General features: G+C 38.8%; 2 protein-coding genes and 1 long non-coding RNA gene across 3 annotated transcripts in view; 1 reads left to right on the top strand and 2 right to left on the bottom strand.

Annotated features, from left to right (window-relative positions):
* Positions 1-27,031: 27,031 nt before the first annotated feature.
* On the bottom strand, positions 27,032-81,223 carry Bbox1 (gamma-butyrobetaine hydroxylase 1). The gene is made up of 8 exons (XM_027422289.2): positions 80,932-81,223; positions 71,826-72,082; positions 70,568-70,682; positions 51,699-51,897; positions 37,840-37,945; positions 31,555-31,751; positions 29,319-29,485; positions 27,032-27,511 (listed from the first exon to the last, which is right to left on the bottom strand). The coding sequence occupies exons 2-8, from the start codon at positions 72,042-72,044 to the stop codon at positions 27,351-27,353; spliced, it is 1,164 nt and encodes a 387-aa protein (XP_027278090.1). The 5' UTR covers positions 72,045-72,082; positions 80,932-81,223; the 3' UTR covers positions 27,032-27,350.
* Positions 81,224-125,148: 43,925 nt separating this feature from the next.
* Fibin (fin bud initiation factor homolog) lies at positions 125,149-127,006 on the bottom strand. The gene has a single exon (XM_027422288.2). It carries the CDS (start codon positions 126,588-126,590, stop codon positions 125,937-125,939), a length of 654 nt encoding a protein of 217 aa, XP_027278089.1. The 5' UTR covers positions 126,591-127,006; the 3' UTR covers positions 125,149-125,936.
* Positions 127,007-137,680: 10,674 nt separating this feature from the next.
* The window catches only part of LOC118239086, a 10,715-nt gene continuing 4,216 nt past the window's right edge, over positions 137,681-144,179 (top strand). The window contains exons 1-2 of the long non-coding RNA XR_004770572.1: positions 137,681-137,803; positions 140,094-140,319. This is a non-coding gene — a long non-coding RNA (uncharacterized LOC118239086). The remainder of the gene's footprint in view (positions 137,804-140,093; positions 140,320-144,179) is intronic.

Raw genomic sequence — 144,179 nt, 5'->3', positions numbered from 1 at the left:
AAAGAGAATGCAATCTTGGCAGTGGGAAGACTTCCATGACTTGCTCAATGATGTCAAAACAATCTTGGCTTTACTGGCCAAGCCCGACTTGTAAACTCTAACGGCTCCAGAAAAATCTGTAGAAAGAACTCCAGTGCAGGTCTCACTGTTGTAAGAGAAAGGGTAGGAACCAGCTTAAACCCAGTTTCCTTAAAGCCTCCTCTTAGATGTGAGCATTTAAGGCACAGATCACCGTATAGTAGATGGTCCCTTAGAAAACACACTGAGTCCAATCTCCTTTCTACAGTTCTGTAAAGTTAGATGGATTTAAAGAAAGGTTGGAATTTCAACAATGTGGTAGAGAGAGATGGAATTATGGGGTTCTTTCTTGGTAGCACATTCTGATGAGGAGGTCCATCCAAGGAGTGATCTTACCCTCTAATTACTTAAGAAGTCTCTTCCTTAAGCCTGTAGTTTAAGAATTGACACATGTATCTTCAATCTGTTCTGGAAGGTCACTTATCTCCCTTGGAACTATTATTCCTTAGTATCTGTGGGTATTTGTGGTCTGTCATGTGTATATACATACATGCATGTGAGTTTGGATGCCAGAGGTCAATATATATGACTTCTTGAATTGCTCTCCACATTATTTTTTAAAGATTTACTTTATTTTTTAGTCATGTATGCTCCCACATATCTCTGTGTATATGAATATAGGTGTCCATGGAAGCCAGAAATATTGAGTCTCCCTGGAGCTGAGTTGCAGTTGGCTACTTTCCTGATGTAGGTCCTAGAATCAAACTCCAGTCCTCTGGAAGAGTATTGCAAGCTTGTAATACTCCTGATCTGTTTCTCTAGCACTTCGCCTTACTTTATAAGACAGGGTTTCTCCCTGAACCTAGAGCTCCCTGGTTTGGTTAGACTGGTTGGCCAGCAAGTCACAAATCCTCTGTATCCTTCCTGCTAGTTGTAAGATAACAGGTACCTAGCACTGTGGCCAAATTTCATGAAAATGCTGGAGATCAGATGTCCTCATGTTTGCACAGTAAGTACTTAACCAACTGAAACATTTCCCCAGGCCCTGTTTGAATGAGTTGAGCTTCACATATGAGACAAGATAATGGCTTCTCATTAACGATGCAGGGAACATTGTTGACTTGGGGTGAATCAAGGTGGATGCACAGGGAATGGTAGGGAGATTGTACTCCTGCAGGACCCTATTGGGTTTGTTGACTAGCTGGGGAAGCAGGAAAGGAGGAAGAGAAGAACAAATTGGACCAGAGTCTTGCATTGGCCCTCTTTCCTGTTGGGTTCTGGGTGGTACCTAGGAATCTCTTTATGGCTGTCTTAGGGAAGAGGACACAGTGCTAATCTTGTGATGTGAGTCAAGGTGTCTATGGTAGGACTCTCTAAAGCTTTTAAGAACTTTTCAGTTAAGACACGTCCAAATGAAGGAGTACATTATTTTCCTACTGCTACTGTGACAAGTATAAGTTTAATGACCAACCAACACAAATACAGATCTGGCTATCAAAAGTTTCAAAAGTCTTATGGGGCCCACATCAAGGCATCAACAGAATGTAAGTTCCTTATTTAGGATCACAGCAGCTATATTTCTTGCCTTTTTGAAGTACTTCTTATACCATCTTTCCCCATCTTAGAGGTCAGTAACAATATTTTCACACTTTGATTTTTTTTGTGTTAGTTTTTTTTTTGTCAATTTGATATAAGCCAGAGTTATTTGCAAGAAAGAACCTCAGCTGTGAAATTTCCTCCATCCTATTGTCTGTAGGCAAGTCTGTAGAGCATTTTCTTGACTGATGTTTAATGTGGGTAGTCCTAGCTAACAGAAGGGTGGTGCCACCCCAGTGCAAGTGTCACCCCCAAATCTTATAAGAAAGCAGCCCAAGAAACCATGAAGAATAAACCAGTAATGGTGCTCATCTATGGCTTCTGCTTCAGTTCCTGTCTCCAGGTCCCTGCCTTGAGTTCTTACCCTGGACTTCCCTCAGTGATAGAGTAGCCTGAGAGTTGCAAGCTGAAACAAACCCCATTCCCTCATGTTACTTTTGATCTTGGTGCCTTATCACAGCAAGAAATCCTAACGAAGACACATTCACAGAACAGTTCATTCTTCCCAACAGTGTCTTTGATGGACCACACATGATGATGCTTTCTCCAGCTCTGGTTCTGACCACTTGTTTGGTGGGATCTACAGGCATCTGCTGCCTTGTGGCTTTCCTAAATGATGAGCGTTTGAGAGAGAGGCTTTAGGACTAGCTGGAAAACATATTTTCTTTTTCAAGTCTTACCAGCTCAGGCCTCTGGGTGGTCAGAAAGGAGGTTACAGGATGCATGAATACCAGATAGTACCAAACAGTTTCTTTCAGCAAATGTTTGCTTACTGAGTGCAGAATATGGCACTGGGCAACACACATCACTCACTGGTGAGATCTACTGCTCTGGGTGTCAACACCTTAGCTGATCCACAACACAGATTTCTAGTAAGCTCTTTTGCTCAAACTCTTCTGAGTTGATGGTAAAATTCTCAAACATTTTAACAGTTTTAAGGACAGACATGATAATCGACTTTAGTAAGCTTATCATGTGAGGAGAAGATGGCAAATTATGGGCCTCTGCTTGTCTTCAGAAACAGCATTTTATCGCATCACTGCAACACACATTCATTTACTTTACTGTCTTTGCTTATTATGTATATAAGACAGCAGGGTTGAATTGGCTGTGATGGGCTTCACTGGTCATAATTTGGGCCTAAGTATTTGCCGTCTATCTCTTACAGAAAAAAAATGCATTATCTTTTGGACAGACAGAAACTGTATATTATCATGACAATATCCCAATAGCTCAAGAGATAGACACTATTTCTGGAGCATTCCACATTCCCAAGCTCATGCCTTTAAAGAGGCTGTAGAGGATATGAAGTTTATGTCAGTTGTGTCACTGGGAACCTGTTCCCCTGGACTTTATGTTTCTTTTTGTCCTTCAAGTTGATTTGGGGGTTTACTGGTCACCATGCAAATAATTACTAAGGTAGGCATTCTAGTACTGTCCAGAATTTAGATTGTTGGGGTGGGCCATTTTGCCTTCCTTCTAAAGTCTCTCACTCTTTCTGCTGATGCTTTAGGTGTAGAGTTTGGGTCCCTATCATTCATAAAATTTTGTATTTCATACCAGTATTTTATCAGCATTTCCTAAAACTTCTTCAGTCTTTTCTGCTTCTAGGTCATCTGGGAATTAATCTCTCCAAAGAAATTTAGAGACCTACAAAATATCTCAATTCTGATTTTCTTCCTTTGGGAAAGGAATTCTAAACCATGGTTGCAGTTTGAAATGAACACTGAATGGAAATGAATATAAAAACAAGAACTGATTATCTTAGAACTGCATTGCCTTCTTTGTGTTGATGAGCAATTTGGATTATATCCTGAGAAAATATATTTTGAGTAAGGTGGTGGTTTTAAGAAAGAGAGAGACAGGATTAGTGGTCAGGATATTTGATGCATAGTAGTACTCTACTAACTCCGGAAGCAACTACAACTGGTGGACATACATAAATATAGTAATAGTCAATTAAAGATAATCATCCCTTCATCTCTGGTAACTTTTGGGGAATGAAAGAACCAGGATTGCAGAATGTATACTATGATATTAGCTATTAGGGTAAAGAATAAAGGATAGTGAACAAAGACCAGAGATTAGTATTAGAGCAACAGAAAAATAGAGGGAGGGATAATAGAAAAGGGGTGTTAGGACACTCACAGTAAATGGAGTTTAAAGATCACTTATGCTATAGCTTATATCCTTTTGAAACTCTCTACGATATTCCTGACCAACAACTTGAAAAGAGGTTTCCTATGCAGAATACTGACCTATTGCCATTGCCTTTGGTTACTTCCCAGAAATGGAAGGTAAGGCCCTACTGCTAAAGACATCACACATTTAGGACAGAGGATTTGGAGGACTTGAACTGGAATTGATATGGAGTGAAAGGGCTAAAGACCTGCTCCAGCCCCTACTCAGGGTTCCAAAGGTAAAATGCTTCTCAGGAGTGAAGGAGGGGTGAAAGATTTCTACAGTAACTTTACACACAATCTGAGGGCCACACTCTATTTCATGTGCTCTTTATTGTTTTGTTTCTACTGTAATAATCCTTTCCTATTTCTAAATTATCCACAATTCTTTTTCTAGCTTCTTCTTTTATTCTAAAAACTCTTCTTCAGGAACCTTGAGATGATGAAGTAATTTCTCTCATTGGTCAAAAGCACATTCCTGGAGCAAGCATTAAGGAGCTGAGCCATCTACCATGGCAACACAAGGGTCCAAGGCCACAGGAGCAAAACCATGACCAGACAGGGAGGGCACAGTGCCCAATGACAACATTAAGACACAGACCTGTTGTTAGTAGACTGGCAAGTAAAGAACGGGCATTCTTTAAGGTTAATGTGAGGTTAGCTCGGGGCAGCACTTTCCTATTTGCTGGCAGAGAGAATGCAGGACACTCTTGTTCTCTGTCTCTCTGAGAGCTATGACTCAACAACTTTAGACATGCCATGATTCTTGTCCTTGGGTGTCTGTGAATGTCTCAATTGAGGTCTCTTTGCTTAGATACTAACACTGACCAATTATCTGCCAAGGAAGATAATTGCAGACAGGCAGATTTCAAGTTTATGCAAAGACCTGATTGAGAGAGCAAAGGTATTGACTGTGATTACTTTTTTTTTTTTTTGTCAGAATCACCTATTACTGGGGGAGGGGAGACATCCAATATACCAATGCATAGGAGAAAATGTGCCCACTAAACAATTAACACACTGTATTGCTGTGGGAAGAATCCCCAAGCTGTACTGTGAGGAAAAGAGCTCTTCACACATGAATCTGCAATGGGGACTGCTGACACATTCAGAAGGCAACTACCTTGCAGATAAGGTTGAGATATGCATCTCTGATGACAAAATTCTTCATTGCCTTGCTAAATGAGGTGTGTCCTTCAAGAGATAAGCAACCCCTGATGGATTGAGCCCTCAAGTATGTGCTCAACTCTCACTGCATAATTCTGAGGTCCATAACAATGGAAGCTTGAGGACTGGGGCTCATAATCTCAGAAGGCACTAAGGGAGAAGAACAACTAATAGTCCTACCTGGTTGTGAAGCCTGTGAACTGCAGCACTGACTGGCATGCCAAGACATCCCCAGGGATACAATGGTGGCACTTACATCTTGGGGATAATCAAAACTGTCAGATTGGAGTTAAGGCCAAGTCAATAGGAGGTAATTCATGTCTACTACTGTAAATCTAGCCAACTATCCATGAGTGGCAATAGCATGGACCATAGAGAAGAACCTGCTGTGGCCTCTTTTCTAAGCCAGTGTAATTAACAAGGCCAGTCTAAATACCAACCTTTACATCCACAGATAAGTGTAGCTCTCACCACTCATCAAATAAGCCTCTTTTTACAGTATACAGATATTACAAAAATCCACAACTGTCCAAAATGCAGAGACCATGGGGTGCCCATCTGGAATTTATACATTTTTAACAGAACCCCTACATCTGAGCCTCAAGGAACATCACAGAGAAAGGATCAGAAAGGTGTTAAGAGCCAGGGGCCAGGAAGTCTCCTGAGAGATAGTGTCTTCTTTATGATAGGGAGCCATGGTCATGAAATCTTAACAACATGGTTGTCTAAATAAGACAGACACTATGACAATACCAGTTACCATGCTAAACAGATGGGAGAAATCACAAGGCTCCACTCTTAGATGAAGACCAATAGGCATTTAATGGCTGGGGGTTGGGTGGTCTGAGAAAATGAATGCCAGTTTTCTCTCCAGATAAGACTCTTGGCAGGTTGTCTAATCCCAAGTGACTGGTCCTAAACACAATGCATATCAGCAATATTGAATGTTCTCGATTGGTTATATTTGTGTGTGTGTGTGTGTGTGTGTGTGTGTGTGTGTGTGTGTGTGTGTATGTGTGTGTGTGCATGCATGTGTGTGTGTAAGTATGTGTGTTGTGCTTAGGCACACTTGGGCAACAATAATAATTAAAGAAGAAGAGATTATAATTTTGAGAGGGAGTTGGGGAATGTGAAAGGAATTAGCCAGAGGAGAGTAGGGTAAAAGTGACATGTATATAGTTCTCATATGAAATTTTTAAAAAATAAAAAGATCACTTATGCTATAGAAACCATAATTAAGAAGTAGCTACAAGAAAGAATGGGGCATGAGACAAAAAGAAAATGAGGTAAAGGACTCCAAAGGTCTGCTTATGGGATCCGAACTCGGCCGGCAGGCTCCAGCACACCCAGAGACTGCCATAGCCCCAGTAACAGACCTGCCTCCATCCAGGAGAAGAGGACAGACATCAGTATTGGAACTGTTTGCATCTACCAGAAGGGAACCTTGGTCCCATACCCACCAGGAGAGGAAGAGACTCCTGCTACATCCACCAAAAGAAAGGATGGGAAGAAGACAATATAAAAGCACATTCAGCAACAGAAAAACCGGAGACTAGGGACCATACGTCAGCAAGACCAGAACATCACAATGCAGATGAAGTAGATGAGAATGACCTTAAAAACATCTTCATGAAAATGATAGAGGGCCTCAAAGAGGATATGAGAAAATCCCTTAAAGAAATGGAAGAAAAAGCAAACCAAAAAATACAAGATATCAACAAATATTTCAAGGAAACACTTCAAGACCTAAAAACTGAAATAGAGACAATAAAGAAAGCACAATCTGAAGGAATGCTGGAAATAGAAAAGCTGGATAAGCAATCAGGAACTACAGATGCGAGCATAACCAACAGAAGACAAGAAATGGAAGAGAGAATCTCAGGAGTTGAAGATACACTAGGAGAAATAGACTCATCAACCAAAGAGAATCTTTTTTTTTTTTCCTTTTTTTTTATTAGTTCAAGTTAGGAACAAGTTTGTTTCACATGTCAATCCCTTCTCCCTCTCCCTGCCCTCACCCCCAACCCTCCTCCCCCACCCTGACCTACCCCCCACCCCATCCACTCTCCACTCCCCAGGCAGGGTAGGGCCTTTAACAGGGGCTCTACAAAGTCCACCAAATCTTCCTGGGCTGGGCCTAGGCCATTCCCCATGTGTCCAGGGCAAGAGTGTATCCCTTCATGTGGGATGGGCTCTCAAAGTCCCTTCTTACACCAGGGAAAAAATACTAATCCACTACTAGGGGCTCCCTGGAGTGCAGACACCTCCTCGTTGACATCCATGTTCAAGGGTCTGGGTCAGTCCTGTACTGGCCTCCCAGACAGCATCTGGGGTCAATGTGCTCTCCCTTGTTCAGCCCAACTGTTTCTGTGGGTTTCTCCAACCTGGTACTGACCCCTTTGATCTTCATTCCTCCCTCTCTTCAACTAAGTTCCAGAGTTTAGTTCAGTGTATATCTGTGGATGTTTGCCTCAGCCACTGGATGAGGGCTCTAGGATGGCATAAAAAGTAGTTATTAATCTCATTTTAGGGGAAGGACATTTAGGTTATCCTCTCTACCATTGCCTGGATTGTCAGATAGTGTCATCCTTTTAGGTCTCTGGAAATGTCCCTAGTGCCAGATCTCTCCTTGGACCTATAGTGGCTCCCTCTGATATGATATCTCTCATCCTGCTCTCTCTCTTCTATTCTTCCCCCAACTCAATATTTCTGCTCCTCCATTTCCTTTCCTCCACTGCTCTTCTCCTGCTCTCATTGTGGCAGCCCCCTCTCCCCTACCCTCATGCTCCCAATTAGCTCAGGAGTTCTTGCCCCTTCCCATTCCTGGGGTCCATGCATTTATCCCTTAGAGTCCTTCATGTTTCCTATTTTCTTTTTTTTTTCAACTTTTTTTATTTGAATTAGAAACAGGTTTGTTTTACATGACAATCCAAGTTCCCTTCTCCCACCTGTTCTCCCCTACCACCCCCAACTAAAACCTTAGCTGTCACATATCTTTTCTGCTCATCCTGGATGGTGAGGCCTTCCATAGGGTGTCATCAGTATCTATTGTATCCTTTGGGATAGGGCCTTGGCCCACCCCTGTGTGTCTTGGCTCAGGGAGTATTCCTCTATATGGAATGGGCTCCCAAAGTCCACACCTATGCTAGGGATAAGTACTGATCTACTACAAGATGTCCCATAGATTTCTGAGGTTTCCTCACAGATACCCATGTTTCTGGGTCTGGATCAGTCCCATGCTGGTATTCCAGCTATCAGACTGGGGAGCAAGAGTTCCCGGATGTTCAGGCCAGCTGTTTCTGTGGGTTTCACCAGCCTGGTCTGGACCTCTGTGCTCTTCACTGGTCTTTCTCTGCATCTGGGTTCCGGTTTAATTCAGTGATTAGTTGTGGGTGTCTGCTTCTACTTCCGCCAGCTGCTGGATGAAGGCTATAGGATGGCATATAAGTCAGTCATCAATCTCATAATCAGGGGAGGGCATTTAAGGTAGCCCCTCCTCCGTTGCTGAGATAGTTAGCTGGTGTCATGTTTGTAGATCTCCAGACATTTCCTTAGTGCCTGATTTCTCTCTAAACCAAGGGAGCTCTTGGTCCCCAGACTGATAGCTGGGATACCAACATGGGACTGATCCTGACCCCAGGAGCGTGGGTTTCAGTAAGGAGAACTCAGAAATCTACAGGACCTCCTGTAGATTCAGGACTTTATCCCTAGCATAGGTGTGGACTTTGGCCCAATCCACATACAGGGATACTCCCTGAGCCAAGACACACGGGGGTGGGCCTAGGCCATATCCCAAAGGATATGATAGACTCTAATGACCCCCTATGGAAGGCCTCACCCTCCCTGGGAGCAGAAAGGATGTGTAATAGGTAGGGTAATAGTTGGGGAGAGTGGTAGGGGAGGAGGGGAGGGAGTGGGACCTGGGATTGACATGTAAACAATCTTTTTTCTAATTCAAATAAAAATATAAAGACAAAAATAAATAACTTTAGTGGGTGGGCTGTCAATCTTCCCCTCTTTGGGGACATCTGATTCCATTCTAAGAACTGTATTAAAAACTTGACAAAAAAAAAAAGAAAAGAAAATGAGGTAGGAATAAAACCTAAAGTTTGTGGGTTGTAGCTAAGAAAAGTAGTGGACAGAACAGAATAAAAGGGTACAGAAACCAAAATCTTAAATCCAAAAAAGCAATATAAAATGAAAGCATGGGATATTTGTTCTTGAGTGCATTTTTAAAAATTCAAAGTCAAAGTAGCACAAAGTAAAATAGAAAGTCAGCCTCTATTTCTTCCTTGCTGGGAGTCTTGTTGGGTTCCTCCCCTTCCTGAAATGTCTTATAGAGCAAACTGTGCTGATCTTTTGTTTGTGTTTCCAGATTGTATTAGTCAGGGCTCTCTAGAGTCACAGAATGATAACTCTGTCTCTCTGTCTGTTGTCCATTGTTCTTTTATAGGCTTCCAGCAGAAGGTGTGGCCCAGATTAAAGGTGTGCCTTCTGCTTTAAGAACTGATCAAAGGTTTGTTGTCTTCGTGCTACAAGATCCAGATCACAAGTGTGCCCTCCATTTCTGGATTATAAAGTTCATTCCAGATACAACCAAATTGACAACGAAGAGTAGCCATCACATAGATCAATCCCATTAGACCGATCTTTAGATGGGTAGAGTTTCTGTGGAGTTCCAACAGGCTACTGGTGAGGCTGTTTCCCTTAGACATCAGCACACCTACGGAATTTCTTAGCATTCTAGGGAACTAGATACTTTGGACTATCACTGTTTTGTTCCCCTGTGTTTCTGATGGGATGGTCACCTTTCTTCCACATTAATGTTCAAGGCTGTCATGAGGTTTTCTGGGTATATTCAGTGTACTTATACTCAGGTTGCCTGTTTGCCTGTGCCCACAGCCTTCAGTTGATTTGTTCCATGAAGTCCTAGTTCAGGTCATTCCACAGGAAGTGTTCATGCAGTTCTGTACTTCTCTTGGTATTAATGTTCTTGTGGGTAGAGGATGAGTTTTGGCCTTTGAAATGTGGTTGTAAAGTTTCTCTCCTCCCAAGCCTCTTCCCAGCAGTTTCTCTTGGGTTTTTCCTTCCTTCTAACCACAGTAGTTTAGGCAATAACACAAGATGACTGCCACTGGGTAATTTCCTGGTGCCCATCCACTTTGTGGGTCTTACAAGATTAATTTTGGTTTCATTAACTACCTATTACTTAACTTTTTCACTATCTTTGTTTCTTTAGTTTCCTTTTCTCTTTCGTTTGAGAACTCAGAACATTAGAGGACAGATTTTCCCAGTGTTCTCTGACTGTGATTAGTGATCTAGGATAATCTGTTGTTTTTCTTTCAAATATAGCATTCAGCATTTTGTATTCTTTAATTTCCCACAGTCTGTTGATGACCGCCATTCGTCTTTCCATGCTTTTCCCCTTGTTAGGATTTAGAGATCAATGTTTTCTTTCAGATTGTTGGTGACACAGAGAGATGTTTGTCTCTATTCTTTCATCATTTTTTCCTCACAAACAAGAATTTTTTGTTTTTAATTGAAAAATAATTCAATAAGATAATGTTAAAATACTACTAAAAATAATATCAAGGAAACACATGGGACAAAAAGGAAGGGAAAAAATAAAGCAAAAGAAGAAAATTGTCTGGTAATGAAAGCACTATACACAGAAATTAGAGGAATGCATGAAGGTGAGTAAAAAAGAAAAATATGAATATGAAGTGTAAAGTCATTGTTAAAAGTATGTAACATTCAAGGGGGCTATGAGATAAAATGGGAAAAAAAAGATAACAAAAGAATAAAGGATGAGTTATTGGACCATGCTTTTTCTAAGTCCTTGGAAATCTTGGGGCAGGAGATTACAGGTTGGAGCAGGAGAGAGGTCAGTTGTGTTGTGGACTCTCATCTTCCCTACAGATATTGAGCCTATATTGGACAAATGTTAGATGCTTGCCAGAGTTAGTAGCTTCTCTTCTTTTCAAGCAGAGGTCACTGCCGGCCATTCTTAGCTTTGCAGTCTATGGACTGGACAGGTTTTTCCACCCTTGCAAGGCTTCATCACAATGTGCCACTCCCTGGGCTCTGTTGGGGGCAGGGCAGTAGTCCAGCTGGAAGGTATCTCTCACTCTCTCAAGATTTCCTCACACTACCATACTTCCCAAACCCTCTAAGTATTAATTAGACTTCCTGGCAGATGCAGCTGTGGATGTCAAATAGTCCACTGGAGAATCAACATTCTAAGACTCTGCAACAGAGATGGCAGATAGGTGGTTGCAGAGGTTGATCCAATAGCTAACCTCAGGCTCAGCACTTTCAAAGTCCTGGGGTGATTATCAATTGGTGAGGCTGTTTTTCTCTGAGTACTTCACAGTCCGGGAGACTTTAGTTTCTCAGCTTTCTGTCTTTGAGCTCTCCACTAGTGCCTCTCAGAGTTGTTCTTCAGGGTAGCTCAGTTTTAAACAACAGATTTCCCCTTAAAATGGCTCCCAGACACTGCTCTTCTCATCATACAAATTGACAAGGTAGATTCTTGTCTACACTTGTCCCCTTGCTGGAGGAATCACTGTTTCACCCAGACTCACAAGTGGATTTGAAGCTTGTGGTTTGTTGTGAGGGCTAGACTACGGTGTGTGTTTAGACTGGGGCTACATGGCTTATATTTTCAATGAGGCTTCCGCTTTCCTCCTGCTTGGAGCCCTAGGGCTGGAGCTACATTAGGCTTGATTTACTTGTTTTCTGTGTCTGTCTTTTCTGTTCTTTTCAGGTAGCCTGTCACAACCTTCCTGATTTGTAAATCTCCTTCTCTTTCTTTTTGGTACAATCTGTTTTTTTTTTTTTTCTTTTCTTTTCTGAATGTCCTTTACTGGATGACATAGGACAGCTTCCTGTCACTTATCTTTACCAGTTCAGCATGAGTCATTGCCAATACTGCAGAATTCTGCCTCCTGCTTTAAGATGACCTGTAAATATTTCCATTCATTATTTATTTTTTATTGCCCACTTCAGTTTCCATAGTATGTCTATGTCCCTGAGAGTTTGGATCCACAGTACCTTTATTCTATGTCAGAGTGCATCTATGATTACTTTAACTATAGAAAGGAATGAAATGATTTTGTCCTCTCCTAAAATGTTTCAGGAATAAAAGCAGGTCAATTTGATAGGCACATGGTCTATCTTTAATGAAGCAACATTCATTACCTCAAAATATTTTGTTGTTGGAGTGACACTAGATCATATGATCTAAATTCCAGGTAATTTCTAAGCAAAAATGATATATTTTTTATTTATTTGGCAGACATTTATCTTATATCTAGTATAACTGAGGCATTCTGTTACAGGAAGTTTCATGGGACTTGGAGATTACGCTTCCTAATAGACTTGTAGGGGAGCAGAGAAGAATGCAGATATTGATGTACCAGGCTGACAATTGTTCACAGGAAGGCAACAAAGCTAGACTGAGCTAAGAGGCCAAGAGTAGTTTTCCAAGGAAAGATAGAAAATAACTCTCCAAGTGAAAGAATAGAAGAGGCATGGAGACCAAGGCAGGTGCTGACTTCCCATGAGGAGAGCCTACTGTCGTTGTGGTAGGAGTTGAATACTTGGTTTTAAATCGCTATAGTGACATCATCATTATATTTGGACAAATAAGCAACCTGCCTTTCTATATTGACCTCCATAAGTGATATCCAGAACAGCTCTTGTTTAATTAAACTTCATGAGGATTAAATGAAAGTGTAAACATACAACATTTGTTTCCCCAAATTTCTCAGACGATAAGTTACACACCCAAGGAACACAGAAATGTACAGCAGTCTAGACAATTTCCTAAAGATTATGATTCAAGAAGTCTGGGGTGATGACCAGACTTTGTACTTTTAGCAAGATCCCCAGGTAATATGCATCATTGGTAAAGTTTGGAAAACACTATTATATAACATTAGCATAGCTTCAGGCTCAGGGTAAGGACTGAATATACTTATAATGACAGGGTAGAGGAAGGGAATGCATGAGGGTGACAAAGGAAAATGAGATTAGAGATGAGACAGGACAGGGCACTAAAAGACTAAATGCATTCCACATTATGGGACTGGTATTATATCTTAAAAGAGAGAAGTCATTTAAAGGTCTAAAGCAATAAAGTTCCTTGACCTGTCACTCATTTTTAAAAGCTCCATGTGTCTTCATTGAAGAGAGAGTTGTAAATAAATGGTATTAAAAGCCACAAATCTACTTACAAGGTTTCTTCAGGAAGCCAGATAAAGTAAAGTCAATAATTGAATTGAAATGCTGGGAAATGGAGTGCAGAGATACTGGAGGTCTAAATGGAGGCTTGGCCCACCGTATACAAGTATGAGGGAGTTAGCTAGGCTCTGAGCCCTCAGGTCAGGTTTGGAGACAGTGTTGTGCAGAAGGAAAGAATCCACAATGGCAGCATGACAGGTGTCCAGTGAGAAATATTTACATTTGGAACAAACTGAACTCAAGCCATTCCTGTCTATGTCCATTTGGTAGTTGGAGATTAAACACATGGAGCTTGGGAAAGAGGTTTCGACTGGAGATCTATGTGTAGAAAACATACATATGAGATTGTAGCTGAAATCATCACTTTTCCTCATGACATTTAGTGGTGTGACTAAAGTCACAATCCTAATTATTTGACAATAAACTGATACTAATGGCCTAGTTTATGGAATCAGTTAAAGGAAGAACAAATTCAGTGTAGGCTAATTTAAAAAACAACAGCCAGATTAACATCTTATAAATTGTGTTGTGTCTCCAGAAGACAGTTTTCTAAGCTACCACTCCACAGCCTTATGCTTTCCTCCTGGCTAAACATTCCTTCTCTGGAAGGGAAGAGATAGAAAGATTGGATTCAGTTGCAAGCATTTTCAGAGTGTTACATACTATATGACATATTGTGGGCTATAGCAGTTGGTTCTGAGTGAAGATGATTAGGTTTCCTGGATACAGTCATCTAAAGAATTGACTTCCCTCCAAACTCTTAATAGACTTGATGTAACTTGGATTAGACTTCACCCCTATTGGCAATAGAGATGCTCACTGTATTCTATTTCTCTGCTTTGACTGGGAGAAAGATAACTGCTTGGCTAGTTAGTTGGAATGAATCCACAGGTCACCAAAGTGACATATCACAGGGTCCCCTCATCCATCTCTATTTCTTCTTCCAGCCAACCACTAAAAGGTGAGTAAATGAATAGTGGTAGAGGAAATTTAAGAGAAAGAAATTATATACAAAGCTAATCATCACTGACAGGAATTTTTCTTCTGGAGACTATGAAATAGAAGATATTTTATATTTATTAACTCCTTGTGTTGAACATCATCTGGGAGATAGAGCTGAACAAAATGTTCTTACATTTAAAGTATAGGTGGTTGGACTTTACAGCTTAGTGTATACTTCTGAGCCTCTGTACATTTTTTCCCAGCTATCTGAAATACCCAATCCTATTTACTTTTATGCCTAAAAATTCCCATTCTTCTTTCAAAATTCAGTTCAAGATTGGCCAACAAAATGGGGAATAAGGTCTTCCATTCATTTCCATCAAAGTACAATACTTTTACAGCCATTATAGACCACAGTGCCCTTCTAAGAAGTTTATGAACTATGTAGAAGACAGCAAAGTCTCAGTGGAGCTGCAGACCAAATGGAGCTATGTTGATTTAAACCAGATAACTCAGTTACCAACTATGGCTCTAGCCACAGACCCAGAAACAAATCAATCACCTTGTGGACTCAGATATGAACCTGTGTGACATTGATCCTGCCATGGGTATCATTTGCAATTGGATCCAGAATGTTTCCTTCTCCTGTCTCCTATGCATTAAGCATTAGGCCTGTCAAACTTGATCTCACATGAGGATTCAGAAATGGCTTCAGATGTAGTTTCAGCTTTTCTCAGCTGGAGTCCAAGGGCTTTGCCTATGCTGTAACCCAGAAGGAGACACACTGGTCCTGTTCCTGGTTATAGACTTGCTCATCTCAGGGTTCTACAGTCTACCCTGAAACAGTTTTCTTACTTAGCTCCCTAATGCAGAAATGATCAACAATTTTCAGCAAAGTGGCAGTGAAGGGACCAGCTCCCCTTTCGGCAGTCATAACGGCCGAACACGTGCTTGTCTAACCTTGTCCTAGACACTAGAAAGTCAGATGCCTGCCTCGTGACAAGGAACCAATCAGAAGTTAGCTGGTGGCGATATGCTTTACGACCCTGGGTGTACTTTACGGACAAGCACACAGCAATGAAGCAGAGCATAGCAACCACTCTGGGAGGGCCTATGGGCCATAACAACCAGTTGACCAATCAACACAGGGCAAGCCCTCCAAGGCTGGAGGCACACCAATAGTGAGCCTGTGCGTACCCCTAGACACTCCCCTTATGCTGCCCTACAAGATCTCTTGGGAGGCCCTAGGTCTTGTCTTTTGTGAGCCATCCGCCATAGCGGGTGAGTGAAAGACCCGAGCTAACGTGGGGTTAGCTCGTTAAACTACAATAAAGCCTCATGCAGTTTGCATCAAGCTCTCGAATCCTCCTGGTGATTGGGGTGACCGAGGTCATGGCCTGGGACCCCGGATACCTGAGTTTTCCTGGGGTCTAACAGCAGAATACAAAAATCAACTAAAAATATCAGTAGTCTTTCTATACACCAGCAACAAACACATGGAGAGAGTTAATGGACACACTCCCATCTACAGTAACCTCAAAGATAATAAAATACCTTGGAATAAACCTAACCAATGAGGCCAAAGGCCTCTTTAATGAAAACTCCAAATCTCTAAGGAAAGAGACATAGGAAGAAATTAGAAAATGGAAAGACTCTCCCTCTCCCCTCCCCAACCCCCCTCCACAGATCTTCATGGATCAGTAGAATTAGTATTTCGAAAATGACAATCTTACCAGAAGAAATTTACATATTTGTTGCTGGACCCTAACAGCTCCCTTGGGGGAGGGGGTAAGAAGACACAAAGTCAAGGATACAGACACTGGGAGTCTCGTGAAAGGGAAACAGCAGACGTATTTATTTAGCAACGAGGGGAGAACCTTATGTTCCCACCCAGCATCCAGGTGTTCTGATCCTTGACATCAAATGGCCGCCCCTCCTTGACTAGGCACAATTGGAACTTCTCAGCAGGAGCCAGAGTTCTTTGCTCAGGCCTGTTGACTTTGCCTCATGAGGGCTCAGCAACTGGACTGTACTAGTCTTAGGTTGGTCTGCAAATGAGCTCTTACCCATCATTGACTACCAGCCCTGAAGAACATTCCTTCCTAGAGAGCTGCCAGGGTGGGGGGACAAGTAGGCTTTTGAATTTCAGATAACCAGGCATGCATAACCTCCTGCTAAGAACTTCCAATAGGATGCCTAAGAGCCATTAGCACCTAAAGTTGCCTTAGTTGCTGCTGTCGGATATGCTGCAGGAGACATTTAAAAAGAATAAGGATTATCAATACCACCCTGCCAATGTAAGTATGTAGGAGGGATCAAATAGCTTTTTTATGTTATGCCAAAATGTTTTCAAAAAAATGAAGAGTCAAAGGCTATAACTTCTGCCCTTAATAAATCAATTTGTTTGGGGAGGGGAATGAAAGCAAAAAAGGAGAGTATATATATTACCCATCCTGTCTTATCCCTTCCTCAGTGGAATCAGGCTGATCTATGATCTGGCACACACATATTCAATGCAATACTAATAAAAATACAACAAAATTCTTCACAGAAATAGAAAAAAACATCCTAAAGTTCATATGGAAGAAGAGAAGACCCTGTGTGGCCAAAACAATTAGTAAAATGGATAATACTGGGGCATTACCACTCCAGATTTCAATTATGGAGTTATAGTAAATAAAACCAGTATGCCACTGTTACAAAATCAGAAGTGTTGACCAATGGAAGAAAATAGAAATCCCAAACTGTATTTTACTCCAGTAAAAGATTTAAATGTTACAAAGATTGAATATAATAACTATAGCCATGTGATATTCTACAAAGATGCTAAAAACATACATGGGAGAAAAGACAGCATCTTCAACAAATAGCACTGAAAAACTTGATGTCTACACACAGAAAAATGAAATTGTATCTATCACCCTGCACAAAAATTAACTCCAAGTGGAACAAAGACCTCAATTTGAAACTCCAAACACTAAAGCTGCAAGAAGAAAACATAGGCATTACCCTACAAGATATAGGTGTAGTAACAGACTTTTAAAATAGGACTTTATTACCCAGGAATTCAGGCTAACAATTGACAAGTGGGACCTCATAAAACTAAAAAGCTGTACGCTTGAGGAAAAATTCAGTTGAATAAAGAAGAAATATTGGAATAATTAGAACAGAAAATCTTTGAACCTATAACATTATATGGAAGAGCAAACATATCATGCAAGAACAAATGATATGCTGGCTAGTTTTATGTCAACTTGACACAAGCTAGAATCATTTGGAAGAGGGAACCTAACTTGAGAAAATTTCCACTCTCAATTGGCCTGTGGACAAATGTATGGTTCATTTTTAAAATTAGTGATTGATGGGGGAAGGCCCAGTCAATTGTGGGTGGTACCATCATAGGGAGGTGGCCCTGGGGTATATAGGAAAGCAGACTGAGCAAGCCATGGGGAGCAAGCAATAAGCAGTGTTCCTCCACGGGCTCTGTATCAGTTCCTGCTTCCAGGTTCCTGTCTTGAATTCCTGCTCTGACTTCCCTAAGTGATGGAGTGTGACCTGAGATGTGTAAGATGAAATAAACCTCTTTCTCCTAAGTTTCTTTTGACCATGGTATTTTATCATAGCAAGAGAAACCATAACTAAGACAGAGGACATAGTCAGAAAGATGGAAACTCACAGAGAGAATCAAATGGAAATGCTCCAAATAAAAATCACTATGTAACAGAAATCAAAAAGGCTCATAAGTAACACCAAACATGAATGGGGAAAGAATCTCTCATGTACAGATATGACAGTAGAAATTCTCCAAATGAAAATCAAGAGAGGAGAAAAAATCTAAACAGTGCACAGGAACTGTGGAACAACAAAATCAATGCTTGAAGCAATACTTACCAATGGCTCTAAAATTAATGTCAGCCATTAGCCCATAGAAGCAAGAGGCTCAGAGAACACAAAGTAAGATAGATAGCCAAATCAGAATCAAATAAAAACCTAAAAGCATAGTGAGTGAATCTACCCTATAGAGAACTAATGATAAGATTCCCATCAGATTTTAGAAACCCTATAAGCAAACAGAGTAGTATTTTACTCTAGTTAACATATTTAAAACATTAAAAAATTCTGCCAAATCTACCATTCCACATTCTAAAAGATAATTTTTCAAATGTGAGAGAGAACTAGACTTTTTTTTTTTCAGACAAATGAAAACTGGGGGAATGCCATGTAAAAATATGTATCTTACCCCATCTGTGTACTGTGCAGTCTTCTTAGAAGACCTTGATACACCAGATTCTCAGGTACTAAAATGGCCTATAAAAAGGCTGGTAATTCTATTTTGTTGGATATTAGGATAGCTGTACCAGCTTGCTTCTAGGCTGAACTTGGAGAATCCTGATGAAGAAAGGAAGGAAGGACTGTAGGAGCCAGATGGGTCAAGGACATCACAATAATACACACAGAAGCAACTAGCCTGGCTCATAGGAGCTCACAGAGGCTGAACCAACAACATGAGAGCCTGCATGGGACCTACCTAAGACCTCTACATATATGTGACAGTTGTGTAGCTTGGTGTATGTGTGGGAATCCTAACAACGGGAGCAGGACTGTCCCTAATTCTTTGGCTAACTATTGGGAACCTATTCCTCATACTGGATTTCATTACTCAGCCTAAATACAAGGGGGGCGGGGGTGTGCTTAGTCCTACCACAACTTGATATGCCATACTTTATTGATACCAATGGCAGGCCTGTCCCTGTCTGAACAGAAACAGAGGAGGAGTGGATTGACAGGTGGTAGTGGGGAGGAGGAGGGAATGGAAAGAGAGAAGGAAGGAAAACTGCAGTCAAGATGTAAAATAAACAAATAAATACATTTTTTCAAAAGATTACTCTCCAAGAGAAGAAAAGCAAAAACAAAAGCAATAACAAAAAAACCCCAAACAAAAATGACCATCTTTTATGTTTTTCTCCTTTTACAGCTTAAAAAAATCCAACATACTGGATATTGTTGCACATGCTTTAACCCCAGCATTTGAGAGGCAGGGTCAGGGAGGAGTGATCTCTGTGAGTTCAAGGCCAACCTAGTCTACAAAGCAAGTGCTGGGACAGGCAGGGCTATGCAGTGAAATGCCTGTTTCAAAGTAAAAAATAAGCAGCACCAAAACACCCACAAACTAAAGCTTCTAAAATCCATTACCAAGATCTTGCTTATTTTTATGATGGGTGTCTGATAAAGACAAGGTTTACTCAACCAACTGTATTCTCAGTAGAAGAGACACTATTTTCATTCTGTTTGTGGAGCGCTGTATCTCAATGATAGAGGGCTTTCTATCCATTTGCAATACTCTTGGTAAACAAGGAAATAAATCTTTTACACAGCAGGAGTCATTCTTTATGGCAGTCAGTTTGAATACCCTCACCATGAATGAACCACTTATTTTCTTATTCTGTACACAGAACCACGGCATTATTCCATTACTGATAATCACTGTGGCTAGTCTTGGTGGAAACTGTTCTCAAGTTTTTTTCAAAGGTAAGCAGTGTGCTGAGAACAGTCTGAGACCCAGACTTCGGGCCCAAATTAGAAAGCTCTTCTGGCAGGTACTGCTGTGAAATTACTCACCACAAACTCCCACTTCCCAACATTATTCCAACACCAACAGCCAGTAGCCAATGCACAATGTGTGTAATGTGAACTGACAGGGAATTGCACTTGCACTAAAATTGTAATTTTTGCCTAATTCCAATTTAGTTTAAAGGTTTGAAAAAGGAACAGACAGGGCTGGCAGATGTAATTAAGGGAGAAAGATATCTATTTGCTTTAGAATATGCACATAGTAGAAGCATTTAACTAAACTGTTGAGTACCATTAAAGGCTAATTTTTGGGAGGAAGCACCCTTATTATTATATTTTTATAACTATTATGCTGGGAGTTTTGCCTGGTAATTAGCAAAGCCAGAGTTTTCAGAAACTGCTTTAAAGTCTGGACTCCATTTGCTCCTTCCAAAAATAATGAAACAGTACTCCAATAAACACTCAAATTTATTTTTAAAAAGTTGTCTTAAACAACATTCAATTCACTATTTCCTAAAGTACAAATAACAATGTCATCAACAGTAGATGAGATTATTTTAGACCTTCTGAGATAGACTTTAAGAATGTTATAATGTTTGTAACTTGTTATGGTAAGTGGTGTTGATTTTTCACTTACGGAAACTCAGGGTTGGCTTATAGGTGGTCCATGAGCCACAGTGTTCTGATCTCCTGGCCCAATGCAAGCATTCCTGCCAGCCTGAAGCACTCAGTGATGTTCAATGCACATGCGGTAGACATGGTATACACTTTTGCTTCATTTAACAACAATTTCTCTTATTTTCCTATGGCTCTTCAGTAGCTAAAGGAAGACCCACAAAGGGTCTCTCCACCTTCTTTTGTCTAATGAGGGCTTGGTCATCAGATCCCTCTGTCAGCCCTAGTAAAATATTTCTCAGTGTCTGACCTACCTCATGTTTTCTTTATAAACTAAATCTTTCCTGGAAGCACTGGAAATGATTGTGGTAAAACTTTTCTGCATTATTAATTCCCTGGTTTGTTTTTTTCCCTTCATGGGCAAACATATGGGCATTTGGAAGGTCATAGTCATAGTGTATTGCGTACATGGTACTGAACTGACATATATTGAGGAGTTGCCAAATAAACAAGCAAAGCACACTTTTGGGGTGCAGATCTTTTTCATTTAGAAATTATCCAAAAATTGCAATTGCTAAATAAAAGAGAATGAATTTTCCCATCTTTTTATTCTTGGAGAAAGTGATGTTTCCAGTGTTCATCCTGTTATATGGCCAGATATATACTGGTTATAAATGTTTTTAAATAATTGAAATCAGTATAATGAGAAGACATTAGCAGGTGGTACAAAAATATACTAAGGGTTTATTTTAATTTATTCTTCTCTCATACAATACATCCCAACCACAGTTTATTCTTCCCAGACCTCTCACCCCCAGATCCACTCCTCCTACATTTTCCTGAGAGAGAGAGAGAGAGAGAGAGAGAGAGAGCATGCCTCCCAGAGATATCTTCTGAATAATGCCATAACAAATTATAATAAGACTAAGCAAAACCCCTCATATCAAGGCTGGATGAGGCAACCCAGTCGAAGGAAAAGGGTCTCAAGAGCAGGCAAAATAGTGAGAGACACCCCTTTGACTTCCCCTAATAAGAGTCCTAAAAAGAACACTCAGTTACACAATCATAGCATATACAAAGAGAACCTAGCTCAACCCATGCAGGGTCCATGATTGTTGCTTCAATCTCTGTGGTCCCCTATAAGGCCTGCTTAGTTGATTCTGTGGGCCATGTTGTCAAGGTGTCCTCCACTCCTCTGGCTCCTACAATCCTTTCTCCCTCTCTGGGTTTGTTTATATATAGGGTAAGTGAAAGGTTGAGTTAAACTTCTCATTCTCAGGAAGCCACACTGAAAATAACCATTGTCACTGATGCTTTGTGAGTCCAATTATCACTGTGATTTCCCCAAGAAATGTCAGTGTACTGACCCAGATGCAGAGGTTTTGTACATACCTACAGATGTAAATCACAAAGTTTCTCTTTCAATAGGCTGATGCAGATTTGCTGGTTTTACTTCAAGAGTTGCTCTGGGTTACTCATACAGAGACAAATCTGTTTGACTGATGGTGGAGCCATGGGCACAGAAGATTCAATAAAGGTGGATATGCCATTTTATTTATTTTTTATTTTTTTTAATGTGCATTAGTGTTTTGCTATGGCTGTTAAGTCCCTTGGAACTGAAATTACAAACAGTTGTGAGCTGCCATGTGGGTGCTGGGAATTGAACATGGGTCCTCTGGAAGAGCAGTCAGTGCTCCTAACCATTGAGCCATCTTTCTAGTCCTGGAAATGCCATTTTATTTTAGGACACATATGTCTTTTTCTCTGTTAAATATACCTGTAACAAACTGCAATTCTTACCACCAAAGTTGATTTGAAATAGCCTATACATGGAAAGATCTCATACTCAGTCTACTGGTGGGGCAAAGGTAGATAAAGGAATGAAATGATTCTAAATATGCATATGAAAAGAGACCATATTTCTCTATTTCTATTCCACCCCCTGTACAAATTTGCTTTCAGATGTCAGGCTGCATATTTAAAATGTTGGATGCTCTAGAATGACATTGAAATGCTTGTGACAGCTAGCAGTAACTGATGTCTTGTTTATGATCACAACTGGAAGTATTGATGGTGGAAAGCAATGTTTCTTCTTCCCAAGAATCAAAGCAAAACCCGATAGCTATCTTGAACACATACCCATTCTGACAGGAATTCCTGTAGGAATTATCTACTAAAGAAAGAGAATCATTACCCAATTCTAAATTTTCTTAGGTAAGAGAGTTTTGGATATGATTTTCTTTCGTTTATCAGTTGACATTAATTATGTAGCTTTTAAAAAGCAGTGAAGCAGTCATGTCACAAACAAGATGGATTAGGAGAAATCATATTCTCTTCACTCCTTTTTGGAAACCTGGATAGCTATCTACAAAAATGTTTAGATGGGGGGAGCTGAGGAATACAATTAAGAACCTATAGCAGTACAGTGGAGTGAAAGGAAGAGAATAATTCCAGACAGAGGACCACTACAGCACTCAATTACGAGAGTCTGGAGATGGATAAAAAAACAAGAATGCCAGTGACTATCAGCATATGCTGTGTGAAGAGTGCTATCATGATAGGTCACATGTCACCTACTCTGTGGAAGAAGATGACTTCCCTGGGATCTTAATAGCCCCATAAACTTCATGGACCTCCCATACTTTTCATAGTCTTTATCAGTATTGACCCCATGGCTTGTGTTGTAGAAAGTACCAGGAGCTTTCACCAGTAAATGACTTCTGCAGACCTGCCTGGAGAAGGAGATGCTGTTATTCCCCTTACACACAGAAATGTCTCATGACCAGGACTGTCATACACAAGTCCACTCATTCTTCAAACAGACATGATTGTGCCACTAAACACATATATTTCAGATGATTAAAACCACTTTGTACGCCGGGTGTTGGTGACTCACTCCTTTAATGCCAGCACTCAGGAGTCAGAGGCAGGTGGATCTCTGTGAGTTCGAGGCCAGCCTGGTCTCCAGAGTGAGTGCCAGGATAGGCTCCAAAGCTACACAGAGAAATCCTGCCTCGAAAAACCAAAAAAACAAAACAAAACAAAAAAAAAAAAAAACAAAAAAAAAAACCACTTTGTAAATGTTTTTATCTAGATATCTAGTAGGATTCTAAGGCTGCTTTGCATGCATAACTATCTCAGACAGCAGAGCCACTGCACTGTAGGCTGGCCAGTGCTTCAGAGGCCATCCTGTTGTGTCTTTACTAATATCCATTATCCAGACCTCTAAAACAACATAGTCTAAGGTTACAAGTCTTAATAAGTACAAAATAATTTAAGTAATTTCCTATAATTCATCAGACCATAGGAAAATAAAACTCAAAAATGATATAAGGGAAACTATAAAACCTACATAAATATTCAAGGATTGAACAAGGCACTTTGAATGGCCAATGGATTATTGAAGGAATTGGGGAAGACATTAGGACAATAATCCTAGTGGCAAATGGAAAAAGTATAACTTATCAGAACATTTGAGATATGGCTAAGGCATCCTAAGAGGAAAGTTTATAGATGTAAGTGCTCACATTAAAAATGAAACAGAAAATGTTTCAAATAAATAACCTAATGATGCACCTGAAGGCTCTAAAAGGCAAAGAGAAGCCAAAAAAAAAAAAAAAAAGGCAGTAGAAAAGGTGTTGTGGCCCAGCATGTCTCAGCTTTAACCCATGACAACCATGAGGTTCTACCTGAGTGGGGATATGTAGACCTGGAAGCTCCTAGCAACCCAAAGGCTATAAAGACCAAACACAGGCATCTTGTCATCTTCAGAGAGCTCTCAGTTCCATGTTGAAGAACTAGAGTCTTTATTAGCCATCTTTTCTGGTGTTTCTTAACCATCCTGCCAACACCACGAGGGAACCATCTCTCTTTGTTCTCTCTCCTCTCTGGTCGCTTGCCCCTAACTCCTAACCTTCCCTCTGTCCTCATAAATTACTGGCACACCTCTGCTCTCCTTACCCAGGTGAGGGCCTATTCAGATGCTTAGGCACATAGAGATGCAAATTAGGAGGCATATTACCCTGCGGCCATGGTAAACAATAGTAGCCCTACTGGCATTAACAATACAATGGTAGGCCAGAGCTTTCTGGTGCTCCATGTTTACAGAAGCTAGAGACTGGGCCCCAAAATATTCCATAACAGAATTATTTGGTCCCCCACAAAAAGGGGTTGAAATACAGCTCAACAATTAATAGCACTTCCTACTATTTCAGAGGGCCTGAGTTCAGTTGCTAGTACCCATGTCATATGGCTCACAGTTGCCTCTACCTTCAGAATATATGACCGCCTTTTCTGGACACCAAGGGTACATGCATGGACTTATATGTGCACATATTCACAAACAGATACATACTATAGTAAAGAAAATAATGATTAAGGTAGAAATTAATGAATCAGGACTACTCAATAAAACTAGGGGTGAAAAGAAGATTGTGATAATAGATTCCAATGAAATCAGATATTGAAATACCTTCAGCATTTGTCAGACACTTGTGGTCTTTTGTGCTTCTATATGAATCCTAGTGAAAACTTTGATACTTTATAATCCAAAAAATATCTGGAAAATCTAAGAGAAAGATGAATTTTGAGACATATATGACTGACCAAAATTAAATCAATTGGGTATGAAGGCCTTAAACAGATTCATAGAAAGTAAACAGTTAAAGTGGTAATAACAAGTGTCCCTAAAAAGATGAGCTCAGGGCAGGGAGGCTCTGCTGAATTCTGCTAATCCATTAAAAGGAGCAAACACTAGTATTTCTCAGACTGTAGACAAATTAGAAAAGGAAGGCAAGCTGAAAAACTCCTATTAACCCAGCATCATCTTAATGCCAGAACCAGATAAGGGCACAATAACAGCTGACAAATAAACCAACAAACAAACTACAGTCTAATTTTCATAATGAACATGAATGAAACTTATTGCTAAAATTCTTGTAAACTGAATTCAAGAACTTTAAAGGAGATCATACATGAGGACAGAGTTGGTTTTGTTGTGGGGATAAGAGGATGCTTTCAACATGCACAAACTGATGAAATGTTAATACAGCACACAAATAAGCTTCATGATCAAAAGTTGAAAGAAACTAGGAACAGAAGAAACTTATCCCCACCTATTAAGGGCCAGATGTGACACCTCTAATTAGCATCATACTTAATGGGGAAAGACTGGAAAAAATCTCTTTTAAAATCAGAAATGAGGTGGTGTTCAGTTTTTCCAGTCTTACTCAATATAATGCTCAGAGCCTTAAACAGCAAGATGGGAGATGAGGCAATACATAAGTATGAATTAAGATGATGTTACTACAATGAAATTCCCTACTTTGTATGCTAACTGAAATTAATTTTTAAAAAGATCCCTAGAGAAGGCTCCAGCTAAGACTCATGCAGCAGTAGATGCATAGTGTGAATCCGTCATCCCCTGTGCTTGGTGACTACCCTGGTTGTCGGATTGTTAGCAGAGAGAGCCTTCATCCAGTGACTGTTGGAGGCAGGTTCAGAGACCAATGGCCAAACATTGGGCAGAACTCCTGGAATCCTGCTGAGGAGAGGGAAGAGGAATTGTAGGAGCCAGGGTAGGGCTATGGAGTGTGTGTGTCAGGGGACTTTGGAGGAAAACCCACAGAAATGTCTAGCCTGGCTCATGGGAACTTGAAGAGTCTTAACCAACAACCAGGGAACCTGCATGGGACCAACCTAGGTCCTCTGGATATATGTGACAGTTGTGTAGCTGAGTCTATTGGTGGGACTCCTGGCATTGGAAGCAGGGCTGTCTCTGGTGCTTTGTCTGGCTCTTGAGAACCTATTCCGCATGCAGGATTGCCTTGTCCAGCCTGAAGATGGGGAGGTTCTTGGTTTTACCACAACTTGGTATGCCATGCTTTACTGATACCCAGGGTAGGCCTGCCCCTTTCTGATCAAATATAGAGGAGGGGTGGATGTGGGGGGGGGGTGAGGGGATGGGGAGAAATGGGGAAGAGAGTGGGAGGAGAGGAGGGAGGGGAGGCTGTAGTCAGGATATAAAATAAATGAATAAAAACTTAAAATGTCTAGAAAAAGAAAGTTTACAGATTCAAATGCATACAAAATGAAATATGTTGGTGATAACTGAATCTCAGAAATCAGAATTTCAAAGCTGCTTTATCCCCCTGGAATAGGGGACTTAACAGACTACAACTTCATGCTGCACTATGACATCTGTGTTCCATCACTAGGGTACTTAGTGATCATCATTGGGAAGCTGAGACCAGCTGATGAGGCTGTCCAGAGGTGAGTAAACATCTTGTCCACTCAAGTAGGTTGCCTGCATCTTTTAAAAATTCATGAGTTGAAGGCAAGTAATGAGGAGGGATGATCTATCCTTAGATGACAGCAATGCTGAAAGTCTATGGGAGGCATTTCTTTAGTCAAGCTAAATTTACAGAGACTAGATTTTTTTTTTTTGAATCATACATACTTGGGTTTATTATCATGACTTAAGTATTACAAACAATGTTAGCACTATCAAGTGAGTGAGATCTCTGTAAGCATGGACAACAAAATCCTTCAAGATGAGGGAACAAAAGAGACCTTTTAAAATATAAAGACTTTTCCAAGCATACTAAGGATCATGATATGTAGTCATGAAAAATGAGACCATGTAGGCAACCGAGCAGGAATGTGATTTAAGACCTTTTAATTAAAATACAAGCTTTATTTATATATATAAAAAGCCTTTATTTGTCAGAAAGATTTGTTTGATACAAAACTAACTGTAGGTGTTCTGGTGACACTCATGAAACAAAGGAAGTCAGAGCACATGTGCCACAGAAGGGATGCTTTAAGATGGCCCCTATCATGACACCTAAGATGACATTGAATGTGATTGCAAGGAAGAATACTCTGATGAGAAAAATTGTTTGTTCAGATTTAAAGAAATTAATACATCAATGATGTTGATCATGATATGAGACTAATCAGGCTATAGCTAGTAACATTCAGTCATTAGACTTGCACTAAGATTTAAGGACAGGAAAATCAGTTCCCATTCTTGACACTCTGTCTTAGAATTCGCAGCCTTGACATCACTACATCCCAGTCAGCATAAGCTCCTTCCAGATGGCGGGATATCTCAGTTCCTGCCTCATAACTACGACGTCCATGGAGCAAGCGCCAGTTGTCAAAGGTAATCACATCACCTAATTCGGAGAAATTTTCAACATGAATAATTTGTGTTTAAATGATTTACAAAGATAGAGATTATTACTTCCAAGAGAGAAATTATGCATTCTGGTACAAATAACAAAATCTCCATGTTCAGATCTGTTGTTTACCATAGTGATTATAATTAGTACTGCATTCATTAAGAAAACAAATACCAAGAAAGTGCAATATTCGAGATGCCACCTCTACTCAGTTCACACCAAGAAATAGCACATTTTTCTTGTAAACAAAATTACACATCTATGGCTTTTTTAAAACTAATTTTGTTACTCGACAATTTTTTACATGTAGATAGTATATTCTAATACTCTCCCTCTACTCTCTCATATCTCATTCCCATTTCTTCCACTGCCTACTTTCATCACATCCAGTCCCTTTCCTAGATTCTTGTCTTGATGTTTTTTGTGACCCCTCTAATTTTTTCAAGGCCATCTATATGACTACTGGGCTGGAACTGTGCATTGGAACTTGCTAGGATCATCTGTGTTACACAACCATAGGCAGTGATTCCCCATATGCATCATGACATTTAGACTTCATAGCTTGATGGGCAATCATGGGTGTGGTTATATAAAACATTTTTGTCTGTGTAAAGCTTTTGTATTGTTCTGCTTTTGAAAACATCAATAATATACATTGCTTCCTGGTTTAAGAACTTCGAGTAACTATAAGGATAGTGAGGTTTTTGGCTGATAGCCTATGTTCTTCATATTTCATATACATTTTTTAAAAAGGGAAATACTTAAAAGAAAGCAGTATTTCATCTCATCATATATGAGAAAACTCAAATTAAGGCATTTACCCAAAGCTACTCTGCCACTAAATGGTGAGGCATGGATTCCAACTCCTACTATTATTTTTTCTCACGATGTTTCTTTTATATGGTGTTACTCCTAAAATCAGCCTGCTCTGACTGCACGCTGAAGGTTTTATGGAGTTATCTAGTTCTATTTATTTACTTTGTTATGTCACAGAGGATTTCTAAAAACAACTCAACTAGTGTGGTATGTGTGTGTGCCTGTAGTCCCATCTGCTTAGGAGAATAAAGTAGGAGTATTGTTGAAATCTAGCTCAGGAGCTAAAGATGTGTGTGTGTGTGTGTGTGTGTGTGTGTGTGTGTGTGTGTGTGTGTGTGCTTAAGGGCTGGAGAGATGGCTCATCAGTGAAGAGTACTGCTTTTCCAGAGGATGCTTGTTTAATATCCAGCACCCACATGTTGACTCACAGCTGTCTGGAACTCTACCCCCAGGAACTACATTCAGGCAACCTTCATACATACAAAAAAGAGAAGTAAATAAAATCTAAAAAAAATAAGTGATGCCTTTTTAGGACTGTGGGTGATTTTCATATTGCAACTTTTATACCATTTCTTAGAACCTAACTTGTGCTCATGATACTTAATATAATACAGAATTTGATGTATGGGAAGATAGCATCCTTTCTTGGGTTTGAGCCTTGGTGGCTTTATTAAAATAAGGAAACCCACACAGATGACAAGAGTTTTCAGAAAGCTTATTAAGACTATCAGGACAGAAAATGTAAAACAGTCTTCATATTAGACATAGGCTTCATCTGGCATCTCTTCTAAGTATCCTTAGATTGAAGGCTCTTACATTTCATGTGCTAGGATTTCCAAGAGAGCTTGCAAAAAGGACTCTTTTTTAAGTCTGGTGAGTCAATAGCCTAGAAGTGGAGATGGCAGGAATATTCTATTTAGGCAAATCAGCTGCTCATTAATAGTCTGCAGTAACACCAGTCTGGATATCATTTTCCTCCACTCACCTGGATTCATCTTGAAGGTGTACTTGTATTCTTTGCTGTTCATGAGGTCAACAAACTCTTTCAGAGCAGAGTAGAAAGGCTGAACTCTTTCAATGGGGACATCGAAGATGGTATCTCTGGTTGCATTGTTAAAGTTGATGCGAACCACTTGGCCTTTATCATCCAACCTGTTTTATTTAATAGGCAAAATTAACATCATATAAGGGCCAATTTCTCTTAGAAGACATGTCATAAATACAGCATACATAAAAACACACAAATTAAACATAATGGGGCGATTCGATGTTTAGATATATGTATCTAAATTATGCATATTGTGCCTATTTATATCAAGTTAAAAGCCTGAATAGCATTTTTTTAAAAAGTAGTGTTTGAATTTAGCTGTCAAGTTATAACTAAGATTCTTGAGTTGCTGGGGCAGCTGCACATGCTTGTGGGAAGTTTGAGGCATGAGTATCTCAGGGTGAACACAACATGAACTGTATAAAGATACTGTATCTCCAAAGGGGGAAATTTCTCATCTCACAAGTCACCAAAGAACACCAAAGATTTATTTTTATCTAAAACTTAAACTTATCTTTTCTCCACATTTTCCATCCAACCTCTTCAGAAAATCATCTGTTTCTACCCATAACATGTATGAAAACTCAGGAAAGTTTGACAATGCTAGTTTCTTCCTTACAAAGTCTGTAGAGCTACAAATCCCCTTCATCACAAACTTGAACTCTTGAACTCTGCTTTCCTTTATTTTTGGATCATGTGCATCTCTTCTTTTTTTTTTTTTCCCCACTGGTTGCTCATATCAGTTTATTTGAAATCAACACAACATAACACTCAGTCACTCAGTGGAACTTTTACCTAAGGAGCCTCTTTCTTGCGGCTCATCACTGAATTCATACCCGAGGGTGATCCTTCAGTTGCAGCATGTCTAGGGATTGGGAAATATCATGTGCATCTCTTTAAACATTAATATAATTTGGCAGAAAAATTTACCCCCCCCATCTAAGTTCTATAAGGCCAGGGATCTTTGTTTTTTTCTCCCACTGATGCTTCCCAAGTACTAAGCAGTAACACACAAGGCAATTTTCAAATGAAAAGTTAAACCAGTGTCCTTTTTATGATCAAGGAAATCATGATTAAATAATGTTGAAAGAAAAATATAGGGTGGGGGAGATGTGTCAGACAGCAATTGCTTTCTGTGTGTGAGGCTTAGTGAGAGTCCCTGTCTCAAAATAAAGGGAGAAAGGTAAAGAACATTTGAGAAACACACTCTAGCCTTCACATGAACATTCACAAACATACATCTATATACACAGGTACATACATACACACACACACACACACACACACACACACACACACACACACACACAGAGAGAGAGAGAGAGAGAGAGAGAGAGAGAGAGAGAGAGAGAGAGAGGGAGAGAATTGAATATGTAAAAAAGAAAAAGAAAACATAGAGAAAAGTATTCTAATTAAGAATGAAGGACCAACCTTGTCAAGGAAAATAAGATGTTTCTCATCATGTACTCACATTGAAGTTAACAAAAAAGAAAAAAACTAAATAGTCTATGTAGGACATAAATATGATTTCTGCTGACTTAGCACTCTTAGGGGTGTTTCATTCTTAGTCCATGTGGCAAAAATGAGACAGATTCTGCTCCAGAGATGCACATGGGATCCAGCTATGGCCAAGCAGCACTCTGCAAGCCCTTGGTAGGTCATCTGGTGATTGTCTCATGGACAGACTTAGACAAGACTGGGCAGGGAGTCATCCAGATGTGGCATAGTTTTTGAAATACAAGTGCTATCCTTGTGCTGGGGTTGCTAGCAAAAAGGATGATGAAGAACTTGGAGCTTATGAGATTTATCTTTGGAAATCAAGCCAAAAATAGATGACAAAGCTAAGAAGAAAAAGCTGACAGCTCCTGGTTGACAGGGTTTAACTCCTGTATCTATTCTCTTTTATATTCTTTCACTTCCAGCTGTAAACTTTCTAACACCTATAATCAATCTCACTGACAAGTCAGAGTTTATACTAAAAAATGAAGTATGTATGAATTCTTAGTTATCCAAAAATTTAATATTGATTGAGAACAAATTTCATGTTGCTTGGTGACTTTTTTAAATGACATTTTTCTTCTAGCAACATCTTAAACCACAGCTTTGGAGTTAATCAAAAGCTTTCTGCTTTTTAAACCTGTTTCAATGATAGGGGATTTATAAGACTACTCACTCTATTATCTTGTGTTTAGATTGCACAGAGAAATCACAGTAATCTATTCCAATGTCTGTAAAATCCACGAAGGTGGAGGACAGAATGTGGAATGCCTGAGGATTCTTCTCCTTGAGCTTTTGGCACACATTAAACCCATCTACAATTTCAGAATCACCTCCTGTGACTGTTTGCTTTATGCAGTGCAGAAGCTGAACCTGTAAGGAGAAATGGAGAAATAGGTCAAGATAATGGCACCCATCCACTTCTAAAAACTATGATGTTAAATATTTTAAAAAGATACAAATAGAAAAAAAATCAATAAACTTCAAAACATCTATTTTCTGATGTCAGTATTGAGGGGAATTAGGGAGATGAAATATTGCTTACAATAATGTGGTATAATTCAAGCCTGCTGCAGTTAGAGGCAGGGAGCACAGCATGCTGCTGCAGGCAGGGAAGGCATCAGTGGAAGCAGGTTTAAGCTGGCCAGAGGACTATGGATATGACCTGAGTTACATAAAGGAATTAGAATGCAAAGAGGTGACTGTAGTGATATTTTGTTTGTAATCTAACAAATAAAGCTTGCCTGAAGATCAGAATGCAGAGCTAAGCTACTTATTAGCCACACATCTAGTTAACAGCTAAGCCACTAGTTAGCCACACTCAATAAGTCATTAGTTAGTCACACACCTAAGCTACTAGTTAGAGCACAGGCAGTGGTGGCCACACCTCTATTCCCAACACTCAGGAGACAGAGGCGTGTGGATATCTGTAAGTACAAGGCCACCCAGGGCTGCTACATAAGAGTGAATCAGTCTAAAAGAGAAACAGAGCTCACATCTTTGATCTCAGCACTTGGGATGACATGCCTCAAACCCCAGCACTAGAGAGGAATATAATGCAGGAGCTCAGAGCAGTCTAGGCAGTCTGAGGAGCAGTGCAGTTTGGAGATGCAATCAGAGGATATGATTGCCCCTTTGGTCTGAGCATTGGTAGAGGTGAGAACTCTAGTAGCTGGCTGCTTTGCTTCTCTGCTCTTCAGCTTTAACCCCAATATATGTCTTTGGGTTTTTATTATTCATGCTATAGGTGATGGTAATGATAGGGCTAAAAAAATATATAGTGTACTGAGTAATAAAAAGATTGGATACAGCAGAGCGTTGTAATGGGTGGGGTAGGCCAGATTGAAAGGATAATTGTGTTTTGTCTCTAATAACCTTAAATGTGAATGCATAAGGGACATTGACTCTGGAGATAACATGGACTGCACTGAAGAATTGTAGTGTCACTCAGACAACTAATTTTAAGATGGGAACAGGCTAAGCCAGAGCTACTTGCAACTCTAATGAGACCATTCAGACTGAAAGCTATAAAGGCAATGAAGTTGGCTATGACTGTGGGAGGATAGGTAAATACAAGAAACACTAGAAATGGTGAACCAAATGGGAAAGTATTAATTGGACTATGTTTTAGTAGAACATGATGAACATATTATAATTTGAAAGTCAAAACAGAAAAACTAAAGAATTGTTTTGTGAATAGACTTTTTCATTGATTTTGTGCCTCTTTTTGACAGGTTAGTTAGGTTGGGTGATTCTGAGCACCGAAATTTAGAGCCTGGTTTTCTGCTTGAAGGATTTAATGGTATTGTTAGGAAATCTTCACTTTTACTGATTGTAATACATTTTAAATTATTGTCTCACTGATTTCTCGTACAATGAAAAAACAAAATGTGACCAGATATCCATACTTGGGTGGATATCAGTGTTAGTGAGAAAAATATTCATTTGGCTTGGTTTTCTCCATGTGTGGTTTAGAACAGTGGTCATCCAGACTTTCTGAGGTGATGGACAAACTCTTCTTTGTTGTGTAATATGGTAATCACCAGTTCCACATGGCCACTGTACACTTGAAATACAGTTATTGTGACTAAAGAATTTAATTTAAAATTGTATTTAATATTTATTTTTTGAACATATCTGTACATGGAGTGTGCATGTGTATGCATGTTTACATGCATGGGGGTACACATGCGTGTAGTATATGTGCACATGTGCACATGTGTACAGAGGCCCAAGGTTAGCAATAGGCATTTCCCTCCATTGTTCTCCATTTTATTCATTGAGGCAATGTTTTTCAGTTGAACCCAGAGCTCACCAATAAGCTAGCTAGCGAAGCAGGTTGATCAGCGGATCCTCTGTGGATGTTTTCTAAGTGCTGAAATTACTGGAGTACGGCAATGTGGTGATCCAAACCTTGGCCCTCACACATGCCTGGCAGGTGCTTTATCCACTGAGCCACAGGGTTTTTTCCCAATTTTTATGATTTTATACACAAGTTGTTCTCAAATGATAATTGTGTCGTGTACATTACTTTTTATAATAGTACTTAGAATTTGATAAATTTGTCTTCATTTTGCAGATGGAGTGATTGAAATATAGAGGTGTCAAAGCTCATAATTAAAAATTCAGTTAATACATTGATAAAGATGGTATTCAAACTTTGGTCCATTTTCCACAAATCCAAAACACAGAAAGTCCCTCTCCTTTGAGGGGATTCATTTATAGAGCTCTTAGAAATCCAGTCTTTCTGGGCAGTGGTGGCACACGCCTTTAATCCCAGCACTCGGGAGGCAGAGGTGGATGGATCTCTGAGTTCCTAGACAGCCAAGGCTATAAAGAGAAATCCTGTCTCAAAAAAACCAAAAGGAAGAAAATATAGACTTAGGTGTTTATGTACATATGTGTAAAAAGTCAATTCTTATTTCCCAATGTTGGAAGATATCTCAAACAAATAAATAAGGATTCAGTATTTAAATGGAGGCAAATTTTAACCTTGAAAAACATATTAATTTCTTGATCAAGCCATTTTAGAAAACTCATTTCAACAGGTTAAGGAGCGATCAGGCAACATGATAAAACAAGAGAGAAATCAACATGTCATCTTCGAGTCTACAGAGTTCCAAAACACACAAGAACACAGCTCTGTCCCCACTAGAATCACAGCAGCTCAATTCTTTTGGATTTTGCTGTAATGAGTCCACTGATTCAAATGTTGGCTTTTAAAAAGGCTAGTTGATATCTTTCACATGTGACTAGGCCAAATAATATCTCCTTTTTGTGTAGTTATATTTTAATACAATTTTATAAAAGAAAATAGATTATGAAGCCTGACAACGTTTCCACCACTAATCCAAAAGCTAAATATACTCCTGTCATGTATAAAATCCAATTTTATTTCACATAAATCATTCAGAATAAAAAAATTCCTTTCTAAATATTTCCTTATGGAAGCATGTGACTTTTGGCCCAGAGAAAAAAGTAAGCAAAGCCACATCTGTGTATCATTTAAGTTATGTCTCCTCATCCTGATCAAGCTGAACCCTCACTAGGAAACTCATTTTCCAGATCATTGCAAGTATACTGAAAAGGACATTTACCTTTTTTATTTGTTAAAGGAAAGATTAAACTCTGGAATTAAAAAAATTTCATAATTCAAAATGGAAGCTGCACAATAAGACAGATGGGCTGTGTATGTCCTTCTGTTAGAATGAAAACATGTCAGGGGTCATTATTTAAAGACCACAGAAAGTCATTGGCCTTTGATGCCTTGTTTGCCATGCATCACTCTGTGGCTTGTCTAGAGCAGATCTCTCTTGCCTCTATTCGTACATAAGATGATTTAGGCTACAAGATATAAAGAAGTACAAGGTCCAGTACTGTCCTTGAAGAGTTTTATAAAATATGACAATGTCTACAAATAACCTATCACATCACAGACTATGGAAGTTAGTAACTCAGTTCTGGAGCATGCTGGTGTGTCAAAAAATCTAGGCAGAGATGTATGTTCACGTTCAGGGTCCTCATTTGTTAGTGGTTATCCTAGAAAAACCTTCCACTTTATGCCCCCATCTAACACTGCAGGGCATGATCAAGCTTGCCAACCTCAAAGGACTTCTAAGAGAGATCATGTAAAGAAATGGAAAACTCTGAGAAAGCATAAAATACTGTATTATACTTTAGGTATATCTAGGAAATCATTTAATAATTTTTCTTAGGATTTCAGTTTTAATTTACAAGCAAACTTAAATTCTGAAAGAGTAAAACACAATTTAAAAGGTAGGACTTCAAGTTATTCAACTCCATTTTTTAAAGTTGTTCTACATTTAATGTCTCCAAGCACTTGTTAGCAGTTGGAATGCATTGAGTGGTTTGGTGTCACTGTACCACATTCAGAAAAAGCCTCACTGGTTCTCTTCTTCTCCAGCTCCCAACCAAAAAGCCGATCACAGGAGTAATCTCTCTGTCATCATTTGGTTCACAGAAACCATATGGCATTTTACAATCAATATAATAGTTTAAAACATATGAAGCCAAATATTAGACTAAATAATTCTGGCAAGAATGATATGTAATAAGCAGGGCACAGAGAAAACACGTTCAATTAAGATGATGACCAAAAGGAATTAATTTTGTCTTTTGGCACATTTATTCTTAATTAACTCAAGAATTGCCCAACTTCTGATCTACCTTTGAAGATATAGATTTGTAGGAGGTTGTTTCAGTTCTGTTCAATTTAGCTAAAAGATGAGGGCTACACTCTCTTTAGTATCCTGACAATCTTCTTTTTGGTTTAAGAAAATAATGATTTTGTTAAAATGTATTTGGTTTGAAAGATGATGGTTTGTAAAGATGGAGAGAAAAAGTGTCCAGTCAGGAATCTCCTGGATAAAACTGCTATGCACGATGCGTCTTCTTTGGCAAGGAAGCTTGTGGGTAGGATAGGCAAGGGCTTCCAATACTATCCAATATTATCATGGTTATCCTGTTCCTTCTGCCAATATCCCTTGCAGTTTTTCATGTGAGCATTCTACTTTCTTATCCCCTCTGTCTGGACCAGCCTCATTAATTGCTTTGATCAATGAAACATAGCTGAAGAGACCTTATGCTAATTACTGGCCAAGGTCCCAAGAACTCAGACATGCTTTGGCTTCCCTAAGGAAAATGTTCCCAGCTGCCATGTGAGAAAGCCTAGGCTAGCCTGTTGAAAGATGATAGACTAGGGGAAGCAGAGGCAAACCATCTCAGCATCATCTGAAATGAGCTATTTCCCAGCGAATTTAGCAGCCAGATGACTGAAAACAATAACTGCTGAGCCGAACACAGCCCAAATAGTAAAAACATATGTTCTGTGTATTTAGCCATTTATTAAAATAATAATAATAATCATCATCATCATCATCATTCATTCATTCATTCATTCATTATTATTCTTTGTCACTATCAGGGATCGAATACAGAGCCTCATGTACGTTGGTCAAGTACTCTTACCATTGAGCAACACACCACAGTAGTATTTTGTTAAGCTTTTAATTTCACATGTACTATCCATCAGTTCAACCTTGTGTTTGTGTGATGCATATATGTGATGTGAAGTCAGGTGAACACATGCCCATGTGTGTACATGAGTAGGCTCGAGCAGGATGCCAAATGGTCTTCTTCTATTGGCTGTTCTTTTAAGCTGTTAAACTGGGTAGGCCTCATACTCTCTCTCTCTCTCTCTCTCTCTCTCTCTCTCTCTCTCTCTCTCTCTCTCTCTCTGTGTGTGTGTGTGTGTGTGTGTGTGTGTGTGTGTGTGTGTCTGAGTGCACATCACAGGTCAACATTGGTATCTTCCTCAATTACTCTCCACCTTATTTTAGAGACAGGGTTTCTCACTGAACCTGTAGCTCACCAATCAGTCTCACTAGTTGGCTAGCCCAGAGCTTGGAATACAGACACATACAACCAACCACATCTTTTTACCTGGGTGACAGGCATCTGAATGCAGGTATTTATGTTTGCGCAGCAAATGCTTTTGTCAATTGAGCCAGCTCAAAAAACCCCAACTTGCAAAGTTTTAAATTTATTTGCTGATACCAATGATGGACATGTGACTTCATACTACATTTCCACATTTTATTCTTTTTTTTTTAAACTCTCATGGGAGTGATATGTGTGCAGAAACATATCAAGATATATTGCTGTCTTAAAATCTGTCTTGGCAAAGCAAAATGCTCCAATAATTATTTCCAAGAAGAAATAAAGAACTGAACTGTAAAAAGATGAGTGAAAAATGTCCCTTTCCCTTTAAAAAGTGAGGATGTTCAGGACTTAGGCATGAGATGTTTGTGAGCTCATATTTCATTTCAGAAAAGAAGATGTACATGAGACAAATCCAGCAGTGACCTCCAAAAACTAGACAGTTCAGGAGAACATTTTTCCTTGGCCTGGCTTGTGGAAAATGTGTTGAAGCTCACCTTACCCCAGGTGGATGGTGGAGAGCTGGGTAGTCAGTGTGGAAGCTGAGCTTCCCAGTTGTATAGGCCACATTGTTGGCATCAATCTTGTCCTGCACTTGCCAAGTGTGTCTGCAAAATACAAGAAACATGTGTTTTAAAAGATTGACACCAAGCCAGAGGAAATGTGTTATAATGCATTTGCTCTGTGAGGGGAAATGGAAACTTTCCATTTCATGAAACAATTAACATAATGACTAAGAGGCAGAAAAAGAAGTTTAACCTTTCTTTCTCTTAAGTGACTCTTTCAGAACTGGCATTTCTGTATTTCTTCTGTCAAGACACAAAAGAACAATACACATAGTCTCTCCTATAGAATTGGTAGAGAGGTGTATATGGGATTATGAGACATTTTTTAAAAGCTTAACACATATGCTTTGCTACAGAAAATTCATTCAGTATAAAATGAACAATTTAAAAGTGAACATGTCATGGCACTTAGTATGTCTAAATGGTAGCAGCACTACTCAGCAGAGTGAATCTAAAATCATTTGGTCATTCATAGCTAAAACTGTTTGGTGGTTTGAATGAGAATGTCCTCCATAGGCACAGATATTAGAACAGTTGGTACCCAGTTGGTGGTGGTATTTGGGAGGTTTATGAAGTATGGTCTCATTGAAGGAATTATTTTACTGGGGTAGATTTTGAGAGCTTATCACCTTATTCTACTTGCACTTTTCTCTAAGCTCTGAGCTTCATGTTCCTGCCACCATGCCTGCGGATGCTACCACAATGTATTATTATTCCTCTAGAACTGGAAGCTTAAATAAACCCCTCCTTCTGTAAGTTGCTTTAGTCATGGTGTTTTATCACAGCAATAGAAAAGTGACAGTTTAAAGCTCTCATCTAAGTGTATAGTTTCTTCTCATTCTGTTCTCTTGTATATCCTTGAGAACCACTGATATGCACTGCACTTTGTCTTTACATATTTACCTATTTTGAGTATTTAATACATGAGAGATGGTACAGTGTTTGTCCTTTTGTGCCTGACGTTTTTCAGTCTGCATAATGTTTTCAAGATCCATTCATGGTATTAAAGCACATCTTATCACATCACTTTCCTTTATAGCTGAAACATCCTCCTGTGTTCTGCTGGGTGGCTAAATCCTGTATTGCTCATAGGGAGAGAACACAATGTGCTTATCTATTTTTCATTGGTGTGTTCATTTGAGCTGTGTCTGCTTTTTGGTTGTTACATGCAGTGCCACGCTGGACACATGTGTACATGTGCTTATTTGAGTACCTGTTTCTAGTTTTTAAAACATAACCATAAGAGCACAATGGAAGGTTAGTAATTGTTCTGTGTTATATCTTTGAGGAATGGCCAAACTATTTTCTATAACAGCTGTATCATTTTCTTGCTGAGTAACAAGGTTTGGGGTTTTTAAATCCTTAACACCCACACCTAGAATGTACAGTGCCTGGTTTTAGAAACATTGTTATCATAGTATACCCAGTTAATGTTGCATTATTATGGTCTTGATTTGTATCTTCCTAATAACTAATTATATTGAATATCTCATAATGTGCTTGCTGGGCATTATTGCATCTTTGTAGAATTATCTACCCAAATTATTTTTAGATTGAGTTACATTTTTTGTTGAATCATAATAGTTCATTATATAGCTAGGATACAAGACTATTGTCATGAATCTGGTTTATGAAAACTTTCATGTATTGTATAGATTTTTTGTATTTTCTTGTAATTATAAAGAAGATTTACTTATATTATGTATATGTATGCATTTCTGAGTATGAGCACCATTTGCATGTAGTTCCTTCAGGGCCATAAGTGGGCATCAAGTCACCTGGAACTTGAGTTACAGATGGTTGAACACCTTCCAATGTGAGTTTGGGAACTGAATCTGTGTCCATGGCAAGAGATGCCAGTATTCTTAACTACTGTTCTGCTCTCCAGCCTCACATCAATGAATGTCTTTTGATGCTCATATGTTTTTAATTTTTGTGGAATGCAACTTATCTATCTTTTCTGTGTTGGACATACTTTTGGTATAGTAGCTACAAATCAATTTTTCAAACCACAATCATTAAAATTTACCTGTGTATTATCTTCTAAGAATTTTATTGATTTATAGCTTATTTTTTAGCTCATTGATTCATTTTGGTTAATTTTTTGTAAGAGAGTCTGAGACAGAAGATCCAATTTTATTTCCTTGCCAGTGGATACCAGTTGTCCAAGCACCATTTACTGAAAACACAGTTTGTTCCATACCAAATGTCCTTGATATCTCTGATGAGAATCAGAGTTAGCCATAAGGAATAGGTTTATTTCTAAGCTCAATAATTTACCTGCTTTACCAGTATCACCATGTAGTGATTATCAAAAATTAGCTTTGTCTATTTGTAGCCCCTTGAAATTTAAATAAACTTAGTTTTCAATCTATAAAAGAGAAGGGTAATCTTGGTGGAGATTTCATTGACTCTGTAGGTAGAATTAACATCTTACTACATATTTCTATAACATCTTTAACATCTATTGACATCTTACGTATTTCTATAAGAACTCAAGGCATTCTTTCATTTATTTAAGACAATTTATTTCAATTGTATGATTTTCACTTCCTTGTTTGCATTTATTATTTGCTATTTTATCCACCTTGATCCTATTTGAAATTCCAGTTGTCTTAATTTACTTTTCAGATTGCTCATTGTTGGTATATATAGCTACAGTTAAGTTTTACTTATTCATCTTGTACCCTGCAACTTTGCTGATTTGAATTATTAGTTGTGGCAGCAGATTTAGTATATTTCATTTCCTTCCTTCCTTCCTTCCTTCCTTCCTTCCTTCCTTCCTTTTTTCTTAACAATCTACTTACCCATCATCTATCTATCTATCTATCTATCTATCTATCTATCTATCTATCTAATATATTCTAGTCTACCTATCATTATATATTTATCTATAATCTACCTGTCTTCTATTATTTATCAGTAAATATATCCTATTTTTCTGAAACAACCAGAAATATATTGAATAGTGGTGGCAAAAGCTAGCATCTTTGATCTATTCCTTTTCCAAATGGAAAATGATCAGCTTTTATTACACTATTGGAATGACTAGTTAGGTGACAAAATAAAAAATGAAACTCTTACACAAACCCTGTCCCAGTCATAATAATTTTCTTCTTTCCAGAGTAACCATAACCATAACTTCAATAGTTACCCCTTTTGGCATTTCATTATAGTCTTATGACCTAAATATATATCCATCAACACTATGCTTAACTGTGCTTAGAAAATATTTGTTATATTTACTATATCTTTTAAGTATCTTTCATTTTTTTTGCATGTGTGTTGTGTGTGTGTGCATGTGCGTGTGTGTGTGTGTGTGTGTGTGTGTGTGTGTGTGTGTGTGTGTGTGTACATGTTCAAATGCATGTGGGACACATATTGTGCAAGTGCTTGTATATATATGTGTAGAAGCAAGAGATTGACAATGGTAGTCTTCTTCAATCACAACTGAAGAGAATCTCCGTTGAACCCATTGCTCATGGATTTGGCTAGTCTAGTTGCCAGCTTGCTCCTGTCTCCACCTTCTGAACACTAGAATGGCTGGCAAGCCACTATGCCCACACAACATTCATGTGGATCCTGGGATCTGATCGCTGGCCCTTATGCTTACACAGCAATTGCTTTATCTACTAAGCTGCCATTCTTGACTCTCTGTTAAGTCTCTTATCTATAGGTTTCCTCTTCAAACTGTTCTCTCAATTCAGTGTTTGAAGAACTATAGGATTTTGACCTTTAGAGCATCCCAGTTTGGACTTGAACTGCATACTCGAGGTGAATCCATTCAATACATTCCTCTGTTTTCTGTACCACTAGAAAATTAGCAACTAAATGTGGAGTCTTGGGATTTAAGATAAAAGCATAGCTGGCCTGGGAAATGTATGGCAAGGAACACAGTACATGACTTGCTTTTGGGGTACAGCCTTGCTGCATAGATAGTGAAATGGGGGGGGAATCCTCATTCTAGAATAGTTGAATTTAGGAAGTCTGCAGTATGGTATGGGATCAAGTAATCATGAATTTCAGACACTAACTCAACAAGTCTCCCTTGCATGGCATAGCTTCTTTCTGAAGAAGGGCCTCCACATTAAGCAATACATCATCCACAACAACAAAGGGAAGACAGCTGTACAGGTAACAACAGTTCAGGAGAGGAACAGGTGGCTTTAGAAAGCTATGAGTTATAGTGTTGAAATGGAGCTTTAAAACCGTAAGTTCGGGTTTTGAGAGCATCTCTCCTTTTTCATAGCTTTTTTAAAAATGTTTAATCTCCTATGAAACTAGCAACAGAACATTGTGAAGTTCGTCAGGAAGAAAACAGCACAAGTAGTAAAATAACAGAGTACTGACAACCCCTGCCAGGTGGATACGGCTTTCCCAAGATGGAAAGTATCATATTTTCCTCTTTTTAAAAGAGCTTTATGGTAGTTCACATCTTTAATCACTGGAATTTAAAACTAGAATCTCTGAGTTTAAGGCTAGCTTAGTCTACATAGTGAGATCGTTTCTCATAAAGAAAAAAATAAACAGGATTTATTTTTATTATCTCTAGGGATGTGTGCATTGGTGTATGTGTTTGCAGGAGCTTGCAGAGACCAGGAGAGGTTATCAGATCTTCTGGAGCTGGAGTTACATGGACTTGTGTGCCGTGTGAGGTAGGTGCTGGGATCTGAATACTGGTCTTTTGGAAGAGGAGCATGAGCTCTTAACCTTAATTGCTGTCTCTCTAGACCCACAGTTTTCTATTTTTTCCTACTTCTAACGAGCCAGCAGTCTTTAATGAAATGATTCAATATGTGAAGAATAACCTCCATCAGAAATAAATATTTGGGCCAGGTGGTGGTGGCACACGACTTTAGTCCCAGGACTCAGGAGGCAGAAGCAGGCAAATCTCTGTGAGTTCAAGGCCAGCCTCATCTACAAGAGCTAGTTCCAGGACAGCCTCCAAAGCCACAGAGAAATCCTGTCTCGAAAAACCAGAGGGGGGGGGAGATACTCAATACAGAATGGTACATTTAGGAAAGAAAAAGAATCCATAAGTGAAGAATAAACTAGAATCAATGAGAAATCAGAAATATGCAGCAGGCAATAGGTGTTTAGGTTTATAGGTGATAAAAAAGAGGTTCATTTAAAAGTTAAGTAAAGAGGGTTAGAGAGATAGCTCTTTGGTGGTTAAGAGTACTGGCTGCTCTTGCAGAGGACCTGGGTTTGGCTCCCAACACCCACATCCAGTTCCAGAGGATGGCAGCAAGGAGGGCTGAGTTCATAAATGCATTCATGATGGGGGTCCCATAAGGCAGCACTCAAGACAAAGGAAGAGAACAAGTAGAAAAGAAAAACCAACTTGAGATTTTAAAAGGAAAACTTGTCCATGCTCATTGAAGAACTTACTCCAGAACAACACACAACAAAATGTGGCATGTGAAATGAGCAGACATCAAGGGAAAATAAAAAACGAAAACAAAAACAAAAAACCCTCTCACTATCCAGATAGAGATATCACATTACTCACAAGGAAACAAAGTCTGATTACCAATAGACTTGTTAAACATGAGTGAACCAAGAATTCTTTATTTAGCCAGGCCAATTTTCTAGCTTAAGCTACTGTCAACATTCAAGAATTAAGAGAATATTGTTCTCATGGGTCTTTCCTGAGAAATTTACAAGAGGCTGGGGTTCAGAAAAGCAAAATAAAAACAGGTCCAATGACAAAGATGTTGTACTAAGCAGCAAATTTATATTTACTCAGACTAATGACATCAGATTTAAAAAGATAACAAACAAACCCAGGAAGTTGAGAAAGTGAATAATAGTGCCAAGGAATGCACACAAGGATTTACAACACTAACCCAGGACATCAAGGAAGCAAACATTGTGGTCCCAGAAGTTTGGTTTTGCTCAAGACATATAGATGGGGTTTGAGGTGGCTGCAGTGTTCTATTTTTTTTTTGACCTGGACTGTGTTTAAGAACGTTTGCATGGTGATAATTCTTTCAGCTGTGCATTGATTTTATGTGACTTTTCTATGCCTATGTTACACTATACCAAGTGAACTCAGTAATGAGAAGTACATGATGGTTACTATGAACTAGGGGTAGTAGGAAGGGGGAGACATTGATTAAAAGTACAATATAGCTGATTAAAAGTACAACCATACTGAGTGATGGTTCAGCAGTTAGGAACACTGGGTGCTCTTGTGGAGAACCCAGGTTTGGTTCCTAGAACCCACATGGTGTCTACACATACCCACCCACACCCACACCCACACACCCACACCCACACCCACACCCACACACACACACACACACACACACACACACACGCACATGTGTCAAAACCTTGTACACATAAAAGCAAGCAAATAAATCTAAAAGTTGAGTGTAATTTTTCAGTTGTAATAGATTTGCAGCATTTTTCACTACACTTGTTTATGTATTGTGAATACGCAGTTTGCTGAGGCATAGATTATCAAGTATATCCAGCTTGCATGTACACACAGACACCCCCAACTATCTGAAAGGTGGTGAATATGTAAATTATTTTCTTGTACTAACCATTTTAAAGTGTATAAATTTAGCATATGTTATGCTAAATTTATACATTTAAAAATTATATTATAATAAAGTTGGAAAAATAAAATTTCATGTTTTTTTGTTGTTTATTTTGAGACAGGATTTCTCTGTGTAGCCCTGGCTTTCCTGAAACACACTCTGTAGCCAGGATGACCTTGAACTCACAGAAATCAGCCTGCCTCTGCCTCCTGAATGCTGGAATTAAAGGTGTGAGCCACCACCACCTGGAAGGTTTTGTTTGTTTGTTTAATGAAGATAGGTAGGAATAGAAAGTGGCTTGCCACCTGCAAAATTTTGTAACTCTATAAGCAAGACTTACAAAGACTTATTCCAAAGAAATTCCAAAAGGCCTTCTTTATCAAAGATTAAGAATTCAATGTACTGCAAAACCGAGTAACTTACGATAACTCCACTGCAAATGCGGTGTGTGTGTGTGTGTGTGTGTGTGTGTGTGTGTGTGTGTGTGTGTGTGTGTGTGTGTAGTCCAGAGGTCAAAGTGAGATTATCATCCTAATTACTTCCCTCTATTTTACTGAGAAAGGGTCCTCCATTAAACCTCGACCTCAAAGCTCCATCAGAATAAATAGCAAACAAGCTTTGGGCATCCTTGTGCCTCTGCCTTCCCAGTACGAACATTACAGGTGTTCATGTTCATAATTGGGTTTTTTTATGTGGGATCTGAGCTCAGGCCCTCCATGCTTGTTCAGCAACAACTTTACCACCTCCCTAGCCCCAGAAATTAGATTTGACAGCCAAAAATTCCAGCAGTGCAAACCGTTCAGGAAACCAAACTGTCATGGTAGAATGTTGCAAAGAAGGGTGGGCAATTAAGGCAAACAACCCTGCGTTTGCAACCCAGTTTGTATGCCTCAGATTCTTACTTGTAGAATGGTGATAATAATGACGACTAGATTTGTGAGGACTCAAAATACTGATCACAGAGAACTGAGTTTAATACTTAATGATAAAATACACTTAAAATAATCATTTATCTAGCCTCAGTGACAACAGCTTGTCCTGGCTACATAGGTAGTAATTGAGGTGGCCATGAGCACCAGAGGACCTGTGGACAAGTTACTGCCTAAACAGACTGTCTCACACATTTCCTCAAATGATTTCTAAGGAGCATGAGGCACAGAAATTACTTTTCCTTTCATTCATGAGATGACCTCATAGTCAAGTGGTTTTTCTGGCAGCAACATTAATTACTGTGAAATTTAATACCACGGAGGGAACCCCAGGGACTGGCTCTTGGCAAATAACATGAACTAGGGGTCACAATGGATGTAGGAACAGAACTCATTGTTATCCTGCCTAAGAAACCCTAGTATTCGCTAGAGTACTCACTTCTAAGGCTTTCTCCCTCCTCAAATGCCACAGTCAGTGCTGCAGTTAAAACAACTCATTATGAAGTTCCAGTGGTTCAGTTTTTTTCAGAATAGGATAGGATTGCAACTAAGTTCAGAACTCAGACAAGTATTCTTTGTTTTCCTGTCAAGTCTGAATCACTTCTAGGGTGGTTTTCATACCCCACAAACCATTTTTATTCAAGACAGGCCATGCAGCCACCCCTTGCCCAAGTTGTTTCTTGGAGAGACATTTTCAACAAAATGGGTTAGCTTATTTTTTTCTTTCCCCTAACCCCACACTTCAGAACTTTTTTCTGGTAACATGCATGTCAACCAAGTAGCTGCTTCAATGTCAGATTTGGAGGCCATGCTAATAGTGGGGAAGATGTATAAGGCAATGGATGCCAGGGGCTGTGAATGTCTCACTTATACATCCACAATCTCTACTACAACCCCATGCGTTAAAATGTTGCTGGACTGGTTTACAGATGTCTTTTGAAACACCAGCAGAAGTCCAGTGGATGCTGGGAAGGTTTTTCAGTTTTGTAATCCCCAGATACCATTTTAGTGTTCTCGTTCTTAGCTGCTCTGGCTGGTGCACTTGACAGATAGCCCACTAGAAACATTTTTTTCTCTTTTGCTTGATTTTATTCATCTGATGAGGTCTGCATGCAAAATGCTCGTGCAGATGTGAAACTGGGCAGTACTCTCAGTGTTTTAGTCTCTTTCCAGCAAACTTTCATCCTAGGATCTCAGAAGGCTCGGTGGGGATTAAAACACTCAGCAGAGAAGAGGCAGAGATATGGGAAATTATATGACAGGCTTAGCTTGACTTCTCACTTACAAGTAGCCCAGAGCAAATCCATGATTAAACTCTCTGTTCTTGGGAGAGCTCTTTGGGAGCTATTTTAATATGTATGCCCTCGAGTGTTCAGGCCTTTGTTTGTAAAGTCTTTGGAGAAAGTATTGCAAAGTATTTATGCTTTTTGACTATGAAGGGCCATTGTAAGTGTTATTTAGCAATAAGATAACATTTAGCAAACATCAAGATACTGTTTATTTTACCCTGTTTCTCTCTGTTCCTCATCTTCTTAATCTTATTCCCGAAGCTAACTTCAGAATGTTTTCATTTTCAGGTCATTGTTCACGAAGTCTAGCTCTTGTTATGTGTGCTATCTGCTCACCCCAGCGAGTAAAATAGTTTTATAAAAACACAAAGCAAGAACTATAAATCTGCAATTCTGGCTTCACTCTGGAAAGAAAGTAGTTTAGCTAGCTGTGGTTGCAAGCCTTTGCCTTTTCTGCTCTACTTTCTCATGAAGAGTTACTATGAGGAACTCAATAAAGTGAACTGATGAATAAAGACATACAGATGTCAGTAATTCTAAGAAAGAGGTTTTAAAGTCTTGGCTTGATGAAAGTATTTAGGATCAAAAACTCACTTAGCAGAAGCTTGTGTGTCAGACACTGAATTGTTACTAATGATGTGACCCTGATCAGGTCACCATTTTGACTATCAAAGTGCTCAATATGAACAGGACAGTGATATCTACACCTTTATTTCAAAGGTGACCCTGACTAGCACAGTCACAGCAGGGTGACTGGCTAATTGCTCAAACTGGACCATTTTCCCCTTACTTAATTTTCCTCTCTTGCTTTTTGACATACAAATGCATTCATGTAAATAGTGGTAACGTGACATAGTCAGTTTATGTAGTCACACAATTAGTAAGAAAAGGAATTTAGAAGATTTGATTTGTTTTCCTTATAAGAGATCATTCAGATTTCTCAGTAAATAAAATTATAGTTTTAAACACTGCACAAACTAGCAAACAATCAATAAGGAAAGCTTACAACTGTGTTCATTTTCTTTTATACTGAGCTTGCTATAATTATATTTAGACTATTCAACAGAAAAGAGAAAGAAATTTATGTTACAAATTCATGGAGGAGAGAATTTCCATTTTTTCTTTTCTCATTTGCCACTGCGGATACAAAATTTGTTCATTTGGGTGAGAAGTAAATAGATGCTCTTTTCTATCATAATGCCTGGACTTGGGAAGAAAGTACTGGTAATAATCTCACAGCGCAGGGCTTGGCTGAGGGAGATGCCTTTCCTGCAGCTCAAGAGGCTTCCACATCAAGGAGCATGCACCAGGACTAGTCGTTGGAAGGGAGGATGAAAAAGTTTAGTTGACAAAATAGGAAGACAAGAAGAGCAAAATCAATTAAACAAACAAGCAGTCCCACTAAACCAAACAAACATAATATAACAAAAAACAAAACCAGTCCTAAAAGGCTTGGCACAAGTGTCTGTGAAGACAATAACAGATAGGGGATGAAAAAGCAGGGTCCATGTGTCATGTGAAAAGGCTTTAGAAAGAAGGGAAAGAAGGACCTTGGAGCAAACAACGGGGATGACTATGGCTTCAGTCATCCCCTAGAGGCTATCTTCAGGATAGACACTAGGCTGCTCCTAAAAACTGGACCTTGGTTACCCACCATTTTGGTGATCAGGAGCTCCAAATGACAGTGGCAATAAGACACAGATGTCTTAGTTTAGTCTGTGGCAGGCATAAGCAGGAATGGGATGTGTCTGAATTAGAATAACGTGGGTTGAGGAAGACATGACACATAACATCAAGTGGTCAATTAAATAGGTACTTATGAATGTTATAATATTTATATATGGTAGCAGACATAAATTAAATTAGGAGTATTTGTGTGGGTTTGTGCACATGAGTACAGGTTCCCATGGAGCCCAGAAATGACTGTTGGATTTTCTGAGCTGGAGTTACAGATGATTGTGAACTGCCCAAAAATGTAGGTGCTGGGAACCAAATTCTGGTACTATTTAAGAATAGTAACCATTAAGCCAATCTTATCACTCCCTAAATTTAGTTTCTTTAAAGGCCTTCTTGTTTCTACTTTGATTCTACTTTAGATTACTTTGCACTGTGTTGAAAGAGCATTCATCCCCTTGGAATGCCAACTGAAACTGAAGTCTGATCTTTGGTGTCAGTGGAATTTTTATCTCTTTAGATTATTTAGACAAAGCTAGCTGAAGTGCTTATAGTCATTCATGTATAGTAACCAACAAACATCATTTTCCATAAGATAAAAACTCAAGCCCAGTTTAGAAAGAATGCCTAGCCTAATTTCTTATAAACACTGATATTCAAGAGAGACATTGTTTCATTGGCAGCAATTGTTTCTTTAGGATTTACCATGTAGGATACATTCTTCACATTCTAATTTGTAATCATGGAAGCTGGCACTATTCACAAAAAGTATAGCTTAGAATGACTGGGTTAAATTATACCATAAAGTTAAAATAATTTCTTCATATATCCCCAAAGGGCTTCTGTGAGTTCAATAATTTATTTTTGTTGGTATGGGAGGAATGAGAGTCTTTGTCTCTATTCCTTATAAAATGAATTGCTCTAAATCAAGATTTAAATTTTGAAAAGATTACTCTTTTTACATCCATATTCTTTATTCCAGGGAAGCTTTCATCATTGGGGCATTAGTGCTGTTGAGTGTTGCACATAGCACACGACAATTATATGGGCTGGCAGACTGACTGGCAGAATAATGACAAGCATATGAGAAAATGCAGATGTAGAAACTGACGTGTACATTGTGCTCAAATTGATTAGGATTTTGATTTAGTTGAATGTAAGTTTATGATTATGAAATGCTACAATAATTACTGTATTCCTCTGCTATTCAGTAGCCCTTTAAAACATCTAGGCATGTATTTGCCCATTAAGCATTTATCTCTACCTACTATATATGAAGAATGCATGAAAATCTGTAATCTATTGTTTTTTATCCTACAAAAAAACAATAGCCTAGAGCTAAAACTAGCTATTCTCAACATTCTCTAAAATAGCTATTCTAAGTGGTTTTTAAGCATTTAAAATTCTCCAAGCTACTAACTCAATTTAAGTAGCAAAGAACAGGTGGGTACTTATTTCAGAATATAATAAGGGACTTCTATGACATACGACTGTGAGGTTTCAGAGGTTGCATGACACTCAAAGTTCTACTGTGTATGTCTAGAAGAGTCCTTTCCTCTCAGCCAGAAGTTCCCAATTTTGACTGCACATGGGAATCATCTGCCGAGTTCTTAAAGGCCCAATTCAGAGGTCAAATATCACTCATCTGAAAGAAAATCTCTGAAGATAGAACCCAGATGTCTGTAGTCTTAAAATGGTCTACTCCAACATGTTGCTCAGTCTGAACAATACTATTTTAGGTGCCCTTTAGGATGCTAATGAAAGTCTCATGTCACCAAAACATCAATATCTCTTTCCCACATTCCTGAGAAGGGGAGCAGAAAACAGGATAACGTCAAAGAAAATACTCAATTTATCCTGTTCTCTTAACACCAACCATAATATCCAAGTCCCAAATAGGCAAACTAAACAAAACCAGTATGACAAAAAAAACCCTGTAAGAGTTACTGAGTTTAGAGAATTAAAAATTTCATAAAATGTAGAGGAAAATCTGTGGGGAAAGTTGTAAGGGATATCTTGACATATATGTAGTGTAAAAGATCTTGGGAAGATTTGGTCATCCTGGGAGGGTGTGGTGGGATAGGATAAACCACTCTGACTGGATGGGGAGGTCTCGATAAAATGGAATCAGGTGGTGTACCAGGTCCGATTTGTTTTGACAACAGACCTTTATTATTTATTCCAAAAGATTTCACAATATTAGATCAGTGGCCAAGTTATTAAGCCCCTTTATAGGATCTGTAGAAACAAAACAAAACAAATGTCAAACCATAAATCAGGATTAAGATTCTGACCCCCAGTTAGATGGGTGAGTGGTTTGGGTGGAGCTAAGAACCTCTGAAAAGAGCATCCAAACTGGTCAGTATTATGAAATTGTGACATGCATTGGAATAGACTCAAATATTTGTTGTTCACGAAAGAGAACTAAGCAAAATGACTTGCAAGAGATATATTTTGAGGTATTCTGTTTAGTTCAGTCTCAGAACCTTTTCATGTATTTTCTTCATGTCATTAATAGTGAAGAGGCAAGTCTAGATTTATACTTTGCCTCCTTTATTATTACCCATGTGAAATTTTGATTACAAATCATACTTCTTTCCTACAAGCTGGAGGATAATCTCTATTTCAGAAACTTTAAAGAAATTAAAGAAAAATATACAAGAGGCTCGTAATAATTTCAAATATTTTCTTCTCAATCATTGGTCTATGATTATTGCACTCTCCACAGCAGCGTAAACTTTGAAGATGAAAAGACTATACACATTTATATAAAGCAAATCTACTAATAGTGTAAGTAAATTCATATGCTAAGGGGTGGGAATAGCTTGTGTATGTACAAACATGATATAGCCTCTTGCTATGATAAACTCACTAAAATGATTAAGGGTAGATGATTAAATGTCCCTGATCATCTGTGAATCTCATTCTCCACTAGAGACAAGAAAATCCTATGAGATCACAGCATTGTAGGTCTTCAGAGGGAGAAGAGTTCAGCAAATGATGCAAGGTGCCTCCTGTTTATGCTCAGTAAATTTGTTCTCTGTAGTGTTGTTAGATCAGGCTTTTCAAGAAAAGATAGGTCTACATAAATTGCAGGCCTCTTAGTTTTAAAGTGTTGATAGCTAATTCTATTTTCTTTCAACATCTTATGGGCCAAACCAAACACATCTGAGTAAGACTATGTGCTACTGGTGTGTAAATGTTGGCTTATGAAAGTCTCTTTACTTCTAAGGCTCTTTACAATTTAAGCACAAGAACAGTGGCATTTATCCTATAATCAAAGCCTACCCCATCTTAGAAATAGATCCAACTGTATTTGTGATGGCAGAAGCCAAACCATCTGAAGACTCACCCATAGAATGTGAGGTACAAGAAGCCAATCCTTTTCCCAAGTTTTGTTATCTCTCCGCATTTGTCAGCTGCTCCAGTGAGTCTCACAATGCCTACTTTCTTGAGGGTGGAGAGCCATTTGTATGCATGCTCATCTTCTTTTAACACATCTTCAAAATTCAGAGTAGGCAGCTGGAGCTCTGAGCCCCAGTACTGACATTCTGTGGATTAAGAAAACAAAAAAAATCTAGATGATCTCATTTTCAGACAAGACACTAACCTTAAAGGAAAACACAGTTCATTGGAGTTGATCTTTGATTTACTAAATGTTGGACATATCAGAAATTCTGGTCACTGAGTCCTTCTACCATAGGGCTGTGCCTATTTTATGCCTCTTGCTTACAATATGTCTGGCCTACAAATGGTATTCACAATGCCCCATCTATTCGAAGGAAGAATGTTGATTAGACAGGAGGGCCCTTGATATCTATATCCTTAAGACTTCTCAACCCAGGCACTGCTTAGAAACAACCATGAGATACTGTGTGCATAACGAGCAGGCTACATCATCTGATTCCTACTAGTGATAAAATTAGGTTTCTGCACTAGACCATTATGACAATTCCGGAGGGAGGATAAGTACAGATTCTTCTTCCTCTTATTTCTTCTGCTTGAAAGCTGTCTTGCGACCAATTGTGTCCCTGGAATGCATAGAGCCTTGGGTGGTAGTGCCAAAGGAGTTAAGGCCAGACGCCTTTCTTTGTTCTCTCACGCATGATGATGAAATGCTTGTAAATATGTTTTCTTGAGAAAACAGAAAGGAAAACACATAAAAAATTATGGGCTTGCAAACCACAATTTCCTAAAGGAAGTAGAACCCAGAGGGATTGCTTGGTCTTTCTTTTTTTTAAATTCATTTTTATTTAAATCAAAAACAATCTTACTTAACATACCAATTCCAGTTCCCTCTCTCTTCTGTCCTCCCATCCTTCCCATCAGCGCCCTTCCACCCCCCAAACACTCCTCAGGGAGGGTGAGGCCTCCCATGGGGGATCATCCAAGTCTGTCACATCATTTGGGGCAGGACCTAGGCCCTCCCCCCATGCTCTTTCTTTACTGGGAAGAAAACAGTCTCAGCACAGCAATCCTTCCAAACAAGTAAAAGGATGAGAACTCAGAGTCTCATTATCATTATGAGCAATGCTATTTCTCTAACTAGGGAATGTGTTATATATGGAAGCCATCCCCAAAACCTCCAGTTTAAGAATGAAGAAAGGGTCAGTGGTTGTTTTGTAGTCTAGCCTATCAGTCATTTCCTCTTTGAGGTCAACATGGCTCTTTCTATTGTGATAGAAAACTTTTTAGAAGATAGTAACTCTAGCTGTGGGAAGACATCCAATTACTACAGATGCAGGGAGACATTTGCTGTTTCTCCAGAATTTACATGGAAGTATTTGTAGGAAGGAGCCACGTGTATATTTAGGAAGACTTAATGATGCTCCTAATATGTATATTGTCCAAATTTCTGGGTTATTAAGTTTAACAGCTTACATATTGAACCAGAATTTCTAAGAACTAAATTAAATTTATGAATCAGATGTGCTTAGTGTCTGTATTAATTCTATTGGACTATGTTAGTATTATTTAGTATTAGTATGCTGTGGTGGCATATGACTTTGATCCCAGTTCCCAGGAGGGAAGCAGACACAGGTAAATTGTGTAAATGCAAGGCGAGCCTGTTCTGTATAGTGAGCCCTATTATGGTGGCTACACATATAGAGACCCTGTCTTGAAAAACCAAACAAACTAAAATAGTTGACAAGCGCTCTACCACTGAAATATTTTCCTGGTCCTCCCCTTTCTCTTATCTATTTATTTGTTTATATTTATTTATTTTTGAGGCAGGGTATTATTCTACTGAATCTGTTGCTCTCTAGTCTCACCTTCTGGAGCAGCTGGGTCTAAGCAATCAGATTCTCTTCAGGATCATGATGGTATTTCTTGAGTGTATTAGCTTCCCAGTAGCTATTTGTTAGCTTTTTTTCTTTTCAGAAGCCTAATGTATTTTAGAATATCACAAGATACTTTCAAAGGTCTCAGAGTCTATGGAGAACTTGGATACTGGTGATTTAACACAGTGTGGTTGAAGTTATAGTTGAAATGTGTTCAAGATACTGCAAAGGAGCTGATCTCATCTCTGATACTTTCTATGATTCCTAGTGATTCTTTTATTACACATGATGCTTCCCAGCTTTATTTCTTAAGCACCAAATATTTGAAAACCAAAGCTGGGTCTATGTGAAAGAGACGCTTTGCAAATAAGCAATCTACTTGGTTTTGTCTTGAATATTGAATTATGCAGTTATTTGTTTGGCCATTATCATTGTTTATTGCATTTTAAATTTCCAGACTATAGTAACTGAGAAGTCTCTGGAGAGAGGATGATGGCTGTAATTAGTATTGCATAGAAAGGCAATTTGGTTTTCAGGTAAGAGAAAAATTTCCAAGGCAAAATAATCAGTGTTACGGGCATAGATAATGAAACTCACCTGGATTATATTCAGAAACTGAGAATAAACTTTGAAAACACTTTAAAGCTTATTGAGCCTCAGAGGGAAATCAGGGAACTATAGAAATATCAGCCATTGGTGAAAGAGAACTATTGGACATTTTTCATATTGGCTTTGCTATTCCAATTACTACTCAACTGTTCTTATTATTGCCTCAGTTACAAGGAATGATTCCTTTAGTTTCAAGCTCTGTGGAAATCCCCACAGAGGTTAAGTAATTTATATATGAAGATTTATTTTAATGTTTGGAAAAATGTTTTGTAATGTAATAAAAGCAGCATAGGCAGATGCTACAGCACGATACGGTTCTGAGTGATGGAAGTATCTGTGTGCTCCACTACCAGAGCTACACATTGACCCTTGTTATGTGGGTGATAGAATAGGGAAACAGGTTTTCATTTATTTGCTTTTAATTTTTAGCTAAAAGTTGAACCCTTGTATGAAACTTGCATTAGACAGGGCATGATGGGGAAGAAATGGAGGCAGAATGGTCTGCTTTTAATCATTGTTCTGCCTTTTATCAGTTTGTTCCTAGGAGTCTGAGTTTCAGCTTAATTTGTTAAACAAAGACTGTTAGAAGTCTCTGCTGGTCATTTACAACTGTCATGAAACTGTATGGAGACTCTATTATAACATGGCACACAGTAATTTATAATAATAATGCAACAACTGTTTGCTAAGCATTTCTTGGAGGTATATGGAAGGCTTGTTGCTTTACAATTTTATTTCTTTTAATCTCCACAACAAATATGTGGGGTAGATGATTTTAATAGTAACAAATTCTAAAGAAGGGGAACAGTAGCCCAAAGCATGCAGCTAACAGTTTCAGTTAGTAAGATCCATGTGACTGATCCTAATGTTTACTTGAACATATAACTTGATGATTTGAATTACTATCATTATGAACATTTTTTGAGGTTATAATTACATTTCTCACTTCTTTTTCCGCTCTCCAAGCTTTCCCATTAAGCCCTCCCTACTCTCCTTCAAATTAATGGTCTCTTTTTTTTCAGTAATTATTATTGCATGCATACACACACACACACACACACACACACACACACACACATATATATATATATATATATTCTTAAATATGACTTGTTCATGCCATATAATGTTACTTGTATGTGTGTTTTCAGTGTTGACATTTGGCACTGGACAACCAATTGGTATGCTTTTTCTTGAAGAAGACCACATCTCCTATTCCCAGCTTTCTTCAGTTGCCTATAATTCTTTGTGTAAGGTTGAGCAATTTTTATGTTGTCTATTGGAATGTCCATAGATTATCCTGTTCTTTACAAAGTAAATCTAATAGGTAACAAGGAAAGCAGGGTAAGTTATACTGAGGAACAATTTTGTTTGAACTTGTTTAGGTCTGGGCATTTAAAGATAAACCTTGGCAACTGGTCAGGAGTTTAGATGCAGAGAAAACATTAGGAATAGGGCCCAGTTGCACAATATGTAATGTCACATTCTTCACTTTGAATGAAATCAACAAAAGTTTTTCATGTTTTAAAACTAGTTTCCTTTCTGTAACTCCTATTAGTAGATTCAGGCTTTAGGGGTTATGCTGGTTTAGTAAAGTAGCAGTTGTAGGTTCTCCAACAAGGTCCATGACTTCACTAGCCCTAGTGAACTGGCTAGGATTTAGTACCTGGCATGACTTCCCTCTTATTGAGTAGGCCTTAAATCAAATTAGAGAGCTGTTGGTTACTGCCAAGATATCCATGCCACTATTGAACTCTTAGAATTATTGTGTTATGTTGGTTATTGTTGTGGTTCATCTATATAACATCTCCCACACCTAAGGGTAGGGATCATTGCAGATAAGAGGTGGAAAGACAGTAAGAACCAGAGGATAACCGAGTTTGCTATAAGATTGTGTTTCCTAGTAAAGTCAGAAGCTATGTAACATCTCATCAATAAGAGCTAAACAATAGACATACTAAAGTGGAAGGGGAGAAAGACCACAGGGCCTCAGAATTTCAGACAACTAAGAGATGCTGAGAGCAGGAGAAACAATCTTCCCTGGGAAAAGCAGATCAATTTGTTACCCAATACCAAGTTGTCTGCCCTGAAAACATACAAGTAGCATTATACAGACTGAGCAGGTAATTTTTATATGTGCATATATATACATATGTGCATACATGTGTGTATATAATAGCAATGAATAAAAAAAATGCTATGAATTTGAAAGTGAGCCACGAAGTGTATATGGAAGACTTTAGAGGGAGAAAAGGGATGGGGGAAATGATGCAATTACATTACAATCTCAATAAATAAATACTTAAAATATTTTTTCAAAGATATAAACTGAACCCAAGAAAGATTTATTTAGGATACATGCTATATATATTTAAAGGATGTTTTAGTGAAATTTTATTTTTATATTAGTCATTTTCCCATTACAGATATATATACTACACTGTTGTTAAACAATACAGAAAGCTTTAGATTCTTGTAGTATTAGTCTTGAGAAGTGCAAAATTAACTATATTTACATAGAGACTGTAGTAAAAACCCATTGTGAGGACAACATCCAACACAGTCCAAGCTACAAAGAATTTCTAATTTCAAGTTTTTATTATCATAGTGTGACTATTATTTTTCTTCATTTTCTGTGGTGCTGAGATTGAACCCAGAATTCTTGTGGGATAGGCAAAAGCTCTATCTATCATTTAAGTTCTACAGATTTAAATTTTAAATCAGATCTTTCATTTTGGAGGGCCTACAATGCCTTCCTGAAACCAGAGACCAAAGGCCAAGAGCCATTGCAGAATGAGCAACAGAATGTAAACCACCAGCATACTTCACTGTTTAAAAAGTGACTTGTAGCTGGGAGGTGATGGCACACACCTTTAATTCCAGTACTTGGGATGCAAAGGCAGGCGGATCTCTGTGAGTTTGAGGCCAGCTTGGACTACAGAGTTAGTTCCAGGACAGGTTCCAAAGCTACACAGAGAAACCTTGTCTAAAAACACCAAAAAAGAAATGTGACTTGCAAAGATGGTACTTTGAATAGCTGGTTGCCAAATACCCATGATCTTAAATATAAATTACTCTAATTATCAGTGAGAATTAATACTGTTTCACAAAACCCGCCTTACAAAGAATTCTGTGATATCTGCACAGAATATTAAACATCAACATCCAGAGAGTGATTTCAAAACATGTTCCCATTTTCCTTCAACTGCAAAAGAACTATCAGGGGAAGCAAAAGAAAATACATTTGACTAGAGTAAAACATTTGTCAGGAGAATACATTAAGAACAAATTTAAGCTTCACACTTGGGTCTGGATACATAAACAGAGTGGAAATGATGGAATATGTAAGGTATGGCCACCCTTCCTTATTTAACTTATGGCCTTACTAATGAATACTTCCTCAAACATGCGCTTCACACATCATAAAATTTATGATCAGGCTACAGGCCAGATTTCAAGGAACTGTTTGTATAAGGGTTCCTACTGAGGGCTAAGCATCACATTCCTGGACCCTGAGTTATATTTCAGAAAGGAAAAGACACAAAGAAGGTCTTTAGTTAAAGACTCATGAGCACAGAAAGCTGGCTTTCAAAGTGTTGTTTCAAAAATTTAGGACCTCCTGTCTACCTGTACCATGCTGGGCTTTGGCTCTGAAATGGCTTATCTAATATACATGGCTGGCATCAGCTAAATTTTTACTCTTTTCTTAATATCTTCATAGTATGTTAATCAATTTCCTTTTTATAATAATTAAACATAATTATCATTTTATTATATTTCAGTTTTTATTATGAATGATTTCTAAGGCCTCCACTAACACCCAATTCTGGTCCCTAATAGAGGAGAGAAACCAGAGGAAAGAAACGGGGCTTTGAGTCTCCTTTCTTCATTAGATGGATGTTGTACTCTTTTATCTCTTATCTGGTGAACTCTACAAGTCTTTTAAGATTCTAATCACTTGTCCTCTCTCTTTTTTTAAAAAAATTAATTTAAATTAGAAACAATATTGTTTTACATGTCAATTCCAGTTTCCTGTCCCTCCCCTCCTCCCATATCCAATACCATTTCTGCTCTCCAGGGAGAGTGAGGCCTTCCATGGGGGTGCTTCAGAGTCTGTCATATCCTTTGGGATAGGGCCTAGGCTCTCTCCCATGTGTCTAGGCTGAGAGAGTATCCCTCTTTGTGAAATGGGCCTTGCTCTCCACCATGATAATGGACTAAATCTCTCAACTGTAAGCCACCAGTTCAATTAAACATTTCCCTTTATAAAAGTTGCTGTGGTCATAGTGTTTTTTTACATCAATAGAAAGCCTAAGACAGAAACCATTAATAATAATGAGAAATACCTAGGTTCCTATATCTGCTGGTACTATGCAGCATTTCTTTTTTCATTTTCTCTGTAAGTTAAGTCTTGAAAATTTTACAGCTCACAAAATAAGAAAGAATAAATAATTATGTCAAATTTTATATGGAAGTTAAAATATGACTACATATAAGCTTTATATTTTATTAAATTAAGCTTAAAGTTATTATTATTTGGTGTGTACATGGTATGCATGTCATGTGTATACCACAGTGCCCTGTGGAGGTTAGAAGACAGGCTATATATAATGAAAGTCAAAGAGTAGGAAGGTGTTCATGGACTTGGAGGTACTTATGATAATATATTAATGTAATCAAAAGCAGGCAGACAAACCCAAATGTACACAGTACAGAGGAAAACTTGCAGCAATCATCTGAAACCTATAAGGTCTTGAATTCATTTGTCTGGTTTGTCAACAGAGAATCAGCTGAGAGATGAATAGAATGGTATACTTGAACTCTATGTTGGAAAAAACTCATCCTTGCTTTCAGTCTGTGGATCAAGCAGAGTGTACAAACTAATTCTTACTTTGGCCTTTGACATCTCCTCTGTTGCTTAGCAATTTTAACTTTAATAACATCTAGCACACTGTACTTTCCTGGATTTTTACTTCTATTTCCTACTTTGTGGTTTTCTGCATGTCCTTTTCTCTGTGAGGATTTTCCTCTTTTTGTCTCTGCCTGATAAACTAGGCTGAGAGAGTATCCCTCTTTGTGAAATGGGCCTTGCTCCCCACCACGCTTAAAAACTCAGCGTGAATCTCTGCTTCTGTTTCCACCCATTACTGGGTGAAGGCTCTAGGATGGCATTTAAGGTAGTCATCAATCTCATCATAGGGTAAGGGAATTTAAGATGTCCTCTCCACTATTGCTTAGATTCGTATTAGGGTTATCCTTGTGGATCCTTGGACATTATCCTAGTGCCAGATTTCTCTTTAAACCTATAATGGCTCCCTCTAATAAGGCATCTCTTTTCTTGTTATCCTTCTCTATTCTCCCCTCACCTTTCTGCTTCTCTGGGGGACCAACTATGTCTCTCTTAGGGTCTTCATGTTTCCTAGCTTCTCTGGGGTTGTGGATTATAGGCTGGTAATCCTTTGCTCTATGTCTAATATCCTCTTATGAGTGACTATATATTATGTTTGTCTTTCTCTGTCTAGATTATCTCACTCAGAATAATTTCTTCTAGTTCCATCCATTTGCCTGGGAATTTTAAGATTTCATTGTTTTTATTCCTGCTCAGCAGTACTCCATTGTGTAAATGTACTACATTTTCTTTCTCCATTCTTTGGTTGAGAGGCATCTAGGTTGCTTCCAGGTTCTGCCTATTACAAATAATGCTGCTATGAACATAGCTGAACAGATGTCCTTGTGGTATGAATGTGCATCCTTTGGGTATATGCCTAAGAGTGGAATTGTCAGATCTTGAGGTAAACTGATTCCCATTTTCCTGAGGAACTGCCATACTGATTTCCAGAGTGGCTGTACCCGTTTGTACTACCACCAACAGGAGAGGAGTGGTCCCCTTTCTCTGCATCCTCTCCAGCATAAACTGTTTGTGGTGGTTTTGATTTTAGCCATTCTGACAGGTGCAATATGGTATCTCAGAGTTGTTTAGATTTGCATCTCCCCGATGGCTAAGGATGTTGAGCACTTTCTTAAGTGCCTTTTAGCCATTTTAGATTCCTCTATTGAGATTTCTCTATTTAGTTCTGTACCCCACTTTTTAATTGGATTATTTGGTGTTTTGGTGACTAGCTTCTTGACTTCTTTGTAGATTTTGGAGATCAGCACTCTGTTAGATGTGGAGTTGGTGAATATCTTTTCTCATTCTGTGGGCTGCTGTTTTGTCTTGCTGACTGTGTCCTTTGCCTTACAGAAGCTTCTCAGTTTCAGGAGGTCCCATTTATTAATTGTCAATCTCAGTGTGATGCTACTAGTTATGTTCAGGAAGCAGTCTCCTGTACCAATTTGTTCAATGTTACTTCCCACTTTCTCTTCCTATGGAGGACTATTCTTTCAGCCTAGATACATGGGGAAGGGCCTAGGCTCTGCCCCAAATGATGTGACAGATTTTGATGATCCCCCATGGGAGGCCTCACCCTCTCTGGGGAGTGGATGGGGGGTAGGATGAGGGATTGGTGAGGGGGGCATAGGCGAGCAGGAGAGAGAGAAAATTGGGATTGGTAAGTAAAATAAGATTTTTAAAATTTAAATAAAAATTTATAATAAAAAAGTAAACTCAGTGTGAATATCATCATCTCATTTCTATATATTCTTTGATTCATGTCATCGTTAACCTTTAGCACATGGTCTTAATGAACTCAATGTACTACATGCCCAGGCTTCCTTTTTCACCTTGGTATTTCCTTACACTTTGTATTCCCTACACAAAATAGATGCCAAATATCTATGCAGTTGAATGCAGATCCATGGGGGCAAAGACTATTCCTCACATCTTCCTTTCAGCTTGCAGGGCAGCTGACTGTCATTTATCCTTTCATTTTGTGTTTGGCAACCTGTGCCAAGAGAAGGAAAGTGGTGTGCATCTGGATGCCAGATTTTCTAAGCATCCATAACCCTCACTCCAAGGGAGAAGCAGAGGAGGGACATTGCTATTGGGGCTAAAACATTGGGGCTAAACAGCAAAGAGCTTTCACCAATGGAACTGACTCTGTTTACATGATTTGCAGCAGTAATGTTTCAAAACACACATTGGAGCAGGCAAAAAGACGTCCAACCAGCACTCTAAAAATGGCCCATCAATTTCTTCTTTACCCATCAATTGCACAGCTTGGGAATATATTTTAAAAATGAATTTTAAAGCATTAAAATATTTTCCAGTTTCTACCTAGCAGCCAGTTTTCTTAGGTTATTCATGATCACAATTGTCGTTCTTACCAGCTTTTTCCACTACTTAATGGAGGGTACTATCATTTCCATTTTGCTACTGCCTGATAGTACTGAGGTATGTAAGCTATAAAAACTTCACTTGTCAGGATATATTAATGGCAGAGGTGTGACTATTCCTCTTCCAACATTTAAAAGCTTAAGCTGTGATAATAAAAAAGTTGACTTTTACTTCCTGAAATGACATAGAGAAGAACTTGAAGGCAATGAAAGCCAAATGCAAATGGATTATAAAACTAGGGCCAAGTTAAAGAAAAAAAGACTATCAGAAAACACATTCACAATATTGCCATTTGACCCAGACAATGGCTGTGGAATTATGTTATTGGAGACCACTCAAAGAATCCAGAAATACGTACTTTTTTTTATTTGGTTTTTCAAGACAGGGTTTCTCTGTGTAGCTTTGGAGCCTATCTTGGCACTCACTCTGGAGACCAGGCTGGCCTTGAACTCATAGAGATCTGCCTGCCTCTGCCTCCCAAGTGCTGGGATTAAAAGAGTGGGTCACCAATGCCCACTAAAAATGTGTTCTTTGAAGGAAAGTAGAAAGAATAATTTCTCCTGTATACTCATCTATCTTCACTCGCCTAGCAGAGCTAGACAAAGGGGAATGAACTCTTGGTTCAGACACAGCAGTGGAGCAAATTCTTATCAGCTGTCACAGTGGTGAAACCAAGCACTTAGAGGAATTTAATTCTTGACAAGACTAGTCTGTGCTTAAAGAGAAGGGGAAACTATGGTACTTTGTTATTGCCATAGACAGGAAAATGGAAAGCTGCCTGGCAAGTTGATTAATAAGTAACATCTCCACTTCCAGTAAACTGTTGTAAGACTAGTTTTAAAATCCTAGATAGTTACTACACATGAGGTTTGGAAGGAATAAAGAAGAACCACTTTTAGTGAAAGACTTAGAGTTCCCCAAAGAGGAGGCACAGATTCACCCAAGTGGTCACTTCCTGAAGGGGGTGGTGGTCTGACAAGTGTTGACAGTGAAAAAGAAGACTCGGGGAAAGGTGCCAGGCTAGTGTGCTTGTGGAAGTCAGGGTTCCAACGGACAGGCAAAACTTACGTATATGCTAGAGTTTGCCTTTGACCTGCACAATCGTATATAAGGATCTGTAGAACAATATAAAAGAAATCTCTGACCTTCCCACCCTCAGCAACATTTTTACTTAGCATGTGTTATTATACATTTCTTAGAAGTTTTATTTTAAATTACCTATTTGTTTTCAGCATTTATTTTACCTATTATCTGAGTGATAAGGTCCCCCTTTGCCACCGAATCTATCTCTAAACATTTTTCTTTCTTTTTTTTTTAGATATCTATTTTTGTCAGATAGTTTGGCCAGAGTGTTCTTGGGTGTCATCCTGTTTTCCCTCACAAATTCAGATATACCATCCCATCAGTTGTGGTTTACACAATTTCTTCTGAAAAACAGGTAATAATCTCATGATCTGTTCATGTGGAGCATTTAGCAGCATTTCTTGCTGCTTTGAACTGATTCTCTTTTCCTGTGGCTTTCGATGATTTCCTTAGCATGTGTCTTTCTTTCTTTTTTTTTTTCCATTCATTTATTTAGCTCATAAATAAAGTCATGCACAATTATGATACAGAATACAGTATGTTCACAATGGCATGGTTAAATTAAACCAATTAACATGTTATATCACACATATTCATCACTTTTGTTTTGAGAAGACTTAAAGTATACTATCTCACAACTTTTAAAATATAGCATATTGTTATTAACCATATTTATCATGTTCTCAGTAGACCTCAAGACTTCACAGAGTCCATGCCTCTTGTCCAACTGCAGTTTTATATCCTTAAACCAATCGTTTCCCCATTGTTAAAAGACCCACATTGAAGCCTAATAGCCACAATTCTGCTTTCTGTTCCCATAAGTTCATCATTTCTAGGTTACACATAAAATTGAAATTGTGTGACATTTGTCTTTCAGTGTGTCACTTATTTATTTATTTTTTTTGGCAAGCATATAAATTTACTACTTACTAAAGATGAAATCAAATTTGCATGCACAGGTGAGCACTCACTGAAACACCTTGGATTCATCACATATTTGAGTTTCAATTAGCATATATATATATATATATATATATATATATATATAGATAGATAGAGAGAGAGAGAGAGCAATAATGGCAATATGTTATGAATCAATAGCAGCAACAGCTTTTCCAGGTTCTGCAGTCATTTGAACAAAATTGTAGAGACATCTAGCACACTCCATTAAAAACAAAAAACAAAAAACAAAAAAACAAAAAACAAAAAACAAAAAACAAAAAACCCCAAAACAAACAAACAAACAAACAAACAAACAAACAACAAAGTAAAAAACAAAATCCCAGAAAACAGAACAGTTCTGTTACTCTTGTGGTACTTGGCACCATTTTTTTTTTTTTTAAATTAGCTTCTCAGTCATCATCTGGGAGGAAACCATTCTGAGCAACATCATTAAAAACAGCTCTGATAAAGCATGGTCACTACTATGTATCATAAAGCAGGTCCACATATGAGTGAGTACATATCATGTTTGTCTTTTTGTGATTGGGTTACCTCGCTCAGAATGGTTTCTTCGAGTTCCATCCATTTTCCTGCAAATTTCAAGATTCCATTGTTTTTTTCTGCTGAGTAGTACTCCATTGTGTAAATGTACCACAATTTCTCTATCCATTCTTCGGTTGAGGGGCATCTAGGCTGTTTCCAGTTTCTGGCTATTACAAATAATGCTGCTATGAACATGGTTGAACATGTCCTTGTTACATGAATGTGCTTCTTTTGGATATATGCCTAGGAGTGGAATTGCTGATCTTGTGGTAGACTCATTCCCATTTTCTTGAGGAGTCGCCATACTGATTTCCACAGTGGCTGTACATGTTGGCACTCCCACCAGCAGTGGAGGAGTGTTCCTCTTTCTCCGCATCCTCTCCAGCATAAACTGTCATTGGTATTTTTGATTTTAGCCATTCTGATAGGAGTTAGATGGTATCTCAGAGTTGTTTTGATTTGCATTTCCCTGATGACTAAGGATATTGAACACTTTCTCATGTGTCTTTCAGCCATTTTAGATTCCTCTATTGAGAATTGTCTATTTAGTTCTGTACCCCACTTTTTAATTGGGTTGTTTGGTGTTTGGGGGACTAGCTTCTTGAGTTCTTTGTATATTTTTTCTCATTCTGTGGGCTGCCGTTTTGTGTTGCTGACTGTCTCCTTTGCCTTACAGAAGCTTCTCAGTTTCAGGAGGTCCCATTTATCAATTGTTGACCTCAGTGTCTATGCTACTGGTGTAATGTTCAGGAAGTGGTCTCCTGTGCCGAATAATTCAAGGGTATTTCCCACTTTGTCTTCTAATAGGTTCAGTGTAGCTGGATTTATGTTGAGATCTTTGATCCATTTTGACTTAAGTTTTGTGCAAGGCAATAGGCTTGGGTCTATCTGCAGTCTTCTACATGTCTTCAACCAGTTATGCCAGCACCATTTGTTGAAGATGTTCTCTTTGTTCCATCGTATAAATTTGGTTTGTTTGTCAAAAATCAGGTGTTCATAAGTGTGTGGGCTAATATCAGAGTTTTCACTTCTATTCCATTGGTCTACCAGTCTATTTTTGTGCCAATACCAAGCTGTTTTCAGGACTATAGCTGTGTAATAGAGCTTGAAGTCAGGGATGGTTATGCCTCCAGAAGTTCCTTTATTGTATGTTTTGGCTATCCTGGGTCTTTTGTTTCTCCATATAAAGTTGAGATTTGTTCTTTCAAGGTCTGTGAAGAATTGTGTTGGGATTTTGATGGGGATTGCATTGAATCTGTAGATTGCTTTTGGCAAGATTGCCATTTTTACTATGTTGATCCTACCTATCCAAGAGCATGGGAGATCTTTCCATTTTCTGGTGTCTTCTTTAATTTCTTTCTTTAGAGACTCAAAATTCTTATGGTACAGGTCTTTCACATTTTTGGTTAGTGTAACCTCAAGGTATTTTATGTTGTTTGTGGCAATTGTTAAGGGTGATGTTTCTCTGATTTTTTTCTCCACCAATGTGTCATCGGTGTATAGTAGGGCTACAGATTTTTTTGAGTTAATCTTGTATCTTGCCACTTTGCTAAAGGTGTTTATCAGCTGTAGGAGTTCCCTGGTAGAGTTTTTCAGGTCACTAATGTAGACTATCATATCATCTGCAAATAGTGAGAGTTTGACTTCTTCCTTTCCGATTTGTATTCCCTTGATCTCCTTTTGTTGTCTTATTGCTCTAGCTAGGACTTCAAGGACAATATTGAAGAGGTATGGAGAGAGTGGACAGCCTTGTCTTGTCCCTGATTTTAGAGGAATTGGATCGAGTTTCTCTCCATTTAATTTGATGTTGGCTGTTGGCTTGCTGTATATTGCTTTTATTATGTTGAGGTATGTTCCTGTTATCCCTGATTTCTCCAAGACCTTTATCATGAAGGGGTGTTGGATTTTGTCAAAGGGTTTTTTGGCATCTAGTGAATGATCATGTGATTTTTTTTCTCAGTCTGTTTATATGGTGGATTACATTGATGGATTTTGATCCACATAACACTTACCTCCCAAATGTGGGTCGGTGGTCCCTGGGCGGGTCTCGATCCCAGACCGAGCCCCCAAATGAAAGACCTCAGAAGAGGTACTTTCGTAGAAGGAGACCCGCACCCAGGAATCAGCGAAACCACGAACTTTGGATGCAAAAGCAAGAGGTTTTATTGATGGCGTGCGTACCCGGGGACTTAGCTTTTGTTAGGCCAAGCCCCGAGCCAAGGGAGAGGGGTCCTTATATAGCTAAAAGCACAGTGCAGAAGTGAAAAGCATAGTTACAGGGATTCTATTGGACAATTTAATGAGGTACAGAGTTATTTTAGGTCAGTATATTCTCAAGGTCTGTACCTGGTACAACAGACCCAATTCCTCCCTCCGTGTCCAGATGGCTGACCTTGGGACGGAGGTTCCCCATCGGGCGGGGGCGGGGGCGGGGGGCGCCCTCTCCCCGCTCGGCCCCAGCCCCGGGGCCGCGCCAGGCGGGCGGGCCTGGGTCGCGGCCCCGCCTGGGTGAACCGGCTTGGGAGGGAGCCTGGCGTGTGGGTGCGCGTGTACGGGAGTGTCACCGAGAGAGAACCAGCCAGGGGGCGGGGTCTTTCAAACCATCCTTGCATCCCTGGGATGAAGCCTACTTGATCATGGTGGATGATTTCTCTGATATGATCTTGTATTCGATTTGCTAGGATTTTATTGAGAATTTTTGCATCAATGTTCATGAGGGATATTGGTCTGTAGTTCTCTTTCTTAGTTGTGTCTTTTTGTGGCTTGGGTATCAAGGTTATTGTAGCCTTGTAAAAAGAGTTTGGCAATGTCCCTTCTGCTTCTATTTTGTAGAACAGTTTGAGGAATATTGGTATTAGCTCTTCTTTGAATTTCTGGTAGAATTCTGCAGTGAATCCATTTGGCCCCGGGCTTTTTTTGGTTGGGAGACTTTTGATGACTGCTTCTATTTCCTTAGACATTATAGGTCTGTTTAAGTTGCTTATCTGTTCTTGATTCAATTTTGGTAAGTGATAACTGTCCGGAAAATTGTCCATTTCCTTTAAATTTTCCAATTTTGTGGAGTACAGGTTTTCAAAGTATGACCTGAAGATTCTCTGGATTTCTTCAGTGTCCGTTGTTATGTCCCCATTTTCATCTCTGATTTTGTTAATTTTCATGATCTCTCTCTGCCTTTTGGTTAATTTGGATAACGGTTTGTCTATTTTGTTGATTTTCTCAAAGAACCAATTGTTATATTGATTCTTTGAATTGTTTTCTTTGTTTCGACTTTATTGATTTCTGCCCTCAGTTTGATTATTTCCTGGTGTCTGCTCCTCCGGGGTGAATTTGCTTCCATTTTTCTAGAGCTTTCAGCTGTGATGTCAGATCTCTGGTATGGCTATTCTCTAGTTTCTTCATGTGAGCACTTAGAGCTATGAACTTCCTCTTAGTACTGCTTTCAAAGTGTCCCAAAAGTTTGGGTATGTTGTGTCAACATTTTCATTGAATTCTAGGGAGTCTTTAATTTCTTTCTTCATTTCTTCCTTGACCCAGGAATGTTGCAAATGCGTGTTGTTCAATTTCCATGAGTTGGTAGGTTTTTTGCACTTTGATTTGTTTTTGATTTCTATCTTTAAAGCATGGTGGTCTGATAAAACACAGGGGATTATTCCAATTTTTTTTTGTACCTGTTGAGGTTTGCTATGTTGCCGAGAATGTGGTCAATTTTTGAGAAGGTTCCATGTGATGCTGAAAAGAAGGTATATTCTTTTGTGTTTGGATAGAAAGTTCTATAAATGTCTGTTAATCCCAATTGGGTCATAACTTCTGTTAGTTCCTTTGTCTCTTTGTTAAGTTTCTGTCTGGTGATCCTGTCCAGTGGTGAGAGTAGGGTGTTGAAGTCTCCCACTATAACTGTGTGAGGCCTTATTTGTGATTTGAGTTTTAATAATGTTTCCTTTATGAATGTGGGTGCCTTTGTATTTGGGGCATAGATGTTTAGAATTGAGACTTCTTCCTGATGGATTTTTCCTTTGATGACTATGAAATGGCCTTCTTCATCTCTTTTGATTGATTTTAGTTTGAAGTTTATCTTGTTAGATACAAGGATAGCTACCCTAGCTCATTTCTTGGGTCCATTTGATTGGAGTATCCCAACCATTTACTCCGAGGTAATGTCTGTCTTTGAATTCGAGGTGTATTTCTTGTATGCAGCAGAAGGAGATGGATTCTGTCTTCGTATCCAATCTGTTAGCCTGTGTCTTTTTATAGGCAAGTTAAGACCATTAATATTGAGGGAAATTAAGTTCCATTCAGTGTTTATTCTTGTTTGTTTTTGGTTTGTTGTTGGTACTGGTATTGTATGTGGATTTACCCTGTCTTTTATTTTGTGTTTTGTAGAGTGGGATTATCTATTGCCTATGTTTATGCGAGTGTAGTTAATTTCCTTAGGTTGGAGTTTTCCTTCCAGTACTTTCTGTAGGGCTGGATTAGTGGTTACATATTGTTTAAATCTGGTTTTGTCGTGGAATATCTTGTTTTCTCCATTTATGGTGATTGAAAGCTTTGCTGGGTATAGTAGTCTGGGCTGGCATCCATGATCTCTCAGAGTTGGTAGAATATCTATCCAGGTCCTTCTAGCTTTCAGAGTTTCCATGGAGAAGTCTGGTGTAATTCTGATAGGTTTGCCTTTATATGTTACTTGGCCTTTTCCCCTTGCTGCTCTTAATATTTTTTCTTTATTCTGTATGTTTGGTGTTTTAATTATTATGGGACAAGGGGACTTTCTTTTGTGGTCCACTCTATTTGGTGTTCTGTAGACTTCTTGTACTTTCATTGGCATGTCTATCTTTAGGTTGGGAAAGTTTTCTTCTATGATTTTGTTGAATATGTTTTCTGCACCTTTGAGTTGGGTTTCTTCACCTTCTTCTATACCTATTATCCTTAGGTTTGGTCTTTTCATGGTGTCTCAAATTTCCTGAATATTTTGTGTTATGGATTTGTTAGACTTCAGATTTTCTTTGCTTGACGAGTTTATTTCCTCTAGTTTGTCTTCAGCAAGTTTATTTCCTCTAGTTTGTCTTCAGTGTCTGAGATTCTGTCTTCCATCTCTTGAATTCTATTGGTTATGTTTGCATCTGTGGTTCCTGATTGTTTACTCAGCTTTTCCACTTCCAGCATTCCCTCAGTTTGCGTTTTCTTTATTGTCTCTAATTCAGTTTTCAGGTCCTGAACTGTTTCCTTCAGCCATTTAATTGTATTTTCTTGGCTTTTTTTGGCTTTCCTTGATTTCTTGCATCTTTTGGTTTGTCTTTTCTTCCATTTCTCTGAAGGATTTTCTGATTTCCTCTCTTAGATTCTCTATCATTTCCATGAAGTTGTTTTTAAGGTTGCTCTTTTCTGCTTCTTCTGTGTTGGGATGTTCATGTCTTGCTGGTGTAGAGTTCCTAGGCTCTGGTGGTGTCATATTGGTTTTCCTTTTGTTGGATGTGTTCTTATATTGTCGTCTTACCATCTCTTGTTCCAGTGGGTACAGTTGGTGTCACTTCCTTTCCTGATGTGTATGGGTCTGGTGTTCTCTTCAGGTGTGTGCAATTGACTTTGATACTCTGATGGGTTTCAAGTTGGGTGCAGGCAGGTCTGAGACACTCGCTCTGCAGGTGGGTGAGAGTGGCACTGGTGCAGAGATGTCAGCAGACTCTGGGTTACTTGGTCCTCAGGGGTTGAATTGTCCTGTTGAAGATTCCTGGGCAGGGATTTCCAGGGTGGGCAGACAGAAGTTGGGCCCTAGTTAGGGGCCACATCAGCTTACCTCTGGACTCTCTGCACTCTGTGGAGGCCCAGAATGGCCCAGCGATCTCCTCTCTAAACATTTTTCTACTCACGGATTCTCTGGGGACCCATATAAACGCTCTCTAGGGAAACAGGCTTGTGTTCACACTCACATGCAAATTCAGTCTGTGCTCACTGTTTCACAGCTTCACTCACATAATGTCTTGATGGACACCAGGGTAGGAACTTGAACTTTGTTGATTTTGTGCTGTTCTGACTTCAGATGTTGTTAAGAAGGACGAACTTTCTCTGGTTTTACTCTGCTTCTTTGTAGAGAGCATGGAGGGAACTTCTTGAGCTACAGCTTAACTTCAGAGGAGAAAGACTCAAGCCCACTATCTTTTTTCTTGCTAGTTCTTTAGAGTGTTGACATCTACTCTGATCTTCTTTTCAGTTTTGCCTAAAATGATCTGTGCTACTAACATGTTAAGCATTCCTTATAAATTACAATATTATTTTAACCAAGATATAGGGGTTTAAATTTCTCCTGCCCAAATCATTAGAAAGTGAGGGAGATATGAATACTGATTACATTGGTTTGATCATTTCATAATATATGTGTATATAATAAGATCATTAAATAGTGTCCTGTAGATACACTCAATTCAAATAATAGCATTTCTCATGTAATTTTTTCTATAAGATTTTACTGTATACAGAAGATGATGGCAATGTTACCTGGTAAAAACAATACTCCTTGGAGTCTTGCTCTTGCCTGTTGAGAAAAGCATCTTTTCTTCAGCCAATTAGCTTCGAATTCACTGTAATGCTCATTGGGCCAAGTGATATAAACCTTATAAGACAGAAAGCAATTATCATCTATTTGTACATTGCACAATTATACACTTCTGCCTTCTGCAGTTGCTTTTCTTTTGAATGTTATTTAAAATGATCAGATAATTCAATTAAACATTACTCTCCCTTTCCCCCAAAGGTCTACTTTTGGTGCCTAAGGCAGATGAGATGATGTGTAAGAAATAGAATTTTGCTAACCTGACATTTCTGCTTTACATACTCTAATATGTGATCCTCAAACTTCCTGTGAAAGGGCATGACTACCAAGACTGAGAATTGGGAATAGAGAATTCAAGCTGAGAGAAGGACAGAATAACTGTGAAAAGACAGGATTTCTGATCATATTTGTTATTCTGGTGAGAATCTGGAAATAAGGAAGCAAGAAAGATGATAGATGCCAAATATGGTTGATTTTGAGAGTGAGGCTCTTAGGATATGATTTCATATAGACCAGCATACTAGTTTGGATAAATAGCACTAATCAGCATAGTTTCTGAGAGTACTCTATGCTAAGGACTATGAGAAACATTTTCACCCAGATTTTCTTACTGAATTCTGACATTTGTGTGAACAACTTCTGTACTTTGGAGCTTGATGGAGGAGTAAACTAAGCACTACTTTTACTATATAAACTGTATGATTGTACTTCAAGGCTGCTAGCCACTAAAAGCAAAAAGGCAAATTTGTATATTTTATAGTAGCAAAAGGCAAAAAAATTGTAAATAAAAGAAGCTGAAGAGAAACCAGAATATATCGAAAGGCTGTTTTTCTATATTTCTATGTACATATGCAAATGTAACAATACTAAAGAAAAATAGGCCACCAGGTTGAGAGAGAGAGAGGGGCATATGGGAGGGGTTGGAGGAAGGAAAAGGGACAACACTGGTGATATAATTACATTTCAGTTGGAATAAACACTCTGCATATTAAAAAGAAAGAGGAAAATGAAAACACTGAAGCCGTGATAGCAACTGCAGAATCTTCCACTCAGTATGCCTGCTCTGTACCAAACATGCTACAAACATGTCCACAAAGATGGTTTGTTATATATCTGGTAAGTTAAAGAAGATTGATTTCATTATTATCAAGGAAGTCTTGATTTAACTCAAAACAGAAGGGAAATATTGCTAGAGATAATTACCTTCTTCCGGTCAAATGACAAGTCTTTGATTCGAATGTTCACATCGAGAGCTTCCAGGAGAAGTTTCCGAGCTTTTGCAGAATGCAGGTAGCATTCAGAACATTGGCAGTTGTCTCTCAGCCATACCGCCGGGTAGAGGGACTCTGTTCCATCGTGCCAAAAGATCTGCATTAGATGAGCGCCATCCACCGCTTCGGCCTTTAGCATGGCACAGTGCATGTTTCTGGTCTTTGAAGATAAATCCTACCAGCTACCTGCTATGACAAGTCAATGTTAAAAGTATTAGGAAGGCAGATTGCACCTGAGCCTGACCCCTGCAATAATGCAAGTGGACTCTAGCCTCTGCTATCTGTTCAGCAGTGTAAGCCTTCAGTTTGAACAATGCTGGGACCTTTGTTCTGATTAGAGTTATTTCACGTGTTGTAAACAGAAACAGAGTGACTAGCTTTAAGATAAAAATGCTACATCAGAATCCAATAGAAAGAATTTCTTGTCACTTTAACAGAAATTTTAGATGATAAAGTGAGAACCAATGATACACCCATTTGTATAGCCATGTTTGCAGAAAAGCTGTGAAAAAATTGCTCCACAAACGGGAAATGTAATGTTTGCCTCCCTGTTTTGGTTTTGTGGGGCAGAAGATTGAGTCCAGGGCTTTCCACAGGCAGACAGGTACTCTACTGGTGAGCCTTAGTCCCAGCTCATGTCTCTGCTGTTTTAACTGACGACAGCTGCACCTGGCTTTGGAAACAAAACTTACTTCTATGATTCTCAATGACCACCAAGGGACTAATGTGCTTAAAGGGTAGTGTGACTCAGAATATTGTGATATTTCTCATCTATTATTTGCTTTTTACTTTTATTTTCTCACTGGAACTTCAAAATACTGAAGTCCTTCAAAAAGCTTTTTGGGTTTGTTTACTGACATTTTCTTCCTTTGCCTATTTGGAATGTCTTACTTTATCCTGAGTGTTTACAGGGTAGATTTGGGTATCTACATTTTGACTGGGAATGTATTACTTCTTTTCATTACAAAATCTACCAAGTTTGTAGCAATGCAATAAATTACAGGAAAAGAAATCTAGCCAAAGAAAAGAACCTCAATGCTTGCACTTGGCAACTCCGTGTCAATCCTTATTTCATTAATGAGTCTATACCCGACCATTAGAAATGATACAATGTTATAGGCTTCAATTTCTGAAAATATTTTCCTGAGATTCTCAACATATGTACAAATAGTAGAATTTAGTAAAAAAAATAAAATAAAATTTACATGAAAGATTCAGAATGCTTTAAGTTTTTTCATAGGAGTATTGACACCTCTACCCTAACAGAAGGTGACAGGACAGCCAAAATGACATGTTACCTTGTGATGAAAGGAGGAAGATCAACACACAACATAGTGTCTGCTTGTACAACTTCTTCAGTGTGTCAGGAACTAAGAGCACCAGGGACTTACCATGTAAGACAAAGACACTTACTGAGATTTTTTTGAAATTAAAGGACCATATTAAAATAAATTTACAGTCTTTTCATGGTATTTAAGTAATCAACTTGTAGGTGACTGTGTTGCATTTTATTTCACAAATCAAATAGCTCTGGTGATTTCTTCTGACTATAGAGTTGAGTCAAGACAGGAAAGTTTGCTTTCTCTGTTTAATTGAAATACACTGGATTTACCTAGTCACAAAACAGAAGAGACAATTTTCTGGGCCTCTAGTACATGTGTTTGCTTGGGTACTCATTCCCAAGCTATCCTTAAATGCTAATGACAGGGGAGCATTACTATGCAAACTACTCATTCAAAATCATAATTTAGTTTAAACTTGGAAATTTAGCACTTGAGTTTGAAGAGAGCTGTAGCAAGTCTGGAATCAGCTCCTCTGTGGAGTAGATAGCACACTAGGGGTCCAGACGGGAGATGGTGGAGGCAGGGGTTCCCACAGGTACAGTTTCAAAGAACAGTGGTGATTCCAGTCAGCAACTCTGAGATACCACAATTAGACCTTTAAGTAACATATAAGATAGGAGAGAGAGAGAGAGAGAGAGAGAGAGAGGGGGGGATCTAAAGAGGTGGCTCAGTGGTTAAGAGTGTGTACTATTTTGCAGAGGATCTTGGTTCAGTTCCTGGCATCCACATCAGATGTTTCATAACAACCTGTAACTCCAGTTCCGGGGAAATCCAACAGCATTGGCCTCCTCAGTAATTTGTACTCACCTACACATGCCCACTCATAGGCATACACTCATACACATAATTAAAAATAAAATTAAAGTCTTTTACAAAAGAGAGAAATTTACAAATTTTCATCTATGTCAGGAGTCACCAAATAGTTTCTACAAAATTGGTAGGGTACATATAATTTCTCTTCTGTATTCTTAATTTTTAAACCACATTCAAAATAGAACAGCTATTCTGAGCTCAGGAAATGCATAAAGTAGTCTGTGGGACATATCTGGCCAAGAGCAGTAGTGTAGCTGTCCTTTCTCAGTCCATTCTTTCTTCCAGACAGGAGTATGCTGTGCTGTATTGATGCAGAAACAACACTCTTTTACTTCTTTGGGTATCGAGAAAAATTTGCACTCTTGTGTAATAATATCTTCTTTGTCACATGGTATTGGAAGGTATGAAGGAAGATAATCATGAAGTTCTGTACCACAAGGTAAACTGAGAGGATCACAAAGTAAACAGAGCAAATATGGCGTCAAATGGTCTCAATATTCATTAAAGAACATCATTTAACTTACTCTGTAAGGATCTGTGACTGACACTGCTTTGCATGTCTCGATTCCACCTTATTTTGCTTCTTCACTAATATAATATTGATTTTTCAGTATAAACTTGGGGCATGGTTACATTTCCAGCTTCCTCCATAGCTGAGATTAGTGTGTGTTACAAAAATGTGGCCAGGGATATATTTTGGCTGTTTCCATATAGGGAACATTTTTTAAAAAGGAGATAGTAAGATTTCAGGATACAAAACCAACATGTGAATATTCTTAATATAAGAGCACATTCTTACTTACAATGTCATCAAAGAAAATACTTGAGTTTAATTTAACCACAGAGATGAAATCTATACACTGAAACTATAAGACATCTATGAAATTATTTGAAGGCTATTATAGGACGTGGAAAGAAATAGTATGTATTCATAAATTGGGAGAATCAATATTTTTAAAGTGCCCATGGTACCAAAATGACTTATGGATTCAGTGAAATGTATATAATAATTCAAAAACCATGATTCAGATCAATAGAAAAGTCACTCTTTTTTCATTTTTTTAAATTTGAATTAGAAACAAGATTGTTTTACATGTCAATCCCAATTCCCTCTCCCTCTCCTCCTCCCCTACTGTCCCCACCCCAACTAAAACCCTACCTATCACATACCCTTTCTGCTCCCCAGGGAGGGTGAGGCCTTCCATGGGGGGGGCTCCTCAGAGTCTGTCATATCCTTTGGGATGGGGCCTAGGCCCACCCCCATGGGTCTTGGCTCAGGGAGTATACTTCTGTGTGGAATGGGCTCCCAAAGTCCACACTTATGCTAGGGATAAGTAATAATCTACTATAGGAGGCCCCATGGATTTCCGAGGTCTCCTCACTGACACTCACGTTCCTGGGGTCTGGATCAGTTTTGTGCTGGTTTCCCAGCTATCAGTCTGGGGAGCAAGAGGTCCTAGTTGTTCAGGTCAGCTGTTTCTGTGGGTTTCACCAGCCTGGTCTGGACCCCTTTGCTCATCACTTGTCCTTCTCTGCAACTGGAATCCAATTCAGTTCAGTGATTAGCTGTGGGTGTCTGCTTCTACTTCCACCAGAATGAGAAGGGGAGAAGAGGAGGGGTGAGGAGGACATGAGGGAACAGAAAGGTTGAGTCGGTGGAAGAATAGAAGAAAACAATATAAGAGATGCCATAATAGAGGGAGACCTTTTAGATTTAAAGATAAATCAGGCACTAGGGAAATGTCTGGAGATTTACAAAGATGACACCAACTAACAATCTAAGCAATAGAGGAGAAGCTACCTTAAATGCCCTCCCCTGATAATGAGATTGATGAAAAGTCACTCTTGATATTTGTATGGCAGTTGAACAGTTTCTAAATAGTCAAAGCAACCAACCTGGAAAGAGTTACAAAACTGGAGGTATCATACCGCATGATCTCAAAATACATTGTAAATCTATAGTGACAAAAGTAACAGCACTGATATGAAAATTGGAAAACTGGCGAGACCAGAAGTAAACCTATGTATATATTGTCAATATAGCTTTGACAAAATTTCCAAGACACCTAGTGAAGAAAAGATGGTCTCTTCAATAGTGATGGGAGCACTGGTTGTCCATATTTGGAAGAATGAAATTGGACTCTTTTCTCAAAAGACTGACAAAAGTGATCTCAAAATGAATAAAAGACTGAAGCCATAAGTACAAGGAGCTCATAAATTTCAACGTGTGTGTGTGTGTGTGTGTGTGTGTGTGTGTGTGTGTGTGTGTGTGTGTGTGTAGACTGAAGCAGTGTCAGTCACAAGATCCAAAACTATAAAGCTACAAAAATGGCAGAAATCATTCGCAAACCATACCAAAGATTTTAAGAAGGCACACAAGGCAGCAGGAAGAAATCAAGTTCCCTTAATAATGGGAGGACTTGCACAGACACTTCTCAAAAAGAAGATGAAAAAATGGACAGGATGCCGGTGAACAAATGGGCAATTATGTTCAGAGACTACAAACCCAAACCACCATGAGAAATCTCCTTACCCTTGTTACACTCAGTATTATAGAATGTCTTTAAGTGTTGCCAAAGATAAAGAGAATGAAGAACACTAAGGGGTATAAATTGGTAGGTACATCTATTAAGCAAAATAGTGTAGAATTTGCTTTCCCAAAAAAATAAGAATTGAACTGCCTATGATTCACCTATTCCACTGGTAGGTACACATTTAGATAGTGTCCTCCTCTGTTTTCAATTGCTGTGAAAAAGGCCATGGCCAAAAGCAACTTGAAGAGGAAAGGGTTAATTTCATCTTATAGTCCATCATGAAGGGATGTCAGTTGAAGAACTCAAGACAGGAACTTGGAGGCAGGGACTGAAACATAGGCAATGGAGGAACACTGCTCAGTGGCTTGTTCTCCATGGCTTGTTCAGCTTACTTTTTATTTTTTTTTAAATATATCTCAGAACTATCTGGCTAGGTAGGCTGGGCCCTCCCACATCAGCCAGTAATCAAGAAAATTCTTCACTCACTTGCCCACAGGCATTTTTTCAATTGAAGTTCTGTCTTCCCAGGTGACTCTAGATTGTGTTAAGTTGGCAAACAACTAGCCAGCAGATTGTGTCACAATGTCAAAAGTTTGGACACTCTTGCATGATAGTAGGGTCTACCTTATGAAAAAAAATTTCTCACTTTGTTTTATCATCCAGGTTTCATGTGCATTGGCATGTGTTCTAAGCTTAGGTCATCTCTATTACATATTTATCAATGTACTCATTTAAAATGATTTATCTTTATTTAAGTGTATGTGCTGATGCCCATTGAGTCCAGAAGGCGGTGTTAGATCCCTTGGTGCTGGAGAACAGGTATTTATGAGTTGTCTATTGTCTAGGTCCTGGGATGTAATTTCTGTCCTCAGATAGAGCAGTAATCCCTTCTATGTGCCAAGCCATGTCTGGAGCTCCTGTTTAAGATTTTTCTGATTGAAATGATAGTTGTTCCATTTGGCATATGAAGCACTGTTACTTAATGGATACTCTTGTAGGACAGATTTTTCCATCATGATGAACATGGTTTCTATATTTAGAGATGGCATTACGCCCTGCTGTCAACTTCTACAAAACCTGAGAAAATCCACTGGTGAAATGATCAGAATGGCAGACATCTACCCAGACATATAGTGATCTTATTACAGTCTATTTTGAAATTTTCATCTATCTCTTCTATATTTTTTTTCCTTTTCCTCTATTTAGAGCATTTGGACTACAGAGGTTTCCAGTCATTATAGAGACCTGAGCCTTGTCCGGATCCCATCTGGTTAAAAAAAAACAAAAACAAAAAAAACAAAAAAACATAACCTGGGACAAGAAAAGCCCCAGACACCAGTATTAGGAGGAATGGAGGCTACCTGGGGGAGGTCATGGAAGAAGCACTAGGACTTAGGTTTCACTAAAATAAAACAATTTGGATGTCTATGTATGAACTTGGTGGGACATTTCTGCAATTCATAGTTTTCTTAGCTTCATGATGAATGTAAATGATAATTCAAACAAAAACATGGTGAGGTAGGCAACTCATTCCCTATTTTAACTTTTCTTGGCTAACTTTGAATTTTTATTGGGATAAATATGAAAAATTAAAAAGAAACAGGCTATTAATGATCATAAATATTTAAAAGAAAAGTTCCTGAAAAGCCACAGGCTTGTTACACACAGGATTTGTTGACCTCTGTTTCTAACTCACCCAACTTGCAATTGAATTTAGCAAAGGATCCTGGGAATTTGGTTAGTGACACATCATTATGTTTCTAAGAAGAACAGGAAAACAGCAGACACTCCACTTGTAAAATGAAAATATTTATTTTATGCTTATTACTATTTTGGTTTTCTGAAACAGAATTGTTAGCTTATGAAACATTATATCGGGTGTGGTGGGAAAGCGTAGTCCTGCCTGGCCTGTAAAACAGCCCTTGGGTCCTGGCAGCATCTTATCTGTTGGAGGAGTTTTCTTTTTACTCCACAGTATTACCATGTGCATGCTCCCTTCTTAATTATTTGCCACTCTCTTTCAGGGCTGGGGACTTTACCTGGGAACTCTGTGTGTCACAACTAACTTGTTTTTGACGTGATCCTACTTCAGAAATAGGTGTGAGTGTAGGCATTTTTCTGTGTCTTAATTTTATATGTTGAAATTTATCATCAATTTCCCTTGCTCTCTTTGAGAAAAAAAGAAAGCAGCTGTAAAACTTAGTTCGTGTACTGCTCTTAAAAACAAAACAAATGCTGGAACTAGGACTCTTAGAGCCAGATAGAAACAAGCTGATGTTCCTGCTTTCAGTGCCATTGTTAGATACACAGCCAGGCAGGAAAATGGAGGCAAAGAGATATCTGTGTGGTTTATCTACACCCACTCTCTTAGTGGGAGAGATTACTTCAAACCTATGTTGATTAGTCTGGTATAAACATACTTGGTGAAAATGTCTATTCTAATAAAAGAGAATACAGAAATCAAATAACTAATTGGGGTAATCATCTATAAAGAGGATTGACAACATGATGCAGGAACTTCATAATAACTATACACAAAGTTAGATCTGCAGAGTACTAATGTAGATCACTGACCCCACAGGATATTTTAGTAACATCAGACAAGAACACCATGGACATATCAGATGCCAATGTCTGTGAGTTTCCATCTGATCATCCATGATTGCATCATGGAAAATTATGTTCGTATCATCTTCCAGGGAATACTTTCAGCTTATTAACATGATTCTATTAAAAGGGTGGCTCATTCTCAAGGTCTTTGTTTAGTGAACTTGACTATCAGACATTTTATTTTTGCAGAAAAGAGTAGGAAAAAGGGTTTTGGGTTTTTTCCCCAAACTTTATATCACTGAGGCTTAAAAATATTATTCACTTACAACTCAACCTCTAAGACATATACATTTGTCTTTGGAAAAGTTGCTGTTGACTGGGTTGTACTCATGGTGCCTAACTAATACTTAAGCTCAAAAACATTGGACTACATACTCTAACTCATGATATCAACCACCTATAAACTTTTAATTTGGGGGCTTCAAATCTGTTAAAATTCATTTCTAATCTTAACTTGTTTGGATAAGTGGCTGAGGCATATGATCATCCCTGACTGTACCCTCACACAAATAATGGATTCTGTGGAACCATTAGAAAAACCACTTGGTGTTCCCCAAGAAGTTCACTGTTCTGCTTGTTATCTTGTTTAAAGTACCAGACTTCATTCAAAAATGTGCTTTGTACTTGGTAAAAAGGAAACTTTAACTTCATCACAGTGGAGTTAAAATAATTCAGTAAGAGTTGAGATTGGGAAGTTTCTTGTTTACTGATGGGATGAGAGCACAAAAGAGAGTTTCTAAATTCTTACAGCCTCATCATACATTGATTATGAGAAGTCTTATGTTTTTAATTAAATCTTTTCTTGAGCAGCATCAAGGGAACAAAACAACACTGTAGGCAGGCCTTAAATGACCAGACTTTTAGAGAAGCGTGCTACTTTTGGCTCTTTTGGCTCAACAAAGGGCCAAGGAATAGTATGCATTGCCTTCCTTTTGGCTGGATTGTGGATTATTAAGAGAACATTTCAAAAAATTTCATTAGAACTTTCCTTCCATCACAATCAGCTTTGTAGACAGAGCTGTCTCTGTCCCTTCTACAGACATCCTGGATCAGTTTGGGGACTGCAAAGTAATTTGACAATCAGACTAAGCCACACATAATTGGAAAAGACTTGCTGCCAAGAAGCAATCAGATCCACTACATTCCAGAAATCGAGCCTATTCCAGATGCCTGATGCTTCAACAGGGCTGTGAATGACATGTTCCTGGAGTTTGATGTAGATGTTCTTTCTTTCCCCTGTACACAAAGTTTAATCCAGGGGCCGCTCAGTCATCAGAGTTGAGTTCAATAATCTCAGTTATCATATATTCTCTGACTATCAAACCACACAGAACATATCACATAAAGGAAGCCACAGCTCTGGTCCTAGATATCCTTTGGAGAAAAAACTTTCCTGCTCCAGTCACATCTACCCCCACTTTCCACTCTACTGGTCAGCTTTCCCTGGCAGCCACTGTGGTCCTTGCTGCTATGCTTTGACCCTGACCACAGACACAACTGAGAGTGGAAAAATAAAAGGGTAGCTAGATATGAAGGTGCAGCCATTTCTTTGATTGAGCATTTCTTTGATTGATAGCAAGAACACTAAAACAAAATAAAGAGCTTTCGTTATCTACAGGGGAAGCAGTTAGCAAGATAAAGGACTCCAACAGGTTTCCGGAAACCACAAACTCAAACAGCTCAAGCAAAGCTTTGCACCAGTTCCGAATCGACAGAGAAAAAGAAAAGTATTTCTCACCTGTCTTGTCTCCTGTGCCTGAGCCAGTTGCAGCAACAGGAACAAGCAGACAGTTTCCACCTGTCCACAGAGACAGCTCTTCTATTGCAAAATTCACTTGGAGAAGAAGCCTATGCATTGGGCAGGGAGGAGCTGGCGGCTCTCACCTGAGCACAGGCGCAGTAGCGTCTGCTTGATCACTGAATATTGCAACCGAAATGTTTTTAGAGAGAACTTTGTACTGGTCTGCTCGAAAGGCTGGGATTGGCCTCCCTTCGCTAGATACTCTCCCTTTCTCCAGTTTTGTCTGGAGTAAACAGTAGCTGCTAGAGAGCCTCAGGCTCTTCTGAAGATACTTGGTTGCCCAGTGATTTGACTCATAACACAGAGCCCTTAGGGCAACAAGAGAGAAAGGCCGGGGTGGGCCATATGCCAGGGATCCAGAGCTTGGCTGACAAGCTTTTTAAACTTGCAGGATGGCCTAGTACACGGAGGATTTGTTGGACAGTTCCCAAGACCCAGTTCTTTACACTGGAGCCATTATGTTAAAATAGAGTCTTTGGGTGGTAACTAAAATCTAGAAAGTGATCAGGAGTCCTCTGGCCTCCTCCCACCAACGTCAGGCTTCCCAAGAAGATACAGCACATCCCAGACTGCAACTTGTTACTTCTTGCCTCAAGGACTCAGTGCAGCGGGGAGATGAGACAAGAATAAACAAAAGCCATAATCAAAGAGGGAAGTCATGTGGCCCAGCTCCCAGGTGACCTCCAGTATTGTAATGTCCTCCACATCCCCCAATGATGATTTGTCAGTTGATTTCATAGTAAAATATCAACCGTAACCCTCTATCACTTCCTCAACTTGACTTCCTACTTAGAGTCTGCAAGTTAAGTTACTGACACCCAATGTCCTGGAAAGTAAGAGCAGGTTCAGTTTTCACCCACAGAAGGGGGGTGTAGATGTGGGTGCAATCCTGAATGCTGTCAGCATTGAAAACCCACGGGAACAGAAGTTATAGAGATGCCAGAAAGAATCAACTAGCTATGTCTTAATAATTTATGACACAAATGAAACAGAAAGCAGTGATTTTTACTTCATCTCCTGTGCTGTAGTAACTATTAGTGGAATAAATTAAGTAAATCCTGCTCCAGCTTTTAAAAAAAGTGGTTAATGAAAAAAGAGGTGAAGAATTTGAAAAGGAGCAAGGCAAGGTATATAGGAAGGGCTAGAGGGAGGAAAGGGACAGGGGAGATGATGTAATTATAGTTTCAAAGCATAAACAATTTTAAAGATATGATAAAAGTACATATATACAACAAAGCTGTTGAAAAACAATGTTACACAGCCATGGCTTCTAATATTATGAGTAAATAAAAGAAACAACAAATTTACCAATAGGTAAAGCTTGAAAATTTTTGAATAAAGAACACTGGGTAGTGGTGGCTCACACCTTTAATCCCAGCATTTGGGAAGCAGAGGCAGGAGGATCTCTGTGAGTTAGAAGTCATCCTGGTCTGCAGAGCTTCTTCTAAGATAGCCAAGGCTACACAAAGAAACCCTGTCTCAAACAACAACAACAACAAAAGAAAAAACAAAAACGAAAGCCCCAAAAATGTAAACAAAGAGTTAATTCCCACAAGCAAAATAGGCAGATAAGTAACACAAGCAGGCAAAAGCAGCATCACTCTTCCTGGAAGGGTTCTCTCAGAGTAGCCCTTGGACTTAATGATTTCCTGTTAGTTCACTGTTCACCTAGTAGTGGTGTTGCTGAGTCATGTAGCAGCTCTTCATTTAATTTTTAAATCACTTCTATCTTATTTTTCATAATAGTTGAACTTATTCATATCCTGCCTCCCCAAAGTGTTCAAAAAATCCCCTTTATCCACATCTTTTCAAAAACTTACTTTTAAATCTTCTGGACAAACACCTCTCATAGCATGGAATGACATATAATTTATGGCTTAATGTTTACACCTTTAGTTATTAGGCATTTTTGAAATGATGTTCACTTGCCTATTGTCCATTTGTGTGTCCTGTTTTCTCTCTGTGTTTAATCAAACTATTTGTTTTCTTGCTATTGAGTTGAGGTCAATATATATTTCAGATACTAACCCTTAATTAGATATATGTTGGTCTAGTTCCCTTTCTGTTGTTAAGATAAATTCCATGACCAAAAGCTGCATGGTTTATTTCAACATATAAGTGGAGGAATAATTCATTGTTGAGGGACGTGGGGACAGGAACTCAAGCAGTAAGCATGGAGGAATGCTGCCTGCTGGCTCATTCTGTGGCTAGTGCTAAACTAAATTTCTTATATAGTCCAGGCCCACCTGCCATGAGTAGGAACCACCTCATGGTTGGCTGGGTCTTTGCATATCACTTCTCAGTCTGGATACTCTCTCAAAGCCAAGGTGCTCTAAGTAGTTGTTCTGTACCTAAATGTGTCAAAGCAGATGGTATATAGATCAATGACATTAGAGGAATATACTAGAACATCCATATGTGCTCACCTGAACTTCCTAGCTCATAATGAAAATTGGGATATGAGAAGAAGTGGAAGAATAAAGGGTTTCAGGTTGCAGTCTGGAGATTGGGATCTAAAGAACTGCTTCTTCCCCACTCTTGTTAAATTTTGGCCTGGAACAAAAAAGAATCTGGGAATAAACTTAAACTTTGCATTCTTGGTTATAGTGAAGATAACTTGCAAATTTAGAGGACAGAACTTACTCAATAGTCAGATTTTATACACAATGCCATGCTAGTAAATGCTTAACAGAAAGCAAATGTCCAGTCCACAGTAATGTTTGCTGTGGATTGTAGTCAAAGGTCAGAATGAGGTTAGGCTGACCTATTTCAGTCTACTAATGCAATGTCACTAAATGGGAATTTGGGAAGCTTGACATACAGTCAACTTTCTCAAGCCTATGATAATTGACTCCAGAACGTTAATATTTATAATGTCTGCAAGCTTTTGTCCATTTGGTATAAAGACCTTAATTAGTACTCCCACCCTGGGCTTCTTAGGGCCTACCCTAGTGCACCAGTACACAGCACACTCTTAAATGCCTCTTGTACAAAGGGTCTGTTAATTGTGTGGCTCCAGGCACATCAACAATCTACAAATTAATCTGTACTTCATATCACGCTTGACTAAAGGGGACAGTTCATCTGAAAGCATCTAACACAATTCTTGGCACTTTATTTACAACCAATAAATGTTGCTGAAAGAATGAATCATAGGCATTCAATAAATTTTAATTTTTTACTATCGTCTTTGGAGTAAACACAAGTTTTTCAGTTTAAGCTGTTCTTAGATGCCTGCAATTTTCTGCATTTGCCTTTAAATCGGGGCTTTTGCTTAGAGTACCCTAGTGGTAGACATCTCATTTTCATCAAGTCCCCAGGGGAACAGCGCTCACACCATGTTACTCATTTTAGAAGGCTTGGTTAAATGCCATTTGGCTACACGTCTGTTATCTGAGCTCAGGGAAGGAGAGTTTGTTTTTATGCTCTGACTTTATTCTCAGCTGTATTTTATATCCTGGGATAGTAACAGAAAAATGGCTCTGAATTCAAACTTGAGACTTAGTTATTCCATATGTTGTCCTCCATGAGGAAAGTTTTGAGTTTTGAATGTGAATTTGCACAGAACAAGGAAATCCAAAAGATCCAGTATTTGTCTAATTACTAAAAGTTCTTTGGTGGGGAGAATTTTTTATATGTAATATCTGCATCTCATGAACATATCCCATTGGTCAGTGATGTATATACTTTACAAAAGCATTGCTAATTTCTCAGTAGTTTGAAGTGGCAGGTATATAACTCTCAAGAGGATTTTTTCTCTCCTAAACTATATGTTTCATCGCTCCTTTTACATCCAGTATGAGCAGCTTCTTCATCCTTGATATTTTAGTTGATGCATAAGGGAAGAATGGCTTCTAAACATGGCAAAGATCTTGTTGTCTTTGAATTTTACAATGAGAGCAAGAACCGGTCATTTCTCCAAACGAGTTTCAAAAAAGGAAAGCCTATGATGAGAAAATAAATGTATTGAAAACTCATTTGGGTAGGTGGCTGAATGGAAAGACAGATTTGTAAATATGGACATCATTTTGAAGAAAAGTCAGGGGAAAATCCTTAGTGAGTTCATAAGTATAATTTGTGGCTTGGAAAAACTTAAGACATTTTCTGATTCAATGATCTGATCTTATAAATGATGAACATGAGGCACTTGCAAGCTAGCATAAAACCAGATGTATCAGGGACAATGTAGACATTTCTATTTTAATATTAATTAGCAGAGGTTGGGGTTTGGTGATAGGGTGTTGTAGAAGCTCAGGGGCTTAACACAGTGAAGACATTGTTCACATAAACCTCATTCCCTGCATGATAACTAAGGTTGATGAGCTCCCTGTTAGATGGACATAGCTTAGAAAGCAGGTGTGGGCAATTGTGCATGAAATTTATAGACCCATACTTGCAAGTGACCCATCTCAGATCCATCCTTAGTTAAACATGCTTTTCTTCAAGTGGGCTATTACTCTTCCTTGTGTTTTTAGAAGAAGCAAAAATGGAATATTTTTACATGGTCATTATATCCAAAAACCATATAACTATGGATGGATTTCAAATGTATTAAGTCATAGACACCAATAGTAAACATGGACAATGAAATATAGTAATATTTACCTTAAAAATTAGATGCTTTACTGACCTGAACAAGGGGGAGCTCATGGACTCCAGACTGATAGCTTGAAAACCAGCATAGGTCTGCTCCAGACCCCCTGAATTTGGGTATCAGTTAGGAGTCAGTCTATGGGACCTCTGGTAGTGGATCAGTATTTATCCCTAGTATACAAATGGAATTTGGGAGCTCATTCCACATAGAGGGATACTCTCTCAGCTTAGACACATGGGGAAGGGCCGAGGGCCTGCTCTAAATGATGTGACAGACTTTGAAGATCCCCCATGGATGGCCTCACCCTCCCTGGGGAGCAGAAAGGGGATGGGATGGGGGGGTCGGTGGGGGACAGAGGAAGAGGGGAGAGAGGGGGAACTGGGATTGACATGTAAAACAAGCTTGTTTCTATTTTAAATAAAAAGAAGGGAAAATGAGATGCTTTGATAATTTGAAAGCTATGGCTGGTCAAAGCACAGTCATCAACTTATCATAAGGTACCCACACCAATTAATACATTTGTAACACAACTGCTACATCCAAGGCTCAGAGAGTATCATGGAAGAGGGTTGGAAAGATTGTAAGAGGACATCTACTGTGAGATGGTCTATTTTAAAAAAGAAAAGGGCTTAAAGTACAGGGGTTCTAAGGAGGAGGAGATTTATGAGGAATAGAGTAGTTGAATATAATTAATATACCTTGTATGAATTTTTATCAAAAATTAACAAAAGTATTATATTATTTTAAAAGATATATTGATAAGTTGATTAGAAAAATTGATTCTAGGAAACACATTCTAGAATAGTGACTGAGTAGTCAAAAAAGTTTCTCCCCATCCTGATGACCAAATTGTTACCTGGATGAATTAGTAAGAACCATATTGTCATAGAATATTAATATATTTAAGTGAAGGTCCAGTTAGGATATGAAAAAAATTGACAAAAAAGGAGTTAAGAGAAATATGACAGCATTTGTCCTGAGCTAGTGCTAGAACAGGGCAGTGCAGATGGAAGCATATTCTTTATAACACATGTCCAATGGCAGTTTTCTTTGACTAAACTATTACTGAATTCAAATCTGACTACCATGAACTTTTTTCTTAGTGAAAAGAATGAACTTACCAGCTTACAATAAGTATTTGACATTTGTGTATTAGAATTCTCATCACAATTGAATAAACTGACCTCTATTTCATATACTTCAAATTAGATATTGTAAGGGAGTCCCAGTAAATGTCATCAACTCTAGGAAACTGATGTTTTCTGTTCTTCACATAGACAGTACTTGATTGTGGTAAATTCACCCAGTAAAGTTTACTGAACAAGCCCTTCCATTCATCAGTTGGAGGACTGTCCCTTGGTAATCTTTGACCTCTTTCACCCTGCCAAATATCTTTTATTGATGGCCTTCTCCATTGGTGAAGTTACCTTCAAAAATCAGAATGACAACTGCTAGTTAAGTTCACTTCTTAATGAGCTCTTAAATATATAGAAAGCTCAAAAAGTATAAACTGAAAACCTGAATAATCAAAATCAACAAATGGTTACATGAACTGATGAGTTTTCTAAAGAAGAAATACAAGTACACAATAGACATATGAAATGTCTTCAATAGCTATAGGCATCAGAAAAATGAAAATTAAAACTTAATTGGGATTCCATCTCATCTTGGTTCCTATGATTATCATCAAGAAAACAAATGCTGTTGATTACATAGGAAAGAATTGTTATATACTGCTCTTGGGAATGTAAACTAGTGTGGCCACTATGGAAATAAGTATGGATGTTCAAACAACAATGAAACAATCAAGAGCACCAACCAAACCAAAAGAAGACCTACTACTGTACGATCCAATTATATCACTTTTGGGTAGTACCTGAAGGAAGCTACCAGGAATCTATATCAGTATAGAGACACTTATGTACTACGATACACTGTAATAATATGCACCAAGAGCTAAGCTGTTGGAACTAGTCTAGATGCCCATCAACAAATAAATATATAAAGAAAACAGTTGTGTGCTTGTGTGCATACACACACATGCATGCACACTATAAAGTTTATTCACCCATAGGAAGAATAAAATTATTGTGTTTATGGAAAAATGGATAGGATTGGAAATTGCATATTAAGAGAAATGAGCCATAGACTCAAACAAACACTGTGTTCCTCCCTCATCTGGAACCATCTGGAATTTAGATTATGTCTGTATGATACTATATACATATAAAATTAGAAAGAGGACTGCAAAGAAAGTAAGGGCTACATGGGAAGGAGAACCAAAGAGGATAATCCAAGGAAAAAGGCAAACATTTGCTATAGAGAACCTAGATTTAAATTTGACATGAGCGAAAGAAGATTATTTGGTGGGAGGAGGGTGACTACTGGGAGGAGGTAAATGGGCCATGGGAGTGGATATGAGTGAACATGAGCAAATAATAATGACATATGTGTAGGGAGACACCCTAGCCCCGCCCCAGGTAACCCGGACAGGTGTGCCGGGACACGCCCGTGAGGGCAGGGTGAGGGGAAGTCTGAGATGATGTAGAAGGAGGTTCAAAAAGAGCAGGGCTCACATGGAAAGCCCCTTCTCTCTAGCCACGCTAACTTGCGACCTGTGGGCTCGCTCTGGCTTGCGTTTGGGCTGGTGTTTATCTGAATAAAGAAACCTTAGCCTTACGGACTATGGATCATCTTTGAGCACACTCGGCAGCAACCATAATCAACACATATGTACAAAAATGTTGTCAAAGAAGTCCTTATTTTGTGTGTTTACTAGACAAAAGAAAAAACGCACATAAGAAAATGATTGGCTAGGCGTTGGTGGCACACGCCTTTAATCCCAGCACTCCGGAGGATCTCTGTGAGTTTGAGAACAGCCTGGTCTACAAGAGCTAGTTCCAGGACAGCCTCCAAAGCCACAGAGAAACCCTTCCTCGAACCCCCTTCCCCGCACCAAAAAAGAAAAGAATATGATTGATTGGGCTGGAGAGATGGCTCAGAGGTTAAGAGCACTGACTGCCCTTCCAGAGGTCCTGAGTTCAATTCCCAGCATCCATATGGTGGCTCACAACCATCTGTAATGAGACATGCTGCCCTTTTTTTGGCCTGCAGGCATGCAGAATGCTGTATACATAATAAATAAATAAATCTTTAAAAAAGAAAGAAAAGGATTGGTCTCTTCTTGTTTTCAGATACAAATATCTTCTAAGAAGCAGGGCTTTCTCACTGTTTATTGAACATTTATTTACTTTAATCTGTGGTTTTTTTTGTTGCTTAATTTTCATAAAACCAAGAAGTAAATACTATTGTTTAAATTGAGGAAACTAAAACTTAGAGACATTGGGTAACTTGCTCAAATTCTCAAAGCTAGCAATGAAATGCAGATAGGGTTCAAATGCAGTTTTGGCTTCAAAACCTGAACCGTGTTCACCATTCTGTGACAAGGAAGAAAACAAGAGTGCTTACTATATCCATGAACACACACATGTAATGAACATGTCTAGGAGCACACTGTAAGCCCTCAAGTCCTCAAGGTACTCCTTGTAGAGATTCTGTGTCATTGAGGATCACAGACAACATACAGTAGATCCGTAGTAGAATGCTTGCCTAGAATGAGTAAGAACTAGTGGTCCATCACTAACAATGAGAAAAAATAAGCATAAGAGGAAGCTATAAAACTAATTAGGGTCAGAATGGAACAAGCTAGTTTTTACATTAATTGAAATGAAGAAAATGATGAAGTTAAATGAGCAAGGAGAAGGGCTCCATCTTTGGAAGCTGGGCAACATTGCAGGCAGAGAGTGAAGCAGGATTAGAGAGAGAAGATTACAAAGTAGAGCAATGCAAAAGCATTTGGGCAGAGGTCAACCTGGCATATGTGAGGGACAGACCAGTCATGGTGGCAAATTGGTGAAGAGAGAGGGATTAATATAGACAAAAATCAAATCACTCAAAATCTAGTTGAACATAAAAAGGTAGCCCTTACTTTCTTTGCAGTCCTCTTTCTAATTGTAAATGTATATAGTATTATACAGACATAATCTAGATACTAGATATGAGGGACGAATGCAGTATTTGTTTGAGTCTATGAATTCAAGTAACATACAGGGGTAGTGGTGGTGGTGGATTAAACAGTCTTGAAAGACAAAAAGCTTTTCTACCTAACTCTCCTTTCCAAGACTTTTCTCTGCCCAAGTTATTTTACTCTTACTCTTCCCCAAGACCTGGTGACATACAGACTTACTTTTAGATATGAAAACTACTGCACTTGTTTAACACCTGATGGCCACAAAACTAGCTATTCTCTGTGAAATGGACTGAAGTTGTAGAAGGCATGCCTTCCCATCAGCAGTTGACTTTAACAGTTCTAACATCTCTGGAAGTCAGTGTGCAGAACTTTGAGCATCAGAGAGATGTGTAGCAAACATTTGATAGCTCAGGAGCCTCAGCATGCTAGAAGACAGAAAAATGCTATCTGTGAATTATAGGACATGATGCATCATGTGATCTTCTATGGAGTTTCTTAGTCTGTTCTGGACTCTATAGGCTCCTCTCAAGAGCCATTGGTGTCTTCTGTATCTTCAGGCAAAGGTTCCAAGGTTTAACAAAAAAAGGACTTATATTTAGGATTTGATGACAAGATACAGAAGTTGAATTTAGAATATGACAAGAAGAAATTATGTTCTATAGCTAAATCTAAAAACCTGGCCCATTGCACACAGTGTGTTTGTGGAAGCATACTAATGCCCTTTGCCCATTTGAATCTAGATCCTAAGTCTCACATTCTTTCCTTTATAAGATAGATTTACAGTTCTTTTTTATTTGCTCTTAGTTTTAAAAAGCTTCATAACCTCCCTTTTCTCTCGTGATCATTTTCCTAATAAGTGCCCAGAACTTTTGGCATAAAGAGAGTAACTTAGTCCTTACCTCATGACATAAACAGTGGGAACAAATACTAGCACACTTTATATGAAGAATTTGAAAAAGGCAGATCCATGAGCTCATTATTTGTCTAACCACATCTAAGTTCCTCAAAATATTCTTTTTTCCCCCAAATTTGGACAGTCATTCTATATGGATAATGAAAAGCCACTCAGAGAAGTTTTATCCAGATATGTATGGACTTGCAAATGTAGAGTTAAATTTAATCTTGTGATGCCTTAGAGAGAATCTGGAGATAAGAAAATATCCCAGTGGGAAAATTACTTAAGAGGGTTTAGGCTGACTTATTAATGTCTTTGACAAACTGATAGGCACAGATATCTGAGACTGAGAATCTCATGAAATGCTAATGGCAACCTGGAATGCATTTGTTTGGGGAACACTGGCATTACTTGGCTACTTTTATGAACTCAGTGATAGATAGAATTGGTGGGAATTTTCCCTCATTTATTTTCTCTTCAGTTAGTAAGAGCACTATCAGTGTCTGCCTTCTTAAAATGTTGCTGAAATATTTTCTATTTGTCATTTACAGTATCTGATATTACTGAGCTAGATAGCATTAGTGGTAAGTAACAGACACACAAAAATAAGAAATAATACATCAATTTATTATTCTCAGTGAAACTGTAAGTAAAAGAAATTAAGAGGTAGATGTGGCTCCTTAATGTGAGATGATGAACACATTTGCTTTATACTTAAATGCTTTGTATCTGTTTCATTTTCTTCTATTATAAATGATTACATGGTCATGAAAATTTAAACAGCACAGACACATGTAAACAAAGTTCTCCTCATCCTGTCTGTCTAGTAATTTGTCTGAGAGATACATGGGAACACTTTAGGAGGTGTATTTCCAAAGAAATATATGGCAAAATGTTAATGCTATTGGTTCAGAAATTCTATTTTTTAAAGTTTATAGAAGCAATTTCTCATATATACAATGGCAAATGGAAAAGTATGTACATTGTAGCACTCTTTGAGTTACAAAAATGAAAAGATAAATATCCCAAAAGTTATAAATAGGACAGAATAACTAAATTGATTTATTACATCTGCCTGGGCACTTGTTACATGTGAAGCAGTTGGTAGAATCCAGTTGGTCTAGGTTGGCCACTGCTGAGGTTTGTGAATTAGGTTTGCATTTACTCCACATGACTTCCATCATCCTTATACTAGATACTGTTGGGAAGAAGCATGTTTCTCACATGGTGAAAAGCAGGACTGCAAGAGGGCTTGTCAACCCTGCAAGTATTTTAAAGCCTTGATTATAACAGTACTGACATCTTATGTGTCAAAACAAGTCCCATGGCCCAACACAAAAGGGAAGAATTTTACTCTTCTTTATGGAGGAATTCAAGATTGGGGGGAAGTGATAACTATTTTTCTACAATCTAATGGCATTTAACCCTCAATATTGCATCATCTTAGAAATATTAGACATGTCCATAAATTCAGGCATGAAGTTCAAGCCATGGTAATTTGGTATTTCAAACTCATATCCTGAGTTTATGGGTCATATTCTATTCTTCTACATCTAACTTCAGACTTGACACAAGGCTTTGGAACATAGGGAAAGATATGCCCTTTCTTCTTTCTCTGCCTTTCCTTAGTTTTTCTATTATGAAAGTAGATACATTATGACAATTGGGTCTAACTTAGCAGGTTGTAGCAATTCTCCACCTGTCTCTTGGCGGCCTCAGTGAGAAGTCTAAGACTGACTGCCAGTGTCAACCTATGACTAACATGCATAGGTTATTTCTGTTAGATGGTACTATAGGGCTCTGTAAGGTTTGCTTATTGTAGATTCTACAGTATGAAATTCTTCCTAGCCTAATGTTCTCAAATCCTTTCCAGCTTAGACATCTGATTGTCCCTCCCACAGTCTCTTGATGTTCTTTCTTGTTCTTAGTTATGTCTGTATACTCAGGGTCTCTGGGGTGTGTCCTGAAGAAGGCATTTCCTGTTTAACTACCCTTTGCAGCTTCACTTTACCTGGAAAAACTGAATACCTATGTCTAGCTTCACCATTACTGCCCCTTCCTCCAATCCCTTTCCTCCTGCTTCAGTAGGCATAGCAGAGAGATGAGCACCTGTGCCCCCTAAGTACAGGTCAAACTATGGAGTGAGATGGAGGTGCCATGCTGGCACAGACAGCTCTGAGACCTTCAAGTGCTCACTCAGAATCTTTGTTTCCTGGGTATGAACAAAGGGCATCTTTCTCTATCCATCAGGAAGCAGGGGTTAAGGAAAAGACACAGAAGTCCCCCAGACCACTGAATAACACTACCAGGCCCTTATAAACTTTCTGTTTATATAGATCAGGGACTACGGAATGGAGAAGAAAAAGCTAGAGACATAATTAGAGTTTGAAAAGACAGTTCTATTAAATAAGCTTCGGTCAGGTTCTGGCCCATAGTTGTTCTGTCTTTAAAACAACAACAACAATAACAACAACAACAACAACAACAAAACCACATTAGCACTAGATAACAAGAGTGAACTTGAAGTGGAAAGGAGAAGTTTCACCTTAGTTTCCTATTATGTAGTTAACTAGAGTTTCTAGTCAAGACCAGTCATGCTACTAAAAATTTGTTGTGTCTGCAGGGTGTAATGTGAGTGGCCTGCCTTGGCTAGAAATGGACATCCTTAAAATTTTTAACAGGTGGGAAACTAGGAATACACTTATGTTTACAGTGACTAAACCAAAAAAACCTTAATCTTTCGTATTCATTTAACTGTCTGCCACTTGTGCTGTGGCGAGCCAAAGTTGGGTTAGGTATGGAGGCCATAGGCTTCCTAGTAGAAATGTTCTAGCCAAACTCAGGGCTCCTCCATTCTTATTAACATTGTGAATGATAGATAGTATTGACTTTGAGTTATACCCTTGCTGCTTATCACACTAGAGAGAAAAGTGTTGATAAAAGGGGAATTCGTATTTTGTTACTTCCTGGGTGCATGCCCTTAGGCAGTTTACATGTTCCAAATTCTGTATTTTCATATGAGAATTGATAATCCCATTAACTACCTTATATTATCAATGTGCATAAATAATTGCTTTTCCATAACACTTCAAGCAGATACATAGTAGGTATTCAATAGCTATTTGTCTTAGTCTCTGTTCAGACTGTTTTATTGCTGTGAAGAGATGCTATGACCAAGACTGCTGTTATAAAGAAAGCATTTAGATAGGAGCAGATTCAGAGGGTTAGTTTATTGTCCTCTTGATGGGAGCATGGTGGCACACAGGCATGGTGAAGTAGCAGAGAAGTAGCTAAGAGCTATATCCTGATCTGCAAGCAGAGAGAGACAGAGGCAGAGAGAGAGAGAGAGAGAGAGAGAGAGAGAGAGAGAGAGAGAGAGAGACAGAGAGAGACAGAGAGAGAGACAGAGAGAGAGACAGAGAGACAGAGAGAGACAGAGAGACAGAGAGACACAGAGAGACAGAGAGACACAGAGAGACAGAGTGAGAGAGCGAGAGGGACGGAGGTAGGTAGGTAGGGACAGAGAGAGACTGGCCTGGCATGGGCTTTTGAAACCTTGAAGCCCATCCCAGTGACACATTTCCTACAAAAAAAGCCCCACCTCTGTAAGCCTATAGGCCATTCTAGTATAAGCATGCTTGGCTATGGGATATTTGCCACAGTTCTCTAATTACCTAGCCATACTCTGTGCTGAAACTCCTTTGTTTGAATAGCCTTTGTTTTTTATAAGTTTTAGTTTTGGAGAATATGGTAAAGGGGTTGATTATTCAATGTTTCAGAATATAATAGCTGTCCAATCAAAATAGAAAATAAAGAAAGTGCTCTGTTTTGGGAAGCAAGGCCCAGAAAAGATTCCAGACAACATCCAAAACATACTGATTTTTAATGTAGTGATTGCTCCTACAATTTGTTGATTTCTTTTCCTCATCTTAATGAATACATATACTACATCAGTACAGCCCTCTATTCCATGATTCCAATTGAAGAATAGTTAGTTCTGTGTGAATGGTGCAGGTGTTTGCGGGGATGTTAGCATAATCAGGAGGAACTGCATACGGATTTGCTTGGGATAGTATGATCCAAATGTAAAATATCCAAACAGGGTCCTATTATGGAACTTTTGGTCTCCAGTGGGTGATTTTCTTCTGGAAGATTTTCTAAACCTTTGAGATACTTATTGGTTGTGCAAGGTCCCTGCAGGCTTTATAGTTGGCAGGGAAAATGGTCCAGGTAAGGCAAGAATGAAACTTGGTCTAATCTGATTTAGGTTACCTGTGCTGGGTCAAGACTTCTTGGATTCTGACATCAGTCCATATATCTTTGCCATATTTAAATATAGCACAATTTTGAAAACAAAGTTTTTCAGAAAACAATTAACTCAGACCCATGAGTACAGCAAAACTTAAGACATGCTTACATTGCAGCTCCTTATGACTCTGTTAGTAACATGGGCTTTTGTTGACTTAGAAACAACACTCTAAATAAGGGTCAAGGGAGTCAGAATTTGGCCTGGCCATAAGATAACATAGAAGTCACTTAGGCTGTTGTAAATTACACATGACATCTCTCACAAGGATGAGTTTTATGGCCTAGAAGTAACGCTCAAGGATTTGGGGGAAAATGGTCTGGGATAAGTAAAACAACTTCTGGGAGATATGGGCAGAGGCTGACTCACAAGACAGCAAAGGAACACCAGGTTGTAAACTACATCCATTCGCAGCATTCCAGGAGGAAGACAGGTTGATCATCTCATTCCTTTCAAGGATGCCTATAAATGTTTCTGGCTTCTGCAGTGATTATCTGGGTGCACATCGAGCACAGCTGATAGAAAAGAGGTGTGAATTTGAAGTGGAGCAGGGAAGGGTATATGGGAGGATTTGGAGGGAAGAAAGGGGAGGGAGAAATGTAATTAAAATACAATCTCAAAACACAAGCAAACAAAATACGAAACCTTTTTTTTTTATTAATCAATTCTTTCATGAGCAGATATTGTGGGATGATGAAGTCCTGTGTGAGTTTCACATTGTATAGCTTTTTTGACATTTTTAACGTTCTTATAGTAAAACTGTACCATATAATAAAAATACCATAGCCTTACAATATATTTTGTGAAAATATATCTTTATATATTTTTATATATGTTACGCAGTCAAATTATTTTCTCCTGAAACAAGACAAGTATTATGTTATATTAAGTCACTATGAAGTTAAAAAAAAAAAAAAGAAAGAGTCCATTTTTGCCATAAGGTCAGAATGAAAGTTACCCGTATTTTCCACTAGAATCTTTCCTTTTCACATTAGGCCTCAAGTTTGTGTTAAATTATTTTTAGAACATCTGGAAATCCAATTTTACATTTCCCTGTGTAGATTACTAATTCCCAGTGCTTTTCCAGCACATCACATGCTTTTTGGCATCTAAGTTTGGTATTCTACCTAGACAAAGGTTTTGCATGGTGCAGGACAGACAGCATCACTTCTTGTCTGAGATACTTGCACCATCGTTACCACTGCAGTCTTCTTGTATTTGTGTTCTCCACTCCACAGTATATACTAAGACTTGGTCATCAGTTGGATGGTCTTGGAAAGTGGGGTTGTTCAGGGTAGTTAGTATCCTCATAAAAGGAATATGAGGGGCATCCTTTCTGCATTTTTCCACATGAAGAGGCAGAAAAGTGCCATCTGTAAATTAGGAATGGTCCCTATCAGACACTGCCCTGTGCTATTGTATATACTGATGTTTGTATAATGACAAAATTGTCTTACAACACATTTCTAGGTATGACATTCCCATTTGGAGCAGCACGTGATCCAGGTTGGAGTGATCTCCAAAGGTGGAGTGGGGCAAACTTTTTCACTATCAAAAAACTGCTGAGATGGCCTTATCTTTATGATGCAGTTTTGCTCAGTAGATGTTTGGGCCTTGCTAACTAAATCCAGACTTACTTTCTGTGCTTAGCAGTGACTCCTGGTTTCAAAGACATGTTTCCCCACAGATAGGTTCACTACTTGACAAAGCCTGTAGTCTGGTTTTGTTAACTCCTTAGCTACCAGCTATTGTTTAAAGACAGTGTCCATTCTTATTTATTATTTAAGGGTCACCTTATTCGATAGCTTGCTTAAGAGGAAGAGTTGGCCGGATGCACAAATTGTGTTTCAGTGTTTCTTGACAGACTTCAATAACTGCCAAATGCAACTGATATAATTTAGGATTAAAGGGATACAGTAGAACTCAGAAACAAAGCAAGAAAACTGATTCTTCCCTAGTCCCCAGAAGAAAAGATCCCAACTCCCAGCATTGCAGTTGCTATTTAGTAAGCATTCCTCCATTGTACTAAAATCAGTGCAGCTGCCTGTGATGGTTAACTCAGTGGCTTGAACCCACACTTCAGTCAACTTCAGCCCCTCTTGATGACTTACCATTTACAAACATGGGCAAATGGTTTTGAGTATTTCACTTGCAGTAACCCGCCAATATGTCTAGTAATATAGTGTGATATGTGATTTTTCTAGGATGTGTTTAAATAAGGAATTGCTGAAATCTTATTTGTAAGAACCCAGAATTTTATCTTGAGACGACAATTCTTTGAAAAGTGGTAAAATGTTGTAGCTTTATATGAGTAGAAAAAAGGTCTGTTCAATTCATTTGAATTAAATTAAGTTCAACCCTTAATTAACCCAAATGCTAAATATTTAATGTTCAGTTATACAGAGTTTAAGGGGCATTTTTATGTGTAAAGGATGATGAAATTTCTTTCTTTTTTTTTTTTTGTTGCTTACAATCTACATAGAAAGAAAAATCTTCCTGGTAATGGGCAGTAAAAACTCTTCGGATTGTGTCAAACAATTTGCAAGATTTCAGGGGCTAGCTGAATCACAAAGTAGTAGTGATATATTACATTTTATCTCTGTGGTGGTCTGAACTAAAGTCTCCATAGACTTATAAATTTGAATTCAAGGTCTCTGGTTGGTGTTTCTATTTGGGAAAGTAAAGCCTTGCTGGAGGATGTACTACAGTGTGGGTGGGTGTTGAAAGTTTTTTTAAAATAAACTTTCTTATAAAAAATCTCTTGCAAGTAAATAAAAACACCACACACCATATCTAAACAGATCCAAAGTTTATACAGATTACATACAGTTGGATTAGTCTTTGAGAGTTCATAGCTTCACACCAGGGGTAGCTCATGCTCTGCTTCCCTTGCATTGCAAACATAATCTCTCAGCTCCCTGCCCCAACTGTCTCCAGCTATGCCTACCTTGTCATTATGGACTCCTCTCTGGGACAAGTAAATCAAACAACCTCTCTTCTCTAATGAAGGGCACAGGAGCCAGTTAAAGGTGGTGCTGAGGGGAAGTCAAGAGGTGAGTCCTGAGATGCTTACAAAAAAGAGTGATTGGTTGCCAAGATCATACCAGATGAGGTCACTGCATGAATGGCTCATGTTCACTAGGTAAAGCATAGGGCGCCTAGGTGCATGATAGGCTGGCTTAAAAGCATTGGCTGGCTGTTTTCCTGCTCTGAGGGTTTTTTGCTTTAAAAGATGCTTGCTGTGGAGCAATAAATGAGTTCCTGCTGGACTAGACTCCCTGCTGTGTCTGACTGTCTCTGGGATCCTGGGAGGCTAGGGAATGGGAGAGCAGCGCACTTACCCTTCCTCAGACCCAGCTCAGCCTTCCATGGTTGGACTAAGACCCTACACTCTATGTCACTTCTGGTAATGGCATTGTATCTCAGTAAAAGAAAAGTAATGAATACAGTCTTCATTGTCAACTTGTGAGGACTTGGAATCACCTAGAAGACACATCTCTGGGATGTCTGTGATGGAGTTTCCAGAGAGGTTTAACTGAGGGCAAAAGACCCACCTTGAATGTGGAAAGCATCATTCAATGGACTAGGATCTTGACCTAAATAAAAAAAATGGGAAAGTGTTTTCCCCATACCTTCCTTACAGCAATGACCTGACTCTGTCAAACCATTATCCAAAACAAATCTTTCTTCCCTTATGGAGCAATTGATTATTTTGTCACAGAAATTATGACAGTATCTAACCCAGGATGCCAAGATTGGTATGAGAGGAGACAAGGCTATATATACATCTAACATCTGTTATATATACATATATATTTATAAATTATATATAAAAATTTTAAAAAGGTCAATTTAACTATAAATGATCACTTAGGGTTAGAGACCAGAAAGAGATAAAATTTCAAGAAAACTGGAATGCTTTCCAGGTCAGTAAGATGGGGATGAAACTAAATCAAATGTTATTATCTTACTAAAAGAAAAAAATGTATGATTCAAAAGGGACATTGATTAATACAAGAAGACAGACACAAGCCGGTGGGGGCAGGAGTGTAGTGATAGATAGGTCAACATAGTTATCCTCCCTGGAAGATGCATTGTCTTTTTCACAGAGGTGGGCATGAATATTAATGAATATTCCAGTCCTCAGAGTTAAATAGCATAGACACAAGTCTTTGTCTGCTATGGGTCTGCCAATCAGGATACCCTATGATTTCTACATCTCTTTACTTAGGAAGAAATGAACAAACAAGAGAAATAATATAATAGCTTCATTCTTTTCTGGTAAATGCAGGACACCGTTACTAACATGACTTCACATCTCAAGTATTATCAGTTTTGTAGAACTGTTATTGTCTGTTTTCTGGGGCTGCTATGCTGAGGGTCAAACCCTGGGCTTTTTGGGGCCACCAAAGTAAATTGCAAAGCTAGATGCCTCTTAATAGTTACTTGGATGATTTTTTGTAGCAAAGAAGTCTATTCACAGCCTACTTTGTTTAGAACATCTTTAAGAAGTAATGCTTGAAAGGAGTCTCAGAGAACAGATTGTTGAACAGGGGTTTATAACATGGAGTGCCTTAATATTCTTTATACTTGTCTTACATTTTATCCTTTTCTGAGCAAATCTATTTACTTATATTCTCTCATGTGAGTGTTTTCTGAAGGAAGCAAGGGTTTCAGAATTCATTCAATGACAGAGATGCTGACATTTGGGGATCTTGTAATTTACAGGTGAGAAGCGTGTGGGCAGTGCCCTTTTCATACCACTCCAGGGTTTTATGATTGGTTGCCGCTTGACATTTTATTTAGAATTGTGCTACTCGCCAGGGGATTGTAAAAGATGAGGTGTTGTCCTGGCCATTCAAGAGCAGGCAGTGTTAGAAATATGTGTTCTTATTTGGTAACAAAGTATGAAGAGAGATCAACTCTGGCATTCAGTATCTCTATGTGGGCTCAAGAACTGTGAGAGAGTAAGCAGACACAGTATATGCCCTGCCAGCCTTTGAAATTCAGGACATACTGAATGTTAATTTTCTGTTTGCTAAATGCCAACGGGCTGCGAAACTTCAGCCTGTTACATAGGTATTGTACAAAGTACAGGGCCTGGGATTTTATTTGCATTGTTTTAGAAGCTCACTTCACCCAGACTACAAGGGAGCTTTTAAATCAGAGTGTTTCTAGTGGGTTCTCAGCTCATTTACAATTTACTCTGTAGGTAGCTCCTTCCCCAGATGAACCATAAACTCTGAGGAATAGGGTAAGGCATCACCCCTTTTCCCACAGCACAGCAAGGAGAATGTTCTTAAATGTTTCTCAACTTAGTAGAAAGAACCTGTTCTTTCTTAGAGTTAATTTATTCCTTGAGAACCACACACTCACAGACACACATATCACAAATACATATACATACAACACACACACACACACACACACACACACACACACACACACACACACACACATACCACACACACACACACATTGAAATTTGTCTTTACTACTCACTATCCTCATTTTCACTCTTTGCTCTTTCTGACCTTCATTCTCTCATCTTCATGCTTTGACTTAAAGGGGGAGAGTCTCAGTTATTTGCTCACTGATTCTCATGGCCTCATAATACTGTGTCCAGCTGCTAGTATCTCAGTGTTCATCCTTTCTACTTTACTCTTTTCCAGCAAGAAAACATTTACCTGAAGCAGGGAAAGAATTCCCTACCACATCCTGTTTCTCTTGCAGTAGCTTAAGAACTCAAATGGAGTTTGTGCTTAGGAGATATAAAATATTATGTTAACAAATCTAATTTCTGAAGAGATACTGCTTCAGATTGAGATGGTAGAAGTATCCCTCTAGTGTGGGGCTCTGGCAGAGGATCAGCTTAGACCCCACTTCTCCCTTTTTAAAGTTTTTTTCTGAGAAATGTTCTAAAAATTTAGTGGATTCTGCATTCAGTTAGCTATTTATAGTTATATATAGCTATAATATATATATATATATATTATATCCATAGAAGCATTTCCTCCCTAAACTCTCATTGAGAATTCATTTGTGATGAACTGTTATTGCAGCATCTATTTTTGACTCGCTATCTCTGCACCACTCAGCTATTCTCTTTTTTGCATTGGACATTACTCCAGGTGAGGTATGGCAACAGGAAATAATATCAATAAGGTCTCTGCTGTCACAAAGGTTTTTCTCCTGTTGGGCAGCATAGGCAAAAGATAATTAAATAAGCAATTTTAGATCATGAAAGCTATAAAGAAAATCAAACAGGATAATATGAGAGAAAGGGGGACATGGGGAGGTCTGTTACATACAAAGGACCACTATATTTTGTGGCTTAAAAAAGTTATTATTTAAATGTCCTCCAGTTCTTTGGATTAGTTTAAGATGGCTGGCTGATGTGTCTACTTCACAGTGTGAGGATTAAGGTAACTCACACACCAATGTTTGGGTGGATGTGTTGACTCTGCAGAGCATGTCCCATGTGGCTTCTGCCTTTTCAGATCTACCTGCATGTGAGCTTTTCCATTCAGCAGTCCCTGACAAGCATGTCTCATACCTTACTGGCTAGCATCCACAGAGTAAAAATGGAAACTTGGCCTTTTAAAGCTGGGCTCAGAATTGACACAGTGTCACTGCCCCAACATTATATTGGTCAAACAAGCCACAGATAATGTAGATTCCAGGAAAGAAAGTGCATGACACCTCGTTAAGGAGGAAACAATGAGTGTCTGTCTTTAATTCATTACCGGTTAGGTGATACTTGCTTAATGAGCCTTTTCATTAGACGTTAAGCTTCATGAAAGCAGGAATATCTACTGCTTCTCAACATTTCTCTATAATTATATACTGGCAAAAAAAGAGAGGATCCAAGACAATGATTGCATGTAGGGAGTCTCTCAGAATCTCCTAGAAATAAACCGAATAAAGCCAAACAGCAACTATTGGAAGAGATTGGCAATGGCTGAAAATTTTTTATCTAAACAAAAGCAAAATAGGATATTTCAAAAAGCAGAACATGGAAATATACATCTGTCTTAGAGAAATTGGTAGGTGTGGAATACAAACCCCTCCCAGTGAGAGGGAGTGACTTGAAGCTGTGCTTAAGGTAGACAGTCTAAAATCTCAGGACTATTATTTCAGAAACAGATACTTTATAGAGGAAAACATAGGGAGAAAGGTAGTCCAAAGTCATAGTGGCAGCAACAGATGAACGAGAGACTGGGAAAAACATGTTTCTGGGTACTAGACTTGAAAAGTGGTGAGATGATGATTCTTGCTGAATTGGTAGCTTGGTGGCCCCAGATCCTTCATGAATCATGCCCTTGGAAAACTCAGTGTAAGTGTCATGTGGCTGTATGCTGAACATGGTCAGTATAATGCCTCTAGAAGAAACTTTTAAGTCAGAAATTCACAGTATTCAGCCAGGTAGTGGGAGACAGTGTCTTCAGGGAATACAGAGACAGGTTTCATGCAGTAGACCCAATATCAGGAAGGACATCCAGGGGCCAGTGTTCACAGTGAGACTCCTGTAGGGCCTGCCTAAAGTTGTTACCAGCATCTGTGACCCAACTTCTACAAAGGACCATGCAGGGGTCTGACAAGTTTCCAGGAGCCAAAGAAGAAAGTTTGAGTATTGGGACTGAAACCAGCAAGTAGGCATGGCTACATTCAGATTTCCTACTTCTATCCAGTGCCCCCCTTAACATTTAATTCTCTGTTATTAATACCTAATGTCAATTTTTACAAGATAGGTTTATCCTGTTATATTCTTGTCATATCTTTTCTTTCTTATTTCTTTTTCTTTATTATTATTTTCTTTTGACAGCCTTTTTCGAAGGTCATAGGCTAGCCTAGCTTACAGTGTCTCCTTGTTTCACTTCCTAAAACCTGGGACTCTTAGGTTATGTAATTCCATTTCTTTAGTTTTCTCTTTTCATTCTACCTCTAGCTAAATTTGTCTTATCTCTACTCCCATCCCTATTGTTTCTCCTCACATTTCTTCTTTCTTATTCTACTTTTTCATTATCAACCCAATAATAGTCAATATTCTTACTGTTTTTTCTTGTGTACTCATCCCCCAAATAGCCATAATGTTACTACACACCATATTTTCATTGCTCTTTTACTTCCTAAAATGATTGGAATTTAAAGGGTGATTTTTATTATTAATTAAATTTATTTATTTTACATCCAGGCCTCAGTTTCCCCTCCTTCCTCTCCCTCCAGTCCCTCCCCCCAACATCTCCTCTGCACCTCCACCCACTCCTCCTCTGTTTCTGTTCAGAAAGGTGGCCTCCCATGGGGTATCAAGAAAGCATAGCACATCAAGTTGTGTTAGGACTAAGCACCTCCCCTTGTATTAAGGCTGGGCAAGTCAACCCAGTATGAAGAATAGGTTTTCAAAAGTCAGCTAAAGCACTGAAGACATCCAAGCTTCTGTTGCTAGGAGTCCTGCAAGTAGATCAAACTACACAACTGTCACATATATGTAGAGGGCTTAAGTCAGTCCCAAGTAGGTTCCCTGGTTGACGGTTCAGAGCTCCTATAAGCCCAGATTAGTTGATTGCGTGAGTTTTCTTGTGATGTCCTTGACCCCTCTGGCTGCTAGAATCTTTCCTCTCTTCAGTAGGATTCCCTGAGTTCAGCCTAATGTTTGGGTGTGGGTCTGTGCATCTATTTCCATTAATTACTGGATGAAGCCTCTCTGATGATTACTGGAGAAGGCACCTTCTACAGGTATAGAAGCATATCATTAGTAATCATTACATTGATTTTTTTTCTCCAATCATGTTTGATTCTATACTAGGTCTCTGGGCCATTCAGCCTCTGAGTCCTGGCACTCCAGGCACTGTCAGGAGTGGGCTCACTCTCATGGCATTAGTTTCAGGTTGGACCAGTCATTAGCTGTTCACTCCCATCATCTCTGTGCATCCCTTACCTGAGAGCACATCCCATAAGCAGGACAGACTATGGGTCAAGGATTAAGTGGCTGGGTTCATGTACCAGTCCCTCCACTGGAAGCCTTACTTGGTCACAGGAGACAGCCAGTTTAGGCTATGTATCTGCTATTGCTAGAAGTCTTAGCTGGGGTCATCCTTGTAGATTCTTGGGAATTTCCCTTGTATTAGGTTTCTTCTCACTGACCTCAAAAGGCCCTTCCTTTTCAGTCATCTCTACTCCTTCCATCCAACCCTCAACCTGACCCCTCATGTTCCCATCCATCTACCCCCAGTCCATCCATAAGATCCTTTATTTTCCCTTCGCAGTGAGATTTGAGCACCCCCCACCCCTATGCCCAATCTTTGAGCTTTCCTTGTTACCTAGCTTCTCTGGGTCTGTGTATTGCAGCATGGTTATCTAAAGTGTTGGTGGTTTTTTTCTTTTTCTTTTTCTTTTTTTTACCCATTACTGTATGTTTATAGCAGGCCTACCCTTTGATAGTGATTGCTGAGACAGAAGTCTACTTTCAAGAAGTACTGGGATTGAGCCTGGTATCCTGAACACTAGTTTACTCTTGAACCATACCTCAACCCTACTACTATTCAGTTGCTCTTAAACATTGTAAGCATGAAAGAATAAAATGATTGCAGAGTCAGTGGGCTAACCCAAAATGATTAAGTACTAAGGCAAATCACAAGAAATAGGAAAACCAAGGCAACACGACTCCATGAAAAATTACTAAGCCATAGTAATAGCTTCCAAAGACACGGAAAATTACATGAAACCCCCCAAAAAATCCCACGCAAAAATTTTAAGTCTAAGAAGACATAGATAGACTTGAATGGATTTTAAGGTAACACAAACAGCTGAGTAAGGTAACGCCATGAAAATGAAACCCAGTAAAGATATAAATGCTGAGAGAAATCATACCAAAATACTGAAAAGAAAGATAATAATTCAAATAAAAGGTTTCATGGAAATCCTCACTAACTGAAAATATCAAGAGGAGGGTAGACTATCAGGACTTAAGTTGAGACAGAGGAGTTGGAGTATTCAGACAAAGACAGGGGTATTTCAAGGGAAGGATAGAACATTTAAGATCAACAGGACACTGAAAAGACTAAATTTATAAATCTTGGGTATATAATTTCAATAAAATTATAGAGAATATTTCCCATGTCTGTGGGAAGGCATCATACAAAAGTGGGAGGCATTAGGACACCAAGTCCACTAGAATAACCTCTCTTGTCCATTTTGTTGTCAAAACATTAAGAAGGCAGAAAAGCAAGAAATACCAAATGACACATAAATAGCAGTAGATTTCTCAAGAGGAACTTTAAAAGCCAGAAGGGGTTGAAAATATGTATTTCAAGTTCTCAAAGCAACAAGTGCCAGCCTGGACCCAGTAAAAACTGCGTGTCACAACTGGAGGAAAAATAATTTCATGATAAACATTAGGCTAGGTAATAGCCATCTGTAGTAGCCCCATGTTGAGGCACCAATCTGTTGTAACCTGTCTTTGTGGGGCTTCAATCTGATCCAGCTGACTTGCCAGGTTCATACCTGAGAGGGGGAGTTGGGATTAAGAAATGACAGGTAAACACATTAAGAAAAAGACAGAGACACAGAATAGAGTCAGGAGGGCATTCCAGTGAATATTGGATGCCCAAAGTTTATTCTTCAACATCCTTAAATACCTCAACGAAAAAAGGAGAACATGGCAAAAGACTTCTTTATCGTGTACAAGGAACAAACAGACTTGCTTCCTAAATTCTCCAAACATTTGGTAACCACATCTTAGACTCAATTTCTTGTTATCTGGCCTTGAGGGTCAAGAGTAACCACACCTCAGATGAAGTCTGTTGTTACTTAGATAAGACATCCAGGACCAAGCTCAAACATCCTGAAGTAGCCATGCCGTAGGCCTTTAGGTCTTATGACTTTAACCTTGGAAGAGTAAGGAGAGTTTGAACTCTCTGACCTTAAGTCAAGATGAAGCAGAGTCATCTCTGTGGGACCCAACAAGACTAATAGAACCACAACTACCAAAATAGTTCATGGAATCCCTTGGATTGAAGAGAAAGGTAAACATGTTTATAAGCTACAAGAATTAAACTGCTGGAACAGTAGTCCAGCTAATGAAGAGTGATAGGAAAATACCAAAATTGAAAAAAGTGGCAGCACAATAGGAATTAACTGTAACCTTTCAACAATAACTCTAAATATTAATCATCTCAATTATCCAATAAAAAGGCACAGATGATCATATTTGATTAAAAAGAAGAGTATCATCAATTTTTTCCTCTAAAAAACACTGCCTCGTTAAAGAGAGACAACTTTAGAGTAGTTTTACCTTAAAAGAATGTATAAACAAATGGTACTAGGAATTGAGCAGGAGTTCTAATATCTGTCAAAGTACTTTTTAAACCAAAGTAATCAGAAAAGACAAAGCAAATCACCTAATACTGACACAATCTGTTATTACAATTTTAAGCTCTGAAACACAGGTGCTTCTAATTTCATAAACAAATGTTATTAGATATAAAATCACAGATTACCTCAGCATGATGCTAATGTGTGACTTCAACATTTTACTCTTGTCAACAGATAGATCATCCCAGCAAAATATAAACAGAGACACATCTGAATTAAATGATATCATAGGTCAGGTGAACCTAATAGATATCAATAGAACATTCCATCCAAACACTTTAGATTATATATTCTTTTTCGACCGCCTATGGAACCGTTTCTACAATATATCACATAATACAGCACACAAATCCAGAGAAAACAGGAACATAAACAAATGCCCAGCTATAAACCAACTACAGCCACCTACATTTCAACAAAGATACCATAGGTATACATTGAAATGTTAGAGGGAAAACATATCAAGATGCAGGCATAAAGCTGTGTTTTCTGAATAAGATTTCAGTCACTCAGGAAATAATTCTAACAGGTTACAAATGGGACCTTGTGAAATAAAAAAAACTTCTGCAGAGCAAAGGGGACAGCTAAGTGAGTGAAACAATAGCCTATAGAAGTGAAGAAAATCTTTCTCAACTATATATCTGACAGAAAATTGATATATAAGCATAAAACCTGACAACTATACAAAAATTAAGCAACCCATTTAATAAATGAACTAATTAAATGAACAGCCAAGTCACAAATGACTAAACAAGAATGACCAATAAGCAAGTAAAACAAATGTCCAACCTTATTAGCTATCAGAGAACTAGGAACTATCAACTAAAATGACACTAAGATTTTTATCTTGCCCCAGTCATATGGACAGTGATTAAGGAAACAAAACCCTAAAGACAACTTTACCATGTGACCGAGCTGTACCATGCCTGGGTACCTGGAGGACTCCAAATTGACACATCACAGACAAACTTTCACCCAGTGTCTACTGCAGAACTATTTACAAATCTAAGTATGGAACCTAGATTTCCAACAACAGAGGCAGAGATAAGTAAATGCAGTATATTTGCACAAAAGATCCTTTTTCAGCCATAAAGAATAATGTGGTTATGTGTTTTGCAGAAAATGGATGCAACTGGAGGCAGTCATATTAAGAAAATTTATCTAGACTTAGGAAGATAAACATTATGCATTTTCTCTCATATGTTTCTCCTATGCTTTATATATAAATCATGTATAAATATGACATAAAAATAAAAGCAAATTATCTTGGGGAACAAAATGGACTAATGACAAGAGGATGGAAGAGATGGTGTGGGGATACACTCTGTTACAATATATATTTGTATGAAAGTGTCCTTATGTGACATAGTACTGTGTACTATGAATATATACAATGATTTTCCTAAAACACTGGCAACGGTAATAAAGATCAAGAATGGATGAAGAAAGCAAATAATTGGTTCACATGGACCCACTTATGATGTCATTGTCCTGGAAATCAGTGCTAATGCACAATAGAGAGCCTTCTCATGGAGCTGTGATTAAGAGCTCAAGATTCCATTTTGCATAATCAAATATCTTTTCCTAGCATTGTCATGTATTATATCACCGTGGACAGTAGCCCTGGGCAGGTGAGACAAGATAGGCTTGGAAACATCTGTAGGATCTGAAAGGGCAGAAGCCAAGATGTTCATTGCTCAGTATTGTTTCATTACAGCAAGTTTTTAAATGGTATACTTTTTGGCCAGGTAATTTAAAAGATAAAATATAAAATTCCCTTTTTGGGTAGATGTCATCTCTTGAGCATGGCTGGATTTGCGACTATGCAGGACTTCCCTTTTTTAAAGAAGATATACTCCTGGTCTGATGACATAACTTGACTAAATGCTATGAGGTATCAAGCACACAAATGTTTTTGTTTTTGTTTTTTTCCCCTCTTTTCTCCTTTGTTCCTTTGGGGGGCCCACCACCTAGCTCCCAAATCATCACACAGAAATTTATTCTTATAAATGCCTGGCCTTAGCTTGCATTTCTAGCCAGCTTTTCTTAACTTAAACTATTCCATTTACCTTATGCCTCTGGGATTTTACCTTTTTCTATTTCTGTATACTTTTCTTTATTCCTTACTCTGGCTTGCTGGGTGGCTAACCGATGATGTCTTTCTCCTTTTTTTGCTCCTTTATCTTTCCTTCCCAGATTTCTCCTCCCATATATTCTCTCTGCCTGCCAGCCTTGCCTATCCTTCCTCCGGCCTTGCTATTGGCCATTCAGCTCTTTATGAGACCAATCAGGTGTTTTAGACAAGCAAATTAACACATCTTTACAGAGTTAAACAAATGCAATACATCTTTCATTATTAAACAAATATTCCACAGCATAAACAAATATAACACATCTTTAATATTCTACAACACACAAAGTTCCAGAGACCATAGGCAGCCTTGATGGGTTAGTTGAATAATTATAATGAGACATAACTGAAGCATATGCTTAAATTAATCATTTCTAATTTAGAGTTCTTATTTTTTATTAAGCAATGGTCTTTTGGGTTGCATTCTGTTCCTGCAACTTTTTTTATTTTAGAACCAGTGAAATTTCCTGTGCCATCAGCTGGGTTTACAGTGGTAACAAGTCAGCACACAACAATGATTATGTTTTGTCTGCATCAAAACCACCAACTGAAAAATGAAAGTACCAGTCAGCCAGATGTTTTGTCTGTATCATGTGAAACTATCAGTTAGACTAAATTGACTCTCTACATCCCTTTAATTGTCTTACTAAAGTGTACAGAGAGCCCTAATCAATGTGAAGACCATTTTTTGTTGTTGTTGTTGATGTCAAAGAGATGAAATTAACCCATTTGTAGAGTATTTCAGTTTTAATCTAGATGTTGGTGCACTGTATCTTCTTTATTGTAGTAGATATATGAATTTTCATGATGATTCCTGACCCTCCCTATGTTTCAACATATTAAATACACCTTGTAATATCAATCTCCCCCATATTTTATTTTCTTCATACATGTTAGAATATATTCATTATCTTTGGGAAGAAATTTTATCCTTATATTCAAGATCCTCAATATAACTACCCTTGTCTTTTATATATGTGAGACCAGGTTTTTCTTAGCTTTGGAACTACTGAAGATTTGGGATAGAAACATCTTTATTGTAGGTGATTTTCCTATACACTGAAAGATATTTAGCAACATCTCTGGTCTTTTTTTCCCATTTTCTCTCATATTATGTTCTATCCTTTTTGCATTTTGTGGTTCTTCCTCTTGAATAAGCATGTCCCCCTTAGAAAGTATGGAGATAATATGTGCCCCCCTCTTCTCCCAAGTGCCTAGGAGGGAAAATGGAAGAGAAGTAGAGATTAAGCTAGGAAGGGAGAGGGGAAGGACTGTGGACTTGGGTGTTCATCATTTATTCCCTGGTATTAATGGGGCAGATCTTGTTCATTATATACTGTGTCACAGTTAAAGCAGCAGTTTTAATATATGTGCCAGGAGTACAGTAGGCTAGACTTTTATCATTTAGTCCTCAAAATCATAGGAGAGAAGAATTGTTATTTCTATGATACATAGTAGGAAACTGAGACCTTGCAGCTTCCTCACATGTCACAATGCAGAGCAAGAGAGGAATTATGATTTAAGGTGAGGCAAATGAGTGCCCAGACCCTGTTTCCATTGTGTTCAATGTTGTAATAACTTAGCTGTCAACCACAGGGCAGTTCGCTTGGGCTCATCATTTTCCTGTGATTGAAAGATGGATCACCTGGGACAAAAAGCCAATGGAATTTCCATGGACTCTGTGCATTTCCATTCCAGAGCTCTCACTTGCCTTTAATGAGTTTCTCAGACCTTCCTCATCATCAGGAGCTTCCAGGACTGAGTTCAGTCCAAACATGAAACGTTTGGGAATGAATTAGGAAAGTCTATTCAGTTGTTTTGTGGATGGAAAAAACGATGCATAGTACCTTTTTTACTTTTCCCAAATAAAGCAATATTGGGAATTTCAAATTTGCATGTGGTCAGACCTTTATGACAATGTCCAGAGTAAGTCTGAAAGAACATAAACTTAGAAATCTTTCCTTTCCAAGTAGAACACTGGATTTGAAGCCCAGCAATCATTAGGTGGCTGGCAAACTACTTGCAAAGTGAAGTTCATCAGTTGTGAGAACATTGGGTTCTTACTTGGGCCTTTCCCATTCACTGTCTCTTTACTTGTCTGGTACACAGCATCTTTCCTGGGGTTGCTATTCATTGTGCAAAATTCACTTATTACTGGTTTTAGATAAATCATCCAACTAGGAGCTGATCCACATATACACTCAAATGTGTTCTAAGCAGGGTACTAGGGATGTTATGTATATTCTTATACTTATTTAACCACACACCATGAACAGTGTTTGTTATCATTGCTGATTTATATAAAGGGAACTCAAAATATAACTGTATTCTGAACATTAGTGAAAGCACTGATGCTGTGCCCATGAGCTAGTCTATCTGCAAGGCCTTTCACACATTGTAAAGCCTTCCTTCTTGTCTATAAACCAGAGCTTGGAAATCTGTGTTGTTGTTTATGTTAAGAAAAACTTGAAGGAACTAGTCATGTGTTGCCCAGGGAAGTAGTTACCAGGTATTTGATCAAGTTCCTCTGGGAAAGGAATAAATGAGGACTGAGGGTCCCCGAGTGGTAAAAGATATGTTAAGAGAGATTACTGTTAATTAAAGAAACAAAGAAATTAATGAAGACAGACAGACAGACACACACACACACACACACACACACACACACACACACACACACTGACATCCTTTGTTTATGGCTTTTAAAAATCAATGTTAAAATGGCTGTACTACTCAAAGTGATTTACAGATTCCTTGAGGTAACTTTGTTATCAACAATATTTTTTGTAATATGAGAAAAAAATCCACCCTAAAATTAGTATAAAATTGGCCTGGCGAAATGGCTCAGAGGTTAAGAGCACTCACTGCTCTCCCAGAGGTCCTGAGTTCAATTCCCAGCAACCACATTATGGCTCACAATCATCTGTGACGAGATCTGTTGCCCTCTTCTGGCATGGAGGGATACATGCAGGCAAAACACTATATACATAATAAATAAATAAATAGATAAATAAGTAAATAAATAAATTTTTAGGTTTCAAAGCTACACAGAGAAACCCTGTCTCAAAAAAAAAAAAAAAAATCATGGAGCAGGCGAAGAAGTCTTGAGCAAAATGAATCCTGAGGAAATTAAAGCAAACAGGATCAGCTTACTGATTAATAGAATAGATAGCAGAGTACAGATGGAAATTCATGCATCTACAGCCAAATGACTTTTCACAAAGGCATAAGCAGCGCCCCTGGGACTAGGACAGTCTTTGCATTAAGTGATTCTGTGAGCATTGAATAGCTCTGTCTAAATAATGTAGCCAGACCCTGATCTCTCTCGTATTAAAACAACAACCATCAAACCAACAAAAATCCCTCAAAATGGATTAAAGGATTCTACTATGACAGCAAGCTAGAAAATTACTAGAAGGAAACAGTGGATAAATGTTGCTGGACATTGGAATAGTTAAATTTATTTTTATTTGCATACTTTTGCTTTCTTTTTGGCACGACCGCCAAAGCTTAGGAAGCAAAAATGAAAATAACTGGGGTTTCATCAAAGTAAAGAAAAAAAAAAGAACAGGGTGAAGACAAAGTCACATCCTGGGTAAAACATTTACAAACTGTGTGTCTGAAAATGGATGAATAATCCTGGCCTGAGGACTGCTCACCCAGCCCCACCCCCCTGCCTCACTGCTATCCAAACAATCCAGAGTCTGCTGACATCACTGTGCTAGTCCTGCCCCCACTCACGGGAGAGGTGAGCATGGACCCCTGTCTCAGGCATGACTTCTGCTTGTCCTCTTTGGATTCTCCTGGCCTGGGGTCTGTGGGCAGTTAGACTCATCCCAAGCAGTCCAAGCAATCTAGAGTCTGCTGCCATCACTGTGCTTTAAAGTTAGAATTCAACAACAACACAAATTGCAGAAACTTTACAGGCTCATGGAAATTGAACAATGCACAATTGCACCATTCCTGGGTAAAGGAAGAAATAAAGAAAGGAATTAAAGACTTCCTAGAATTCAATGAAAATGAAGACACAACACACCCAAACTTATGGGACATTTTGAAAGCAGTGCTAAGAGGAAAGTTCATAGCAGTAAGTGCCCAAGTGAAGAAACTGAAGAAGAGTCACACTCGAGAATTAACAGCACAACTGAAAGCTCTAGAACAAAAAGAAGCATACTCACAGGGGAGGAGTAGAGGCCAGGAAAGAATCAAATTGAGGGCTGAAATCAATAAAGTAGAAACAAAGAAAACAATACAAAGAATCAATGTATCAAAGAGTTGGTTCTTAGAGAAAATCAACAAGATAGACAAAACTTTATCCAAACTAGCCAAAAGGCAGAGAGAGAGAGAGAGAGAGAGAGAGAGAGAGAGAGAGAGAGAGAGAGAGAGAGAGAGAGAGAGAGAACATGCAAATTAACAAAATCAGAAATGAAAAGGGATGTATAACAACTGTCACTGAGGAAATCCAGAGAATCTTCAGGTCATATTTTGAAAAACCTGTACTCCACAAAATTCGATAATTTAAAGGAAATATACAACTTTCTGGATAGATATCACTTACTAAAATTAAATCAAGAACAGATAAGCAATTTAAATAGACCTACAACCACTAATAAAATAGCCATCAAAATTCTCCCAGCCAAAAAAAAGCCCAGGGCCAGATGGTTTCAGTACAAAATTCTACCAGAAATTCAAAGAAGAGCTAATACCAATACTTCTCAAATTGTTCCACACAATAAAAGCAGAAGGTTCATAGCCAAACTCTTTTTACAAGGCTACAACCAATCTTGGTACACAAGCCACACAAAGACACAACTAAGAAAGAGAACTACAGAGCAATATCCCTCATGAACATTGATGCAAAAATACTCAATAAAATATTGGCAAATTGACTCCAAGAACACATCAGAGAAATCACCCATCATGATCAAGTATGCTTCATCTCAGGAATGCAGGGATGGTTCAACATAAGAAAATCTATCAATGTAATCCACCACATAAACCAACTGAAAAAGAAAAACACATGATCATCTCACTAGATGCTTGAAAAAGCCTTTGACAAAATCCAGCACCCCTTCATGATAAAGGTCTGGGAGAGATCAGGGATAACAGGAACACACCTCAACATAATAAAAGCAATATACAGTAAACCAGCCAACATCAAACTAAATGGAGAGAAACTCAATGTGATTACTCTAAAATCAGGAACAAGACAAGGCTGCCCACTCTCTCCATATCTTTTCAATATTATACTTGAAGTTCTAGCTAGAGCAATAAGATAACAAAAGGAGATCAATGGGATACAAATTGTAAAGGAAGAAGTCAAACTTTCACTCTTTGCATATGAAATGATAGTTTACATAAGTGACCTGAAAAATTCTACCAGGGAACTCTTACAACTCACAAACTCCTTCAGCAAAGTGGTAGGATACAAAATTAACTCAAAAAAATTAGTAGCCCTACTATATACAGATGATAAATGGGTTGAGAAAGAAACCAGAGAAACATCACCCTTTACAATTACCATAAATAACATAAAATATTTTGAGGTAATGCTGACCAAAGTATAGCGAGAACTTTTCTCTTTAAAGAAAGAAATTAAATAAGATTCCAGAAAATGGAAAGATCTCCCATGCTTTTCGAGGTAGGATCAACATAGTAAAAATGGCAATCTTGTGAAATGCAATCTACATATTAAATGCAATCCCCATCAAAATACCATCACAATTCTTCATAGACCTTGAAAGAATAATACTCTATATGGAAAAACAAATACCAAAGATAGGCAAAACAACCCTGTACAATAAAGGAACTTCTGGAGGCATCACCATCCCTGACTTTAAGCTCCATTATAGAGCCACAGTCCTGAAAACAGCTTGGTATTGGCACAAAAATAGACAGGTAGACCAATGGAACCAAATTTAAAATGCTGATATTAACCCACACACCTACAAACACCTGATTTTTGACAAAGAAGCTAAAGTTATACAATGGAAAAAAGAAAACATTTTCAACAAATTATGTTGGCATAACTGGATGCTGGTGTGTAGACGACTACAGATAGATCCATATTTATTGCCAAGCACAAAACTTAAGTCCAAATGGATCAAAGACCTCAACATAAATCCAGCCACACTGAACCTTTTAAAAGAGAAAGTGGGAAGTACCCTTGAAGGAATTGATACAAGAGACAGCTTCCTGAGCATAACACCAGTAGCACAGACACTGAGATTGACAATAAATGGTACCTCCTGAAACTGTTAGGCAAAGAACACGGTCAACAAGACAAAATGGCAGCACACAGAATGGGAAAAGATATTCACCAACCCCACATCTGACAGAGGGCTGATTTCCAAAATATACAAAGAACTCAAAAAGCTAGTCACCAAAACACCAAATAATCCAATTAAAAAGTGGGGTACAGAACTAAATAGAGAATTCTCAACAGAGGAATCTAAAATGGCTGAAAGACACTTAACAAAGTGCTCAATATCCTTAGCCATCAGGGAAATACAAATCAAAACAACTCTGAGATACCATCATACTCCTGTCAGAAATGGCTAAAATCAAAAACACCAATGACAGTTCATGCCGGGGAAGATGTGGAGCAAAGCATAATATTCCTCTACTGCTGGTAGGAGTGCAAACTCATACAGCCACTTTGGAAATCAGTATCGTGCTTCCTCAGGAAAATGGGAATCTGTCTACAAGATCCAGTAATTTCATTCATAGGCCATATACCCAAAAGATGCACACATACAATAAGGATATCTGTTCAACTTTTTTCATAGCAGAGTTATTTGTATAGCCAGAAACTGGAAGCAACCTAGGTGCCCCTCAACTGAAGTATGGATAACGAAAACGTGGCAAATGGATGGAACTAGAAGAAACCATCCTGAGTGAGGTATCCCAGTGACAAAAAGACAAATATGGTATGTACTCACTCATATGTGGATTTTTGACATAGAGCAAAGATTACCAGCCTACAATCCACACCGCCAGAGAAGCTAGGAAACAAGGAGAACCCTAAGAGAGACATACATGTTTGCCTGGAGAAGGGGGAAGGGACAATATCTAAGCAAATTGGAGGTATGGGGGGAGTGGAGAGGGAGTTAGGAGAAATAGAGGGGGAGAAGAGGAGGGGAGAGGAGGACACGAGGGAGCAGGAAGATCTAGTCAGGTGAAAAATAGAGGAGAGCAAGAAAAGAGATTCCGTAATGGAGGAAGCCATTATAGGTTTAATGGCACTAGGGCACAAGGATGACCCCAACTAAGAATCTTAGCAATGGTGGAGAGGCTACCTTAAATGCCCTTCTCTGATAATGAGATTTATGATTACCTTATATGCCATCTCAGTGCCTTCATCCAGTATCTGATGGAAGCAGAAGCAGACACCCACAGCTAAACATTGAGCTGAACTCCTGGAATCCAGTTCCAGATAGGGAGGAGTGATGAACATAGGGGTCAAGACCAGGCTGGAGAAACCCACAGAAACAGGTGACCTGAACAAGGGGGAGCTCATGGATCCCAGACTGATAGCTGGGAAACCAGCATAGGATTGACCCAGACCCCCTAAATGTAGGTGTCAGTAGGAGGCCTGGGCAATCTATGGGGCCTCTGGTAGTGGATCAGTATTTATCCCTAGTATAGGAATGGACTTTGAGAGTCTATTCCACATAGAGGGATGCACTCTCAGCGTAGGCACCTGGGGGAGGGCCTAGGCACTGCTCCAAATGATATGGCAAATTTTGAAGATCCTCCATGGAAGGCCTCACCCTCCCTGGGGAGCAGAAATGGTATGTGATAGGGGGTTTTTGAGGGGAGGGTATGGGAAGAGGGGAGGGAGAGGGAACTGGGATTGACATGTAAAACAAGCTTGTTTCAAATTTAAACAAAAAAGCAGAAAAGAAGAAAATGGATTAATATTCATATCCACAAGGAAGAACAACCAAAGACTAAAATGGAGAAACAAATAACTCAATGAGCAGCCAGTAGGCCTAAATAGATATTTTTCAAAAAATGACACTAAAATGGCAAAACAAAAACATAGGCCCAAGATCACCTATGTATGATCTAGGATATGCTACTCAGAGCTGCTGTTAGCTTTCAGCTGATCCCAGGAGGAATGGGTAGTATGACAAAGGTTCAGAACAATATATAAAAAAGGGAATGCCATCATACTGATCATGGTAATTTAAACACATGTAGCCACATGGGAAACAGAATGGTGGTACTTAAAAAACACAGATGTCCCCTGAAATCTGGCAACTTCACTACTGACATCAACCCTAAGAAAATGAATTCCAAATGTTGGAAAGGCATCTCAGTTTTAATGCCTATTGCAGCACTATTCACAATAGATAAGAAGTGAGGGGGGAATCTAAGTGTTCATCATTGGCAAGCAGATAAAGAAAAAGGGCCACATGCATCATGGGATTATATTTAGCCATAAAAGCAACCTCTGTCTTGTTGTTTGCCTCAACATAGAAGGAACAGATGCATAAAGTAAAACAAGCTGAGAACAGAACAACCACTGGTTCACTTACATGAAACCAAAGCTGATCTCAGAAGTTAGAGTGGTGGTTGAGAGTAGAGGTGGCATGTTGGACAAAGGCTGACCAGTTGCTATTAATCGAGAGTTACATGGGAGTGAGAAATTCTGTGTTCACAGTCAGCTGTGCATGGAAAACAATGAGACAGTGCACACTTCAAAAATCTAGAAGAAAGTATTATGAATGTTTTTACTTGGCCAAAGGATATATATTAAAGAATATAGATATATTTAATATAATTTAAATGATAAATAATATATATGTGTATAAAACATCACACCAAATCTCACAAGTATATATAACTTTGTCTTTATGTTTGTCAATGAAAATAATTTTATCACAAAAGTACAAAATATCCCCTTAGGAGTTTTACTTTCTAATGAATGAGTGAGTCTAGTTGCCCATAGAAAATTGTCTTCTAACTTGAACTCCTGTGCTGTGGTCGTGTGGTAGGCTGTGGTGCCCAGAGAGTGTCAGAGCACAGAGGATATGGTGTGTGGGTCTCCTGGGTCTGTGACTGTGTGTCTTTCTTCTTCCTACTAGGAATTATTAATATGAACTTAGAATGAGTTTCTTCATTCCTAGACCCAAGCTTCTCCATTTGTTATTATTTCTGACTTTCTAGTAAAGAAAGTTATTACTACAATTTCTTTTCTTTCTTTCTCCTCCCCCTCATCTCTCTATTCTCTCTTCTCCCCTCCCCTACAGAAGCATGGTTGATTACTATTTTTGCCTGTCATGGGTTATCACAATGCTCATGTTCCATTAAACTCCCAGGTTGACTGACTCAATACTGAAAACTTTTACTACCTTATTACATTCCCATTTTAGTTCAATACTTGTTTTATTTAACTTCTAGGAACACTGAACAAAAGCCATGCACTCCTGAGTTCTAATTTGAAGATATACTGGTCATTCTGGGAAGATGTTTCTGTTAGAGTGTAGGATGGATCAGCAGAGGCCACTAGCCGCATGGCTGCAGATCACAGTACAAAAGGGCTGGCTAGGCTTTGGTGGTCTTCCACATGGGTATCAGAGCAGTGTATAAGCAACTCTTGGAAAGAGCTGTTATATGGATTGCTGGTATTTAACGTGGGTGGCATGCTTAGAATGACACTCCTGGCAAACACTAAGTAGGATAAAAATGACCATTTTATTCTTATTAATTGTCATTTTCACCTGAATGTAGCACAATTCCTGGACAGTACTGGGTGCTTAGTGAATATTTGTTGAGTGAATATGGAAATGAATTGATAGATCAGTTTATAAATAATCTTTTCTCAACAGTTTAAAGGCAAAGGTGGCATTGCATGTTTTTGTAATGGTAAGATTTTTACAGAGGAAATGGGAAAACCCTCTAAATGCTGGCAGCCTGTTAATATTGTGTCACTACTGTGGGCCGTCTGTTCAGATCTTTTACTGTGCTTCTTTTTCTGTGGTAAAACTCTTGGAAATTAGAGGGTTTGTGGAAAATGTGATTGTGGAATAAGCATTTATCATAGGATGGCCTTTGCCAAGTTCTAAGCCTGAATGAGTTTTTGTTTTAGCCAAACAGCTAAAAATTGTACTATTTTGAAAGTGTTTTAAATGACCAAGATGCCTTTAATTTAGAAAAGACATATGCTTCTCAGTTCCTTGTATTTGTAGTTAAGTATACACACATACTAGCTTTTATTGAACCAGATTGTCTGTCTGCCTGTGTGTTCAGCGGAGTACAGGTTCAAACATTTTTGGGGCTTATGTTAGAGAGACTGTGTCTGTCCCCAGTCCTGATTTAGCTAAACCATGGCCTCTTTCCTTGCAGACCAGCTAAAGGGCATGCCACTAGAAACGTCCAGTTACAGAACTGCTGGACTGCCTCCTAATGCAAGAAGTCTGCAGAACTTCATGCTAATGCCTCTAGGCCATACTGAACCACTGCCATTAGAGCTGAAGCCGGGATTCACTGGTCCAGGTCCTCCCAGTGAGGACCCCTGCTATCAGATCCAAAGTAAGGCTGCATCAGTCCACTCAGGTCCTGGCAGAGTCAGGCCTGCAGGCCAGACAGGCTGCCATGCTGTGAGGTGCAGCAAATCCCACCATTATAACCTGAAGTCGCATAAAGTGATTCAGGTTGTCACCATAATTCTTTTCCATGTTGAGAGCATATGGAGACTGTCACCTCAGCTGAGACCTGCACTTCAGGTTTGACAACCTAAAAGATGGACTTTCCCAGGGTAGCCAGGGAATTATGATTCTTATGATTGCCCCTTTGTTGTCATTATTACCAGGCATGTTGGTTTCCTTCTCTTATCTCTCCATTTTCTGGGACGCTAGATTTCTTCTATGTGTGTCACCATGCTCAAGTTATAAAGCAAAACATCTGGAAGCAGAGGGCAAAACAAAATTTCCAATTGCTATTTCCTTTATACATTGATTCTCTTGAGCCAAATAAGGCAGAAATGTCTGTGGTATAAACATGTGTGGTACGAGAACTTCTCTCATTTGTTTGTGCATAAGACATCTTTGGTGAGTCAAAGAAGTCTGGCACATCACTTTGAGGCAGACCACGGCCCTCCCCACTATATCTAGGCTGAGCAAGGTATCTCTCCAAAGAGAATGGGCTCAGAAAAGCCAGTTCAGGCACTAGGGATACATCCTGGTCCCACTGCCAGTGGCCCCACACTGTCATCCACATTAATGAGGGCCTAGCTTATCCACATTAATGAGGGCCTAGCTTGGTCCAATGCAGGTTTCCCACTGTCAGTCCAGAGTCATTGAGTTCCCATTAGCTCAGGTCAGCTGTTTCTGTAGGTATCCCCAAAATGTTTTCCACAGGTCTTTTGGGGTTGTGACCCACAGGTTGAGAACTGATGACATAGTATATTTAAAATGTTTTCATTTAGTTTGAAGAACACACAAAGTACCTGTTCTTAAAACAAGTTTTTCTTGGTGAGCTATACATTATAACATCTCATAAGAATATTGCCACTTTCACTTGGTATGATTGCAAACCCCTTTTATAGACAGACTTACCAAATCCTCACCTGAGCCTAAGAAATCCACATTCAGTGGTGGAGGAATAAGAGGCTCCAAAAGACTTCTTAATTTGCTTAGATTTCCTAGCTTTCGATTTGTAGAGATGCACTGAGTGAACCAGGCTCTGCCACTACTTCCCAGAAGGGTGTATGAATCTAAGAGTGAATGAATCTGTAAGGCAAGGGGAGGGGAAACAAGGGCCAGGAACCTGGGAAAGGCAAGGGGAGAAAGAACTGGGGTAGGATCAAACTGACACTCGTCAGCTGGGAAAAAAGAAATTTGAAGGGAAGATAACTTGTAGCTTATGTTCTTCCTGGTTGAAACGGTCTTAGAATCCTAAGGAGATGTCAATGGTTGACACTGGCTGGCAGCAAAACTTACCCTCTTCAAATTACTTGGTCTTGGAATGAGAGCTGGGGGGGGGGCGCAAAGCAAGAAAAGACACCCAGGACACACATTTCTTTAATGGCTTGCAGGATGAGATTTTCATGACTGGAAAAGCCAAGTCATACTGACAGCCCTGAAGTAAGGAGACTTCACCTTGTTAAACATAGCAGTCAGTTTCCTTTTTATAAACAGTAGATGGCTGCCATTCAAAATATTCTTCGGTTTTCAAGGAAATATTTTATAAATGCTGATGGTAAGATATATAAGCCATCAAAGCAAATGTGAACTGAAGTCAAAACAGTGTTCTATGCCTGTGCTGAGTCCAAAACAATGCAACTTTTAAAGTCATGTTGGGATCCCAGCTACCACAGGGATGTTACCCATGGAGTGTTTTTGCCAGTTGTACATGTATAAAAATTTGCTAGGGTCCAAATATACATGTATGTTCTTGAAAAAATCTAATTTTTAATACAATGTGAACTGTTTCTAAGCAAAGAATCTCAGAGTGACTCCTGCAGAGGCAAAAAAGTGTACATTGCTCCCATCATAAAATCAAACAGACAGCCCCCCCAAAAACAAATAACAAACAAACAAAACAAGAACTACCAAAAACTCACAAAAAAGCTACTAGATAAAAATTTGGCTTGAATTTTTCTCATGCATTTCTTTATTTTAAGTATGTGTATGGAATATGCATGTATGTGTGTGTGCTTTGTGTATGTGCACATGCATACATAAACGTGTATGCCGATGAAGGTCAGAGGTTGAGGTTGGGCAGCATCCTCAGTTGCCCTCCATCTTAGTTTTTGAAACAAAGTTTCTTATTGAACCTGGAAATCCCTGCTTTTGCTGACTGGCTAGTCAATGAGCCCTGAGGAATCACATATCCCTTCTCCTCCAACAATAGTGCTATGTTACAGACAGGTTGCCTCCACTCTTGACTTTTTTTATTTAAAAGAATTATTTTTCATTTTGCATACCAACCCAAGTTCCCTCTCCCTCTCCTTCTCCTGCCCCAACCTCCCCCACCTTCCCCACTCCTCAGAGCTGGGTAAAGCCTTCCTGGGTGAGTCAACGAAGTCCTCCATACCAAGTTGAGGCAGGCCCAAAGCCCTCCTCGCTGTATCAAGGCTGAGCCAGTTATCCCACCATAAGGAATGGGCTCCAAAAAGCCAGTTCATGCACCCAGCGCAGGTCCTGGTCCTACCGCCAGGGCCCCTTCAACAGATCAAGCCACATAACTGTCGCCTCCATTCAGAGGTCCGTCCCCTGCATGTTCCCCAACTATCAGTCCAGAGTCTGCAAGCTCCCACTAGCTCCGGTCAACTGTCTTTCTTGTTCATGTGATCCCTCCTCCTTCTCTTCAACTGAACTCCAGGAGCTCAGCAGCATTATTGTAATAGCCAGAACCTGGAAACAATTAGGATGTCCCTCAACTGAAGAATGGATAAAGAAAATGTGGTACATTTACACCATGGAGTATTACTCAGCTAAAAAACAATGACATCTTGAAATCTGCAGGCAAATGGGTGGAACTAGAAAAAAATATCTTGAGTGAGGCAACCCAGACCCAGAAAGACAAACACGAAATGTACTCACTCATAAGTGAGTATATTAGACATAAAGCAAAGGATAACCAAGCTACAGTCCACAACCCCAGAGAAGTTAGGTAAAAAGGAGGACCCTAAGAGGGACACACATGGAGGGCCCCAGGAAGGGAAAATAGTTAAGATCTCCTGGGTAAATTGGAAGAGGTGTTAGAAGGGAGGGGACGGGGGGATGGGAACATGAAGGATACAGAACACTCTTGGCTTTTTAAATGGGTAAGGGCACCTGAACTCAGGTCCTCACGCTTATGTAGCAAGCACTGAGTCATCTCCCCAGATCAGGTTTGAACTTTTTTCAATTAAGAAAATTGTATAAGCACAATTTTCAATTCCCTGGCTATTTAATATATATCTTAGTATGAAATGTGAGCTAGCAAGTCCTTCTGTCCAATCTCTTGCCTACAGAAAAAGAAAATAAATAATTTGGCATTATTATGGAAATGAAACAGTCATAGTACTTGTTTCTAAAAATTTGACAACATTCCTGGGACAAGTCACTTTATCCCTTGTCACTGACTTTCCTTAACTGAGAAATTAATAAAATACAGTGTTTGTCTAAAACATAATGACGAGAAGATAAAACATAATCATGAGAAGATGATTTCAAACAGATAGGAGAAATACTTGGATTGTGTCTGTTCAGTAAGTGCTGGCTATTTTAGTCTTCATTTTGCAAGTAAAATTGACGGAATTTCAGGACACTTAAGAGAATCTTTCAAAGTTGTATGACTAATACAATATGAGATAAAATCTAGAATCATGAATGGAATCCATTGTGGGTAGATCTAAAAATTTTAAATTTAAAAACATATCTATTGGTTTATGAATATGAAGATGCATGAGTGGTGGTCCCCAGCATGTGGGAGTTGGCTTTCTCTCCTCTACTATGTCAGTTCTAGAGGTAGAATTCAGGCTGTCAGTCTTTCAGGGTGACTTCATATTGCTAATGGATTTTACAGATGTCTGCATGATTTGTTAAAATACCTTGTCATATGAGTGTTAAAGCTTCTATCATAAAGTGCTGTGCCTGTTTCCTCAGTGGACAGTAAATATAAGTTTAAGAGGCAATGTGGGGCATGCAAGCTGTTGGACAGCTTCTTGGTACCACCATACAAAGTTCCCTATGGCTTGTGATGGTCATGATTACTTCTATCAGCCTGATTTGGTCATTGCAGAAGCTAAAACACCTTTTGTCTTTCATTATGGATCCCCCAACACATAGTGACTGGATCTTGAGGAGTCTGACCTTGCTAGTAGATTAAATTTCAATAGGTTTATATAACTTGAGGACTCAGCACACGAAGAAAACTTGGAATGTGATGAAAACTTTGATGAGGTTTAGCTAAAGCTTGGGATATGTGATCACTGGGGCCTTGACTGTATACACGGTCTCCACCCCCTTTTCTTCATCTCTTTGATTTAGGTTTGTGGCCATCGTGAGGACAGAAGCCTTGCTTACTCATCCCCACTCTGCCATTGTTCTGTGCCCACCAAGTACTCAGTAACAGAGCCTAAGGAAAATGGACTGATAATTCTAAAATCACTATCCTTCACTTTTAAAGGGACATTCTCAAGTATTTTGTCATAGTAATGTAACATGACTAACTTACCTGTTTAATTGTATAACATTCCTCACTAGTTTGTTGTTACAATGAAAAGAAATAACTTCTTAGTGTTGGCCCTTACTAATAATATTGGCTTTTCAAAAACATTAGCTATTTTTTACTGTGTCTAATAATAGCTAAAATAACAGTGCCATGCTTTCTGTTTTAACTAACACTCCAGAAGATGTTTGACTAGTAGATGAAGGTTTTGTAATTTGCAAGAATTAGCCACAACCTACCTCAGTACCTGGCACAGAATAAGTGGTCAGCAAATATTGTCAACAAACAAACAAAAATCCCCAATTGTATGGATGTTTTTATAAGTGGGTTTCTCAGTGGGAAGAGAGTGTGTGATTTGTTCCAGTCTCAAAACATTTCATTGTCCAAGAAATAAAAATTACCATTGCTTTGAGTGAACATTTATCACTACGTGAGTAACCAAGTCAAATGTCTAATGACAGAGGAGGTAGGAAAGGTCTCAGTGGGTCTAGGTCCCTGCCGTAAGAAAGTTAGACAGTGCCAAGTGTCACCTCCTGGGCTCTCTGTTGAGGAATGTTCCCACCATCTCTTCCTACCTGGAATTTCCCATTTGCTCTCTGGAACCATCTCCACAAGACTCTGGGGATCACAGGCTGTTTATCTAGCCATGAGTGGAACATTTTGGTTTTGTTGAAATAATGAATATTCGCGCTGAAAAGAAGCTCACCCATAATCTAGTTCATTTTTTAGATCTGTAGCAGTAGGTGTGTCACCATGCCTCTATGTGTAGCTGGCTGAACACTGGACAGCAAGCTTCTATGCCTATTGAGTTTTCCTTAACATAATCTGGTGCAGCCACTACCAAGTGATTCAAATTGGCATGTAGGAGGAAACCGGTTTTCCAGCCTCATGACATCCCAGTATCCTATTACAACTGGTAAATTAAGAAGATGCCATTTGATTTGTCTGTGTGCTGTAGTGCTTAGGAGTGATATGTCATTTTGGGTCAAGGAGCCATGTGACTTTACCAAATATCCTAAGTGTTCTGATTATTTTTTTCCTCATTCTTTGCAGAATAAAGAAGGAAGCCCTTTAAAGTTATCATTCAATTACCCCAACACAAATCTACACAGCAGGTAAATGCTGATCTTTTGCTTGCATAAAGGGCAGAAAAAAAAAGGTTCTCTGATGAACAGAAGAATATGAATGCTTTCTGTGTGGATGCACGTGAAAAGAAAGCACATTTAAGACAGTGATGAATATGGGCCAGGGGAGAATTGAAATGAAATGCATTTTCACATTTTAAGCCATTTAATTTAGGAGCACAGAACTAGCTTTCAAATCGTTAAGCATCACAAACACAGAATGTATGTGATGCTGCCTCTCTAGGACGAAAGCACATAAGGTGTGAGCCTTTCTTACCCTCTTCCAATGAAGACTATGGAAAACTGGAGAAAATTAAGATTTTTTCCAGCAGAAGAGTAGAAATCAAATGACCAAATGTACAATTCTGGTACAGGTTAGATTCCTCTCCCCCTTACTGGGATGATGTCTGTGAGCAGGGAGGGAAGACAATCTGAAATACACTACCATCCTCATCACTCCCATCTTCTCTCTCCTTTGCACTGGTCCCCTTTTGAAGTATGGAGGCTAAATATGTAAATTAGAAAATAAGCCAGTATTATATGAAAACATATTTATTGGCTGAATAATAAAACTTAGGTTAAGGGGTTTCTAGAATTAGACCCATGCCCCTTGAAATACAAATATCCAATAAGCAAAAAGAATCAATTCTCTGCCACCCCTGGAAGAAAGAATACACTGGCAGCGTAAATCATAGACATTAAGAGGTGTGTTTCTTTGATGGTACAGTGAAAGATGCTGCAAATCCACATCATGACTGGACAACTGCCCCAAAGCTTTGCTGTCTTAAATGCTGCATCTTTGACTTACACAAACCCACAGGGAACCTTGAACATCTTACTGCTGGCAATTTGCATATAAGATGTCAACAACACTCTTTCAACAAAACAGAAACAACTTAAAACATGTAAATAAATAAGAGCTAGAGGAGAATGAAGCAACTTTCTTGGCTGGCAAATGTGCAACACACCTGGGACCTCATCTAAAAAGAGACCAAAGAGAAGACTGAAGAAGCCATGGAACCATCCACCAAGTCCCCCCTCGGTTTGTCCATACAGTCTTCAGGGTGAGGAAGGTTAATCAGTCCTTGTACACAAAATACACCTTTTAGATGGAGCTGACAGAAGTGATTCTGTAGAGCTATTAAGCTCCTTAGGAAATACACCTGGGATTACTAATCCTCAGTAATAACATAAATAATGCACAAAACTAAACCAGAATCAGAATAATGCAACCTTTTAAAGTTTTCTTTCTTTTGAAAAGACAACTTCAGACGCATTCTGAAAGTGCAAATCTGGATAAAATAAAACATTTACAATGGAAAATTTAGCCCGTCCTCTGCCCCCCACCCTCCAGATAGCCGCTTTTCAGTCGACCTAGCCGGGTCCCATGGCTCCTGATGGTGAGTGCCAGCAGCTCGTATTTGTCTCTGAGGCCCACAGAGATGTCCAGTGTCTCTTTCAGCAATGACCTGGTGTGGACCAGCATCCCCAGGAAGTCCTCGTTGAGTCTGCTTTCCTGCCGGCTATCTTGCTCCTGGCCCTGCTTGAACTTGCTTTCCAGCTCAGTGAGGGACTTGTCAGAGTTGGAGTAAGCATCCCCAATCTGGTGGGACTCTCGCCTCAGGTACTTGCCATAGCTCTCTTCCCCATCCAGGTCATAGGAGATGCTTTTGCTGATGCCCTCCAGGACGCGCCCAGCATCCTCCACCTGGCGGCCCAGCACTGTGAACTCCTCTCGAAGGGTGAGGCTCAGCAAGCTACTGGCTTGGCCCCCTTCCCCCTGGGAGCAGCGCCGGCGATCACTCACCCTGAAGAGCAGCTGGCACTTCTCTGGGTCATCATTCTCCTCGTAGTCTCCATCAGGCACGAAATAATGATGCAGAGTCCCATTAGACATTTCTGGGTACAGGGGACCATCAAAGTAGCCTCGACACAGGTGGCAGAAGAAACCCATCCAGATCAACTTGGGGATCACCATTCTGGATATTTGGGAAAAGAGTTTTAGTTCAGGAACAAGAATAGGGGTTCCCCCAGGGAGTCAGTGGCTCCCGGTGACTGCACTTTCCTCAGGCACTGCCGGCTTGCTGCTCTCTGATCCTAGTTCCCCCACAAGCTTCATGTGGCTCTGCGCAGCTTCCCTCAGCACCAGCTCCTCTTTGTCCCTGCTCCTCTTTCTGTTGGGCTGCTGGATCTCAGCCGTGGCTTTTCCAGCAGGATCGTCTTCCCCAGCGTGTGGAGACCTACTGCTCCAGGCCCTGGCTCTGGGGCCACCTTCAGAGTTCCTTCTGGCTCCAGGGAGATGGAGCTAGTAGCTAAGAGAAGCTGTTCAGTCGCTCTGATACTGTTTCAACCTCTGGTCTGGGTGGGAATACAGAGAGCTTTCCCTTTGGCTAAAGATATCCCCAGGATTCCAAGGCTCTCAAATTACAGCCCATTTCGTCACTTGGAAGCCAGGGAACAAGAAAGAAAGCACGCTCACCAGGTCCCTTATTAAAGGTACAGGGTATCTTTTTCAAGATTAGAACAGGAGACCCTATACAATAGGACTTAGCTTGAATAGGGGTTTAGAGGACGAATATAAACAAAATCTACTGCTGTTAGTATCCTTAGGCAAGAGGTGACTGTTTTAGAGAAATGTTTCAGACATTTAATTAACTAGGCAAGATATATTTGTACTCATTTTCAAAACTTTTTTCTTTGAGGGCAAAATTTGAAGTATTGGAAATAGCAGTTTTGTTTGGGAATGGTTTAAAGTTTATTTAAAAAAACAACACTTCAGAAACAACATGAATATAGAAAACAGATTTTCTATATCCATAGGGCATAGTTGCTAATACACATAAAAAATAGTTTTCAGTTTAATCAGTAAAAGGACAACTGAGATTGCAGTGCAATCTACTAAACAAAGTCCCCACTGAGTCTTACTGAACCTTTTATCTAGTGCTTGACTTCTGAGGCCTCTTTTCAGATACCTACAGAGCTGGCAAATTTATGCACAAGTAGAATGCTAAGCAAATTGTTACTGTCTTATTGTTAGATTGTAGTTCAGCCGTTAGGGCAAAGGATTTAAAATGAAGTCAAAAAAAAAAACCCCTCACTTTCTTGGAAAAAATTGTTTTGCTCCAATTAATTCACGAACACTAACATTACCACAGCTGGTCTAAAGAAGCAACCCAGACATTTGTCCAGCTGCCAGCTCTATAGCATCTCCATAAACATGCATCCATACCCAGAACAACATGTTCCGTGACCATTCCAAAGCAATGGAACTCCTAAAAATGTTTACGTCATGGGTTCAGACTTCTCATTTTTTCTATCAAGTGCTTTTCTCTTTTTAATACTTACTACATAACTTGTCCATCACAGCCAATTTCTTCAACTTGTACTTCTTGATTGAACTAATCCATTTGTAAGTCTACACTGTTTTAATACCATATGGAAAGCCTTACAGAGCTTGCCTTTCTGATTCTGGACATGTTCCCTGAACTGTTTTGTATCATGAAAGCAAGGGCCACCAGACTGTTGCGATGTCTGCCCAGTTCCTCTAGGTTTCTGGCAAGTGATGCCAAGGTCTGTGGACTCAGCACTACCATGTTCACTAAAGGTCCAAGGATGGGATAACCTAGTATGTGTCCCACAGGCACTTGCAGTCACAATGGCTGCCATCTGGATCATGAGCCCCAGTCTTGGGAACAACAGCAGTTGAGTGAACTGTAGATGTTGGGACTGCTGTTGCTAGCAGAACTTCAGGTGTTGACCTGGGTACACTTCTCCTCTGAAGGGCCTTGCTGGACCTTGATCATGTGTGATTTCAGGTTCCATGTGGCATCCTAAGGGTCATCTCTGCATCTAGAAATGTAAAACTGTGAAAAGACTACCAGTTTTTTAAACAAACAAAAAAAATTTCCCACCAGACCATTCTAGGTTTTGATTTATGAATTGATTGTTAAATGGCCACTTGATAGGTCATCTATTTGTTTAAATTTTTGTTATATATCATGCTCTGGTTCCAGTATTGAAAATACAACCATGAAGAAAACTAGAAACAAAGCATTGCTTTACTAGAGCTTTTAATCTTGAAAGTACAGGTAAAATTGAAGTAAAATAAAAAAAAAAAACTTGCATTGTATGTTGGATAATTTCAGGATTGTGGAGAAAAAAGAGGAAGTGGGTGGAAAAATGGAACTGGGAAGCTTCTATTTCCATAGCTATTTGCTATTTCTGCTTTGAAATGTAACTGAGCCATTCACACTGAGTGTCCACTGTTCTACAGTCTCCCTTGGCACCACAAGGGTTGGCTTTTATTGAGATGTATACAGCTTTGCGGTTGACAGAATTTTCATCACTCTCACTGTCACAGGCATTGCAAACTCCTAGACAGGCAAGGAAAAGTCCAACTAAGTAACTAGTTAATTTTTAATGTAAAATCACACATACTTTCTGAAGTGTGTTCATGATGGCCTCACATCTTAGTTTTTCTCTAGATAGTTGACATCATGAAAATACAGACCAAAGCAACATTTCCTTAGTCTTTGTGCCAACTAGAAGACAGGTTCATTTTCATTCTGTCCTTCAGAAAAATCCAACCTTCTCTAATTTAGAGACTGAGTTTCTGGGCTCACAAGATATTCCCTTATTCCATTTCCCTGGCACATTCAGATACATTCGATGTAGATGAGTTCAAGAGAAGTGATGGGTTCTTCTTATATGTCCCCTTTGCTATAGTTTTTAAATTACCAGTTTAAATGGTTCAGATTTTTGAAATGATAACAAATGGATTGTAAAATTCCTGGAAACCTAACAATCAAGTCTCAATAAGCAGTGCAAGTCATTTCCAACAAGCTGTCTTCAGCACACCATGATCTTTTGAAGAAACACTTCATTTTTAAAAACCTCATAACAGTTTTTATTGCTTAATACTTAATATGTGCCAGATTCCATCCCAGGCTATTCTGCTAGGGTCAGAGCTAAGGTGGATTCTGGGACTTTTCCTTGAAGAAGTGAAGCTAGAGGTAAAGACAAACACAGCATAAGGACAGAGTCTTCTAGAGTAAAACCAAGGTGTGTCAACTGCTGATAGAGAAAACATTTGAGTCTAAACAAAAGACTGAAGACAAGTGGGAAAAGCAGACATCAAGTAATTTAGGCGTATAGGTGGACCTTAGGAGGGGTCTCTGGAGTCATACAGGTAAGCATATGAATCCCGTTGTCCAATCCCAACTATTTATATAAATGAAGTGTTAATCTAATTAATCTTAATCAATTAAAAAATCAGGAGTCAAATTTTGGAAGATCAGATACCTGGGAGCAGCCAACTAGTTGCTTCCTACCTTTCTCCTTCTTCAATCCAAAAAGGCAAGATCCTCCCTGTCGTGCCTATCACTTCCTGCTTCCTCTCTGTACAGTTCTCCAGATCTCTATGGTTAAATAGTGACTAGCTCTGCCCTCTGATGCCAAGCAAGCTTTATTTGTCAGAATACAAACAAAATATCACACAACATGTTCAGTTCCCAACACACAGCATCAGCAAAATCAGCTCACCTGAAACTTACCTATACTTTTTCATTTTAGTAAACTTTAAAATCTTATTTCTCTTGAACAGTTATGACTTTGGCAATGACAGCAGGAATTTAGGTTAACACTGTGAGCTTAAACCTCCAAAGTTTTCCTTTTTTTCAAAGGTTTTCTGATCTGCCTATTCTTGGTCATAATAATAGTACAGCTTTTATTGAAAAGAGGCTCACATTCACAAAGTATACATTAATTACTTATCCTGTTGCTATGGTAAAATACCTAATGAGAATAAACTGAGTGGATGAAAGATTTATTTTGGTTCACAGTTGAAGAGTAAAGTTTATTATGGTGGATATGCTGTGGTGGTAAGTCTTAATGTATTTAGAGCCAGTAAGGAGAGAGAGAGAGGGGAGAGAGAGAGAGAGAGAGAGAGAGAGAGAGAGAGAGAGAGGTCAGTGCTCAGTTTGTCTTCTGTTTGCATTCAGTATAAGACCCTAGTCCATGGAATGGTGTTGCCCACAGTTAAAAGTGTATCTTTTCATCTTAATTAATCTACTCTAGATAATTCAACACAAACAATGCCAGAGACATATCTCCTAGGTGATACTAGATCATATCAAGTTAGCTGTACTCACCATCAGAAAGTTTAGAATGATTGGGTCACCAAACTGTACCTTGAGATCCTAGGAGGCATTATTACAATCCTAATATTCCCAAATTATCAGTCTGAGATCTGAACCATATGAAAGGTAATGAAAGCACACAGGGTATTGCCTGGGGACATAGTAGATAGAGGTCCTGAGGTAGGAGAAGCAACATTATTGAGTAGATGGGGACAATACAGACAATAGATAAATTGTTAGGTACTTTCGGGATGATTTTAGTCAACTAAAAGTTAGTTAGTAGCATTTATGGAGAAATGCTTGTTCAGAGAATATAGAAAGAAGAGAGGAAGAGAATGGAAAGGTGGGGCAATGGGAATGGCACAGTAAGTAAAGGGCTTACCATGCACACATGGGCACCGAGAGTTTGATCTCTGTAACCTACATAAAAGTTAAGCATGCTAAATGCCTGTTATGATAGCAATGGGAAAGTAGAGATAAGAGGTTTCTGGGGTTCCTCTGGGGTTCTCTGGTTAGTTAACTAAGCTCAATAAGTAGTTTCAAGTTCAGTGAGAGACCTTGTCTTAAAAATAAGGTAGATAGCACTTGCAGAATGATACCTAAGATTGCCCTTGGGCTTATATGCATGCGTATCACTTGCACACGCACATAGGTGCACGCGCATACACACACACACACACACACACACACACACACACACACACTCACACCACACAGAGACAGACAGAGAGAGACAGAGAGTAATGGAAAGAGGAAAGAGAGATGAGCAAGAACTGGGGAAGGAAGATAGCAAGGAAAAAGAAGAAAAGAAATATAAAAGTTAAATACATTTTATATAGTCTATATTATGTTTGTATTTGTTACATTAACTGTTTTCTACAGCATCATTACTTAGGGATGGGAAGGAAGCCATTAGAGTCTCAAACAAGAAATGGGTATTCTAAATAATGTGAATATAGTTGGTCTAGATACAATATACAGTACAAAAGTCTATTAGTCAGGGTTCTCTGGCAACATAATTGCTAGAATATATGTATTAGAGTGGCTTACAAACTGTAATCTGGCTATTCAACAATGGTTGTCTCCTCTTGGAAAGGGCTAGGAATCTAGTAGGTATTCATTCCGTCTATGAGGCTAGATATCTCAGCCTGTCTTCAGTTTATATTGGAATCCTAAGAAGTAGGTCCAAATATTAAATGAAGAAACTCCTTGGTAGCAGAATAGATGGTGTTACCATTGAGAGTGAGAGCAATCAGGTTAAAAGCAAAAACTTCTTCCTGCCATGTCTGTTTATGTGTGCTGCTAGCTGAAGGTGTGTCCTAGATTTAGGGTGGGTCTTTTGACCTAAAATAATCTCAGTTAGGGTTTATATCACTCTTATAAAGAAAGAGTATTTAATTGGGTTGGCATACATTTTCTGAGGTTTAGTTCCTTATCATAATGGTGTGACAAGGTGACCTGCAGGCAGACATGGTGCTAGAGTAGGAGTTGAAAGTACTTATATCTTCTCTCACAGGCAACAAGAACTGGACTGAGACACTGGGTGGTATCTTGAGCATATGAGACTTCAAAGCCTAAATTATTCTTATTCTTCTTCTTATTATTATTATTATTATTGGTTTTTTGAGACCGGGTTTCTCTGTGTAGCTTTGGAGCCTATCCTGGCACTTGCTCTGGAGACCAGGCTGGCCTCGAACTCACAGAGATCTACCTGTGTCTGCCTCCTGAGTGCTGGGATTAAAGGCATCCGCCACCAATGCCTGGCTTCAAAGACTAAATATTTAAGACTAAATTAAAAGCCTGATGAGGTCTAAGTATAAGAGTTTGAATAATTTCAACGTCTATTTGGAGATTCATGCAATCTCTTAACTATAATCCCTATAAAATCAAAATAAAAAAGCCAATCACTTCCAACATATAATGGCATACAATATATATTACAATTCCAAAATGTAGGGAAGACAGCATAAAGAGAGAATACTGGACTGAAGCTACACCAAAAAAAACAGCTAGACAAACTCCAAACTCTCTGTCTGATGTCAAAACGCTCTTCAGATCTCCAATTCCTTTCAGCTTTGACTGCAACATATTTCTTTCTTTTGGGATGGTTCCATTCCCTGTTAGCAGTTTTTCTTGGCAGGTATCTCACCGCTCTGGCATCTCCAATATCTTGGGGGTCTCCAAGGCATTCCAGGCTTAACTTCACAGCTTCATGTGATGGCTTCTCTAGGCCTCCATTCAGGGATACCCCTGACACATATCTGACCTCAGCAGCTTTCCTTAGTCATACAGACAAATTCCAAATTCCACAGCCCCTTTCTTCTATCCTTAACTCTAAATCAGAACCATGTGGCCAAAGCTGCCAAGTTCTGATCCTTGCTTGCTAGGGCTGGAAAATGGCCTTCTTGTTCAACTACGTCTTCACTAGCTTTCTGTTTTCCTTCACTGCCTCAGGTTGCTGTCCTAGAAATTGCTCTGTAGACAAGGCTGACTCCAAACTCAGAGATCCACCACCCTCTACCTTCTGAATGCTGGGATTAAAGGTATGTGCTACCACACCCTACTCTAATATTTTCTTTAATTCCTTTTCATAAATTGTAAATTTAGCTGGGTGGCATCTTGCCCTGAATTCACCACTTCCTTTACTCCATTTCCTAATCTGTTTATCTTCTTGAACACAGAATTTAGTTCTATTCCACTTCCTGGTGCTCTTTTTCTCCTCAAATATTGTGACTTGCTCAGTTTTCTCCTTTTCATTATATACCTTCTTTAGAGTTGACACTAGTAACCACACAACAGAGTCTATGTACTAGGCTGTTTTGAGATTTCTTCTGCTGACGGAATTAATCCAAAACCCTTCACTTTAGCCTCAGGCAAACTTTTTTGACAAGATCAAAAAGCAGACACATGCTTCACCAAAATATCACAAAAAATGATTTCCAGGCAACATACTAAAATTCTTCTTAAACACTAATAATAAAAACCCAGAGACAGATATTGGTGTTCAACCTGAAAGATCAGAGAAGCAAAGCAGCCAGCTACTACCTATTACCTCTCTCTACCTCAGACTGAAATGTCTATCCTGACTCTAGGAATCCTCAGAGTGCAATGCAGACTACACTGCTCTCTATTAAGCCTCAGACTGCAATCCAAGATTGCTATGTTCTCTTCAACATGTCTGGAGGCCAATTCTCACATGAAACTGCTTTCTTTTTCCTTTTATACCTCTCAAATCCTGGGGTTAAGGCATGAGCTCTGATTCACTCTCTCGTAGTCTTGCATTTCCTTGGACTCAGAGATCTATCTTCCTTTGTCTCCTGAGTCCTGGGATTAAAACCTGGCTCTATGGCTGTGGCTAGCTTTGCATTTTGATCGAATTTTGATCTCCAATGGCTTTATTAGGTCATAAATAATATATCACCATATTCTTCTTATCTGAAATCTCTTGAGCTACTCCCATAGTTCAAGTCACTCTTAGAACCAGACTTTCATGCTCCTGGTGGTATGGCCCTTTAAGAAGTGCTTAGTTTAAACCATTCCACTGCTTTCCTAACTCAAACTCCCAAAGTCCAAATTCCCCCACCAAAAGCATGGTCAGGCCTGTCACAGCAATATCCCAGTCCCTGGTACTGAAGGGACCAGCTCCCCATTTTGGCAGCCATGGCAGTCTAACACATGCTTGCCTGACCTTGCCTTGGTCACTAGGAGGTCAGATGCCTGCCTCGTGGCAAGGAACCAATCAGAAGTTAGCTGGTGGTGCTGTGCTTTACGGAGAAGTACACAGCAATGATGCACAAAGCATAGCAATCACCCCGGGAGGGCCTATGGGCCATAACCACCAGTTGACCAATCAACATAGGCCAGGCCCTCCAAGCCTGGAGGCACACCAATCCTGAGCCTGTGCGTACCCCTAGACACTCCCCTTACACTGCCCTATAAGATCTCTATGCAGCGGCTTCTCACCATCTTTCCTAGCCATCTGCCATGGTGGGTGGATGAAAGGCCCAAGCTAACATGGGGTTAGCTCTTTAAACAACTGCAATAAAGCCTTGTGCTGTTTAAGTCAAGCTTTTGACTTTGCCTGGTAATTGGGGTCGTCGCAGTCCTGGATTGAGATCCTGGGGGCCTGAGCCTCTGGGGGGTCTTTCAGTACCAACTTCTGTTTTAGTTAGGGTTTCTATTGCTGTGAAAAGTCACCGTGACTACAGAAACTCTTGTAAAGAGAAAACATTAAATCAGGTTGGCTTACATTTTCAGAGATTTAGTCCATTATCATCGTGGTGTGATGTGGTGATGTGCAGGCAAATAGTGCTGGAGTAGGAACCAAGAGTCCTTACATCTTGATTCACAAGCAACAGGAAGTGGTCTGAGACAGTGAGTAGTATCTTGAGCATATGAGACTTCAAAGGCCACCTCCACAATAACTTCTGCCAACAAGACAAAACCCATTCCAAGGCCACACCTGATAATAGTGTCTCTCCCTTTGGAGGCCATTTTCCTTGAAACCAGCACTTTTTTCTTTCTAGATTTCTTTTATTTAAATTAGAAACAATCTTATTTTACATATCAATCCAAGTTCCCTCTCTCTCCCACCCTCCCATGCCCCCCAGAAACTCCCCATCCCATCTCCCCTCTGTTCCCTCTGTTCCCCAGGGAGAGTGAGGCCTTCCATGGGGCATCATAAAAGTCTGTCATATCATTTGGGGCAGGGCCTAGGCCCTCCTCTGTGTGTCTAGGCTGAGAAAGTATCCCTCTATGGGGAATGGTCTCACAAAGTCCTTGGTACATTAGGGATAAATACTGTTCCACTACCAAAAGCCCCATAGACTGTCCAAGCCTCCTAACTGATAGCCATGTTCAAGGGGCCTGAATCCAGCACTGTATCCAATCAAGAAAAATCATTCACAACTGTGTGAATTGGCTTGGGTTGCAGTTAATGTCAGATGTAGTCAAATTGACAACCAAGATTAGCCAGCATGGTCTGCAAGTACTTTTTCCAATATTATTACCACATTCAATGTATATAAATTTCCACTACTTTACTAATGAACACAGAATGCATGAAATCCTAGGAGAAGCTAGAAAGATGAGACTCTGAGACATTGAGTTAGAGTCAGGAGGAAAGAAAAGACCCCATGGTGGGGGAGACAGAAAGTCCTTAATTCAACTTGGCTAACTGAGATTCTGAGGACAATATGTGATATATGTGGGAGATGAAAAGAGATAAGAGAGAGGACAGTTAGCCCTCAGTGATGAGAGGCCGTCATTGAAAATGGCAGCATGTGTTCATTCAGAGTATATACAGTTCTACACAAATCAGAAGGACTTATTCATTTGGGAAGAATTTTTTCCCTTGTTGCCTTACTACATTCTTATAAGGAAATTAATTTTTTTCAGTTGGCTACTAAACTTTGAATTGGCTGGTTCCCAGCTTCCAAAGTCTGTATAGGATCTCTTCTTGCTATCCTTATATGCAAATAGTATGGATCATCTCAAAGTCTTCATTCAATGTGTTCTGACTGCCTGGAACTTTCTTTCCCAGGTCCTTTCCTAGATAATGTTTATTTATTTATTTATTTATTTATTTATTTGTTTGTTTGTTTGTTTGTTTCTTAGCTGAAATAAGTTTCTTCTGAAGGCCCTTGACTGATCTTTAGTTTCTAATAATTTTTTCCATCATTCATTTTGTACTTTGTGTATGTTTTTCCTCCTGCTACTTTCCATTATTTATAGTTATGTTTTAGTTTGTGTGTTAATTTGCCTTAGTTTTTTCTCTCCTACTTGACTTAACCCCCCCCCCCCAAACAGAAATTATACACTCCTACCTTTCTGTGCATCCTCTATTTGGAGTTGTCCAATGGTGAGTGTATGTCACCACCTTAGATAAATATAGCACAAATAATAAAAATCCAGAGACAGATATTGAGGTTCAAGATGAAAATCAGAGAAACAAAGCAGTCAAGCCATCAGAGAGATCTTACCTCTTCCAAGGCTGGAAGGGGGATCCTGTCCTCAATGTGGCCAGAGACTAATCACCAGTACATCCAGCATGAGACACTGAGCTCCTTATATACCTCTCTAGTGCTGGGATTAAAGGTGTGAGCTCCAAGTGCTGAGATAACCTTTGTGTGAGCTGTTTCTTTTTTAGACTGATTTACTGTTGTTTAGACCTGGGTGGCCTTGAACTCACAGAGACCATCTGACTCTGTCTCCTTAGTCCTGGGATTAAAAGTGCATACCACCACTGCCTGGCATCTATTGCTAACTAGTGTGGCTAGCTCTGCATTCTGATCCCCAGACAAGCTTTGTTAAAACATAAACAACATATCACCACAGGTAAAGTCTATTTAATGTTTCAATTGTGTGTGTGTGTGTGTGTGTGTGTGTGTGTGTGTGTGTGTGTGTGTGTGTGTGTGTGTGTGCCTGTGCCTGTACAGATGCCGGAGAAGATGTGTCCTACTGTATCATACACTTTCTCTCTTATTCCTTTGAGAAAAAGTCTCTCATTGAACCAATACTGGCAGTTAGCATGTCTAAGCAAATTTTCTCTCTTCACCCCTCAGAGTGCTAGGGTGACAGATGTGTGTGTCCAGATCCAGTATTTTAAGTGGTTTCTGGGGAATCAAACTTAAATCCTCATGTTCATTCAAAGCATCTTATCCACTGAGCTATCTCTCTATATGCCTCTTTTATTATATGTATAGCATTGTTCTGGATTCATTTAGTAATTTGCATACCTCCACTATTAGATTGTGAGCTCTTCAACACTGACTTTTGTATTCCTTGTGATTATTAGTACATAGTTAGGGCCGAATGCTTGTTATTTGTTATGATAGCTAAGCTGTGGAATTTGAGGAATTTTATTATTTAATAAAGGTTAGATAGTCTATCAGAGTTCACATTTTTTTCCTGACCATCAGTCAGTGTGTGATGTTTTCATGAGGAATCTGGATGAACTTGGCTGGAAAGACTGGGAGGAGCCCTGTGGACTCCAGCAAGCAGAATGTGCAGCAGGTAGTGAGTGCCGCTCAGGAGACTGTCGTCCAAGTAAACTGTGAGTCATTCTCTGTGTAGGGTCATGGGAGACTGCAGTCTATAAATTGAGGAAGAGACAGATTTTCTGGCAGGATAGTTTGCTATTTTCCCGATAAAGATTTTTCTTTGTTTTCTGCTGTCTGAAGTGTATTTTCTAGGGTTACCATCCAGCCAAGTTTGTAGAAGGATTAATTCTTTTTTTCTTCCTACTTTGTGAATGTTTTATTTCTTCCTTGTCTTAGTCTGTTCAGGCTGATATAATAGATAATTGAAGGTCTTTCTCCAAGAAAAAAAAAAAAAGACAGTTTGCTGTTAGAATATACACTGAAGAAATAAGTAGACACACAGAAAAATGTTAAGTGGAGATATTTATTGTTGCATTGTTTCTTAGACTAGCAATCTGGATACAAGCTAGATACTACTAATGGAAACAAACAAAAATGCAAAATCCATCCGATATACATATACTGGAAACATTTCACATCTTTTGAAAATTAATTTTAATGATATGTTAGCAAATGGCAATGATTATGGCAAAATACTATATAAAATAATTAATGGAGAAAACAAGACTACAAATACAAAGTCAAAGATGATACTTGACAAAATATAGCAGGTACCCTTCTATGCAGAGATTACAAGCTGTAGCATATCTGTTGCGTGGTGTGTATTATCTGCATTTTCTGCAGTAATGTGTAGTACAAATTTTAAGAGAAACAAAGAAAGGGAATTAGAACAGGAAGAGTTGCAGCCTAAAAGGAGTCCTATTGTAGAGCTCTCTCCTGGTGGAGGAAGTCTGGTTTTGCACACTATAGACTCATTTGCATTGTCTACTGAACCACTCTGCTGGGTGCCAAAGGAAAATGCTCTTTGGATTCAGAGGCTTCTGGGAGGTTTATTCCATTGTCAAATAATATCATCATGTTTCATTACTGTGGATTTGTGTGTAAGTTTCTAGACTTCTGTGGGCTATTTTTTATTGCTAGCATCAGGAACTGGCTTGGAGAACAAAGTGAGGAGAGATGCAACTTATATGGAACAAGTAGGAAGTTAGACAGAGATCCTGAAATTCAGGAGTTATAATCAGTTCTGAATAACTGAATTTAAATGGTTTTCCTTTCTCAGTTTCAGATCATTTGAATATTTATTCAAATAATTACTGCTTCTACAAATGTTGCCTCACATAATCAATTAAATAAAATAAAAGAGGTTCCTGCAATAGGTTCCTAATCTGGTTTGCTAACTATAGATGAGAAAATAATTTAAAAATGCACATAGATAGTTGCTATACTTTTGTTGTCATTCCTTTTAGTAAAATATGTAGTTTTGCCTCTGAGCTAGTTAAGCAAAGACTGAGAATTGTGACTACCCACATGGTAATGTTACTATAAAGGGAAACCAAAAAGGTTGTGTTTAATTTCCCACTTTCAAAGATAAAAACTAATGATAACAATTTTGATAAAATTTAAAAAAATCATAAAAACTAAAAAACCAAGCTTCCTTGGTCCAAGCATTAACCACAGCAAACTATCCTCTGACATGTTTTCTAAGCTATGAAAAATAATGTTTTTTTATTTTTAAAAATAGAGACTATGCTACCAAGGTGGTCTCCAAGTAACCAAGTAACAGATGATGTTTATAAAGACTCAGTATTATAAAAGACAGAGAACACTTTTTTTCCTTCAAAGTACACCAATGTCTGGTACAAGCTGGGAGCTATTTATAATTTATGAGTAGTAGAAATATTTGTGACTTGTAATAACACTGTTGTGGTAGAAGAAAAAAATAATAGGCTCCAAGATATTCAGTTTTAAAAAATTACACAAAAAAGTATTTCCCATCTTAGAAATTCTATCAATTATAAAAAAAGGACAAGCCAGCTCACTATGGGGTCCATGCTGGAGCCCATGTCTACTCTGTATGTGAATGGGATGTGAAGCCAATGTTTGAGCCCAGTTCTACCCTGTAATGAATGGATGTGGGGTTAATGGTTGGAGTCCATGTCTACCATGTATATGCATGAAATAAGCATGAGGCTCAATGTCTAAGATAGACCATCCTCCCTCCACCTTTCCTGAAATTGTTGATCAATAATGTTTTTGTCTCAAGCCAACAAGCAACAACAAGAAAACAAAGAAAACAAACAAACCAGGAGTGAAATAGGAAAGGGCTAAAGTGTTCTCAATAAAAAAAAATATATATTCCCTGTTAGGAATAATATAAACACATTTGAAAAATAACTAAATGATTTGTCATTTAGAAATCTGCCTTCCACTCATAGATCCATTTTTTTTTCTTACAATTCTCAGGCAGAGGAAATTATTTCTTAGTTCTGTACAAAAGGAGGCTCTTGGCTCAGTGTGCCTGCATTCCAAAGCTGAGGAGAGAAGAAAGTGATTAGTTTTGGAATGCTGGATTCACTGTGGTTTGCAGCTCTGGGGTGCTGTGCAGCAGCAGGTGACAAGAAAAACAGAAAGTGAGCATTCAGAACTGGAGTCTACAGAAAAGCAAACATCAGGATTCAGAGACTTGGAGGTATGTAGGTAAATGCATCTGTGCTTTTCTCTGAATTTTCTAACATATTGAAATGCTGGCCTAGAATCTGGTACTAAAAGAGGTTCCCAAATATTTTAATTAAAGGAAGAACACTCCTTGGTTAAAACAAACAAACAACAAATGAAAACACCCCAAATAAATAAAACTCAAACCCAGAGTTCATCAAGATTGTTGACCCAGATATCTCTGTTAAGATACTAAAACTTGTGCAATGTGTTTTTAGTCAAAGTAGAGTACTAGTTTGTATATGTCTCTCAACTTGGAAAACCTAAAATAATAGGAACAATATAGTAAAGAGTTTCCTAAATAATAGAGCATCTGAAATATGAGTTAGTGACTCCTGACACTTGGGACACTACATCCTTTGTAAGATGAGGGAACCTAGAGGAGAGGGACCCATGCCCACCTTGCTTTGACCAAACTGAAATAGATCATCTTTTTTTTTTATAAATCCAAAAGCAGTTTCTAAAACTCATAGAAATGCATATTCTCTGGGTCTCTGAGTTGCTGGAGAGAGGATGCAGAGCTTAAAATCACTCATAACTTTTGTAGAGGATCGCAGTTTGGTTCCCAGCACCATCATGGTGGCTCATGACCACCTGCAAGTTCAGTTCTTGGGGATCCATCACCCTTTTCTGTTCTCCATGGGCACTAGGTATGCAGATGATACATACATATAGACAGGCACTCACACATGCACAGAAAATAAAAATAAATTAATTTTTAAAGATAAGTTTGGGTGCACTCAGGAAGCAGAGACAGGCAGATCTCTGTGAGTTTGAGGCCAGCCTGATCTCCAGAGCGAGTGCCAGGATAGGCTCCAAAGCTATACAGAGAAACCTTGTCTTGAAAAACCAAAAAAAAAAAAAAAAAAAGAAGAAGAAAAGGAAAAAAAAGGATAAGTTTGGCTAATGTACATTACATGACTTTAAGACCTATTAGAAAACCTCAGGTTGGTACACTATATAAATAGAACTGGTACTATGGTGGAGAGAGGGGTCATTACAGAGAACTAGACAGTACAGAAATAGATCAGCACAATCATGATTAATTAATTTTAACCAAAGACTCAATGATTATCTAGTGAACAAAAATATTTTTCCAAGTGAAACTAAAACAATTCAAAATTAGTTCATAATAAAATGAGTAACCTGTATATATAATTATATAATAAACTCTATGTTTCATATAAAAATTAACTTGAGCTGGATCACAGGTTTAAGGTTCAATCCCAAAATGACTATCTTCAGAAGAAGACATTCGAAAAGTTATGCGATTTGAATTGTACAAAATTCATTAGCTGTTCAATCTATGCTGCTCAGTCTATTGTCACTTGACACAAACTAGGGTCATCTCGGGAAGAGGGAACATGAACCAGCCCACTCTGGTAATACTCCTGGAAAGTGTAAGAAAGCTAGCTGAGTGTTAGCCTGGAGAATGAGTAGGAAGCAGCATTCCTCTGTGGCCTCTGCTTCCATTCCTGCCTCCTTGTTGCCTTGACTTCCTGTCCTGACTTCCCTTCACTGTGGACTATGAGCTCTGAGATAAAATAATTCCTTTCCTTCCCAAGTTGCTTTTGGCCATACAGCTTATCAAAGCTTCAGAAAGTTAACTAGGACAACAACAAAATCATAATTTATAAGATAAAAATTGATAGTGATGGCATGAAAATTAAGATCTTCTGTTCAAAATATTTTGTTAAGAAAATAGAGACAAAAGCTGCAGCCTGGGAGAAATTATTTCCAAATTACTTTTCCAATAAAGACTATGTAAAAACAGCCTAAATCAATAAAATAACAAACATCCCCATTCAAACGGATAGAAGATTTGAGCAGGCACTTAACCATTAGCAACTGGCATATGAAAAATTCTTGGGAATATTAGTCATCAGTAAAATGCAAATTAAAACCATAATGAGATACGACTGCACATTTACAAATAGTTTCCAAATTTTACTGTGTCTACAAGGGTGTCACACGTAGCTGGCAGAAATAGAACTCCAAAATCACATAAAAAATAGCTGGGTGTGTGATTGGAGAAATGTCCCTCTCATGTGTTTGAATTCTCAGTCCTCGGCTTGGTGGTGATGTTTTGTGGGGTTGTGGGATCTGTAGGGCAGGAGGCATGGCTGACTGGTGGAGGTGGATCACTGATGGTGGGCCTTTGAGGGATTCCACTCAGCCCTGATTCTGGTCCTGCTCATTCCCTTACTTTCCACACGTGAGCAAACCTTGTCTTACACTACTGTTAGGCCTTGTGCTGCTCACACCATCACCTCGTCACCACTATAAGGAACCGTATCTCCTGAAGTTGTAAGCCAAAACAGCTATCTCCTCTATGAAATCGCCTCTTTATTTTATCATATCAACAAGAAATGTGACCAATGGAGATACCTTTGAAAGTTACATGTAGATCTGCTGTCTGATCCAGTCCCCACACTAAAAGGATCTGCCCAAGTTAAATGAAATCATGTATACATGTGAACTGACTCATGGATGTTCATAGCAGTTTTGTTAGTAAGAGCTGTAAACTAGAACTAATACAAATGTCCATCAACATGAGAACAAAACAATTCGAGATATTCATAATAGTTAAAACAACATGGAGTAGTCTCACGGTGACTATACTCCACTAGAGAAGCCAGATAATCAAGAGTGTGATCTCCATTTAATTCTAGAAAGTACAAAAACTACAGAATATTACAGAAGAAAAAATTCAGGGATTAAAAAATGTGTTCATTACCTTAACTGTGATTTATATAATTTATAGACACAAACAATGTAAATGTATGTGATAAAAGATCTTATTTTATACTTTGAGCAATGTTACTTATTGTGTGGCAATTAAATATCAATGAAGCTGCTAAAACTTTTATCACTCCTAAAGTAGTATCATTTATAGGTACTGAGTAGATTTTCTTTTTATACTGCAGGGTTTTTTTTGTTTGTTTGTTTTGTTTTGTTTTTTTGTCTTGCTTCCTAGGGTCAAGTGACATCAGTCCCCTTTGGGGAAGTGAATACTAGCTAAGGGTATGATACATGCTTTAAAATGTCATAATGAGACTCATCATTTTATACTTAGTGGAATTTTATAAAGAAGACTGGATTTCCACCCTGTAGTGGAACAGCACACTTCTCCTATGGGCTAGAAATGAGCTATGAGAGAAGCAGCCATGAAATGAGTTGTATTGGCTCTTATTCAGGGAGATCACTTTGACAGGACAGTGTTACTTTCCTAGCACAATATTCCATATGATAAAAGCAGCATTGAATGCTACTAGGATGAGAAGCAGATATAGCAAGAACTAAAAACTAGAGCCAGCTTCAGACTGAACATATATGTGTCCAGGAATATTCATTCACTTCATACATGCTATGCTGATATGGAAAATTCCAAGGTTCTTTCAGCCTGCTCACACCTGACTTCAGATACAACAAACCCTTATGCTATATGTACTCCTGCCAGTCCTTGGGAGCCTATGGTATTTCTTTAAGGTGCTTGTCATTTTTTTCTGGGCTTCATTCACATAAAAACGTCTCATGAATTTTCTACTTTTTGATGTGAATTCACCCTGGGTCATTCCCTTCTTCCACTGTAAGGCTCTGTTCCCAGAGTGAAAGGGTAGCGGCTTACTAATGTTCTATTTAGTTCTTTTACTTTCTTTGAAATGTTCCTTCTGTTCCCTCTTCAGTCTGGAGATGGTCAACATATGCTCTCTGTTCTAGGAAACTCTGGCTCTGACCAAAGAAACAGTTCCACACAAACCCAGGTTGGCGAGTCAATGAGTTTATTGGGGTGACTTACAGGAGCAGAGGTCACTTAAGCAGCTGAAAGTGTTT

This window comes from Cricetulus griseus, chromosome 6, assembly GCF_003668045.3.
Source record: "Cricetulus griseus strain 17A/GY chromosome 6, alternate assembly CriGri-PICRH-1.0, whole genome shotgun sequence".
NCBI classification, from domain to species: Eukaryota; Metazoa; Chordata; class Mammalia; order Rodentia; family Cricetidae; genus Cricetulus; species Cricetulus griseus.
The sequence above is the reverse complement of the archived record's forward strand: the minus strand, read 5'-3'. Positions and strand labels throughout refer to the sequence as shown.

Excerpts from the sequence above, each read along its gene's own strand:
- Bbox1 (XM_027422289.2), bottom strand. The coding sequence starts at position 72,044 with ATGCACTGTGCCATGCTAAAGGCCGAAGCGGTGGATGGCGCTCATCTA. Across the intron at positions 51,898-70,567 it reads AGGAGTATTGTTTTTACCAG|AATGTCAGTACTGGGGCTCA; the intron begins GTAACATTGCCA and ends CTTAATCCACAG. Across the intron at positions 37,946-51,698 it reads TTGTACCTCACATTCTATGG|ACACACTTGGCAAGTGCAGG; the intron begins GTGAGTCTTCAG and ends TGTATTTTGCAG.
- Fibin (XM_027422288.2), bottom strand. The coding sequence starts at position 126,590 with ATGGTGATCCCCAAGTTGATCTGGATGGGTTTCTTCTGCCACCTGTGT.